Genomic DNA, 144,179 nt, shown 5'->3' with positions numbered 1-144,179 from the left:
CTGTGAAAGGCCTTCCAGTGAGTGGTAAGTATATGGGCTCAATATGAAACACAATGGGAAACCATTGAGGTGTTTTAGCTGTAAAAGTAACGTGAGAATCAGATTTGTGTTTTAAAAATATGGTCTGTTGTAGGGTTCTGAAGAGGAGGGTGGAAACAGTGGCTGCAGCAATAACCATTTCAGGTCTGGGTGAGAGATGATAGCTTGGATTAGGGTCAGAGCAGGGGGAGAAGTGAAGTAGTTGGATATTAGAGAGCTACTAAGAGACTCAGTCGGCCCCGTACTCTTCTTTCACACCTTGCTGACTGCTTCAGGTCAGGTGCAGTGAATCACATCGTGTGGGGAAGTGAGCAAAATAGCAAAAGTTGTTCATTCTGTCAGCAGACATGGAAACTGCCCACTCTGGGACAGAACCATGCCAGACTTTGTATCTCTGGAAGTGGGTGACATAATCACTGGCCTCAACGTCTGCTGAGTGAGAACTGTAGTTAAATGACGAGTAAGAAAACATGCTTACCAAAATAGGTGGCTGTGCTGATGGTGTGTTACCATCTGAAGGAAGGCTCGTGTGCCATTCAGGTTGGTCCCTGGGAATCATTGGTTTATGCCTGGCCTCAGTGAGTGCCTCAAGTATCCAGTGTCTGGTCCTAAAGCCTGTGGACACTCAGAAACCTTATTTCACCTAAGGACTCATCCTGTGTTAGTAGATCCACATTAATGAAGCTGGGGAAACCTATGTAAACCCTACTGACATATTAGTTTATGTTGAAAACCGGTGTTTTGTACTAAAGTACAATGTTCCTGTTTTCTCCATTCTGGCTTGTTAGCTTATAGTGGGAGATAACTATAGCAGGGACCCAAATACTCAAAAGTGTGTATGATCAACAGATTCTCTCCCTGTAGACAGACTTACATGGGAAATGAAACCATAATGAAAAGATTGCTTGGTGAGTATGGAATCAAAATGAGAGAAGGTGAAGGTTCACAAGCACTGGCCTTTAGGTAGCCTAGCGCCAGCATCTGGTTGCAGTGAAGCTCTTGCTAGGGTAACTAGGACACCAGAGGTCTCCTATCTCCAGTCCTCTTTGTTCCCAATTTCCACTCAAATTAGGTCTGACCAGAGTAGCCCTTTCCTGTACATCGTTTGTGGCCTATCTTTTCATGTTTTTTTCTCATTTGGGAGAAAAAAAATGATTAGCTAATAATTGACGTGAAAATATGGCCAGGTTAGTCATACTGGCTCAGAAGACATTCTCTTTAAAGTAGCTTTATTCGTCTTGAACTATTTGAGGTCTGATCATTAAACTAAAATTCTTAGATACTATTTCCTCTCTTCTGAAATTTCTGGGGAAAGCCCACAAGAATGGACACCAACAAGGAAATTTTGCTGCAGTGTGGTAAGTGCTAAGCCTTTGTGATAGAGGTAAGCCCAGGGTGATGTGGAGATGATCTGAGAAGAGCCATCTAAAAGACCAGAGGGTGGAGGTTGCGGCCAGGATGGTAGGGAGAGTGGTCATTTACTCTTTGCTGACATTGCCATATGAAACTGGCCCCCCAGCAGCCCCTGTTGTCCGTATGCTTCTGTTTGTGATTATTCGAACAAGACCAGACACCTAAGCCTACAGCAGTGGTTCTCAAAGTATAACTACTGGGGTGCTTATTGGAATGCCTCTTTATCCTAGAGAACCACAGGCCTCCTAGATCGTCACATCTAGAAAGGCAGGTATGTATTTCACAAGTACCTCAGATGGCTTTTGGCACCCCAAGTTTGAGAACCACCACCCTAGAAGGACTTGAGCTGCGGTGTGTACTTGCAGACTCGGAGAACTTGGGTTGCTGAGGCTGTCAGCACTGGGCGTGTCACTGGGAGGTGAGGTAGGACTGGGGCTGGGGCAGCGCTTACCACGTGCATGCTGAAGTAGAGAATGTCGGTCTGCAGAGAGAGGCAGGAGAATGGAGCAAACGAGAAGAGAGAGGAGACCGCACACCATGCTGTCCCCAAGAAACGAAGAAAGTAACTTCCTCGCTTCCTGACTTTAAAGTTCTCAATTCCAGCCCCCTCGGATGAGGTAGGTAGAATGAGTGAGGGGGCTGAATCTAGGTGCACCATGATGAGGGGCCAAAGTAAGTAAGTAGAAATGGGGTTGAAGAAGCTCTCATGGAGCTTCTTTCTCAACTGATGGGATGTGGGGAGCCTGAGGTGAAACAGTGGGGTCACAGGATTTCGTTAGCTCTCCTCACGTGTCCCACTCAATGTTTTCAAGCCTCTGATCTGTGTTCTTTAATTGATTTCTTCCCAGTTCAGTTGTTTGAGGCCAAAGACACCTCCCCCCCGCCCCACCTTGTAGCAGAGGTGTCTGATGAATTCCATCCTTGTTTCAGTTACATTAAATGTGAGGCCCATACTTTTGTTTTCTATTCATTTTTTATGAAATAGAGAAGTAAAGTGCTATAAAACATTCAAAGAATGGCGCAAATACTGTGGTAGAAACCACAGTGGCAGCACTGTTGTACAGGCGGCACCACTGTCCTGTAGTTTTAAGTGGTCAGGCTCACAAGTGAAATTTATCCTGCATGAAATGTTTATGATGCATATAACATTTCATGGTTAGATGTCTAGTGTATGCAAGAACCAATATTTGGAGGTTAAAGAACGCTAGAAATCCATAAGGCCCTCTGCCCAGGGTAGAGAGAGACTGCTTTCTGTCATTCATCTCCTCTCTTTCCTTCCTCTTGGAATTGGTGGTCTTGGCCCCTAGGACCAGGGCTTGGTCCCTTTGTGTCTCCACCTTTGCCTTTGTCTGCCAAATGTGGTCAGACCTTTTAAGATCCTGCCCTTGGCTGCTACTCAACCCACACTGGGATCTGTACTCCAGAGAGCAGAAGGAAATGCGGAAATTTGAGTAGGGGTATGCTAGGGTCCACCTCCAAGTCAGGAAATGAAGGTGATGGGTTTGCCATGTGGCCAGAATTCAGTTTGAACTATGAGGCCAGAGGGGAGGGCGTGGGTGTGGAGCACCATCAAGTGATACAGGCAGCGAGTGGAGGGTGCCATGGGAGCAGTGGGAGGCGGCCAGAGGGGAAGATGAAGTGTCCTCGTAAGCAGGGGCCACATCCCGGGGACCACCACAGCAGAGGGCATGCTGCTTAGCAGTAGTAAGCAGAAAGGAAAAGGAAAGACCAACAGCAATTGAATTTATTTTGAATTTTATATTCAAAAATTTGTTTCCAATTATAAACTTAGAATAACATTTGAAATTAAAATGCAAAAAGAAGTAGTATCTTTTATTATTTATTTTTTTATTTTCCCCCTTTTATGAATAATCTATACTAGTTTATATGGAAATTTTCTTCTGGCTTAGTTTATATGTATTTCCGTATGTTTAAATATCCTTGTAGTTGTTTGCTCTTGTGTGTTTGTTTTTTTAGCACAATGAGATCATACCCAGTTCATTAACATTTCAAACTCAAGCTATAAGAGTGAAGTTCCTGGGATGTGAGACAGTAGTTGGTGGGCGGGGAGAAGGTGTCATATGCCACCTGGAGAGCTCAGATAATGTGTACACTATGTTTTTAGTCTCCATTTTTGTGGGTGTGTTTCTTTGTGTATGCACACATACTACTTAGTAGCTATTTAGCACTATCTACAAGAATTTCCATATAAATACACTTCCATCTATAGGTTTGCTTTCTAAAAACTGCCTTATTCCATTGTGTGGATATTTCCATCATTTTCTATGTGCATATAAATAGGTATACATGTAAATGCCACATATGCTGTACAATTTTATGCCCCGTTATTTTCATTTAATGCTTTAAAAGTTTTTTTACATTAGTGGTTTCACCGAGTTTAAATAAACCAGTGTACCTGTAGAATGGAATATTATGTGGCCTTCAGAATGATGTAGATCTATATGTACTAGTATAGAAAGGTAACCATCATAAATTACTAGGTTTTGAAATACATACACAAGGGACTCCTGGCTGGCAGGGTCGGCAGAGCACACGAGTCTTGATTTTGGGGTTGTGAGTTCCAGCCCCACATTGGGCATAAAGTTTACTGGAAAAAATAAAAGTTAAAAGCACACACATGCAGAACACCTAATGTGATCTCATTTGGGTAAAAATTTGATGCTACTCTATATATGGATGTCAAAAGGTTTAGTATAGCAACAGATTTGATCAGTGGATGTGGCTTGTGGTTTCTACATTAAATATTTTGTAATGTTTGAATGTCGTATTATCTTTTATGTTTGCAATCAGAAAATAATGTTAAAAAACTTCTTGAAAACATGACTTAATGGCTACATAGCATTCTATTAAAGATATTTATGTTTTCATTCCTTCCTGTTTGATGAAAATTTTGGAGGAATGCTGTTTTTTGAGGGCACTGATTTATTTTAATGAGAGCAAAGTAGATTATTGGCCTTTGTGGCCTTAGGCTTCCAGTGATGCGTTGTTGACATACAGAATTGCTTGGCAGGAGGCCAGACCCCAGCACTGGTTTGTGGTGCTTTCCTAATGCCAGAGGCTGTCCCAACCTTCTTGGAAATGCATGCTTGAATAACTGGTCAGAAATTAAAGTGTTGGCCATCCCCTCTCATCACTTTTGTTAAAATTATTCTTTACCACTTAGTCCTCAGAGAGTTCATAGTTTGTATTTAAACAGTTAATGCTCTTTTTGATTTAAAGACCTTTCTTTATTGTAAACTAAATCCCATGTGTGTGTACACTTTCACGCAAGTCAGGTTTTGGACTGTGTTAGCTCGGTTAAGTGTATTTGTCTTGACACTTGCGTCATTGTGTTGGAAAGAATACTGTACGTTTCCATATGTTTGGGTCATTTTACAGACAACACATTGCCCCCACCAGATACATACCTTATTCAGGATTGTCCTGATAGTTTTGTACCTTTATTCTTTAGAGGAACTGGATTCTCAGTTTATCAAAGCTTCCCATCCTTTCATTGGATTTTAATGTATGTTCAAGGAAGGATTGACAACAATTTCCACATTCCCATCCAAAAACATATGTCTTCATGTATTTAGGATTTGTGTTATGTCCTAGACATTTAAAAAATTTTTGTTTGGAGTTGCAGATAGTTTGAATTTATTTATGAGAATTTATTTATTTTGCTATTAATGGGATTCTTTTCTTGTATTTAGTGACAAGGTCTTTTAGCTCAAAATAATGCTTTTTCCACATTATGCTTTTCGTTTCTTCTTCTTCAGTTGTGTTAGCCAGGTTTTTCCAGAATAGTGTTGCATGGTGGTTGTGGTGGAGGTCCTCCCTTCCTGGCCCCCACTTTTAGTTGGAATACCTTTAGTGTTTAATATGCTTGCTTGCTTTTATTTGAGATAAATCTCTATTGTTCATAGGTGGCCTCCTAGTTGTGCTCTTTGCTAAGAACACTATAAGGAGAGGCTGTTGAAGTTTGCAAATGCTTTTTAACACGAAACAATGCTCACAGGATCCCTTTCCCCTTATAATCCATCGTATAGAACAGTCCCCTGGAATTGGGATATCTTCCTTTGTATTACTGGAATGGGCTAGACTTTTCTAGATTGGATTTATTAAACATTTTTGCATCTAAGTGCAAAAAACTGTTTATTGAACACCTATGTGCCAGTCCTGTGAGATAAAAATACAATGGTGGAAAAAGGCAGCAGAGGCTTTGCCCTCAGAGACTTTGGGTTTAAGTGCAGGCACTCTCAGTTCTACCAGGTTCACGCATCTCCAGGCACATCTCTGATCATATGGGTAAATTGTTATTGTTGGCCTTTCTGGTCTGTCCTTGGACAGGCTACCCCCTCAGCCCCAACATTTCATGCGATCGTTTCAGACAAACCTTTACTCGGCTCCTTTGTGATGCTTTCGTCTCAGCTACCTCCAAACCTGTATCTTCTGTTTTGTTCAACGGTAGGCGTGGCTGTTGCCATGGAGGCAGAAGCTGGACTGGGGAAGTGGGGGCGAAGTGGGTAGAGCAGTTATGCTTTTGATTGGCCAGAGGCGCTGTCACAGGACGAGTTCACCTGAGATCTGGGTCTTCCTGAGGGTAAGGTGAGTATGGGACCCTGGCAAGTACTAGCACAGCACATCTGGCCCCACTCTGAGTTGCCCTTTGGTCTGTAAACAGAGTGAGTAAGGGGTAAAGGTTGGGTCACTTGGCCAGGATGGCACCTAACCTCATCTCACAAGACTCACCTGCTGTCAGGTACCGCTGTAGGAGTATGTCGATCAGTGTCTCCTTTTCCGGAGTTTGACTCTTGAGACAGGATCTGTGCCCCGTGTTAGGACCATAGTTATACAAGAACACGTTAGCAACATAACACTTTTCTGACATGTGCTTAACACTTTTCTGACATGTGCTTGTCCCTTCCCATGGCTCCATGTGTAAAATGGCGTCACCTGCCATCATTTACTGCAGCAGCTCTTTAGTGCTGCATGTGTTACCTTTTATAAACTGGAAATTAGGTGTATATATAAGGACTTTATTGTAGTGGGCACCTGACTTTTTAGCTTTTTTTTTTTTTTTTTTTTTAATTTTTTTTAACGTTTATTTATTTTTGAGACAGAGAGAGACAGAGCACGAATGGGGGAGGGGCAGAGAGAGAGGGAGACACAGAATCGGAAGCAGGCTCCAGGCTCTGAGCTGTCAGCCCAGAGCCCAACGCGGGGCTCGAACTCACGGACCGCGAGATCGTGACCTGAGCTGAAGTCGGACGCTTAACCGACTGAGCCACCCAGGCGCCCCATAGCTTTTTTTTTTCTTACTAATATTTTACCTACTTGACTATCCTTAAGTGGAGACTTGCTGGTTCAAAAGGAATGGGCATTTTTAATGTTTTTAAAACATAGGCTGAAATGGCATCCAGAATTATGGTTCATGCCTGCACCAGCCAGCTTCTCACCAACATCAGTTTTTCTTTTTGATTATTTTTGAAATATCTGCCCATTTGATAGGCCAAAAAGGTGTTGACTGTAATATTTCACATTTCTTTGATTCCGATGTGACTGTTGGAACTTATCACTAATTTTATGAACTGTATTTTTTATTTTTACGGGTGGACATTTCTCTTATTGGTTTCTAAGAGCTTCTCACATTTGAGATATTAACTGTTGTCTATGTTGCAAAATATTTCCCCCCTCTTCTTCTGGTTTGTTTTTATTTTGGTTGCATCTTATAGCACAGAAAATTTGTACCCATTTTTATTTTCCCATCTGCTGAGTAGTGAGTGAGTGGTCTTTTGGTGGGCTCTGGCATTGGAATTATGCTTGGGCCTTCTCCTCCTTGTCCCTGTTCTTTGCTGTTGCACACAGTGCCTCTCTGAACACATTTGAGATCTGTACCTCTGTGCACATGGGCAGACAGGTCTATCAGTTAGATTTCAGAATCCCTAGGATAGGGGATGACCTTACAATTATGTATTAATAACTGCTGGAGATCTGGGGAGTATATTCAACTTATAGCTGCAATTTCCTTATGTGATTCTTGGTTTCAGAAGTTCCAGACTTGATTCTTTGGGGGTTTCTAAATTCCCTGCCATCTGGTTTAGAATATGACCTTGGACTCCAGCAGGGTGGGATAGGCAGGGAAGGGAGGAGACCCCCTCAGTGTTAAGGTGTCAGGGTTGCGTGAACCCACTCAGTGGGCAGCACAGTCTCTAAGGCCTCTACTAGTGCTTTTGTTTATTGTTTTGTTTTAACTTTGAATTTATTTTTTTGACTAGGTAATACATGCTCATGGTAAAAAATAAATAAATAAAAACAAAAAACAAAAGGAGACTATACAGTGAAAAAGTAAGTTTCCCTTCTTTCCCTGGCCCCCAGTTCCCTTCCCCAGGGGTGATCACTATTAATCACTATTACTAGTCTCATATATATTCTTACAGAAATTGTCTAAGTAAATGTTTTTATAGTTTCTTAGAATGCTGTACACATTTTCGTGTCCCATTTTGCACTTAACTACGTTAGAGGTCATCTTATATCCATTTATTTACAATTGGCTCATTATTTTAAAAGGTTTCATAATCATTATATGAATATGTACTACATTTTGTGCATTGTCAGCACTATTCAGTGACTATATTCTTGGACATATGTGATTATGTATTTCTGGAATAAATTCATGGAAATAGAATTTATAGGACAGGGTGTGTACATTTAAAATTTCAAGAAGTTATTCAAATTGCCCTCCATAAAATCTCCATTGCCATAAGCATTATGTGAGTACGCCCATTTCTTTTTCATACAGATACTTACATTGTCCATTTTTACAATTACTCTGTTCTCAAAGTCCTTTTTTACTCTCAGATCTGAAATGAACTTCCTCTGCAGTTGTGGGAAGGAGTTGTTAGGGCCTGATTCTTTTTTTTAAGTTTTTCCTGTTAAATTAAAAAAATATATATATATATGTATATATATGTATAATGTTCTTGCTGACCACAGGCTGTTCTGTTGCCCTTGTTAGAAAATCTTGAGCACATTTAAAGAACATCAAATTTGTTTACTCTAGTCCTGAATTTCTTGAGAAAAGAAATGAGTGAATTTTTGGTGTAGCAGTTGGCGTGTACCTTGTGATTGAATTCTTAAGGGTGTTCAAACGGTAGTATTATTAATGAGTAAGATGTCCTCCATCTCTTTTCTGTGCTCTGGAAGGGTTTTTATAACATGGTGAACTCATTGCTCATGGAACTTTTATGGAAGTTGCTCCTTAAATTATTTCATCTTTTTAAATTTCTTCCCTAGATTTTCCTCTGCTTTCTGAGTCAGGTTTGCCTGCCTGTATTTTCTTGGAAAAATTATTGATTCTCTGTCAAACCTTTTCATCCTACAGTTACTGTATGTAGTTTTCACCTGCTGGTGGTTTGTGCTTCAAATAGATGTGTACTGGGAGGAAAAATTACCATAGTAAACAAGTACATATATGAAGTCAAAGTTGTCCTTAATAGCTCTCAATTTTATCATCTAGTTAGAAGAGCCCTTTCCTGCTCCATAATTCTAAAAAGTAATCTTTTATTTATTTTATTTTGATTTTAGTTTTAGCATTTTCATGTATGCTATGACCTTCTCCCCCCAAGTGAAAGATTGGCTAGTTTTCCACCACTGTTTACTGAAGTAATGTGTGCCTTCCTGACTAGTTTGTAAATGCCACGTTTCACGCCACTGCCGGATACTTGACTACGTGTGGTCAACTTAGACCACAATTCCTAAGAGAATCCACTTTCTTATCATAAGTTACAAGTGGGTCTTTTTGTTGTTTTATTTCTTAGGTTTTGATGGTGTAAACAACCATCATTGTTATTTTTATGTAGTCTTTCTCCTTCAGGCATATTATAAAAGAACTTTCTTACCATGAGATTACGTGAAAATATTTCTTAAATTTTTTGTATGGATTGTTGGTCTTTTGATATGTGAATTTTCAAAATATTGACCAAATGGAACTCTTCCAGGTCAACTTTGGAACCATCGCCAAGTTCCCCAACATTAATATTCTTTGAAGTTCCATTAAATTATATAGATTAACTTGGGGGAGGTTTTAGAGCTTTAATATGCCAGATCCATACATCTCCCATGATTATCCTATGTCTCTCCATTTACTGCCTTTTATTATTATAATTTGTAATCTTATCCATGTGGATGGTATTGTCTTTCATTAAATCTTTTCTGTCTTTATAATGGCAGTTCTCTTCCCACTATTTAAAATTTTTAATTGCTGATACATATTTAGGGAGCCTGTTGTAAGTGATTTTCTTATTAAATTATTGTCAGGTCTGCTTCCATTGATTCACAAAATCTGAGTGAATGCTCTTACATAAAAGAGAATGATAGTTTTAGATCTTTCTTTATGCCTCACATTTTTCTTGCCTCGTAATTGGCTGGAACTCTGAAGAATAGTGTTCAACAGTGATAGTGCCAGAGATTTTTGTCTGCTTTTATAACTGAATTTGATCTGTGGTTTGTTAATGCTAGTTTTGTAGTGGCTTTTTAAATTATTCTGATTTCATAAAGACAATGGGAAGGCTTTCTATTTCTCTTTGTTGGTTTATGACCTGGGAATTGGCCTTTTCTTGAAGGCGGTATATAAGTCCTCACCTCTAATGCTGTCTGAATTCACAGCCATTTGGAGAATTAATTCTCTAACACTCTTTTTACATTTCTTCCATGTTTATTTGTCCATATATTTTTGTCTTTGAAATGTCTGCAGGTCCCTGGCATTTTGACTCTGTTCCCGTGGAGAGCTGCTTGTTCTGAAGTTCTGGAAAGGATCCTCTTCCCAAACAGGTGATTTACATACCTGAAGGTATCCTGTCACCTCTGAGAAGTTGCACTAGCGTCTTCTAGGGGACTGGAGTTTCCTCTGGGATATGAATGCCAAAGAGTAATCTTGGGCTTCCTGCCCTTTCATCTTTGCCATTCGGGCCTGCTGGGTTTGAGAGCTCTGCCTTGTCAGGGGCAGTCTCTCTGTCCCTCTTAGCCAAGCATCACTCTAGTCCTCAGAGACTGGATACTTGTCCTTTTCCTTCCCTGGCTTTGGAAGTCTTCTGCCTGGCAGGGTGCCATCTCATGCCCTCTCCTCTGTTGTCACCCGTCCTCAAGGAGGGCAGGGCAGACAGGGAGGCAGTGCTTGATTGCTGAGGATCTTCCTGATGGACGTGTGTGTGCGTGCGCGCGCCGAGTGCGTGTGTGTGTGCTGATGCTTCAGAGGACAGCAGTGGGAGAGAGCATGTGTGGGGGTGGTGTTTGTGCGTGAGCAGAACCGAAGCCCATCACTGCAGGGGGGAAAAGGGCATGGCAGAGTTTGCTACATTTATTCCCCAATGATAAATGAAACACCTTGTTTTCTCTTTAAACATTAAAGAAAGAACTTTAATTTTAAACTTACTGGTTTTCCATTTAAAACAAAAGCATAGAATTTTTGCTGCATATTGTTTTGTTCTTCCTTGGAAGTAAAGCCAGAAGGACAAAACTGTCAGGTGAATTAATTCACCCACCCAAACCTAAATTTCTTTCCCATATTGCCTACCTTCTTGTACCATTTGTGGCTGTCCACAGAGGGAGATGGTTTAGGTAACGGGAAATGTATAGCCTTAATTGGTTATGTTAGAAAAAAGATGAAAATCAGCTTTTAAACTCAGTCTAAGAGGTTTTTCTAAAAAGAAGGGGCAGATAATAAAAAGACAACTAGCTAAATAAATGCAGCAATACAGAGGATTATCAAAGCTGGTTCTTTCCTAGAGGGGTTGGTAGAAAAGTGGGCAGGTGAGGGTGGGTGACACACCAGAATGTTCTTTGGAAGCAAGGGCATAGATGTTAATCCAGGATGTTCTCTCTCCCCAGAAACTTCGCTGTGCTTCTTCAGCCATGTAATAATGCGTGCCTACATCTAAAACTTATTTTATTTATTTATTTATTTGTTTACTTATTTATTTATTCATTTATTTTTAAAGTTTATTTATTTATTTTTGAGAAAGAGACAGCATGAGCAGGGGAGGGGCAGAGAGAGAGAGGGAGAGAGAGAAAAAATTCCAAGTAGGCTCCACGCTGTCAGCACAGAGCACCATGCGGGGCTCAAACTCACAAAACTGTGAGATCATGACCTGAGCCGACACTAAGAGCTGGATGCTTAACCAACTGAGCCATCCAGATGCCCCTAAAACCAGTTTTTAAATGGGTTTATGTCTGTTAATTTCAATCTGTTCTACCATTGTTGGTACCTGACTTTGTGCCAGGCAGACACTAGAGGATACAAGTCTGGAAAAGTGAGTCTCTAATCCCTCGAGTAGAGTTTATAGTTTAGGCTGCAGAGAGGGGCAAGTTAACTGCAGCATTTAAAAATACATGTGAGGAGTGCTTGCAACACCTGAGAGATGGATAGTGCAGCTCAGGAGACCTATCGGAGGAGGTGGTGTTAGCAGAGCCCGAGGCTGGGGTTCAGGACAGGCACTCGTCAGAAGGGTGTGCGGTGCCGAGGGAAGGGGTCCTGAGCAGACCTGCAGACTGCCACTCTGGCCAGTAGAACTTTCCACAGTGATAGAGATGTTCAGAGGTCACCAGAAATGGTAGGTTTGGCCCTCATTCTCTGTATCCCCTTTTCCATTTTTGCTGAGAACAAAAATCAACCTCCACTTTTAGTAATGCCTGGCACCTTGAGCATTGTGGGCATTGGGTTGGTAGGCCTTTTAGGTATATTAGCTTATTTAATCTCACAGTTTTAAAAAGGGTTGAGGGCTGTTGTTCCCTGGTGTAGATAAGGGGACAGACTCCAGGATGTTGAGTAGTTGCCCACAGTCATGACACCCATTAGTAGCAGAGGTGACTCTCAAACAGGTTTGATGGTGCCCAGAGGTCATGCTTGTTACCCCTGTGGGAGGCTATGTTCGTGTGCTGCGCATGCATCTGTGTATTGCGAGTGTGCACATCTCTGCCCCCGTGGTTTGTTCACAAAGTGTTGTTGATGCCCTTGTAGGGCAGCCCCACACTGCTGCCTGATCCTCAACTTCTGGGACATGTGTGTATCTCCTTGCGATCTACAGGTCCCTGAGTACTGACTGTCACAGCCTGCCGCGTCTTTCCTGTTGACTCATGTTTGGTTCCTCCAGTGAAAATCTCACTTAGAAAAATGCTGCCTCCAAAGTACTTGTCTGCCACCAAACCCAAGAAGTCTTGGGCCCCAGATGTGCATGAGATAGACAGTGACTTGACTAAGGAGCCGGATGCCACCATAAGAGAAGGTGCAACTGACCCTGAATTCTTTCATCAGAGGTTTCGGAATTTCCTCTACGTGGAATTTGTTGGGCCTCGGAAGACACTGTTCAAACTCCGAAACCTCTGCCTCGATTGGCTGCAGCCAGAGACTCGCACCAAGGAGGAGATTATCGAGCTCTTGGTCCTTGAGCAGTACCTGACCATCCTTCCAGAAAAGATCAAGCCTTGGGTGCGGGCAAAAAAGCCCGAGAACTGTGAGAAGCTAGTTACTCTGCTGGAAAATTACAAGGAGATGTATGAACCAGGAGGTGAGGCACGGTGGAGGCTGTTGGGGAGCCATGATCTCCCTGGGGTTCACAGCCGCAGCACCATTGGTAGTCGAGGCCAGGTCACTCTCTTCGTGGGGTGCCAGCCTGTCATAGGATGTGCAGTGACACACCCCTAGCCCCTCTCTACTACCCACAGGATGCCGGTTGCACCCCTCCCCAGCTGTGACAGCCAGACGTGATGTTACCACCTGTCCCCGGGGAGTAGAGCGCCCCAGTTAAGAACTGCCGCCTTAAGGTGGTGTGGGTAGGAAAGGCACACCTCAGTGAGGGCCTCTGTGAGGAACTGACAAGCCTCTGTGCACCTCACAACCCTGGCCTGGGCTCCTTTTCATGACACAAAGGGTGTGTTACCCCAGAGAGCTGTGTGTGGCTGCTGTGTGGAGAGGAGGTGAGGGCGGTCGCAGCCACGTAGCCTGCCCAGGCGTGGTAGGAAGCTGAGGAATGTGGGGATCAGATCCCTCCAGCTTCCCGGGGAGGCAGGGGGTTGCACGGTTGGGGCAAGGGCAGACTCCACTCGGGGGAGCTATTTTGAGAACACAGGCGAGAGGTGATAGAGCATTAAGTCAGTGTCTGGTCCTCTCAGATGACCACAACAGTGACCTCCGCAGCGAAGACAGCATGAGCCGGAAGGGAGCAGAGTCCCCACCGCCACGTTCTGCGTCATCATTCTGCAGTGAGTAACTGTGTCAGGTTACGCCATTGGGGCAGACTTGGGCCCAGCTTCCCCGGCTACCAGCTCCGCCCAGTGCCCAGAAGTGTATGGTGGGCCTGGCACCATCAGTGGAGACAGCGGTGCAGATCTGAGGGGAAGGACAGTTGATGATGGAATGAGACATTTTTATATCCAAGCAGACACCAGTGTCTGGTGTGAAATATAATTTTTTTTTTAAATAATGAGAAAGTATTTGAAGCTGTTTGAAATTGGCCCAGGAGGGGCAGAGTTCATCACTACTTTGCCTCTAAAACCTGTTTTAAGGTCCTTCAAGAACTTTTAAAAAGGAAGCTTGCTTTTGGGAGGGCACGTGTTTTGTCTCTTTGGAGCAGGGTCATGTGCACATTGAGACTGGCGGGCGGGTCTGAAGTCATGGTCCAGAGTGTGGGGCTGATGGTGTGGCAGCCAGCAAACAACAGAAGTGTCTGCAGGGGACCGGCCTCTAAACCACGCTGTGGCGCTTGCTTTGCCGTCCGTGGCACTTGGGCAAAGCCTCCAGAAGTGGTGTTCTGGGTCCAGGGTAATCAAAAGAGCCCAGGTCATGCATGGGAGTCTGGAGACCTCAGTGTGGGATCCATCTCCTCAAGGGAGGAGGGGGATTAGGGCCCCCATCCTGCGTGGCCCAGAACCGTGTTAACTCCTCCATGTCTGGCTTTCTCAGGTGACCGGGACCGGGACTGGGACCAGGAGTGGGACCGGGAGCGAGACCGGGACTGGGATCTGGACTGGGACCGGGACCGGGAGCGGAGAGGCAGGAGCAGAGACCTGGGGTCTCGGGACCGCTGGCCATACCCCAGGAACCCCAGAGGCAGTATGTCCCATGCTCGGACTTCCCTGGTGGGCGTGCAGGGCCACACCACACCCTGTCCCTCTGTGACGCCTTGTCTCTTCCCAGGACTTCCTCAACGGGACCTTTCCCTTCCTCTGATGGAGAAAACAACTTTTGCGACAGAAAGAGAACGCAAACGTAGGGATTCTGTGATGGATTATGAGTCAAGATCCCAGGTATGCTTAGGTCTCCTCTCTTTCTGGAAAGGCCATCTTCATTTCATGGCAGAGAGGCCTTTCTTTCCCAGGAGGGTATGCTCATCCACCCTTAGAATCCCACCTGGGTGAGCAGAGGGGCACTTCTGCCCTGCATGGAGCCCAGGCCTGTCCGCAGAGGTGGCAAGTGGCTGGGGTGACTCCTGCCTACTTTCTGATTGACCCACATTGTCAGAGGAGCACTTTGCCATCCCACAACTGTGGCATGTGGTACGTCGGTCATGTCAGTGGTTCCCTATGGAGCCAGGGAAGCAGAACCGTTGCAGGGGTCTTTCTGGCCCACTGCAGGGAACCAGGGAGGCTGTACATCCACACAGCACACAGGCAAGAGAGAGCGAAGGCTCTGGAGCCAGCGAGGGCTGGGTGTGAGGCCCAGCTCTGCCACCTGCTAGGTGTGCAGCCTTGGACCATTTGCTTGACTAAGCTGAGCCTCAGTTTCCTCATTTGAAGAATGGATGCAGTGATTGGGTCAGCGGGCTGCTGTGAGGAGTGAGTGTGATTCATGTGTATCCAAGAAGGGCTTAATGTGATGCCTGGCATGCGGTCGGCACCGCCTGCGTGTCGGCAGTTCTGGCAGTAGTTTTAGGAGGCGGTATGCTGGGGAGATTAGTGGAGGGGAAAAGGCCTTGGGATCTGGGCTGACCTGTATGGAGTAGGGTCACTCGTGACCCAGCATTCTGAAGGGGAGCCGCAGCGTGGAAAGGGCTTTGAGAGGAAGGGGAGCCGAGTGCGAGGAACCTGCATCTCCTTTTAGCACTAAGGACCTCGCCCAGGTCAGGGAGTGACATGGTGTCTGAGGTCGTCTGGGTCCCCACATGCCCTGGAAACTTCAAGCCTTAACGACAGAGTGGAATTCAGCAGTCCCACAAATAAGCCTTCGTGGGATACCGTGTGATGCTCGTCCCGCAGAGCTCTGGGAAGGAAAAATTGAGCGCTGGGAAGCAGTTGTCCCAGTGGTTTGGATTTGGATTTGGATTTGAAAGGAAGCATCTTGAAGGCAGTAACCCTTGACTTCTGAAGGCCAGGTGAAGGTAGGGTCAGGAGGTCTCTGGCGAAGGCCCGGGGACAGGAACCAGACAGAAAGGCCAGGCAGGGGGGAACCCCGAGGGCAAAATTGCTGAGTCAGCCACAAGGTGGGGTTGGGCCTGGCTGCAAGGGTCTTGTGTCCTGCAGCCGAGCAGAGAGCTCAGGTCAGTCCCCAGTGCACTCCTGCAGTGGCACTCAGAAGTTGGCATCAGCCGATGGAAGGCTTCGGATCCCACACTGAAATCTCTGTCACTGGTCCCCTGTCTGGGAGATAAGGAATGCAGGTGTGTATGAGAGGGAGGAATCGGCAGTGTCCAGATGTTGGAAGCAGAGCACCCCAAAGCAGCAGTTACAGGGGAAGGGATGCGGAGGAAGGTGGGTAGGGTCGGAGGTGACTGTCCCTCCAGCCCAGATGTCCTTGTCCCTTGTGCCAGGGAAACTAAGTTTGTGACACACTTAGTTTGCTACTAATTTTGTTATCTTATTTGAAGAAACCAAATTGGCCAAAATTTTAGGAATCTAGACAAAAATACTAAACAGACTCACTCTTAAGCTTGGTTTTTGAAAACAAAAAGGCTCTGTGATACGCCCTTACCTCCGAGAATGTGGTGCGGTGTGCATGCACGGCTTGCAAGCCCTGCTCCGTTCCCACTTGTCTGTAGAGGATGAGCGATACGAGCCGTTGTTTAGGGGGTGTTGAAACAGTCATGAAATAAAGATGAGAGGAGGTTGCTAATTGGCTTTTGTCTTACTTTGCTCTTTAAATGCCTTTCCTCGACCCCGGTGAGGGTTGGCTCCTGGTCAGTGTAGGCCGAGAGTCTAGCCGCGGCGGGTCACTCCTAACCCGGCATGCCAGGCTGGCGGCAGGCAGACGAATGGTATCGTGAGGCACCCAGAGCAGGAAGTCCTCATCCTTTTTTAGCGCCGCATGTAACTCTCTGAGCTGCCTGCTCTCCGGGTGTCACCCATTCGAGTGGAACTCGGTGGGCGCTCCTGCAGGTTGAGGTGCCGTTTTGGCTGCAGATACTAAGTGACGAGCCACTATAGGGACGCCCACTTATGGAGATTAACTTTACCTTAAATAAAGCATTGTTTTTCTTTCATAGAACAGCGTAGTTCAAAATTCAGTGTGCTCTTATTTTACTCAGGCAGACAGAAAGAAGAGTGTGAAAAATAACCCTTCCCTTTTGCCTTTGCCCATGGGGTCTCTCAGCACTGGGGACGGTGACCTTTCTGACTCCCTGAGCCTCCCAAGTTCTTGACCTCCTCTGCTCTCTCTGCTAACGCCCCAGGGCAGGAGCCCTGGTTTCCTTCCTCTCAGTACGGATGTCCTGTGTCCCTGCTGGCGTAGCAGAATACGCCAGTGCTGGGACTCAGGACATACTGTCGCAAACCTGAGCCTAGTGGAGCTTTGGCTCTTGAGCTTGCCACCGGACAGGGGCTGGGCAACCAGCAAAAATGATGCCAGTTTGCTCTACAGGGTGCCTGTCCCGAGTTTTAGAGCCTCCTGAGCTTCTGTAGCTTGTGCGTCATTCTAGGCCTTCTCAGCCCAGACCCAGAAAGAATTCTAGTTTTGAAACTCTGCTCAGTTTTGGCTGTGGCTTTTGCTTTTCATCATTAGATGTTGGGAGTTGCATCAATGAGGCCTTCCTCTAAATCCCAGTGTATGTGCTGGTTTATCTTGTCGTGCGTGCCCTCTTGTTTCCGCATTTCACACGGCTGTGTCCGTGCCACTTCCCAGCAAGGAGCTGTAATAAATTCAATATCAAAATGTCTTTACATAGTAGTTTAGTAATTTACATTTTTTTTTTTTTATGTAATTCTTCTTGATGTTTGAACAACACGTCCCATTGCAGAAAACCCTCACCTGTAATATCGCAAGGCGGGTTGATGCTGACTCTCCCATTTTACAGATGAAGAACCTGAGGCTTAGAAAGATTTCTGTTCCCAAGGTTGCATGGCTCAGAAATGGTACAGTCCTCCTTTGGTCCTTGAGTTTTCTCTGGTTCCAAAACCTGTGGGCTTCCCACGGTGCTATGTCCATCCTTACATCCATCTCCAGGCCTCAGTGCCATCCGTGGTCCCTGGGACAACACTTCCCTGAGACTGCTGATGTCCTAGGGCATCAGTAAGAAAAGGTACTGTGAGGTCCTGCATAGGAGACTCTTCCAAGTAATTCAGGGACTTGTAAAATGACTTTTAGAGACGTGTTCAGCAGGTGGGAAAGTCAGCTATAAAATGAAGGCATTCAGTGCTTCAGGTTCCATCGGGGTTATTTGGGACATCTCCACACCTGGAACAGCACAGCATGTACCCATGTTGTGCAGTGAAGGTGAACACAGGACACAGTGGGACCGCGGAGGGAGGCTTAAGTCCCACCTCCTGACCAGACGCCTGCTGAAACACGTTTTCCGTCCCTGCACATGCCACGCGTAGTCCATGTTTGGCCTGTTGAAGCTCTCACACCACCGCCCCCTTTCTCTGTGTCAGAGTCTTCCCACTTAAGGCCCCACTGAAGTTCCTCTACCAAACCCATTTAGCACTGATTATCTGTACCCCACTTTATTGTTTATTGTTCTCTAATTGTTTCATGAGTCTTTTCTCTCCAACCAAATTATAAGCTGCATGAGGGCAAGGAATGTGTGTCATACGTCTTTTGGATCTTCCTCACAGTCTAGCACCAAGGTAGGTACGCAGTAGGTCCGTAGTAAAACTCGCCCTGGATCACTCAGAACCCCAGACACTGTGCGCACTTTCTACATATCTGTGTGTGTAGCGCCCGTATTGCCAGCATTCTTCTCTCTTGGGCACCCATGGAAGGACTCCATCGAGAGGTCTGTGTTTGGTATTTTAGGATGCCGTGTCATACCAGGACGTTGTGAACCTGACCGAGGACAGGAAGCCTCAGAACCCGATTCAGGACAACATGGAAAACTACAGGAAGCTGCTCTCTCTGGGTAAGCAGAGAGACCCAGTTACTGGAGCTTTTTGTCACCTGACTCTTAAAGCTGTAGGACATTAGACTCCATGTTAATATGTTTGGATTTTAAGGGTGATAAGAAGCCTTTGGAATATTTTAAGCAGAGAAATAAATGATGAGATGTGTTTTTGAGAAATCATTCTGGCTTTGGGTATATTGAGTGTATTGTACAAGGTCGTGGAGAATGGGGAGATGGCTCTTGCCACGAGTTGGTACTTTTTCTAGAGAGGTGGCAGTGAGGATTTTTAAATACCTACTTAGAATGGGATCCTGAGTTCCAGTTTGGACTTCCCTTGAAGTTGGCTAGCATAGTGGGCAGTTGGCTGGCACTGAGGAGAGAGAGCTTTACAAGGCAATGGAGCCTCAAGGAGCTCTGGTGTTAGGGGAACAGCTGAGGAAGAGTCAAGAAAGAGGAAGAGAATCATGGAAGCCAGTGAAAAAGAGGGTGTCAGGATTTAAGTGTTCATTACAGGAAGGTGAAGACTGAAAAAGGTGCACTGAATTTCAGGACATGTAGTGGTCTCTGTTCAGATTTCTAGGTGGAATCAGGAGAATTAGTTAAAATTCAGGTAATAAGTCATACAGAGAAAGACAGATACCATATGTTTTGACTCTTACGTGGATCCTGAGAAACTTAATAGAAGACCATGGTGGAGGGGAAGGAAGAAAAAAAGTTAGAGAGGGAGGGAGCCAAACCATAAGAGACTCTTAAAAACTGAGAATAAACTGAGGGTTGATGGGGGGTGGGAGGGAGGGGAAAATGGGTGATGGGCATTGAGGAGGGCACCTGTTGGGATGAGCACTGGGTATTGTATGGAAACCAATTTGACAACAAACTTCATATTAAAAAATAAAATTCAGGCTAGGATGGGCTGAGGAGTGGACAGTAAGGACATGGGACTGCACATAGAAGACACTCCAGGAGTTGGGCGTGGGCCACCTCCTGTTTAGTGGTTCCTAGGAAGGTAGGCACCATCTTACGGTGATGAGTCTTGTGCCCAGCTGGAGCGTAAGCTGTCATATCATTCTTGTGAACAGGGGTTCAGCTTGCGGAAGATGACGGCCACTCCCACATGACACAGGGCCATTCATCGAGGTCAAAGAGAAGTGCCTACCCAAGCACCAGTCGAGGTAAGCACGAGGCAGGTTGTACCTAGTGGCCATTTGAGTTAATGAGATGGGAGCCGTACATACGTATTGGTAGACCTGTTACATTTTATATTCACACCATCATCCCAGAAGTCTCAATGTTACAGGTATAGGAATTAGGGAGTATTTACACTTGGGGTTTCTTTTCAGGTCTAAAATCTATGCCTGAAACCAAAAAGTCAACCCATCGGCGGGGAATTTGTGAAGATGAATCTTCCCACGGGGTGATCATGGAAAAATTCATCAAGGACGTTTCACGCAACTCTAAATCAGGACGGGCAAGGGAATCTAACGATCGGTCCCAGAGGTTCCCCAGAAGGCCAGACAATGATTGGAAGGAAGTTTCGTTCAACAAGAGGGAGTCGGTGATTCAGGAGAGGGGCTATGAAGGGAATGGCTTTGGGGGAGGCTTTAATTTTAACTCGAGTCTTGTTTCCAAAAAGAGAGTTCTTGAAAGAAAAAGGCGCTATCAGTTTGACACAGATGGGAAGGGTTCAGCTCACGAGCAGAAGGGCTATGCAAGGAAGAGACCTTTTGAATGTAGTGAAATGAGAAAAGCCATGAGCATGAGCAGCCTTAGCGCCCCCTCCTTCACTGAGTCGCAGCCACTTGATTTTGGGGCAATGCCCTATGTGTGTGATGAATGTGGGAGGTCTTTCAGTGTGATTTCCGAATTTGTCGAACATCAGATCATGCATACTAGAGAGAATCTCTATGAGTACGGTGAATCGTTTATTCATAGTGTGGCTGTCAGTGAGGTTCAGAAAAGTCAGGCTGGAGGGAAACGCTTTGAATGTAAGGAGTGTGGGGAAACCTTTAATAAGAGTGCCGCGCTTGCCGAACATCGGAAAATTCATGCTAGAGAGCATCTTGCAGAATGTAATGATGAGGAGTATGAGGAGCCATTCATGCCTAGCCCAACCTTCAGTGAGCTCCAGAAAATATATGGGAAAGATAAATTCTATGAATGTAAGGTGTGTAAGGAAACCTTCCTTCATAGCTCTGCCCTAATTGACCACCAAAAAATCCATGGTAGAGATGACAAAGATAATGAGCGTGGGGAAGGCTTTAAACCCAGCCCACCCCCCAGTGATCTTCCGAAAACGTATGGTAAAGAGAAAATGTATGAATGTAAGGTGTGTGGGGAGACCTTCCATCACAGCTCATCCCTGAAAGAACATCAGAAGATCCATACTAGAGGAAACCTCTTTGAAAGTAAGGGTAAAGTGTGTGAGGAAACATTTATTCCTGGTCAGTCCCTTAAAAGGCGTCAGAAGACGTACCCAAAAGAGAAGCTGTATGACTTTACAGATGGTGGGGATGCCTTTAGGCAAAGCTCAGACCTCAGTGAGCACCAGAAAATTCATTCTCGAAAGAACCTCTTTGAAGGCAGGGGGTACGAGAAGTCTGTCATTCATAGCGTGCCCTTCACCGAATCCCAGAAGAGTCATACTATAACAAGACCACCTGAAGATGATGAGGACCAGAAGGCGTTCACCGTCAGCTCTAACCCTGATGACAACCAGAAGGTTCCTCCTCAAGAAAACGTCTATGAGAGGAAACCATATGAGAGGTCTGTTATTCATAGCTTAGCCTTTGCTAAGGCTGAGAAGAGTCACAGTGCAGTGGGGCCCAGCAAACCAAAAGTGATTGCAGAGTCTACCATTCAAAGCTCAGGTGTTACCGAACACCAGAAAGCCCATGCTGGAGAGAATACCTCTGAAGGAAAGAAATACGAGAGGTCTGTTATCCATAGTGTAGCCGCTTTCAAACCTCCCAAAAGTTGCGATGGAAATGAAGTCGTTGAATGTGAAGAGAAGGGAGAATCCTCCACTTCTGTTTCAGACCGTCATGATAAGCAACAGAAAACTCCTGCCAGAGAGAACCCTAATGAAGGGGGTAAGAATAACAACTACAAGGACTCTGTCATACAAAGTGTATCCCATATGGAATCTCAGAAAAGTCCAACTAGTCAGGGATCCAGTGAACTTAAGAAGGATGGCGAATCATCTACTCCCACCTCAAATGTCCGTGAACATCAGAAGGCTCGTTCGAAGAAGAAAAACATTGAGCGTAGGAACTATGAGACCTCTGTAATTCACTCCCTACGTTTTGGTGACCATCAAACATTTCGCCCTAGAGAGAAATTCTACGAATGTCCAGAGTGTGGAGAATCTTTTGTTCGTAGCTACGACCTCACTGAGCATCTGAAGATTCACGATAGAAAGAAGCCCTCTGGAAGTAAAAACTACGAACGTTCTGTAATTCGCAGCTTAGTCTCTACTGATCCTCAGACGAGTTACGCTGAGCAGCAACCACAGACAAGTTATGCTGGACACTCATCACAGATGAGGTACTCTGACCAAGCAGCGCAAACGAGTTATGCCAAACACCCAGTGCAGACGAGTTACTCTGGAATGCACATGAGTTACGCTGTACAGCCAGGGCACATGAGTTACACACAGCAAGCAGCACAAACGAGCTACATGGTGCAACCGACACAAATCAGTTATGACGAGGAGCAAGCGCAGACAAGTTACGCTGAACAGCAAGTACGCAACAGATGCAGGGAGTGTGGGGAATGCTTTGCCACCATCGGAGACCTTGGTGCACATCAGAAAATCTATGCCCGAGAAGAATTCCATGGTCGGAAGCTCTTTGGAGACACTGTTATTCAGGGCATAGGCCTCGAAGGGCCTCGGCCGGAAGAGCCTCGGCAGAATGAGCCAGATGAGCAGGACGAGCAGGACGAGCCTGAAGATGCAATCTATGGCTGTAAGGACTGTGGGCTAGGCTTTGCGGATCGCGCAGACCTTAAGGATCATCAGAAAGTTCATGGCAGAGAGTATCTCATCGATAGTCGTGAGTACACCCATTCTGTAATCCACACCCATTCTGTCAGCGAGTATCAGAAAGATTACATTGGAGAGCAGCTCTATGAATGCCCGGCATGTGGGGAATCCTTCGTTCATAGCTCATTCCTTTTTGAGCATCAGAAAATCCACGAGCAAGATCAATTTTATGGCCAAAGAAGGTATGATGAGCCTTTTGTGCAGCCCCTGGTCATCAACCCACGGAGGCCTCGTGCCCCACAGAAGAATCCCACTGCAGGAACATCCCTTCAGTGCCACGTGTGCGGACAAGACTTCATTCATGGCTCTGTCCTCGGTGAGCATATGAGAATTCACACCAGAGAGGATTTACCGGAACAGGGCCAGAGAAGTGAAGATGCAGTGAGTCCAGGCTTAGCCCTTACTGAGTTTCAGAGAAGTCAAACCGAAGAGAAACACTATGAATGTAAAACATGTGGAGAAACCTTCCTCAATCAGTCAGACCTTAGGGAGCACATGAGAATTCACGAGAAAGACGAGCCCTATGATTATGGGGCCTCTTTTGTTCATACTTCATTTCTTACTGAGCCCCCCAAAAGAGATTCACCATTCTATGAATGCAAGGACTGTGGGAAGTCCTTTATTCATAACACCGTTCTCACCAAGCATCAGAAGCTTCATCTTGAAGAAGAGGAAGAAGAAGGAGCCCAGGAGGTGGAAGCCAATGTCCTTGTTCCACGAGAAGTGCTGCGGATCCAGGGGTCAAACGTAGAGGCTGCCGAGCCCGAGGTGGAGGCTGCCGAGCCTGAGGTGGAGGCTGCCGAGCCCAATGTGGAGGCCGCCGAGCCCAATGGAGAGGCCGAGGGACCAGATGGGGAGGCTGCAGAGCCAGATGGGGAAGCCGAACAGCCCAACGGAGAGGCCGAACAGCCCAATGGAGATGCTGATGAACCAGACGGGGCAGGGATCGAAGACCCAGAGGAAAGAGCTGAAGAGCCAGAGGGAGATGCTGATGAGCCAGATGGGGCAGGGATCGAAGACCCAGAAGAAGAAGGCGAAGATCAAGAGATTCAGGTTGAGGAGCCATACTACGACTGCAGGGAATGCGGAGAAACCTTTGCTTCCAACTCTGCCTATGGCGAGCACCTGAAAACCCATGCCAGGGTGATAATATTTGAGCCTGGAAATGTCTATGGGGAAAGCTCCCGCTACACTGAACATGCCAGCACCAGCACCAGCGACAACGACAGGGCCGATGACAAGTATTTCAAGTGTGATGTCTGTGGGCAGCTTTTCAGTGATCGCCTGTCCCTCGCTAGACACCAGAATACTCATACCGGCTGAGAACATAAGTATAAAGGTTAGGAAACCTTCACTTAGAACTTGACCCTTACTAAACCAGAGACTTCAGACCAATCCATAACAATGTCAGAAGAAACTTACCTTGGCACGTACACACCTGACTTTTAACATCAGACAACTCAGACTAAAAAGAAACCAAAGGTGGAAACTGCTTTGGTCTCAGCTCTCCCCCATCTAGCTCTCCCCCATCCAGCTGTCTCCCATCCAGCACCAGTGTGTGCATATGGGAAAGCTCTAGCACATACCTTGCATCTGAGTGACCTTATTGAGGGAAAACCCCAGGGGTTTTTGAGACTACAGAAATCGCCCCAGTCAACTGTAAATGACATTTCTGTAACCTATATATAATGCTCCCTGCAGTGTATATAAAATAGCATATCGTAGCAAAACAGTAATCACATATCTTTGGATTTGATATGATATACAGTTACAGTTTACTGTGCAGAGGTACCTTACCTGGTACTCGGATTTTTTTTTTTTTTGGAGGAGGAAGAGAGCAACAAATTAGAATATATTTCTAAGCATCTTAGATTCTGAGAAAGACTTCTTGTGCATTATTTGGACCCCATTGGTATCGTTTCGAGTAATTGTGTGTCATTCCTTACTCTTAAGTATTCCTGTACAAGTGTAAGCATGAAAGGTAAAATGTCTTTTATTCTTTGCTGTTTGAAAAGAGAAGTGTTTTGAACTTCCTTTTCAGCCATTTCGTCAACACCAACACTTTGGAACCTAATGCTGTGTAAGCCTTTACAATATGTGGATTGGCCTTTTGTGACCCAAAGTGGTTGGTTGCCACATTGTACCTTGCAGTGGTTCTCATGCTAAAATATTACAAGTTTTGTTTTTTTTTTTAACCAACCTGATGTGTGTTTGATAACGAATTTACAAAAACTGAAGCTTTTCCCTATAAATCCTACGTTTTTGCCTTTAAAGAGTGGGTTGCAACCATCACTAGATCACAGTAGTGCCTACTGACGGTTGAGAACCAGAGGGAGAGACTTTTGTGTTGTAAATAAGGATGCAGGCTAACAACTTCCATCACTTCCTTTGTGCGCTTCCTGCCTTAAGTGACAAGTAGCATCGTGGCTTCAGTAGTGTGAACTGCCACAAGTCAGTCTGCACCCTGGGTGCCCAGGAGCTAGTATCCTTAGAGCTTTCTATCGCTTACCTGATTTCTTGTCTTCACCTGTCTGACCCTCCTCCCCCATGTCTAACTTAAATTTTAAAAATTAAAAAAAACAAAAAAAAAAAAACAAAAAACAACAAAAAAAAGCTTTCTTTACAGTCAACTTAAGCTTAACATGGACTCAGGTTCCCCAGCAGCCTTAATTTGTTTCCTTACCATCTGTTCCTCCCTCTTGCAGCCCTTCTAAGTATTTCCGAGCTATCTATCCACTAGTGTCCACGTTTGTCGGATCACCTCAGTTTTCCATTTAATCACAAATTGACCTCATAGCTTGAGGTTTCCTGTGTCCTGTTCTGTGGACCACCTGTACTCCTTTTGCTTCCCCTCCCCTTGCATAATGACTATTAAATTTTTTGGCTTTGAGTTGGCTGGAAAAAAAAATTAAAAAAAAAAAAACCTTAGAAGTGGATCTGTAGATTAAGTGAGCAAAAGACAACAGCAGATAATTTGAGCAAGCAAAATTAACCTATGTGCTGGGGGAACGTGTCTAAATCTTCCTCTCCTAGATCCGCGTGGTTAGGGCTTGGGGAACGTGTGTCAGAGCTGCAGGGAATGCCAAAGTTGAGGAAGGCTGTAGGGTTGAGAGCACGAAGCAGGAATGAGGAAGCCAAAGAAGGAAGTCCTAATACATCGCCAGATCTAGGAGGGTGGGGAAGCAGACAGAAGGAAAAATGGGAAGCAGGGCTGGGAAGCCCAGGTTGGTGGGAATGAATTGAGCCGGATGTCCTGGGCAGTGAAGAAGGGGCCTTTTTGGTATAGGTGAGGGCCAGCTGCATCGAAGGACCTGAGGTTGGAATGGACAGCCAAGAAAACAGGAGAATCGAGGCCCCACAGCACAGGAGGGGGACCCTTTAGATGGGAACCAGCGTTATGTTATCAGGGTGAACTTGGGTTGATCGCTGTTGGCAGTATTAATTGGTAGAACCTTTTCAGAAAACAACTTGCCAAATGACAGGGTGTCCATTCCAATCTCATGTTAGTGAAAAATTAGGAATGACATAAATGCCAAAACAATAGGACGATTACGTGAAGGTATTCATGGACTGTATGCAGCTGCTTGAAAATGATAATCGAGAGTTATGTAGCAACGTGGAAATATATTTACGGAATATTAAGTGGAAAAAGCAGGACACAGAATTATATTTATACTACAATTATAACTGATTAAAAATGTATGCTTATAGTCAAAAGCTGTTGTGTTGTTGTTGTTGTAGGCTAATAGTTGAGCATTATTTTCTTAAATTCTTTGAATGTTCTTTATAGTAGTGTTACTAAAAAGTTTATAATCACGTTTCCATTGTGAACATAATTTGAACACATCATCAGACACTTGGAAAATACAAAAAAGTGGAGGAAAAAAAATCCATATTCCAACCTTCCAAAGACAGATACACACTCTTCAACATCTTGTTTATTCTTGTTTCTGTGCACAGGTTTATGATTATAACTGTGTCAAAACGTGTATTCAGAATAGCCGTTATGTTACCTTTGTGGAATTATGGTTAAACACTTTCATCTTAATGTTTTCAAATGTTCCTTATGATAGTGTTCTTATAACAAAGTTTATTATGTTTGTTTCCATTACAAGCATAATACATACCCAGAGGAAAATTTGGAAAATATAGTAAATTAGAAAAGAGGAAAAAGTCACCCATATTCCCGACACCCAACAACTACTGTTAACATCTTGATCTATTTCCTCCATCTTGTTTTAGTGCACAAGCTTGTGATTATAACAGTGTTAAATATGTATGCATAAAGTCTAAAATGAAAAAAATACTGAAAATAATTAAAATAGTGTTGTCATTGTGGGATTATGGTTAAATATTTTGTCTCAAATTCCTTGAATGACCTTTGGTGTTTTGGTATTAAATCTTGTGTATGTATTTCTCCATTACAAATATAATACATACTCATAGCAAACTTTGGAAAATTCAGTAAAACTAGAAGAAAAGTAATTCACCCATATTCCCAACACCCAGCAACAGTTGCTGTTAACATCTCGGTCTGTGCACCAGTCTATGATAATTAGGGTGTTAATGATAGGTATACATAGAGTCAAAGATGGGAAGAAATATGGAAAACAATTAAATAGTTGTGTGGTCGTTGTGGGATTATGGTGAAATATTTTGTCTTGGTTTCCTCGAATGGTCTCTATCATAGTGTTTTGGTAATCCACCTTTATTACATATATACCATTATAAACACTGTATGTGTTCATTATAGAAACTTTGAAGTTACAGAAATGTAGAAGAGAAACTCACCCATATTTTCACCATCCAAAGACTGTGGTTAACATCTTGATATATTTTCTTCATCTTGTTTCTGTGCACAGGTTTTTGGTTTGTTAATATGGTTGTGGTTGTTCTATCTATCTGTAATAGTGTCAACAATAAAAATAAAGTTAAAAATAAGATATTGGTCAGTCTCCTCTTTTGTCCATTTTACAAGTTTGGGGTTGGTAAATATAGTCTTTTGTTATGACCAGAAATCCAAAAGCTCAGTGCCTCCTTAGGCCCTTAAGTTTGGCTTACAAATCTTACTCCATTTTTAAGTATTGTATATCTCAACAATTCCTTTTAAGAGTGCATGATTATGCATTAAATTTTTTTTTTCTATGTTTTTATTTTATTTTTGAGAGCGAGAGAGAGAGAGCAGGGGAGGAGCAGAGAGAGATGGAGACAGAATCTCAAGCAGGCTCCAGGCTCAGTTGTCAGCGCAGAGCCTGATGTGGGGCTTGAACTCACAGACCACAAGATCATGACCTGAGCTGAAGTCGGACGCCCAACTGACTGAGCCACCCAGGCATCCCTTTGAGTCCACGTTTTTAACTGCACTTATATATATTCCAGTAGCGTTTTTTTAACTTGATAACCACAACTATATTTCAGTTACTTGAGTTAGCATTTTTAATTTTTAATCTCAAATAGGAGATTCTCTCAAACAAAAAAACCCCACAAACAAGAGTGAGCCCTTAACATAAAAAGGTTAATATCATGGTTTAGAATCTCTTTAAAGTGTCTATTTCCAACTCTTCCTTGAGGTTAAAAGTTTTCAGGGGAGTCACTTCCCTTATTTTAACCTGACTTTACCACCCAAAACATCTCACGCATTTGGTAGGGTGTCATTCCCCGGTGAACTGGGAGTTTTTTGTTTTTTTGTTTTTGGGTTTTTTTAATATAATTTATTGTCAGATTGGTTTCCGTACAACACCCAGTGCTCATCCCAACAAGTGCCCTCCTCCCTGCTCATCACCCACTTTCCCCTCTCCCCCAACTCCCATCAGCCCTCAGTTCTCAGTCCTTAGAAGTCTCTTATGGTTTGCCTCTCTCCTTCTCTGTAACTTTTTTTTTCCCCTTTCCCTCCCCCATGGTCTTCTGTTAAGTTTCTCAAGATCCACCTATGAGTGAAAACATATGGTATCGGTCTTTCTCTGCCTGACTTATTTCACTTAGCATAATACCCTCCGGTTCCATCCACGTTGCTGCAAATGGCCAGATTTCATTTTTTCTCATTGCCAGGTAGTATTCCATTATATATACAAACCACATCTTTATCCATTCATCAGTTGGTAGACATTTAGGCTCTTTCCATAGTTTGGCTGTTGTTGAAAGTGCTGCTGTAAACATTGGGGTACAAGTTCCCCTGTGCATCAGCACTCCTGTATCCCTTGGGTAAATTCCTAGCAGTGCTATTGCTGGGTCATAGGGTAGATCTATTTTTAACTTTTTGAGGAACCTTGTAATTCCACCATAACCAGAGATTTTTGGCCAGGTTGCTGAGTATATCACTGCTGGCTACAATGGTGGTGTGCATTATGCCCAATTTGGAATTGCTGTCCCTGACTCCATGACACAAAAATGGTTAAATACTTGACTCCTTCTAATCTGCAGGTCACATCATTGAATTCTACTGTTAGATATAAAAATACAGTTTTCATTTAATTCTAACTGTAGAATTTGACAGTGGCAGAATCCCTGGTGATTTCATATTATTAGAAACTTTTATTTATATTAAAATGAAATCCCACTGAACTATGGTTATCTCTTGTGATGTCTAACCCCTTGGTCACAGCATTGATGGCCTTTCTATGTGAGGGGTCAGTGTAGTTCAGGGTGAGAGGGTCAGTTCTCTTTTTTTTTTTTTTTTTATATGAAATTTATTGTCAAATTGGTTTCCATACAACACCCAGTGCTCATCCCAAAAGGTGCCCTCCTCAATACCCATCACCCACCCTCCCCTCCCTCCCACCCCCCATCAACCCTCAGTTTGTTCTCAGTTTTTAAGAGTCTCTTATGCTTTGGCTCTCTCCCACTCTAACCTCTTTTTTTTTTTTTTCCTTCCCCTCCCCCATGGGTTTCTGTTAAGTTTCTCGGGATCCACATAAGAGTGAAACCATATGGTATCTGTCTTTCTCTGTATGGCTTATTTCACTTAGCATCACACTCTCCAGTTCCATCCACGTTGCTACAAAAGGCCATATTTCATTTTTTCTCATTGCCACGTAGTATTCCATTGTGTATATAAACCACAATTTCTTTATCCATTCATCAGTTGATGGACATTTAGGCTCTTTCCATAATTTGGCTATTGTTGAGAGTGCTGCTATGAACATTGGGGTACAAGTGCCCCTATGCATCAGTACTCCTGTGTCCCTTGGATAAATTCCTAGCAGTGCTATTGCTGGGTCATAGGGTAGGTCTATTTTTAATTTTCTGAGGAACCTCCACACTGCTTTCCAGAGTGGCTGCACCAATTTGCATTCCCACCAACAGTGCAAGAGGGTTCCCGTTTCTCCACATCCTCTCCAGCATCTATAGTCTCCTGATTTGTTCATTTTGGCCACTCTGACTGGCGTGAGGTGATATCTGAGTGTGGTTTTGATTTGTATTTCCCTGATAAGGAGCGACGTTGAACATCTTTTCATGTGCCTGTTGGCCATCCGGATGTCTTCTTTAGAGAAGTGTCTTTTCATGTTTTCTGCCCATTTCTTCACTGGGTTATTTGTTTTTCGGGTGTGGAGTTTGGTGAGCTCTTTATAGATTTTGGATACTAGCCCTTTGTCCGATATGTCATTTGCAAATATCTTTTCCCATTCTGTTGGTTGCCTTTTAGTTTTGTTGGTTGTTTCCTTTGCTGTGCAGAAGCTTTTTATCTTCATAAGGTCCCAGTAATTCAGTTTTGCTTTTAATTCCCTTGCCTTTGGGGATGTGTCGAGTAAGAGATTGCTACGGCTGAGGTCAGAGAGGTCTTTTCCTGCTTTCTCCTCTAAGGTTTTGATGGTTTCCTGTCTCACATTCAGGTCCTTTATCCATTTTGAGTTTATTTTTGTGAATGGTGTGAGAAAGTGGTCTAGTTTCAACCTTCTGCATGTTGCTGTCCAGTTCTCCCAGCACCATTTGTTAAAGAGACTGTCTTTTTTCCATTGGATGTTCTTTCCTGCTTTGTCAAAGATGAGTTGGCCATACGTTTGTGGGTCTAGTTCTGGGGTTTCTATTCTATTCCATTGGTCTATGTGTCTGTTTTTGTGCCAGGGTCAGTTCTCTTTAAGATTGATTTCCTGAGGAGTATATTACAAAAGGAAGTAGAGGAAGGTAATTAAGTGAAGGTCATTTGGGCTTGCCTGACCAGCATTTACACTGTTTAGGAATTCCTCCACTGCATGTCAGGTGTAGAAGTAACCACACCCAGCCGCCATGTTTATTCCATGAAATCTGACTCCCCCCACCCCCCACCCACACACACACACCTGGTCTCAGCTGATGAGTGCTCTTGGGCTCCCAGTGTGCAGTCAGACTCAGACTAAGGTCTACCTGAATGGTCATAGGTTGGGGCTGGGTGTGCTGATGGACAAACAGGCGTGGAATACGGCCATATAGCTGGAGGGAAACTTGGCTCATGGTGCTTCACCCACCCCAGTACCTTGTGGATCCTGGCTGAACTGTCTACTTTTGAGTTCCCTAAGAATCCCTGTATCTTTAACCTTCTTTAAAAAACAAAAAATCCCTTCCCTTTTCTGGAGACTACTCTGTCTTATGTGAATGCCATAGTGTCCTCCCCTTTCCCCAACCAAAGGCTGACCCTGGTGTCTGTTGGGCTCCCAGAGCAGGATAATGCAGAAGTCATTCCAATGGTAGCGCTGTTATTAGTTCCTGTACAGAGATAGCTGTTCTGGTAACTGTCCTTCTTGAGGAGTCATTGATTGTCTGGGCTACCCCGTATCCTTCCAATCTATTCCTTATTTGCTTTACTTGGCCAGCGTTAGTTATTTGCAACCCAAAAGAGCCCTAACTGAAATAGAAGTTGATACCAGAGCATAGATTGGAGATAATAAACCTGAGGGAAATGTAGGATACTTTGAATTTGATGTTAGGCCTTGGGATGGGAAACTCGAGGATCAAGGCATATGGCAGTAAAATACCTAATTATTGCCTGTGGTTGGCCTTCTGGGGTCATCTCCTTCCTGGGGTGAAGGGCTTGATAGTTGTTGTCATAGACAAATTCAGAAACCATGAAAAATGTCAAGGGACACCTGGGTGGCTCAGTCGGTTAAGCACCCGACTCTTGATTTTGGCTCAGGTTATGATCTCATGGTTCGTGAGTTCGAGCCCCACCTTGAGCTCTGTGCTGACAGTGTGGACCCTACTTGGGATTCTCTCTCTCTCTGTCCCTCTCCCGCTCACATTCTCTCTCTGTCTCTCAAAACAAATTTTTTTTTTTTTTAATGTCAAGAACAGAAGTATAGGAGGGTTTCTACAAACACCTTGATCCTGCAGGCCACTGACTTATTCAGCTACATTGATAGCCTTGCTGTATTTGTAACATGGAAAGTTAGGGTGGCCCTAGGGAAACAGGATCCTGGCAATCGGAAGGACGATGTGTGGGAGACTTGGAAAGACTGAGACAGCTGAAGCTCCAACCACTTGGAAACACTCCTCATTTCACCACTTCCCTCCCACACAAGACAGAGTTGAGGGGGCGCCTGTGGGAGGGGCAGCACTTGAGATGCTCTGTGATCTCCATGGTGATGGGAGGAACCCAAGTGTTGATAAAGGAAGGAGCCACTTCTCATAGGAGGCCTGGCTGCTGTAATGAGATCCCAGGGGGAGTTCCAACACAGAAACTTGGGTGTGATGCCCCAAAAGTGATTTATATAAGAAAATAAGCCAAAGTACAGGCTCATAAGAAGAAGAGGTGGACTAGGGCCACCGTACTGGAGTCACAACCTCCTTGAGTCAATTTATAGACACTTAAGGGAGAGTCCCAGGACCTTTGAGGAAGGACTCTGCTATGTATGACACTTATGCCTTACCCCTAGCCTCCTGTAAAGGGACCTGCAGCCATTTACACAGACAATCCATTTGTTGACAAAGAAATAAATCTTCCAAGGACTAGTGGACATTGTACCTGAACAAACTAATTCTTGGGGATCAGAACATTGCCACACGAAGAGCAATTGAGATATAACAAGTTGGGGTACCTTGGTGGCTTGGTTGAGCATCAGACTCTTGATTTTGGGTCAGGTCATGATCCTGGGGTCACGGGATGGAGCCCTGCATCAGGCTCTGCGCTACATGAGACCTGCTTGAGATTCTCTCTCACACCCTCTGCCCCCCCTCCTCCCCCACGCTCTCTCTTAAGAAAAAAAAAAAGACATAACTATAACACGCTGTCTGTGGGCAAACAGGTTACTGAGAACTGGGCTCTGCACTTCTTAGATGGACCTTCCAGATCCTTCCTTTGATTTAAGTCCCTCCCCGCCCTGGGAAGGCATGAGTGAGAGAGAAGCCAGGACTGGTTCTGTATCTACCCCACACCAGCCAGACATCTGGAGGCAGGAGGATCACGTGTGGAGCCCCTTTCATCATGGAGAGGGCAATGTTTTATCCTCAATGGAAGAGAAACTCGTTCTGGATTTAGATTTTTCTTTCGCTGCCTACCGGCCTCTTCTCAGTGTCGGTGGGCTTGCTGCCCCACTTCTGTACCATATATAGCAGTTATGAATCCCAATAATGCTGCATAACAACCAACCGTGAAACCTCAATAAATCACACAATAAGTGTCTGTAGGATCGGTTTGGGATGGGCTAGGAGTCTCTGCCATCTCACCTTGGCCTGCTGTCTTCCCTGGCTGTCAGCTTGTGCATGCTAGTTATAGCGGGGGGTGTGAGGCTCTTAGTACGTGCCTCATCCTCCCGAGACTCGTGGGACACCTCCTGATGGTGACAGAAGAATTCAAAATAATCATCTTTAAGAAGCTCAGTGAGTTAGAGACACCTGGCTGGCTCAGTCAGAGGAGCTTGTGACTCTTGACCTCAGGGCCCTGAGTTCAAGCCCCACACTGCGGGGGGAGAGTTACATTAAAAATAAATAACTTTGGGGGCGCCTGGGTGGCTCAGTCGGTTAGGCGTCCGACTGTGGTTCAGGTCATGATCTGACAGTTTGTGAGTTCAAGCCCCGCGTTGGGCTCTGTGCTGACAGCTCAGAGCCTGGAGCCTGCTTCAGATTCTGTGTCTCCCTCTCTCTCTTTGTCCCCTCCCCCACTCGTGCTCTGTCTTCTTCTCAAAAATAAACATTAAAAATTAAAAAAAAAAAATTAAAAAAACAAGAAATTTCAAAGAGAGTTCTTCAGGCTGAAATGAAAAAAAAAAAAAAAAAAAAAAAAAAACACTAATCAGCAGCCTGAAAACCTATGAATATAAAATTCACTAGTACAGATAAGTATATGGTTAAACACAAAATACTCAAATACTGTTATGGTTGTGCATAAATCACTTTCAATTCTTGTATAAAAATTAAAAGACAAAATCATTAAAAATAATTATAATGACAATAACTTATGACTACACCATATAAAAAGATGTAAATGGTTTCATCAATCACAAAATGCCTAGGGGAGGGAGTGAAAGCAGAGTTTTTCTGTGCAATCAAAATTAAGTTGTTATCAGCTTAAAATAGATGGTTAAAAATATAAGATGCTTGGGGCGCCTGGGTGGCGCAGTCGGTTAAGCGTCCGACTTCATCCAGGTCACGATCTCGCGGTCCGTGAGTTCGAGCCCCGCGTCGGGCTCTGGGCTGATGGCTCAGAGCCTGGAGCCTGTTTCCGATTCTGTGTCTCCCTCTCTCTCTGCCCCTCCCCCATTCATGCTCTGTCTCTCTCTGTCCCAAAAATGAATAAACGTTGGAAAAAAAAAATTAAAAAAAAATATATAAGATGCTTTCTAAGTCTTATGATAAACATAAAATGTAAAGAAAATAGCAGATACACAAAATAGAAAGAAACATACCACTACATGAAATTATCAAATGACAAAGGAAAACAGCAAAAGACAAAGAAAAGAACAAAGGAACTATTTTTTTTTTAATTTTTTTTTAACGTTTATTTATTTTTGAGACAGAGAGAGACAGAGCATGAACGGGGGAGGGTCAGAGAGAGGGAGACACAGAATCGGAAGCAGGTTCCAGGCTCTGAGCCATCAGCCCAGAGCCCGACGCAGGGCTCGAACTCACGGACCGCAAGATCATGACCTGAGCCGAAGTCGGCCGCTTAACCGGCTGAGCCACCCAGGCGCCCCAGGAACTATTTTTTAAAAGTCTGGAAACAGTTAACAAAAGGGCAATAATACATTCTAACCTATCAATAAGTGCTTTATGTATAAATGGATTAAATCCCCAATCAAAAGATATAGAATATCTGAATGGGTAAAAAAACAAAAACAAAAGCAAAACAAACTAAAAAAAACAAAAAACAAAAACATGATCCACATATATGCTGCCTACAAGAGACATACTTTAGGTTTAAGGACACACATAGGCTGAAATTGAAGGGTTAGAAAAAGATACTTCATGTAAATGGAACGTTGGCCAAAAGAGAATAGCAGTGGCTATTCCTATATCAGACAAAGTAGACCTCAGGCCACAAACTGTTACAAGAGGGGCACCTGGGTGGCTCAGTCTACATGACCAACTCTTGGTTTCAGCTCAGGTCATGATCTCATGGTTCTTGAGTTCAAGCCCCGCATCGGGCTCTGCACTGACATCATGGAGCCTACTTGGTTGGGATTCTTTCTCTCCCTCCCTCTCTGCCTCACCCCCACTCATTCTCTCTCTCTCTCTCAAAATAAATAAACAAACAAGCAAACAAACTGTTACAAGAGACCAAAATAGTCATTATACAATGGTAATGGGATTAATTCACCAAGCAAATATAATAATTATATATGTACCTAACATCAGAGTCTCTAAATACACAGAACAAGTATTAACAGAAATGAAAGAAGAAAGAGACAGCAATATACAGTAAAAGTAGGGTGCTTTAGTTCCTCATTTTCAACAGTGGATAGATCCAACAGAAAATAAAGAAACAGCAGATTGGATCAACGCTATCCAAATGGACCTACAGACATGCAGAACACTTCATCCAGTGGTGGTAGAATATACCTTTTTCTCGAGTGCACACAAAACATCTTCTCAGATACTTCATATGTTAGACCACAAAAGAAGGCTTAACTAATTTAGGAAGATGGGAGCCACCATGTCTTTTCCAAACACAAAACAATAGAAAAGATGAATGAAACAAAGAGCTGGTTTTTAAAAAATATAAACAAAATTGGCAAAACTTTAGCTAGACTAAGGGGAAAAAAAGAAAAGTCTCAAGTAAATAAAACCGTAAATGAAAGAGGACACATTATAACTGAACACAGAATTACAAAACAAAATTATGACCCCACTGTGAACAATTACACACTACTAAGTTGGACAGCCTAGATGAAAGTGATACGTTTTCAGAAGCGCACAACCTACCAAGACTGTATCATGAAGAAATAGAAAATCTGAACAGGCCAATAATGAATAAGGAGATTAAATCAGTAATCAAAAACCTCCCAACAAAGAAAAGTCCAGAACCAGATAGCTTTACTGGTGATTCTACTAAACATTTAAAGAACAATTAACACTGGGGTGCCTGGGTGGCCAGTCAGTTAAGCGTCCGATCATGATCTCACAGATCTCGCATGATCAGCTCAGATCGTGATCTCACAGTTTGTGGGTTCGATCCCCACATCAGGCTCTGTGCTGACAGCTCAGAGCCTGGAGCCTGCTCTAGGTTCTGTGTCTCCCTTTCTCTCTACCCCTCCTCCACTCACACTTTGCCTCCCTCCCTCTCCCTCTCTCTCTCTCAAAAATAAATTTTAAAACGTTTAAAAATTTTTTTCAAGTATCTCAGTGGACAGACTTAGGGAATGACCTTGAGCTAATCTAAATCCCCCACTGGTACCCACACTCCTGGAACAAGGCAGATCCCAGATTTATCTTAAGGTCACAACATGAAAGCCCATGGGAGAGACTTAATTCAGAAAACTTCTCCCCTACAAAGACTAAAAGCAGGTGCTGAGTCAGACCCTGGGGGGAAAATCAGTCCCTGGCTGGTGAGGCTCAAAAGGACCGCCCTCCCTGTCCTCAAGGCTAGGGTGCTAATCTGGGGCCACCCAGTGGCAGCAGAATCAGGATCCTGATCAGTTTGGGGTGGGGACGAGGATCTCCTGGCTGGACCTCTGCGTGAAGGGCAGTGGAGGCGCCCAGCCAGCAGAGCACAGAAGCACCTCGGGGTCCTGGGGCTCAAGTGTGCTGTCTGGGAGCCCCTGAGATGGGTGTGGGAGGTGTGGAGCCGGGCAGAGGACCAGAGAGTCATCCCGACCACCGCTGGCACTTTCCAGGCCATTTCCTAGCTGACAGCCACTCTGAATTGTGTGGCTGCCTCCTGCCACCTGCAGGAGAGAAAACTGGAGGGGACACAGAACACGGGACCTCACAGAGGAGATGGCTGGGGACACCCTCCATACTAGTGACACGTGGGTTGGGGGAGAGCAAGGACACATCTGGTGGGGTTCAACACACTGGGAAGTCAGTTAGGAGTCAGGGGGCAAGTTATGGACTCGGCCGGCAGGGCATAGGAAAAGGGTTTTAGGGGAGAGTCCTGAGGGATGTTTGCGGGAGTGGGGGTAGGGGTGGGGGTGCGGGCTGAAGTCGGGTGAAGTGGGGGTGGGGGTTGTTGACTGGAGCCGCTGTGGAGGGCGCTTGTGAAGTTCCAGGAGGAGAAGGGCACCTGCAAACCAGCCCTGGAGCCTCCAGTGAGTGTGCATGCCAAGCCCTGCCGCGAGTGGGGCCTGGGAGAGAGCCCAGTGTGTGCAGCCGGGGGGAGAGGGGGTGCGGGGTAAGAGTCAGTGTGGGCCCTGGTGTCGGTGAGACCAGTGTGCATCCACGCTGCGGAGCCCAGGCCAAGACCTAGGGGTCGCCTCCACGTTCGGGCAGCCCTGCTCTGAACACATGGGAACTGGTCAGTGCCTCCAGCTCCCGTTAATTTCTGTGGCCACCCGCAGGAGAAAAGTCTGGAAGGGACAGAGAAGGATGGGCCAGTGGGCAAGAGGGGACCACCCAGGCTCCCTCCAGGACAGGCCTGCAGACCTGGGCGGGGGTGGGGAGGGCTTCCAGAGGCAGGATGGTAGGGCCTTGTTCTAAGGCAGTCTGATAGAGGAGACAGAGTGAATTCGGGAGGCCTCCAGGATGCTGAACAGGTCAATTGGGCATCGGGAGACAGTGGCCAACTTGACAGGCAGAGACAGAGAAGAATGAATTTGGAGGCACCCCAAAGTCAGTCTGGAGCCAGGACCAGGCGGGGGAGGGGGCCGTGGAGTGTCGGGGAGACCTCAAGAGACCTTTGACAGAGAGGGCTGACTTGTGAGGAGGACAGGACTGAAAACTCACGGATGAGAAGGGCGCTTCCGCACTGGCTCCAGCGCCTCCAGCGAGTCTGTGTGCGCATGCCCGGCTGGGGTGGGGGCTGGGCGCGTGTGGGGTGTGTGCATCCAGGAGGGGACACGGGGGGGGGGGGGGTAGGTCCACCCGCAAGGCTCAGCCTGGGTCCTGGGTGTCAGCCAGAGGCGTCTGCGTGTCTGGAGGGTGACTTGGGGGTTGCAAGCTGTGTGTCTACAGATGCGTGTCCGTGTTCCCGGAGAGACCTGCAGGCCTGGGTGTGTGCGTGTCTCAGAGTTTCCTTGCAGCGTGTGTCTGCAGACGTGTGTGTGACGTTATGTCCAGGCGTCCTGGGGTTCGTTTGAAAATGCGTGTGTGTGTGTGTGTGTGTGTGTGTGTGTGTGTGTGTGTGTAAAGGTTTGTGTGTCTGTGCTTCATTGTGCTTTCTTTGGACTTTGTGTCTGCCTGTTTCCGTGTGCGGGTCTGCAAGTCAGTCTTAGGTTGCTAATCGGAGTGCGAAGCCCGCAGGTTGTCTGTGAGGCTCCAGGAATGTGTGTGTTTGCCATTGTGTAGGGACCTGACACCGCACCCCTCCCCCCCCCCCCCCCCCCCCCCCCGTGTTGGGAGCATGAGGATGCATCTGTAGATTTTGTGTGTCTGTGGGATCCACGTGAGTCTCAATGATTCCACATAAGACTGTGAGCGCCAAGGGGGTGATTGTGGGTTTTCATTGTGTATGCATTGTGTGCAATCTCCGCGTGGTGTGGGGAGAGCCCAGTGCGTCCCTGGGGGTCCCGGTGTGTCTGATCTGATGCTCCTGCAGGGCCCCTCCTGTTCCCCTTCCATTTGGGTGCACGAAGAAGACCCCGAGACTGGGCCAGTGCTTCAGGGCCAGAGAGGAGGAGGTGGGAGAGGCCTCCTGCCCCTCAACCTGTAAACACAATAAAATTGTCGCCAGCACCACAGCGGCCTGTGTCCTGCTCAGGCACTGCTGCATCGCTTGTCTTGTCTTGGGAGCACAGATGGGGCAGTGGGGGCGGGGAGTGTCCCTGAGCCCTGGGAGAGCACGTTCTTTCCCACACTCTTTGTCCTGCACGGGTCTCTGGGCCAGTCCTGAGGGGCCCTGAGCAGGCAAGTGGAGAGGAGCTGAGCAGGGCCGCCCCGCCCCTGCCCAGCGGGAAAGCAGCCGCCAAGTCTGACAGGGCCAGAGGGACAGTCTCAGGCTGGTGAGGCTCAGAAGGGACCGCCCTTGCTCAGCTCAAGTCTGGGGTGCTAATGGGAGCCTGCCCTGTGGCGGTGGGATCAGGTTCCGGATCTGGATGGGGATGAGGATCTCCTGGCTGGGCCTCTGCATGAAGGGCAGCGGAGGCACCCAGCCAGCAGAGCACAGAAACGCCTTGGGGTCCGGGGCTCAAGTGTACTGTCTGGGGGTCCCTGAGATGGGTGTGGGAGGTATGGAGTTGGGCAGAGGACCAGAGAGTCATCCCGACCACCGCTGGCACTTTCCAGGCCATTTCCTAGCTGACAGCCACTCTGAATTGTGTGGCTGCCTCCTGCCACCTTCAGGAGAGAAAACTGGAGGGGACACAGAACAGGGGACCTCACAGAGGAGATGGCTGGGGGACACCCTCCATGCTAGTGAGATGGGGGCAGGGAGGGGGAGGCACAGAGCATCCGTGGGGTTCAACACACTGGAGAGGTCAGTTAGGAGTCAGTGGGGAAGGTTATGTACTTGATGACCGGTGGGGACGGTGGGGGGGGGGGCATAGGAGAAGGATATTAGGGGAGAGTCCTGAGGCGTATTTGTGGGGGTGGGGGTGTCATAGAGGGGTGAGGATGCAGGTGGGAGTGGGGGTGCGGGCCAAAGTGCGGGTGGTGGGGTTGCTGAATGGAGCTGCTGGGAAGGCTTTGGAGGGCATCTGTGGAGGACGCTTGTGAAGATCAAGGAGGAGAGGGGCACCTGCAAACCAGCCTTGGAGCCTCAAGTGAGTGTGCGTGCCGAGCCCCGTGGGGGCTGGGAGAGAGCCCAGTGTGCACATCCAGGAGGGGTCCCCAGGGTGGAGGGCTGTGGATGGGAGCCATCGTGGGCCCTGGTGTCAGTGAGAGGGCATCTGTGTTTCCTGGAGGGTGACTTGGGAGTATCAGGCCGGTGTCCACTCTGGCGTGTGTCTCCGTGTGTGTGTGTGCCAGAATGCCGCTGAGTGTGTGCACGTGTTACTGCACACGTGTGTGTGTGTGTGTGTGTGTGTGTGTGTGTGTGTGTGCCTCCACCAGAGGGTCTCTGTTTGCAGGTGGGCCGCCCAGGCTGAGTGTCAGAGTTGTTGGCAGTAGGCCCGGCAAGGAAGAGGGTGTGTCCAGTATGTTAGGGGATCATCCAGCACCTGGGGGGGGTCATCTTGCCTACCACGATCCTTCCTGCGTCCGGCCCCATAGCCCAGCCCACCCCCCCCATCCCCCGCCCCCCCGACCACGGCGCCAGGCACTGTGCCCCCGCTGCTCCAAAAGCATGAGGTTCCGTGCCAGCCCATCTCTCCTGTCAACTCAGATTGCCTTTCCCTGGACGGCCTGGCCCAGACTCCTGGGCTGGGTTGCTGGGGGAGGTTGCTTTTGTGTTTGGGGGTATGTGTGGTAGGTGTGGGGGTACAGGGGAGGAAGAAGACTTCCCTCCAGGACAGGCCTGTGGACCTGGGCAAGGGTGGGGAGGGCTTTAAGGGGCAGGACGATCAGGTCTTGCTCCAAGGCAGTCTGATGGAGGAGACAGAGGTAATTCGGGAGGCCTGCAGGACTCTTGGACAGGTCTACTGGGGATCAGGGGAGACAGTGGTCGACTTGGAGGGCTGGGGCACAGAATTAATCTGAAGGTGCCTTGAAGTCAGTCTAGAGCCAGGGCCAGGGAGGAGGAGGGGGACGTGGAGCAGCGAGGAGACCTTCAGGAGGCCTTTGTGTGAGAGGGGGTCACTTGTGAGTATGACGCTTCTGAAAACTCACAGATGAGAAGGGCGCTTGCGCACTGGCTCCAGCGCCTCCAGCGAGTCTGTGTGCGCATGCCCGGCTAGGGTGGGGGTTGGGCGCGTGTAGGGTGTGTGCATCCAGGAGAGGACACCTGGGGGGGTAGGTCCACCCGCAAGGCTCAGCCTGGGTCCTGGGTGTCAGCCAGAGGCGTCTGCGTGTCTGGAGGGTGACTTGGCGTTTGCAAGCTGTGCGTCTGCAGACGCCATGTGTCCCCAGGCATGTGCGCATGCGTGTCCGTGTTCCCAGAGAGACCTGCAGGCTTGGGTGTGTGCGTGTCTGAGTTTCCCTGCAGTGTGTGTCTGCGGACGTGTGTGTGACGTTATGTCCAGGCGTCCTGGGGTTCGTTTGAAAATGCGTGTGTGTGTGTGTGTGTGTGTGTGTGTATAAAGGTTTGTGTGTCTATGCTTCATTGTGCTTTCTTTGGACTTTGTGTCTGCCTGTTTCCGTGTGAGGGTCTGCAAGTCAGTCTTAGGTTGCTAATCGGAGTGTGAAGCCCGCAGGTTGTCTGTGAGGCTCCAGGAATGTGTGTGTTTGCCATTGTGTAGGGACCTGACACCCCCCCCCCCCCTTGTTGTGAGCATGAGGATGCGTCTGTAGATTTTGTGTGTCTGTGGGATCCACGTGAGTCTCAATGATTCCACATAAGACTGTGAGCGCCAAGGGGGTGATTGTGGGTTTTCATTGTGTATGCATTGTGTGCAATCTCCGCGTGGTGTGGGGGGAGCCCAGTGCGTCCCTGGGGGTCCCGGTGTGTCTGATCTGATGCTCCTGCAGGGCCCCTCCTGTTCCCCTTCCATTTGGGTGCACGAAGAAGACCCCGAGACTGGGCCAGTGCTTCAGGGCCAGAGAGGAGGAGGTGGGAGAGGCCTCCTGCCCCTCAACCTGTAAACACAATAAAATTGTCGCCAGCACCACAGCGGCCTGTGTCCTGCTCAGGCACTGTTGGAATCACTTGTCTTGGGAGCTAGTGGGGGTGGGGAGTGTCCAAAAGCATGAGGTTCCGTGCCTGCCCGTCTCTCCTGTCAATTCAGATTGCCTTTCCCTGGATGGCCTGGCCTAGACTCCCGGGCTGGGCTGGTGGGGGAGGTTGCTTGCGTGTTTGCGGGTATGTGTGGTGGGTGTCGGGGTGGAGGGGAGGAAGGAGACTTACCTCCAGGACAGGCCCTGTTATTGGACACTGTGGGGAGGGCTTCCACAGGCAGGATGGTAGGGCCTTGTTCTAAGGCAGTCTGATGGAGGAGACAGAGTGAATTCGGGAGGCCTCCAGGATGCTGAACAGGTCAATTGGGCATCAGGGGAGACAGTGGCCAACTTGGCAGGCAGAGACAGAGAAGAATGAATTTGGCGGCACCCCAAAGTCGGTCTGGAGCCAGGACCAGGCAGGGGAGGGGGCCGTGGAGTGTCGGGGAGACCTCAAGAGACCTTTGACAGAGAAGGCTGACTTGTGAGGAGGACAGGACTGAAAACTCACGGATGAGAAGGGCGCTTGCGCACTGTCTCCAGCGCCTCCAGCGAGTCTGTGTGCGCATGCCCGGCTGGGGTGGGGGCTGGGCGCGTGTGGGGGTGTGTGCATCCAGGAGGGGACCCCTGGGGGGGGTAGGTCCACCCACAAGGCTCAGCCTGGGTCCTGGGTGTCAGCCAGAGGCGTCTGCGTGTCTGGAGGGTGACTTGGTGTTTGCAAGCTGTGCGTCTACAGATGCGTGTGTCCCCCGGCGTGTGCGCATGCGTGTCCGTGTTCCTGGAGAGACCTGCAGGCCTGGGTGTGTGCGTGTCTCAGAGTTTCCTTGCAGCGTGTGTCTGCAGATGTGTGTGTGACGTTATGTCCAGGCGTCCTGGGGTTCGTTTGAAAATGCGTGTGTGTGTGTGTGTGTGTGTGTGTGTGTGTGTGTAAAGGTTTGTGTGTCTGTGCTTCATTGTGCTTTCTTTGGACTTTGTGTCTGCCTGTTTCCGTGTGCGGGTCTGCAAGTCAGTCTTAGGTTGCTAATCGGAGTGCGAAGCCCGCAGGTTGTCTGTGAGGCTCCAGGAATGTGTGTGTTTGCCATTGTGTAGGGACCTGACACCGCACCCCTCCCCCCCCCCCCCCCCCCCCCGGATTGTGAGCATGAGGATGCGTCTGTAGATTTTGTGTGTCTGTGGGATCCACGTGAGTCTCAATGATTCCACATAAGACTGTGAGCGCCAAGGGGGTGATTGTGGGTTTCCATTGTATGCATTGTGTGCAATCTCCGCGTGGTGTGGGGGGAGCCCAGTGCGTCCCTGGGGGTCCCGGTGTGTCTGATCTGATGCTCCTGCAGGGCCCCTCCTGTTCCCCTTCCATTTGGGTGCACGAAGAAGACCCCGAGACTGGGCCAGTGCTTCAGGGCCAGAGAGGAGGAGGTGGGAGAGGCCTCCTGCCCCTCAACCTGTAAACACAATAAAATTGTCGCCAGCACCACAGCGGCCTGTGTCCTGCTCAGGCACTGCTGCATCGCTTGTCTTGTCTTGGGAGCACAGATGGGGCAGTGGGGGCGGGGAGTGTCCCTGAGCCCTGGGAGAGCACGTTCTTTCCCACACTCTTTGTCCTGCACGGGTCTCTGGGCCAGTCCTGAGGGGCCCTGAGCAGGCAAGTGGAGAGGAGCTGAGCAGGGCCGCCCCGCCCCTGCCCAGCGGGAAAGCAGCCGCCAAGTCTGACAGGGCCAGAGGGACAGTCCCATGCTGGTGAGGCTCAGAAGGGACCTCCTGCTCTCAGCTTAGATGTGGGGTGGTAATCTGGGGCCGGCCAGGTGGCATCAGATCAGAATGGATCCGGATCAGGATGGAGATGGGGATGAGGATCTCACTGCTGAGCCTCTAGGCGCCCAGCCAGCACAGCACAGAAGCGCCTCGGGTCTTGGGGCTCACGTGAGCTGTCTAGGAGCCCCTGAGATGGGTGTGGGAGGCACAGATCCACGCAGAGGACCAGAGAATCATCCCGACCACTGCTGGCACTTTCCAGGCCATTTCCTAGCTGACAGTCACTCTGAATTGTGTGACTGCCTCCTGCCACCTGCAGGTGAGAAGACCAGAGGGGACACAACAGGGGACCTCAAAGAGGAGATGGCTGGAGACACCCTCCATGCCAGTTAGAGGTGGGGGGGGGGGGGTGGTCAGGGACTGGGAGGGGAATCAAGCGTGCATCTGGTGGGTTCAAGACTCTGGAGAGGTCAGTTAGAAGTCATGGGAAAAAGTTATGGACCTGACGGCCAGGGTGTGAGCATAGGAGAAGGATTTTAGGGGACAGTCCTGAGGGATGTTTTCAGGGGGTGGAGGTGAAGTTGTGGTTGGGGAGGGTGAGGGTCGGGGTGGGGGGTTGTTGATTAGAGCGGGTGTGGAGGATGCCTGTGAAGATCCCAGAGGGGAAAGGCTCCTGCAAACCAGCCTTAGAGCCTCCAGTGAGTGTGCGTGCGGAGCCCTGCAGTGGGTGGGGCTGGGAGAGAGCCCAGTGTGTGCATGGGAGGGGGGGCTCTCCAGGGGGTGAGGCTTGGGTGAGAGCCTGCATGGGCCCTGGTGTCAGCGAGAAGGCGTCCTCGTGCCCTGGAGGGTGACTTGGAGTGGCACCGGGGAGTCATCGTACATCTGATGATCCTGCCTGCGTCCGGCCCCCATAGCCCAGCCCCCTCCCACCCCCGGGACTAGGGTGCCAGGCACTGTGCCCCTGCTGCTCCAAAAGCATGAGGTTCTGTGCCTGCCCGTCTCTCTCCTGTCAACTCAGATTGCCTTTCCCCGGATGGCCTGGCGCAGGCTCCTGGACTGGGCTGCTGGTGGTGGAAGTTGCTTGTGTGTTTGGTGGTGGGTGGGGGTGGGGGTGGGGGTGCAGGGGAGGAAGGAGCCGTCCCCTCAGGTCAGGCCTGCAGACCTGGGCATGGTGGGGAGGTCTTCAAGAGGCAGGAGGGTAGGGCCTTGGGCCAAGGCAGTCTGATGGAGGAGGCACATGTTATTTGGAAGGCCTGAGGGCTCTGTACAGGTCAACTGGGGATCAGGGGAGACAGTGGACGACTTGAAGGGCTGGGACACAGGACAATGAATTTGGAGGCACCCCGAAGTCAGCCTGGGGCCAGGGCTGGGGCGGGATGGGGCCAGATCCGGTGCGGGGAGCCCCTCAAGAGGCCTTTGACAGAGGTGGGGGGACTTGTGAGGAGGACTCAGTCTGAAAATTCACGGAGGAGAAGGGCGCTTGCGCACTGGCTCCAGCGCCTCCAGCGAGTCTGTGTGCGCATGCCCGGCTAGGGTGGGGGCTGGGCGCGTGTGGGGTGAGTGCATCCAGGAGGGGACACCTACGGGTGGGGTAGGTCCACCCGCGAGGCTCAGCCTGGGTCCAGGGTGTCAGCCAGAGGCGTCTGCGTGTCTGGAGGGTGACTTGGGGTTTGCAAGCTGTGCGTCTGCAGATGCATGTGTCCCCGGTCGTGTGCGCATGCGTGTCCATGTTCCCGGAGAGACCTGCAGGCCTGGGCATGTGCGTATCTGAGTTTCCCTGCAGTGTGTGTCTGCGGACGTGTGTGTGACGTTATTTCCTGGTGTCCTCGGGGTTCATTTCAGAATATGTGTTTTTTTTTTTTTTTAATGTGTGTGTTTGTGTATCCCTGTCTGTTCTGAGTGTGTGGATGTATTTCTGAACGTGTGTGTTTGTCGATGTGCCCAGAATCTCTATTTTAAAAAGATCGTAGTTTGGGTAATGGTGGGTTCTCTGTGTGGTCTGAGTGTGTGTGTGGAGTGCCTGAAGGGGTCTCTGTGTATAGGTTGGGAGGTGTGGAGGAATGGCTGGTGGGTTGTAACTGTGTCTTTTTTCCCCCAGCAAAAAGAAATTTTGTTCCCCCCCTCCCCATATTTTGAGGTGTAATTGATGAATAAAAATTGTACATTTTAAAAGGTACAATGTTTTATATCGGTATATTTCTTTAAATGATAATCAATATCAAGTTAATTAGCACTTCCTTTATCTTAGCAGTTATGTTATTTTTTTGTGCTTTGAATGCTTTACAGTGTGAGCTGCCTCTCTTTCAGCCTGAGGATCATTTTATGACTGATGACTCTGCAGGGCTTAGCCCCTACCACCAGCCCACCCCATGATCAGGAATCCAGGCCCCTGTGTCTCTGCTGCTCTGAAGTATGAAGTTCTGTGATCCTCTGATCTTCCTTTCAACTGTCATATACCTTTTCCTGTAAGTCCTGGCTGAGACTCAGGGGCTGTAGTACATGGGGCAGAGGCACCAGGCAGAGAGCTGACATCTGAGGCCAGGTGAAGCCCCTACCCAGAGGAACAATGATGCAGGGTAGCTGTGATCCAGGAGAGGAGGTGGAGTGAGATGCTTCCTGACTCTCATCCACTAATAATGGTAAAATTGTAGCCAGTACACAAACTGTCTATAGTGGGGCCAGACATTATTTAATCACTTGTTATGTGTTGGGGTTCAGGATAACATACCCTGAATATGACACCTTGGCGTATTGAACCTCAAGGAGTTTGAGAAAAACACCAGAAATAAGGTCACTCTGACATCCTCCACCTTCTTTCTTGAAACAGGTTATAAAACTCTCATGTGAAAGTTTCCCTCCTTAAACCAGGAGGAAAGGGACATCTTTATGTCTGAAGAAAAAGAGAATGAGAAGAATTCTAACAAATAGGACTTGCTACAGTTTCCTACAATCCCTCATACTCTTTAACTGGTCAGATTCCTCCAGGAGTGTCCACTCTTCATCAAACCTAGCATAAAATGCGTCTTTCTCATTTTCTCAGGAAGGCTCTCATGTCACAGAAAACTTACATTGAACTGGTGAACTTTTCTCCTGTTAATTGTCAGACCCAGCTGGGATCCTAAGAGGGTTGAGGAAAACTTTTTAATCATATGTAATCCTTACATTTAATAACTTAGTATCCTTCCTCCCACCCCCCACCCCACCCTTGCCCTCACAGAGGGGTAAACTGAAGCTCAGACAGTTTGCATAATTCTGGAATCATTGGTTTCCAGATAAGACACACAGGGGAACACTTCTGGGGGATCCCCCACATGGGGAATTTGTGTGTTCTGACTTTGTGGGTTTTACTCTGCCAGGATGTGGTTATGTGTATCTTATGTTTCCTTCTAGGAGTTTTATAGTTTTGATTTTACACTTAGGTCTGTGATCCATTTTGAGTTATTTTTTGTGAAGGGAATAAGGTCAGTGTCTAGGTTCATTTTTGTGTGTGTGTATGGATATCTGTTCCAGCACCATTTGTGGAAAAGGCTGTCTTTTCTCTGTTGCTCTGCCTTTGCTCCTTTGTTAAAGATCAGATTTATGTGAGTCTGTGTCTGGGCTCTCTGTTCTGTTCCATTGATGGCTTGGTCTATTGTTTCATCAGTACACACTATCTTGATTACTTTAGCTTTAGAGTGTTGACCTTAAAAAATAAAACAGTTCATTTACCATCTGAAACGGTCTTTCATAATTGGGAAGAGCAGAGAATAGCAGTTCGGGCCAAGCAAGCTGCTGCAAAAAGCATAGCCTAGTCCGACAGACAAAGGAGAGGAACTTCTTTTTATGGAGAAGGAGGAAGTTGGGAGGGGTTGTTCTGAATGAAAATCCGTTGGATAAAAAGCAGGGGTTCAGGGTGGTGATGGTTTGTCACTGGCTGAGTTGCAGGGGTGGTCAGTATCTTGTGGGAGATGCAGTGTCCATCTTTCCCTGTGGGGGCCTGGAATTGATGATTCTTCCCTGTGCCGCATTCTTCTCATGGAGTGTGTAATCCACAATTCTTGATTTAGAGTGAGAGCTCCCCCTTCTGGTCTGCTAATTTCATTTTAGTGAGGTTTCCCTTTATTAAATTTTCTCACAAGTAAGTCTTGAAAGTCCAGTAGTGTCAAGTGCTCAAGTCCTTAGACACTGTTTTTCTCTTTCAATATCGTATTGGCCATTCTGGGTCTTTTTGCCTCTCCTGTAAACTTGAGAGTCAGTTTCTTGATATCCACAGAATCAATGAGGGTTCCAAAATAATCCCAGACTCCTCAGTTCAGGGTTCCTTGGTTCCTCTGGGCCTGTGCTCCCATATCTGTGAGATGCAGCCTGGCCATTCTGGGCCTTTCTGGGCAAGGTGGGGCTCTGTCTCAGCCTTGGTTCATCCAGGGCTTCCTTCTGTCACCTGAGCTGAGCCCCTGGACAGACACGCTCACAAAGGGTAGTGGGGGTCTAAGATGCAAAAGTGTTGATGGAAGGCAACTTAGAAACCTTTCTCAAAATGACACATACATGGGGTGCCTGGCTGGCTGACTCAGTCGGTGCAGCGTGCAACTCTTGATCTTGGGGTTGTGAGTCGAGCCCTATGTTGGGTATAGAAATTACTTAAAAATAAAATCTTAGAAAAATAAGAGACATGTACATGTTTTGCTTCAGCAACCCCACGTTAGGGAATTTATCTTACCTGTAGATTTACACACCAGCACAATTGTTGAAGGTCAAGAGTATGCCCTCAACACTAGTCGCAGGAGAAAGTACTGAAAACTCAACTGTGAGGAACTAGTTAAATAACTGAAGTCAAAACCATACAAGATCACCCAAACAGCTATTCAAAAACAGTGAGGGGCACCTGGGTGGCCCAGTCGGTTAAGTGTCCATCCGACTTCAGCTCAGATCATGATCTCGCAGTTCGTGAGTTTGAGCCCTGCGTCAGGCTCTGCGCTGACAGCTCGGAGCCTGGAGCCTGCTTCGGATTCTGTGTCTGCCTCTCTGTGTCCCTCACCAGCTTGTGTTCTGTCTCTCTCTGCCTTGAAAATAAATAAACATTAAAAAATTAAAAACCAAAACCGGTGAGCAATCTCTCTTTGTACTGATATGAAAAGCTCTGCAAGACATACTGGTAAGTGAAAAGAAAGAAGGGCACAGAACAATGGGTAAAGTGTGCCATCTTTTGTCTAAAAAAGGGAGGAAATGACAGTACGAGTACTTACACAAACCTAAAAATATGTCTTATATTTATGAAAATGTATAATTATGTGTAATAGTGAACCTATGTATTATAACAATATAGATTATATAGTTACATATTTCCATTACATATCATTTTACATATGTAAATAATTTATATTATACAAGAAATATTTGCGCTATATAATATTTAATTTTTATATATTTATAAAAATATTTCATATTTTAAAATACATTCGTTAATATTATTGGTACATGCATATGTACAGGAATATATACTCTAGTACAGATATATGTATGATCACACATATATATATGATCATATGTGCTTATATGCATGTGTGGAAGATATGTATATACACACACACACCATGCATAAAGAAATGTGGAAGGACACAAACTAATCGCAGTGGTTACCACATGTTTCATGGGCATAAAAAATTGGTGGGTGGTGTGATGAAGTTTTGGGGTGATGGTGGGGGGTTGGGAGCTGACAGCCAAGAAAGAATTCTTGAAGACGTCTTTGGTGCAAAAAGGTGATTTTATTAACGCACTGGGACAGGACCCATGGGCAGGAAGAGCTGCACTGGGGTTGTGAGGGGTAACTCATTATATATCCTCAGGTTGGGAGGGGGTTAGGGATAGTGTTGTCTCTAAGGAATTTTGGAAGCAAGGTTTCCAGGACCTTGAGGGGCTAGCTACTGTTAGGAAAACATTTATTACCCTTTAGTAAAACCGCAGTCATGGGACCCTTTGGATATATATCAGCGGCCATAGTATGATTGCCCACATATATCTCAGGGGAGTTGAGACAAAGGAAGTTTCCAAAGGAATTTTTTTTTTTATGTGAAAGTAGACTTACAGGATCCTGGGGCACCTGTGTGGCTTAGTTGGTTAGGAGGTCAACTCTTGATTTCAGCTCAGGTCATGATCTCAGTTCATGAGTTGGAACCCCGCATGGGGCTCTGTGCTGACAGTGCAGAGCCTGCTTGGGATTCTCTCCCTCTCTCCCTTCCCTCCTCTCTCTGCATCTCAAAATAAATGAGTAAACTTTAAAAATAAAAAATAAAATAAAATAAGTAGACTTACAGGATCCTGTGGGGTCGGGGTGGGGGTGTCAGAATAACTTTAAGCCAAGATTCTCTTTTGTCCCTAGCAAAGTGTCATCATCGAGGCAGCTGAGCTCCTAGAGGGAGGCCACTGTGCCAGTTTCAAGGACTTGTCTATGGGCTGTAGGCAGTAAGGGAATTTAATTTTTCATTTGCCTTAGTTTTCCATAGCACCACGGCAAGCACTTAAATCCCTTTCCCCTGTTCTTGGGCAGCCAGGAATGTCCAAGGAATATCACACATATCCCACTTTGGGGGGTGGGGGTGCTGCTGGCCTGTACTCTGCCCTCACCTTGCCCCACAATCCCTCATCATGGGGCACACACTGGGAGGGGAGGAAGACATTTCACCTCATACTGTTGGTTTACCTAAAAATCTGCAAACCATATATTAACGAACCAAAAAGCCAAGGAAAGCACCTTAAGTACTCAGGCGACCCTGGTGCCACTTCCTTCTTCCCCTTCCCCCATCTCTGTCATGTGTGTCCTCGCGCGCCCCCCAGCGGAACGAGCGAGGAGCGGCCTGGATTTTGAGGTGCATTGCTCCGCAGGCCCCACAGAGCGCACGCGCAGACGCTGCAGGGCGCATGCGCTGCAGCGTAGGCGCCAAATGTGAGCGCGAACTGTTCAGTCAGTCAGGCGAGGCTCCAGGCAGGCAAGGTGAGCGTGAGCGGGTGTCGGGGTCAGCGTGTGAGTGGCGCGCGGGCAGCCCGGGACGGGACAGGGAGGGGGACATGATTGGCAGAGACGCGAGGGCGAGGAGCGGGCACCCGAGGGCGCGAGAAGCCCCGGGGCTGGTGGCGCAGGCCTCCCTGAGGTGCGACGCCACAGTGGGACTGAACCCGCGCCCAGCGCAGCTGTGCCTGGGGAGGAGGAAGTGGGGTGAGTGGAGCCTCTGTGTAGGGTGACGGGAAGTAGCCCTCATGGGGAAGGGGCCTGGGTGGGACATGGGGTCTGAGGAGACCAGGGAGCTGAGGGACACCGCTGCACTGGCGTGGCCTCTCCTCTCTGCGCATTTGTGACCTCAGTTGTCTGGCCTCTGGTTACTGCCCTTCTAGCCCTCAGGCTAAAGTCCTCCCTCAGCCTGCCGGCCCCACCCCCATTCACAGACCCCGCCCCTCCAGACCTCGACACGCCCCTCCCGGCCCAGACCCCAGCGCCCTCCCCCACCAGACCCCAGGACATGCCCCTCCAGCCCAGGGCCCGCCCCAGCCACAGGTCCTTCCATGCCCGACCTCAGGCCCCACCCCCTGGCTGAAACCCCGCCCCCACGCAAGGCTCCGCCCCAAACAACAGGACACGCCCCCTCTCGGGCCAGGCCCCGCCCATAGGCCTCAAGACACGCCCCTCCCGGCCCCCGGTCCCCTTCACCCCCCCATCACCCCACTCCTTCCCGGCCTCGATCCATGCCAGGCCCTAGCCCCCAACTCTGACTTTCCTCTCCGGGATCAGGGCCATGTCTCTCTGCTCTCAGACCCAGGGCGGGTCTGAAGACAGGGCATCTTCTCCCCCTCCCTCAGCTCTACGCTCCTCCCTCTCAGTGCTCCCCTCTACCTCAGTTCCACCAGTCCTGTCTGTCTCTCCTCCCTGCCCTGGTCATGCCCCTCTTTTCCCAGCCCGTGACTCCCCCGCCTCACATCTGCTCCTTCTCTTTATCTTGTCCCACTCCGTCCTCGGCTCTGCCCTGCTCCCTGCCTGCCTTGATTTACTCCCTTTCTCCTGCCTCGGTGCCTCTCTTCCATTCGTTCCCTTCAGTCCTTGCTTTCTCCTCCCACCAAGACCTCTGCCCACCCGGGATCTCTCCGGACACTCAGCCCTGCTTCTCGGAAAGCTCTTCCCCACTCTGAAATCAAGAGACTCTTTTTTTTTTAAGTATTTTTAATATGTTAAATACTGACTTTTTTTTAGCCCCCCCCTTTTTAAAAAATATTTAACACCTTAGCTGCTTTTGTCACTACTTTTTAACATGATTTCCCTCATGTTTCCCGGAGTGCAATTATGAATTATTTAGAAAATAATGAAAATAAGAGGGGTGACATCCCTAAATGTTGATGTATAACCCAAATTAACAGCTTTCAGTAGTCAAGAAGAAGGAAAATAAATTATACATTTTTTTCAAGAGGTTCCCAAACTCCCCCAAACAAATGAACAAACAAAAAATGATAAAACTCTAAAAAAGGAGTAAGAAAATAATGAAAATAAATAAAAATACATGAGAAAACAAAAATAATAGCCTTGGAACTAGCAGGTGGTACTTGGGGTGAAAAAGAGAAAGTGGCAATAAAGAACAAACAATAGAAATTTAAAAACCTAGGAATAAAGCAGCATCACTGATTAGTAAAGGATAAAGTTGCATACTTAAGGGATTTAATATTCTGACAATACTATGTGCAATCATGTATTAGTATACTTCGATTTCAAGCAAATGGATGGTTTTTCTGAAAAAGGATGTTTTTAAACTTGGGTTCAAAAAGTGGAAAGCCCAAATAGACCAATGGCCATGGAAAAGAACTGAAATAAGTTGTGAAACAATTGATTGACATTAGAGAGCTTTCTGTGCAGATGATTATAGTGGTATTAAGAGTTAAAAAATAAAGGTTGAGTAAAAGAGTGTTGGGAAGAAATAGAAGGTGCCAAAACTATGAAGTAATTGGTTAGAACTTGGATGGTATGGATGTAGGAATAAGATAAGGCTGAAATCCAAAATATAAAAATTTAAGGGAAGGAGAGTTAAGAATTTATGAAGAATGGAGGGATGCTGAAGGTGCCCTCTGAGGAGGCAGGCCCATGAGCTTTCTTTCAGTACTTGAGACCTGGAGGCCTTGACCCTTCAAGGTCATAGTTTCCCTTTGTGGGCCAGGAGGAAGAATTGTTACACCCTACTCGCCTTGAACCTGGCTAGTATAGGGAGGCAGGCTAGGCTGGTGTGATCCCACACTCATTTCTAGTAATCCTTTCTTAGGGTCCTTCCCTGGGCTGCACACCTGGAAGTTCAATTCAGGGTGGAACGTCACACATCCCAAGAAGGAAGGGGGACAGGGGCGCCTGGGTGGCTCAGTTCATTAAGCATCTGATTCTTGGTTCCAGCTCAGGTTGTGATCTCCTGGTTCTTGGGTTCAAGCCCCCTGTTGGGCTCTTTGGGGACAGCAGGGAGCCTGCTTGGGATTCTCTCTCCCTGTCCTCCCCCCTGCTTATGCATGCGCACGTGCCCTCTCTGCCCCTCTCAAAATAAATAAATAAATAAACATTTTTTTTAAAAAGCAAGAAGGAGGATAGCGAATTTTTATTTGTAGTGGCAGGAACATTTTTAGGAAAAAAAATACTTTTCATACTTTACTCCAGACTGGATTTTGACCAAAGAATTAACATGAAATGTTTAATTGTCTCCTGTAAAACACTTACTATTGTCTGATTCTTTTCAACGAGAACATCCTGGAAGGTGTGTTGTGATAGCTCCTTGTGGTTTTGATTCCTGTTTCTCTGATGACTAATGCAGTTGAGCCCCATTTCGTGTCTGTTCGGCCATTTAGCTATCTTGCACAATACCTGCTTATATCTTTTAACTTTTTTTGCTCTTATTTGCCTTTTTCTAACTGATTTAATATTTTGCAAATGAATCCAGTTGTTTGTAGGGTATACGTATCATAAGCCTGATTCATGGGGCGCCTGGGTGGATCAGTCGGTTAAGCGTCTGGCTTCGGCTCAGGTCACGATCTCATGGTTTGTAAGTTCGAGCTCCATGTTGGGCTCTGTGCTGACAGCTCAGAGCCTGGAGCCTGCTTTGGATTTTGTGTCCCCCCCCTCTCTGCCCCTCCCATGCTCATGCTCTGTCTCTCTCATTCTCTCAATAATAAATAAATGTTTAAAACAATTTAGAAAGGCTGTTTCCTTATTTTGTATAATACACAGTCATTTATTTTTGAAGTGAAGTTCTTCTGTGGATCAAATTAATACAGTTCATTGTGTTTTGAGGTTCAAGTCTCTTTTCCCTTCAGTGCCATTTCTGAGATATTTCTAGCCTGTGCCCATGAATTTTGTAGACCTGGGGAAGGGACTGAAGTAACATCATATCTGGAGATGTGCAAATTTCTGTAAATGTGTAGTTAGGCATTTGTGTGAAATGTGGTAACTCCTTTTGCTTCAAATCACCTCTACCCCACTGTCCAGTCCCAACTGTGCAGGCCATTTGTGAGTCTGTCTACATGATTTCTGCAGGTCCTGGGTTTCCGTATCCTGTTTTCATCCACTACAATTCCACCCACCATCTTCCACACCAGTGTGTTCTGTAGCAGCCTGCCTTTTAGAGTATCTCCATCCTATGAAGGGCCAAGCTGTAAAGATGGTGCACGTGACAGACGTTTTGGCTATCTTGAAGAATCCCCAGCTCTTCCACCTACATGATCAAGAAGAGAATCCAGAAACCATCCCCATGAGAAGTCCAGGGGCTCTGAAAGCTTCTCATCAAACGTTTAGGCATTTTCAGTATCTTCCAGTGACTGGGCCTCACCCAGCTGTGAGCCAAATCCAGGAGCTCTGCCGGCAATGGCTGCAGCCCGAGACCCACACCAAGCAGCAGATGATGGAACGACTGGTGCTGGAACAGTTTCTGAGCACCCTACCGGAGGAGGTGCAGACCTGGGTGAGGTCAAAACAGCCTAAGAACAGCAAGGAGGCAGGAGCCCTGGTGTCCGGCTTGATCCAAGCATGTGGGGAGAAAGGTGAGAGAGGAAGGAAGCAACTGCCATTTCCACTTATTGAACATCCCCTGTGTGCATGGCATGTAAAAGGAGATGAATAACAACTTGTCAGGGGCGCCCGGGCAGCTCAGTCAGTTAAGTGTCTGACTCCTGGCTTCAGCTCAGGTCATGATCTCACAGTTCATGGGTTCAAGCCCCACATTGCGCTCTGCACTAATGTTGTGGAGACTGCTTGGGTTTCTCTCTCTCCCTCGCTCTCTCTCTGCCCCTCCCCTACTTATGTGCGTACTCTCTAGCAAAATACATTTAAAAATTTGTCAAAAGAATAAGTGAATGAATTTTATAATCCAGTCTAATCTGCCTCATAGGAGATGGAAGAAATTTGGGGCTTGGCTTTTGCTTTTAATATTTACTATTTCTTGGGGTGCCTGGGTGGCTCAGGCAGTTAAGTGTTGGACTTCACCTCAGGTCATGATCTCGTGGTTTATGAGTTCGAGCCCCACGTCAGGCTCTGTGCTGACAGCTGGGAGCCTGGAGCCTGCTTCAGATTCTGTGTCTCCTTCTCTCTCTGTCCCTCTCCCACTTGTGCTCTGTCTCTCTCTATCAAAAATAAATAAATGTAAAAAAAGTTTTTAATATTTACTATTTCTCTGAGAGTATACCTTCTCTCCAGCTTTGTTGTCCCCTGCTCTATTTATTATCCAGCCTAAACTTTAGTACCAACACAAAACAAAACAATACACACAACCAGAAAAATGAGGGTATAAAATGTGAGATAAACAAGGCCTGGAAGTTTAACCTCTACCAAAATGTGGGCTCTTGGAAACTCAAGTTACCAGATTGGGATTTTAATAATGAAAGAAGGGTATTTTAATAGTGAAAGAAAAAAGTCATTTATTCCTCATAGTCCTTTGAACAAAAATGATACTAACTAAAAACAAAGTATTGTTTAGGAGCATTATATAGAGAGAGGGGGAGAGAGAGATGGATAGGGGGAGAGATAGAGGCACGCAAAGGAACAAAAAATATGAATATAAGACTACAGTTACCTCTGGAGAAAAGGCTGGGTTGTGGACAGGAAAAAGCACACGAGTAGGTGTAAGTTATTGGGAATGTTCTAGATTGGGGGTTGGGTAGTGAATTCACAGGCATTAATTATACTTGTAAATGAATACATTTAAAATAAGTAGGGTCACGCGTGGTTTAGTACGGATATCGTGAATTAAGGATCGTTACTAACCCAATTCTGTGCACCTTCATCCCTTGAAAGAATTTGGAAGATGGTAGTAGTGAACACGTTGGATACTTCCAATGTACTACATCCTAGGTGTTTTGTACATAACTAATTTATTTACTTCTCTTAATAGCTCTTGAAATAGTTATTACCTTATTTTGTACAGGAGACAGAGGCACAAAGAGGTTGCATAACTTGCCCACAATTGTACCCGGCAGTCAGGATTCCTATCCCGCAGCTGGCTGCGGCATCTATACTCCAACCATGGTGTTATACTGCCTCCGGTGGACATAGGGGATATTGCCCCAGAAGTTAAAAAGTTGGCCAAAGGGCCAGAGCTATTAACAAATGGAGCTCGAATTCAGGGAAAAGGAAAGAAAGCTCCCTAGGATATGAGGAAGAAACAACAGATTGATGAAAGGTGCACTTGGGAAGAGACTACAGGCAGGGCAGGCCTTCAAGGTGCAGGTTTCTGTGGGGAATGTGGTGGCCGTCTTCTAGATCAGTGAATGAAAAAGATGTAGGAAAAGCTTGAAGAGCTGCCACTTTAACATGCTTTGTGTGTGTGTTGTACATGTAATGCTTAATCCTTATAAGATCCCTTCCGAGCATAGGTATTATTATTTCCATCTTACAGTTGAGAAACTGAACAGTGAGGCTGGGAACCACTGGTAAACAGGGAACTTGCACTTTATGTGGAAGGCAGTGGGGAGTCATTGAAGGATTTAGAGCTGGGAAACGCCCAGAGCTCTTTTTTGGAACTTGCTATATTGAGAGGAGGAAAGATTTCTCTGGTTTTTCTCTTACAGGAAGTCCAGGACTGCTGCTGTCTTCCATGGCAGGGGCGGGGTTGATGTGGGGTGGCAAGCCACTCTCTGTGTCTGTGGGTGCTGCCAGACTGAACTCAGTTCCGTGGTCATTCCTTTCTCCCTTCAAGGTTTCCCGGCTCAGGACTTTGTCCTTGCCGAAAAGAGGAACACCAAAAAACAAAAGAAGGACACAGAGATGTCTGAAAACCCCTTATCTGCTGGACCCCAGGTGAGTCAGTCTTTCTTCTGACTTCGTTCTCCAAATGGGGATCTCACCTTCCTGATTTCCAGACCTTCCCTTTCCAGTTAAACCACATTCTCACTTTCTGTAAGTCTTTATATAAGTATCACCTAAGTGAGCCTTTCCCTGGCTACCCTGTTTAAAATTTGTTCCTGACTATATTCTTCTCTGCTTTATTTTTCTCTGTTGTTCTTAATCACCATCCCAGATACATTTGACATTTTCCCTCTTTTTCTATTTCTTGCATTAATTGTTCTGTTTGTTTGTTTTCTTAGTATTCCAGTTTATGCCCAGTGTTGGCTTATTCAAAACAACCCTCATGTGGTTTGCACTGTTATGCTCCTTTATATTTGAAACGAATGGCAGCTAATATAGGGACATAGTACTGTTGAGAGGTTTTATTTTTTTCAAAAATACTCTCCTTAATGTTCATGTTAAATCATATTTTGAAACCTAAATGATAATTAATGGAATTAATGAATTTATGAATTCATAAATAATGAAATTAATGAAATCAATACACTGTGTTTCCTTTAGAACCAGAAAAAAGCCTCATGGGGGTTGGCGATTAGGAAGAAATAGTCTAAAAAGATTCCTTGAGGGGAGAGACAAGGAAAAAAAGTTTGAGAAACACTGCTCTAGAAGATCTGCTCCTGTGAGTGGCCCTCTGTCCCTACAGTGTCCATCTAAGGAGCAGCTGTGCTCAGCTTCAGTGGGTGGTGCCATGTGAGAATGTGGGCTCAGGTCTCTGGTCTTCCGACTTCTGGTTTTAAAACTCCAGTTAATAATATTAAATCTACAATTATTTTGGTGTTGGCAGTTAATATGAATTTTAAATATTTAAAATAATAAAAAATCATAATAAAAGCCAGATAAACCCCTCTGTAGTTGCTGGGCAGCCAGTACATGACTTCTAGTTTAAATCAGTTGTTCATTGATCTGCATAATGTTTTCCTGAAAACACAAGAGATGTGTATTAATAAAGTGTGTATCATATTCTCATGTAGTCTTCTAGTATGCACTTTTTAACCTTAGGTTATCAAGATGGTTGTGTGTAACTGTGGTTAATTGGTTTGCATTGCTGGAATATTATTCCATTCTGTGACTCTACCATTTCTTCTACTCTAAACGGACATTTGGGTTGTTTCCAGGTTTTGGATGTTACAAACAGCACTATTAAGAATATCTGTCTCCAAATACACATGAACAAATATACCTAGGAATAGAATTTCTGGGTCCAGAGTAGTTTTCCAATTTACATTTCCTTTAGCATCTAGCAAGAGGTCCCATGGGTCCACATACTAGATAACATTTGGTATTGTCAGACTTACTACATTTTGTCAGTTGCATGGATATAAATGGTACTTTGTTGTTTTTATTTGTATTTCTCTGTTAATATGATTGAATATCTATGAGCTCTTTGGGTTTTACAGATGAGTCACGGAGGCTTCAGTACCCACACTCACAAAGACGATAAGAACCAGAGCCAGGACTTAAACTTAAGTCTCTGATTCCTGAGGCTGAGGTATACTGCTCAGCTTCCAGTTACTCATATTCATTATTTGTTTATTAGGTGGCTTAAAAGGATCTTCTTCCTCCAATCCAAACTTGTAGTAGTTAGCAGCAGGAACTGTCTTAGAAATTTTCCCTCTTTCCTTGTACTTCAGGACAGAAGGGTACTTTACTAAGTCCCTACACCCTCTGGATTACAACACTTGGGTTAGAAGCTTTCTGCCGGTCTGAATGCTTTATGTTCAGTCCTCTCTCATCAGACTCCTCTCCCCCCTTAGGATAATCTCTGGATGTTGATCATTTAGAATTGTTTCTGGTATTTTAGGAGTTGGTGACTTTCCAGGATGTGGCTGTGGACTTCAGCCTGGAGGAACTGACCTACCTTAGTGCTGCTCAGAGGAATCTCTACCGGGAGGTGATGCTGGAGAATTACAGGAACCTGGTCTCCTTAGGTAAGGCCGTCTTCTCCATGGAACTTGGTTTCTGTCTGATAAGGCAGTGGTTCTCACCTCTTTCCTCTCCTCACGTCAGGAACGTCTGTAACGGTGATTCACCACGTCTGAATCTCAACCCAGACCAGAGACAGTATTTTAATATCAAATTCAGTTACTCATCATAGAGGTAACATTGAGTACTTAATATGTGTTATCAGGCACTAGTCTAAGCACTGCACTTGTCCTAACTCCTTTATTCCTCATATTAGTTCCGTGAGGGGGAGATATATTTCTTGTTATTTTTATTATTACTGCCACTTTACATATGAGGAAACTTTACATATGGGAAAGTTAAATTACTTGTCTAAAACCACACAGCTACTAAGTGGCTGACTGGGGTGTGACCCTAAGCGGTTCGGCCCCAGGATCTGTTCCCCGAAATTAAATGGCTGTACTGCCAGACAGGGGTTTGCCTCATCAGGTCTTGGTGCAGTAGAAGGCTCATGGTGATTTAAAAAAAATTTTTTTTTAATGTTTATTTATTTTCGAGAGACAGAGAGATAGAGCATGAGCCAGGGAGGGGCACAGAGAGAGAGGGAGGCACAGAATCTGAAGCAGACTCCAGGCTCTGAGCTGTCAGCACAGAGCCTCACGCGGGGCTCGAACCCATGAACTGTGAGATCATGACCTGAGCTGAAGTCAGACACTTTGACTGAGCCACCCAGGCGACCCACGTTGTGATGTTTTCTGAATGTGCGAAGGAATCGATGAAACTTTCAGGAGCTCCAAAGGCTTCTGCTGGACTTAAACTTTTAGAGTCAGAGATTCCCAGTCTCTCTTCACATCCAGAGGCAAGGTGGTTTGCCTCTCCTGACAGGCTACATGTTTTTGTTGCCAATGCCAGGATTCTCATTTTAGTGGCTTTTTGGGGGGCCCTGAGGTCTCCTGAAACACACAATCAAAACCAAACAGCATTCCACTGGCAGCAAGTTGGTGCTCTGGTCCTTGTGAAGTCAGAGACCTGGGGGGTGGGGCAGGGGTTGGGGGTGCCTTACCTCAAACCTGGCACAAAAGTGTGTAATGTGAACCGTGACTTTTATTGGTCACAAAGAAGGCAAAAAAGAGTGCCTTTTCCAATGTGACTCTTCTCTCAGTTACCATATTTGTGACTTAAAATAGAGGGAATAAATCAGTTTTACCTCTTTAGCCCTCATGCGGTGACCCAGAGGCATTTCTGTCTTGTGATGCTTTGACCTCTTGCATCACTGAAGGTTTGGGGTTAGTTAAGATCTTACATATCACCCAGGATGTTGTCTTCCTAAGTGTGGGGTGGGTATGGTGGGTTAGACCCAAGGGTATTTTGGGTAGTAAATATTGTTGGTCTCCCATCTGAGTAAAGAGAAAGCAGACCTGAGGCCCTAAGCCTTAGACTGGCCGCACTCAGTAACGTTCATTTCTGTTGGAGCTATTGCTCTACTACCTTAAGGGTTTTTTCTTTTTTTGCAAATAACAGTGGTTTCTGTTTTAACATTGATATTAAGCTTCCATTTAAATTAAGTGTATTTAATGGGGCGCCTGGGTGGCGCAGTCGGTTAAGCGTCCGACTTCAGCCAGGTCACGATCTCACGGTCCGTGAGTTCAAACCCCGCGTCGGCTCTGGGCTGATGGCTCAGAGCCTGGAGCCTGTTTCCGATTCTGTCTCCCTCTCTCTCTGCCCCTCTCCCGTTCATGCTCTGTCTCTCTCTGTCCCAAAAATAAATAAACGTTGAAAAAAAAATTAAAAAAAAATAATAATAAATAAATTAAGTGTATTTAAGTTAAAAAAAAGAGGTAATCTAAAGAGGAGTATTAAGGGGCATCTGGGTGGCTCCATCAGTTAAGTGTCCGACTCGATTTCGGCTCAGGTCATGATCTCACAGATCATGAGATCGAGCGCCACATCAGGCTGTGTGCTGCTTGGGATTCTCTCTCCTTTCTCTACCCCTCCCCCTGTGCACTTGTGCACACATGCTCTCTTTCTCTCAAAATAAGTAAATAAATAAACATTTTTTAAAAAGAAAGAAAAGTATTAAACACTAAACACTACTATAAATGGCACACAGATAGGGCCGAAATGGGAGGGTCAGTAATAAATTTGTCAGCGTGCCAGGTTGCGGTATAGATAATGGATGAGGATTCCTGTTCTTGTGGATGTTATTAATGCCAGTGCCGTGAGACAGACAGTAAGCAAGGAAATAACGAGGTGGTGTCTTCGTTCGTTTGGTCTGCTATAATAGAACACCACAGAATGGCTGGCTTCTGAACAACAGATCTTTGTTTCTCACAGTCCTGGAGTCTGGAAGTTCAAGATCGGGGGGCCAGCACAGTCAGGTGAGGGCTCTCTTCTAGGTCACAGGCTTCTTGATGGCTCCTCACTTGGTGGAAAGGGCTAGGGAATCTCTCTGAAGCCTCTCTTTATAGGGTTACTAATCCCATCCGTGGGGACTCCACCCTCATGACTGAAGGACCCCGCAAAGGCCCACCTCCTATCACCACCACACTGGGCATTAGGATTTCCACATATGAATTTTACAGGGACAGGAACATCCAGACCATGGCAGGTGGTATGCAAATGACTTAAGTTTGGGAAATACAGAAGTAGGGGAAAAGGAACATTTCACGACCAAGGGAATGAAGGTATCACAGGAGGAAGAGAACCACATGTCGTTTACTTTTTGAGCAGCTATGACATCAGATCCCCCAGGCTGAAGTAGAGGGCCCAGCACACTGTCCTCAGGTTTTATTCTAAAGCAGAGTTTTTTAGCCGTGGCACAGGTGACATGTGGGCCAGATCGTTGCTTGCTGTGGAGGAATGTCCTGGGCATTTAAGATGTTTAGTGGCCTCCCTAGCCCCTGTACTAGATATCAATAGCCTTTCTTCCTCTCTGAACTTGTGACAGCCAAAAATGCTCCAGACAATGCCACCTGTCCCTTGGGCCCTGATCAATCTTTAGAAATGGGCTTCATTTTTCTTTCTTGTGCATTTGCATCTTCCTTATTATCGCAGAGTCTTTAGAGCCTAGGCTGGGAATTGCTGTGGGTCAGGGAAGAATCCCCCAGTTATGAGTCTCCTTCTTCAACAGGGTACCAGTTCTCTAAACCCGACATTATCTCACAGCTGGAAGAGGAGGAGTCACATGTGATGGAGGAAGACAGCGATACAGAGATGCATCACGGTGAGTAGAGAGCAGAGAGCCCATGGAAACCGGAATCGTGGGAAGACAGGCTGGGGGCTGGGAGCTGCGGTCAGAGGGCATTCCTCAGGGTCCGCTCAGGCCAGGGAGGGGGCTGGTAGGCGCGCTTGACTCAGGGCTCTTGAGGCTTCACCCCCTGTGGGCACTTAGTACCTCCTTTCGTCTTCTCTTCTTGCTGACTGAGCTCTTCTCCTGCCTGGTTCCAGGGACGCCGGTTCCCTTTTCTCTAGTGTTCCAACCCCTGCACTTTTTCACGCCCTTGCCTCTGCAGCTAGAAGTCCCAGGTCTTTCCTTTTTAACTCAGACAAGAGAAAACCTTGGCATGACACCACTCTTCCTTCCACTTGCTTCCTATGTTCCCTCATGCGAGGTCTTCAGATTTGACACGCAGAGGCTCCCCTCCCCTTCCCTCCTTTACCCCCATAATCTCGTTCCCATCCCCCCACCTTTGCCAACACACACACACACTCTCTCTGTCTTTCCCTCTCCCTCTCTCACACTGTGTTCTACCAACATCGTTATGACTTCAGGACAAGAACCTTCTAGACTTTACCTTTTCCAACTCTGTGGCTACAATATGATAACATTTGCCATCTTTATGAAATCCTTTCCTACTCTGAGTTGGGTCACTGTGTATCAGCCAGGATCGTTGTTGTCCTTCAGTGCCTCTCAATAGAAAACCACACCAACACTGTATAAGCTGGAAGGGGGATTATTAGCTTACAGTACCGCTCATGTGGACCTCAGGGATCATTGAAAATGGGGGCTCAGTGATGTTATCAAAGGCCTACTTTCATTTCCTCTTGTCACTCTGCCAACAAATCCTAGATCTTCTTTCTTCTTTCCATGCAAGGAGAGAGAGAGAAAGAGAGAGACAGACAGAGAGAGACAGAGAAAGAAAGAGAAAGAGAAAGCAGGTGAGTCCGAGAAGCATTGTCATGAGTGAGGAAGCTTCAGTGTTCCATTTGGGTCCTGTCCCACCCCTGAACCAGTAGCTGTGCCCAGTCTAGTGCTGATCAGTGCAGCCCTCCCTGTCTTGTCCTGTATGGGCAGAGAAGTGAATGTCCCAATAAAATTCAAGGATCTACCGTGGGGACTCTTCTACCTGCCTCCGTGTTGCCTTCAGTGTCTTCTTTAGTCTGTTCATTCACTCTTTGACTCACTCGGTCATTCCACACATATTTACTGAGCCTCTGTGGTGGGCCAGCCCTGTCCTAGGTTCTGTGGATACAGTAACAAATCCCTTCCCCCATGGAGCTTGCCTTCTAATGAGGGTGATGGTTGATACCCAGGCAAATAATAGAGTCTGAGTGTAAAGCAGACAGTGACAAATGGGAGGCTGCTGAAGCCAGGACCGTCAGGAAAGAACTCACTGAGGAATATTTGAACGAGACGGAGGGGGAGCCACATAGAAATATTGAGGGAGAATGTTACAGGTAGGGGGAATAGCAAATTCAGAGGCCCCAACGTTGGAATGAGCTTGGGTGTTCCAGAAACAGGAAGAAAAGCAATATGGTCTGAGTAAGGTGGAGGGGACAGGAGATGAGGTTGAGGAGACAGACAGAGGTTTTGAGCCATGGAATGAGGTGTTATTATTGACACCATAGAATTGTGTTGTCTGATGTAGTGGCCACTAGACACATGTAGTTGAATTTACACCAATTAAAAGTACATAAATTTAAATTCACTCACACCAGCCGCATTTCAAGTGTTCATTACCAATGTGTGGCTAGTGGCTACATATCACACGGCAAAAATATAGATGATTTACCTCATTTCAGGGCATTCCACTGGGCAGCACTATTCTAGAAAGATCGCTCTGGTGATTCTGTGGAAAATGGGCTTTAGGAAGAGCAGCAGAGAAACCAGTTGGGAGTCTGCTCTTGCAGGCTAAAGCTCGTGGAGGCCGGTGCTGGGATTGTAGAGGACAGGTTTGGGGGACTCTGTGAGGAGAGCTGGCAGAACAGCTATCTCAGTCCTCCATGTTTGAGTCAGCTCCTCAAAGACCATTTCCCGAAACATCTGATCCACTGTGATGGGTCTGGTTATCCCCATCCTGATGCGTGCCTGATCGTAGTCTGGCTCTGCTATCTCATCTGCCCTCTGCTCACACAACGTGATGTCTGCCAGGATGCCACCTTTGATTTCCTTGGCTTCAGTTTCTTTCCCACCCAGGGGGTTGCCTTTGTATAAAGCATAAAGTTTTGACTACTACTACTCTCAGAAGAAAATCCAAACTTTTAGCAAAACATTTAAATCCCTGTCAATCTGCGGGAGACCAGTTCTTTTTTTCCCTTTCTTTGGTTTCTACAATGTGTCTCTGTGAGGAAAGAATAGAGGAAATTTTACATTTCTTTTAGATGGGGAAAAAAGACCTAAAACCAAAGATCTAACTCCAGAGCAAAGCCTGCCTGTGGAAAAGCCATCCTTGGGGGTGGGAATGGAGGATTTACAGGTAGGTAACTTCTTCAGTGTCCACGAAGGAGAGTCTTCTCCTGATGGTCCAACAGACTTGTACCAGGTCGACCAGGAGAAACTTTCAAGTTCTATAAAGATGAGTGAGCCGGAGACCCCCGCTCAGGAAAGAGGCCGTGACAGTGATGGTTTTGAAAGAAGCTCAGATCTCACTAAACAGTCAGAAGGTCCTCCAGGAAAGGACCCCCAGCAATGTGCTACTCCTGGAATTGTCACCAGCCCCCAGCCAGTGGTTGATGAGCCTTTGCTCCAAGAGAACAGAGACAACAGATGTAGATTTTGCGAAAGAACTTTTATCACCCAAAGAGCTCGTGAGAGACATGAGCAGTTGCATGCTGGGAAGAAACCCTTTGAATGTAAACGATGTGGAGAAGCCTTCAACCTCATGCCACACCTCACCAGACGTCAGAGGACTCATTCCAGTGAGAAGTCTCGTGGATGCGGTAAAGGTGGAAAGTCTTTCACCCGGCACACAAACACCTGTGGCCGTGTAAGAATTCAGGGTCAGGAAGACTACTTCGAATGTTTCCAGTGTGGCAGAGCCTTTATCCAGGATGTGCATCTTTTCCAACATCTCAAAGCCCACGAGGCAGCCAAAGCTCTTCCCCCTAGGTTGCCCTGCACTAAGACGTATTTCATTCGCTATCAGCGGAAACATGACTATGTTGGAGAGAGAGCCTGTCAGTGTTGTGACTGTGGCAAAGCCTTCAGCAGGACTTCACACCTCATTCAGCACTATCGAATTCACGCCCAAGAGAGGCCTTACCAGTGTAAGCTGTGCGGGAAATGTTTCAGCCGACCCTCCTATCTCACTCAACATTATCAGCTCCATTCTCAAGAGAAAGCTGATGAGTGCAATTCCCACTGAAAACCTCTAGTCAGAGAACATTCTCAACATCGTTGGCTTCATTCTGGAGAGAGACCCTCTGAATGTGAGAAGGCCTTCTGCCATCCCTCACAATTTCATCATGATGTGATTTTTAAAATGGCGAATAGTTGCAAGGGCATACAACAGTCTTTCTGCAAAAGAAGATTCAGCACGTGTGTCAGTAGTCACACAGATGAAAATCCTTACGAAGAATATCTTTGTTGCATAGGAAAGAAGCTAATAGATTTTGCCTTTCTTTGGTGGTATTCGTGGAATGGAAAAACTTCGTTTTAAAAAAATTTAAATCCAAGTTAGTTAACATATAGTGTAGTCTGGTTTTCAGGAATAGAATTTAGTGATTCGTCACTTACATATAACACCCAGTGCTCATCTCAACAAGTGCCCTCCTTAATGCTCATCACCCATTTAGCCCATCCCCTCACCCAACACCCCGCCAGCAACCCTCAGGTTGTTCTGTGTATTTAAGAGTCTCTATGGTTTGCCTCCCTCTCTGTTTTCATCTTATTGGAAAAACCTTCATTTTGACACCGTGACAAAAAATTTGTGACTGGCAGTTGGGCTCCAGGCAGGCAATCTATTCCCAAGTTTTTCTAGAAGTGTTTACATACAGTAACTTCACCACGTGGGATGCGTCAACCCAGAGCATGGTTAAAAAAGATTTTCAAGCTGTGCTTATAGTGATTCAGCCACAAAGCTGATGTAATTGGTATTTACACAGTACATCATAATTTACAAAACATTGCCATGTATATTATTTTATTTGATATTTTAAGGAATGCTGCAGTGTACCTAGTGAGCACATCTGTTGTGTTTTTATAGGTAAAGCAAACTTGAAAGTCCCAAGTTGTCAGTTGTGACCTAGGTTGTAAGGGATGAAGTAGGAACTAAACCCAGGTTCTGTGGGTTTTTTTTGAGATTTCATGAGACATTTATTTCATATTTTGATGTTCAACCCAAGCTTTCTTTATTCCTGCCATATCCTCTCAGAAGAACAGGTACAGTAGGATACCGAGTTCAGCCACCTTCCTCTTGAGCAGTCCCGGCACTGTTTCATGTGAAATCAGAGAAAGACACTCACAGTATTAGAGGTTCAGAAAGCTTTCTTAGGGTGAAGTTTTGATAGCCATTTCTCTCAGGATTTAGGATTAGATGATGACTTTTTGAGACGCTAACTTGTGAAAGTATATTTTTGCTAAACACTTCCTTGTAATTGTTCTTATAGATCATAAAACCATTACTGATCAAGTAGAGTTTTTTGGTAGTTTCCTATAGTTGTCTAAGGGGTTGTGCTTTCTTATTTCCCTTCTTCTCCCTTTAAACAAATTTTGTTTGAGAGCTTTCTTGGGCTCTGGCACTGGTAGCATGCCGACTTCACCTAAAATCCTAATGCAATGCAGAACACACTTCCTTTTAAAGGTATGAGCCCTGAATTGCACTAAAAATCTCTTTAATACCATATTGCTATAATGATAAAGGCTCTCCATAACTGCCTTGCCTGCTGGTCAAATACAAATACACATGGTAACCAGCTGGACCTGGAGTCCCAGAACCTGACTCCTTGCCTGGAGGGGGGGTTGTTGCTGTTGTTACTCGCTGCCCAGCTTTTTCTCTTCCAGCCATTTTGAGGCTGGTTTACAATAGGCGGCTCCAAGGTCATGAAATTAAAAACAAACAGGACTCATCAGAACTTGATGAGCCAAATGAGCGTTAGCTGCACACCCCCCCTTCTTCATTTCCAAAGTTCTTGATGAAACAGACCTCATGGGCTGGCCCTATTTTCTAATCACAGTCCCCTCTTCAACACACCATAAACTGATTAATGATCTTGTCACCACTACCATAAGGGGAAACGATGTCGATGCATCTCATTCGTCATGGTGATGATAATTAGCCTTGATGCCTTGATTTAAAATGGCGTGCGCTGGGTTTTTCTATTGTAAAGTTGCTATTGATTTCCCTTTGTAGTTAATAAATTTCTCGCCGGAGAAACTTTGAGACCATGCAAGCACAGATCTTCCTCGACTTACAATGAGATTTTCTCCTGATAAAACCTGGCATACATTGAAAATATCGTAAGCCAAAAATTAATTTAATGTGCCTAATCTACTGAACATCATAGCTTAGCATAGCCCACCTTAAATGTGCTCAGAAAACTTATGTTAGCCTACAGCTGGGCAAAATTATCTAATCCGAAGCCTATTTTATGATTAAGTGTTGAATATCTCATGTTGTTTACTGAATACCGTACTGAAAGTGAAAACCAGAATGACTGCATGGGTACATAATGTTTGTGTGCTGGTGGTTTACTCTGGTTGCGAGGCTGACAGGGAGCTGGGGCTTGCTGTCACTGCACAGTATCATAAGTGAGTATTGTACCACATACGATTGCCTGGGAAAAGATCCAAATTCAAAATCTGAAGTATGGTTTCAAGCGAATGCATGTTGCTTTTGCACCATTGTAAAGTCAGACAGTCATAAGTTGAGCCATCATAAGTCGGGGGCCATCTGTATCCAGCTTCTCCTCAAACTTTAAGTCACTAAAGTTTAGCATCTAGCAAGCGGATCTTGCCTACAGCCATTGTTACTCTGTGCATTATTACTCTACTGTCACTGCAATAGCAATGGTGAATTTTTATTTCTCTCCTTCCTTCTACATGTAGTAATTAGAATTCTCCTGTGAGGAAGAGTTGCCTTCCCTATTTATTTACTCAGTAATTTTTTTTATAGCAGTATGGATTCATGGATATTTACTTTGTCTTATGGGTTGTAATTTAGTACTATTGGTATTCATTTGTTCAGATTCTTTCAGCTTTGGCTGTATGGCATTGGCCAGCTTCCAACCCTGTCATGTTGGCTCCTCGACCTTTTCAACAAGCTCCCATTCTTTTCTGAACACTTCTAACTTGTTATACCCTCCTTAATCTCTCTCCCTTCACTTCCAAGTAAACCCTGCTGTAACTTCTTGATGGCTTCTCTCTCCTGTCCTGTGAAATCTGCTTCTTTCCCCAAGGCTATCAGTTTATTCAGGCTCTTATCAATCTCAGTCATTTCACTTCTCCCTTCACCATTTTTGCAAAATCTGCATTATATCAGGATTGTGATTCACTTAATACATTTCTTTCAATTGTCTCATCCCTGTTTTTTGAAACTTTAATATACTACTTTAAAAGGAAAACATTAAGTCACCTCAAACAAAGGGTTTTACCCAGGCCAGAATCAGATTTCCCTGGTTGTTGCTAAGATGTCTTTTTACAGTTGGCCTATTTGAATCAGATCCAAACATGGTCCACAAATTGCATTTGGTTGTCTGATCTCAAGTCTTAATCTACAGCAGTCTCCTCTTTTTAATTTTGCTTAAGTTTATTTTTTTTTTTAAGTTAAAAAAAATTTATATTATTATTATTTTTTAAAATTTATTTATTCTGAGAGAGGGAGAGAGCACATGGGCAGGGGAGGGAGACAGAATCCCAAGCAGGCTCCGCACTGACATTGCGTAGCCCAATGCAGAGCTTGAACTCATGAACCCGTGAGATCTTGACCTGAGCCAAGATCAAGAGCTGGATGCCCAACTGGCTGAGCCACCCAGGCACCCCTCCTCTTATGTTTTAGTGCTTTATGTGATCCTTGGGATAGAGATATACCTTCCTCCCCTCCCCACCCAATTCCTAATATATCTGATAGCTTTGGTACTACTGTTATATTCTGGTTTAATTTTAATTTTAATTTAAGTTTACTTATTTATTTTTGAGACAGAGAGAGAGAGCAAGCATGGAAGGGGCAGAGAGAGAAGGAAAGAAAGAGAATCCCAAGCAGGCTTTGCACCGTCAGCGTGGAGCCTGATGTGGGGTTCAAACTCACAAATTGTGATGCTTAACTGACTTGAGCCACCCAGGCACACATGGTTTAATTTTTAATTTGGAAGCACTTTTATTTTAAAACATTTTTATTTTAAATTGTAGTAAATTTTTTTAAAAGTAATCTCTATAGGAGCACCTGGGTGGTTCACTCGGTTGAGTGTCTGATTTCAGCTCAGGTCATGATCTCACAGTCTGCGAGTTCAAGCCCTGCGTCGGGCTCTGTGCTGACAGCTCAGGGCCTGGAGCCTGCTTCCGATTCTGTGTCTCCCTCTTTTTCTGCCCTTCCCCTGCTTGCATTCTGTCTCTCTCTGAAAAATAGTTAAACATTAAAAAATAATTTTTTAAGTAATCTCTACAGCTCCAGTGTGGGGCTTGAACTAACAGCCCTGAGATCAAGAGTTGGATACTGCCATCTCAAACATTTTTTAAGTGTGCAGTTCAGTAGTGTTAATTACGGTCACATTATGTTCAACAGATCCCCAGGACTTTATCATCTTGCAAAACTAAAACTCTATGCCCATTAAGCAGTAACTCCCCATTTCTCCCTTTCCCCAGCCCCAGGGGCCATCATTCTAGCACTGTTTTTCTGTTAAAGCTTTGTGTGATTATGCAAATAATACTGGAAGAAACTGCCTGTTATCCTGTGGGATATCCCCCCTTCTGAATGTGTCTGCTTCCCGTGGTTTCCTTAAGCTCCTTCCTCTCTAAGTTAGCTCTAAGTATCCGAGACTTAGATTCATCTTCAACTTCTTTGGCTAGAATACATCATGGTGGGGGGTGGTTTGTACGCTGTATTATATTCTGTCAGGAGGCACACAGTGTTGGCTTTTCCCAAAGGCCTAGCCTTTTCAAGTCATTCTCCAGGCCACTGCACCAGTCACAGTGAGGTTTCAAAGTGTTCACCACCCCTGGGTTATACAGAGGCCAGCTGTTTAGTTCCTTCTTCATTACCTCTTCTAGATTTTCTCTGCATTCCTCCTTCATCACTGCAGCCTAGTCTTTAGACCCTTGAATTAAGAGGTAGTGGAGACTCTTGAGGGGTCTCAGAGTGGGCCATTTGTTGAGAATCCTGGGCCAGGGCTTCATGCTTCTTGAGGAGCCTTCACTAGAGAAAGTCAGGGAGCACAACTTGACTAAGTCTGTTCTGATGCTTTTCTCGTACCCACACTGGCAGCGGTGACAGCATGGCATCGCTCACCCTGCCTGTCACCCCTGAACTATTTGGAACACACAGAATATGTACAAGCCACAGCTTCCATATTTTACAAACTCGAGCTCACTGAGATGGTGCGTATCTCAGCCTGTTATTTTGGCTTTCAGCTTGCTGCTGTCCTTGTGGGCTTCCGAGGATAATGCTTTCCTGCTTCCCTGCTTTTCCCATGCAGTTCCTGACATCTGACAAGGCACTGCTCTTTTATTTGGGCTAATTTTTTAAATTTTGAAACACTCATGTTTTAAGCATTTTTTGTGATTATGCACGTAATGCATATTCCTTGAAGATTATAAAAATTTTTTAATATTTTTATTTATTTTTGAGACAGAGATAGAGAGCATAAGCAGGGGAGAGGCAGAGAGAGAGGGAGACACAGAATCGGAAGCAGGCTCCAGGCTCTGAGCTGTCAGCACAGAGCCCGATGCAGGGCTTGAACTCACAGACTGTGAGATCATGACCTGAGCTGAAATCAGACGCTTAACTGACTGAGCCACCCAGGCGCCCTTATTCCTTGAAGATTATAAAATAACATGTTTTTCTTTGAATACCTGTATCTCTCTCTCCCAGATATACTTGCTGCTAAAAGGGATAGAAAATTGTCCAGATATTTTTTCCTATGCATAGATCTATATAGATTTTTACATTAAAATATTTTTATGAAGTAGAATCATATCAGCACTGTTTTGAAGGTTGTAATCTTTATTCTAATATACCATGAACATCTTCCCATATCCATAAGTATGCTCCTAACTTTTGTTTTTTTTAGGACTGCCTCGTACTTGGTTACGTAGATGTATCCTGATTTACTTCACTAGCCTTCTAAGGTTGTAAACTGGGGTTGCTTGTAATCTGTCTCTGTGTGCACATTACTGCTATAGTTACACTTCCCTGCTATCTCTTGGACCTTAGCATATCCCTTATCAGTCTGCTCTATTGTCTTTGCATATAGTCATATTTCCTAAGAGGGAGTTCCCAGCAGAGGAATTTTTGGGCCAAAAGGTATGTGTATCTTGAAGGTTTTAGAAACATTCCTGGCCTCATCCCAGCAAGGTCTGAAAGTTGTGATTTTTTTCTCTAGGGAACTACTCTCTTCCACACCCCTTTTCTCCTTGAAGAATTATCACTACGAACCCATCTAATAATAGGAGTGAGGTCAGAGCTGGAAAGAGTCACAGGCAAAGTAGCTTGACCAGGGGAGGGGCAGAGAGAATCCCAGGCAGGCTCCATGCTGTCTATGCAGAGCCTGAGTGGGCTTGATCCCACGAACCATGAGATCATGACCTGAGCTGAAATCAAGAGCCGGACACAACCGACTGAGCCACCCAGGCACCTCTTGACATAGTTTTTTTTTTTTTTAAGTTATGTATTTAAGTTATCTCTACACCCAATATTTGGCTCTAACTCACAACCCGAGATCAAGAATCATATGCTCCTCCAACTATGCCAGCCAGGTGCCCCTTAACATAGTTTTATTAGGTTTACTTTCCTCATTAAACAAATAATATGAAGCATATTAAAGAAAATGTTGGAAAACAAGGCTAATCAATTTCCTGAGTCCCAGAATCTCAACAAGTACAAGCCCAGGAATGTAGTCCTGTTCACAGGTAGAAGAAGAGCTCTTGGCAGAGGAGAGACTGTGGGCTTTGGAGCCAGGCTGACCCACACCAAATCTTGCCCCTTCTAGGAAGCTGACTGATTAAAACTTGTTTCCTTAGGAAATGGGGTAACAGGGCTTCCCCCTGGAACTGTCCAAAAGGCCTGGGGCTCATCTGTGTAAAAGAGCCCAGTGGTGTCTGGTGAATAGTAGATACTCAGCTACCAGTAGCTGCTGTTACATAATGCTTTGTTTTCATGTAGTTTTCACTTACTTTTTAAGGTTTTCTTAGTGACAGCAAACTACAGAATCGTAAACCAGATTTAAACATTGAAACACATTTTATCGTTTAGTAAAACGATTCTCTATACAAAGAAGTTTATCTTTGGGTGAAGGTTTCTCAGAACATGTTGCAAATCTGAAGTTCTCATTTCATAATCACATTTTCAAAAAGTGGCTAATTATATCAAGGTTTGATTCAGAGAACATAAAGCATTGTATTTATAGTTTTCTTAGATTTCAAAGAAGTGATATTACTAGATGAGATGTGACGAACATTTCTGTGGCTCTGGGGAAAGAGCCTGATGAATTTGTGTCTGGAGGGGCAATGCCATTTGTAGCAGAGGGAGGCCAGGAGGTCCATGGGTGGGAAATAAGTGACAACCGTCCTCCCTCCTGAGTCACTGACAGGTGCTACTTATCACTTATGCTCTGTGTCCACTGCACTGGGAGAGTCTTTCACTCCAGGCAGACAAGGCCAACTGAGCAAAGTTTGTATGTGCAAAGGAATGTCTTTGCCGCACCTGGTGTAAATAAGCATTTGAACAGCTTTCCCAGTAGCTGGTGGATAACTCATTTAAAACACACCAACAAAAAAGTCTGCCTATTTGATAAGCCAAAGTAGTGAGTCTTTGCTTACTAATGAATTTTTCCCCGTATGTTTTTTTAAATTTCTTTGTGAACAGTTGAGGCTCTGTACCTACTTAGCTGTTGGGTCTTCATGCATTTTCTTATTGATTTGCCTGAACTCACTTTTCTTTTTTTGAAGTGTGCACTTCTGAAGGGTTAATGTTTTCCATTTTAAAGTAATACTTGGCTCATTAAAGACAATTTGTATTTTGCGGTACCTGGGTGGGCCCTGTTGGTAGAGCGTCTGATTCTGGCTCAGGTCATATCTCATGGTTCCTGAGTTCAAGCCCCGCACTGGGCTCACTGCTGTCAGCGCAGAGCCTGCTTTGGATCCTCTGTCCCTCTCTCGCTGCCTCTCCCCTGCTTGCTCTCTCTCTCAAAAATAAATAAACATTAAAAAAAAAGACAATTTGTATTTCTTAGAAAGGTAGAGTTCTCCTCCCTCTGTGCACCCCCCGCCAAGCACCATGAACACCTTTTTCTTATAATTTAAAAATGATAACTAGATTCATGAAAATGGTTGCCCCTGGAGAGCAGTGGGGAAAGGTCTGGTTTTCACAGCACCTCTGCCGTTTCTACCCGTGTGACTGTATTACCTATTGTAAGGTGTTTAAAGTTTTCATAGAGCTGTGCTCACTCCATGCATGCAATAGCGGATCTTATTTCCATCCAGTCCTACACCCACACCCTGCTTTTTCACCCCCTTGTCTGTTATCACCTCATTAATAGCCACACCAGAGCTTTCTATGTGGGGCCTTCCCTGTGTTGTCTGCTTGTTTGACTTAGTTCTGATTTTTCATAATTGCAAATGATACCATAATGAGCATTTTGGTGCTTGAAATGTTTTCCCAAACTTAGGATTCTTTCCTTCAGATAGGTTTTGCCAAAGGGGAATCACTGGGTCAGGAGGGCTATGATCGTTTAAAGGTTCTTGATGCATCCAAGCTCCTTTGAAAACATTACACCAGTTTGCGCTGCTGCCTGTAATGTGTTTGTCCCACACATCCTTGTTGGCATTATGTATTAACAGCATTTTTCACTTTGTTAATTTAATAGGGGAAAGGGCATCCAATTTTTATTGCATTTATTTAGTTTTTTTTTAATGTTTATTTATTTTTGAGAGGCAGAGACCACATGAGCAGGGGAGGAGCAGAGAGAGAGGGACAGACAAAATCCAAAGCAGGCCCCAGGCTCTGAGCTGTCAGCACAGAGCCCAACGTGAGACTTGAACCCACAGACCAGATCATGACCTGAGCTTAAGTCAGACACTCAAGCAACTGAGCCACCCGGGCACCCCTCATAATTTTATTTTATTTTAATGTTTATTTACTTATTTTGAGAGAGAAAGTTTATTCGAGCAGGGGAGAAGCAGAGGGGGAAAGAGAGAGAATCCCAAGCAGGCTCCATGCTGTCAGCGCAGAGCCCAGTGTGGCGCTCGAACTCATGAACTGAGCTCATGACCTGAGCCAAAATTAAGAGTTGCCCACTTAACCGACTGAGCCACCCAGGCACCCCTCACTTTAAGTCTCCTTTAACTACTCTTGAATTCCCTTTGGTATATTGCATGAAGAGAAGATCAAAATTACCCATTGTAAATTGCCTCAACATCAGTTATCAGTAAATGATTCATAGTCATATTGTTGTATAGTACGGAATCTAGTATCTGGACCATCTACTTTGTTTCATTTGCTTGTTGCCCTATTGTATCTTAGATCTGTACTCTTCTTTATAGCCTTATAGTTGAGTTTTCTATTACTGTGCCTTAAAGTGTATTTATATGTATTTTATATGAAAAATATATAATTGTTATTCTTCCAGATGAACACTTATGTTTATCAATTAAAAACCTTTTGGTGACTAGTAAACTATAAATAAATCAGAAAGAATTAACATTGTTTCATGTCCTTTCATGTATTCAAACTCATGTATTGATGAGGGTTTTATACTTTTCTTCTCATCAGGTCACAGGTTTTCCTCAGCCATTCCTATAATACTGTTGCAGTTGTGGGTTTCCTTGTGTAGGGTTTTTCTTTTTTCTGTTATAGTTCTCATATAAAAAAGGAAAGCCAGCATCCCAGGAATGGGGTCACTTTGGTGTTGCCCCCATTGCATGCCTTCAAGCCAACCAAACCCCAGACTTCCAGAAGCAGTTGGGGGCCAGAGATGCTCTTGATAAGAGCCTGGGACTCTCTCCCCAGGAAATTCAGAGATGCCTAGCAGTAAGGGTAGGTGTGTGTGCGTGTGTGCGCCCACACAGAGACTTACGAATGCCACCTCAGTGGGGTCAAGCGTGCCCCCACCTCGGCTTCGAATCTCTCCTTCCCCTGACGCTTGCAGTTGGGAAGCTCTGAGTTCAGTGCTGGCGCCCAGGCCATAATTAGGTCTCCTACAGGTGGGATCTTGGAGGAGGAAGGAAGTACAGGACCCACTGCCTGGCACCTCACCCACTTCAGCCTCTCAGGTAAAAAGATAGGCTTGGAAAAGGAATAAAGAGAAGAAGCAACCTGAGCGGCAAAGAACCTCCATGAGGCGCACGTAAGGGAGCCAGGGGGCAGGATGGGCAATGTCATGAGGAGGAAGGGGGATAACCCTAAACAAAGAACCTCCTGTTACAGAATCTTTTGATTTCTCAAGAAATCAAAATTGAGCTGGAATGCTCAATTTGTATGTGACATCTCCCAATATTTTAATGGGGACAGCTAATTTTAAAAAACCCACTCAGGAACAGAGAACATTTGCAGGCCATGTCTGCTCCGTAGGCCCCATTTTGGGGCATCTGACTCACTAGGGGCCAGATCCTCTGCTGGTTTCTAACCCTCATGCCTTGACCAGGTAGGGACACAGAGTTGAATAGGTTGGAAGAGGCAGTCACTTGCTCAAGAGGGCCAGCTAGAAACTGGTGGTGTCATAACTAAGTCAAAGTCAGGCTGTGTGACTCCCAAGCCGTGCTGTTACCGAGCCCATGGGTTTAAGGCAGTGTTTCTCGATGTGTGGTCCCTGGACCAGCAGTACCCCATTACCTGGTATAGCAGACAAGTGATGGCCCCCAAAGAGACCAGTTCCTAATCCCTGGAACCTGTAAATGTTACCTTATTTGGAGAAGGTGGCTTTTCAGATCTGATTAAGGATTTTGAGATGGAGGGATTACCTGGGTGGGCCTTAAATGCCATTAATATATCCTTATAAGGAGGCAGAATGAGATTTCACACACACACATGCACACACATGCACATGCGTGCACACAAGATTTGAAGACTGGAATGATTCAGCCACAAGCCAAGGAACACCAGAAGCTGAGGAGGCAACAGAGGATCATCACTGAAAGCCTCCAGATTATATCCTTGCTGACATCTTGATTTGGACACAGTGATACTGATTTTGGGTTTCTGACCTCCAGAACTCTGTGAGAAGAAATTTGTTGTTTTAAGCCACCAAGTTTGTGGCCATTTTTGAAAGCAGTCACAGGAAACCAGTACGCTTAGGAACATGTTAGGAGTGAATATTCTGAGGCCCCATCCCAGATCTACAGAATCAGAAATTCTGGGAGCGGAGCCCAGCACACTGTCTTTTAACAAGCCCTCCAGGAGATTCTGTCAGAACTTAAAGTTTCGAAACAAAGGCTGAAGCCAAGGGTTGAAAAAACAGGGACCAGGAATTTTGTGCGAACATGTTAATGGGGCCTGTGGCAGATCAGGAGGTGATCTTGACCTAAAGGCATTTGTGCATTTGTGTGACGTGCTTGGCCCCCACAGGCATATGGGCTTTCAAGTTGATCCTGAAAACCAGTATTTCTCAAACTTTAGTGCACAATATGGAGAAAGGTAATAAGCAAAACAAGGTGGTGTGTGCTACAAGGAAAAAGAAAACAAGGTAAGAAGGCAGAGGGAGTGCCAGTTGGGAGGGCTAGTTTTAGACCAGGTGGTCTGAAGAAAGCTTTCTGAAGAGGTGGACTTATGAGAAATCAGCCATGGAACACTGGGGAAGAGAGGGTTCTGGGCAGAGGGAACAGCATGAGCAAAGGGCTTGAGGTCAGGAAATAGCTTAAATGCTGGAGAAGGAGATGGGGGAGCAGTGTTGTTACAACTTGCTAGAGGAAATACATGTGTTCTGTGAGAGGGCTTCTGGAAGCCTGTGCCTGGTTCCCTGTGGACTTCACCCCATGCACCTTCTCCCTTTGCTGGTTTTACTTTGTATCCCTTTGCTATGGTAACTCTTAGCCACGAGTATGATTATGTGCTGAGTTGAGTCCTCTTACTGAGTCACCAAACCGGGGGGGGGGGTGGTCTTGGGAACCCCGAGGCATTTCCCCAAGACTAATATGTGATACGATGAACGAGCTCAGAAGTTTCGTGTGGGTGGTCTTAGTAAGAACTGCTGGGAGTTAGTTGCCACAGAGGTGTTTCCTCACCCTCACTGTACGTGCAGGGTTTCTCTCTGGTATGGGTCCTCTGATGTACTTTAAGGGGTGAAACATGGCTAAAGGCTCTCAGACACTCCTTACACTCTTGGGTGTCTTGATGCTGTGGGTGTGCTGGTGCTTGGTCAGGGAGGAGCAGTACTGAAGGTGTCCCCGCACTGCTCATGTGTAGGGGCTCTCCCTCCAGTGTCCCCGCACTGCTCACACATGTAGGGGTTCTCCCCAGTGTGAGTTCTCTGGCGGAGGCTGAGGGAGTTGCTGTAGCTGAAAGTCTTTTCACAGTTACTGCATTTGTAGGTTTTCCTACAAATGGGTTTTCTGGTGCTTAGTGAGGAAGGACCTTTACCAGAAGGGTTTCCCACAGTCAGGGTACTTGTAGGGGTTCTCGCCTGTATGAGTTCTCTGATGGAGATTAAGGGATGAGGCCCAGCTAAAGGCCTTTCCACATTCACTGTATCTGTAAGGTCTCTCCCAGTGTGGATCCTCCGTGTTGGCTGGAGAGTGCCTAGTCACTAAAGGCCTCCCCACACTCATTACAGTGATAGGGTTTCTCGCCAGCATGAACTCTCTGATGGAGAGTAAGGCCTGCCCTTTGGCTGCATGCATGGGGTCTCTCCCCAATGTGGATCCTCCGTGTTGGCTGGAGAGCGATGACTGGTCACTAAAGGCCTCCCCACACTCATTACAGTGATAGGGTTTCTCGCCAGCGTGAACTCTCTGATGGAGAGTAAGGCCTGCCCTTTGGCTGCATGCATGGGGTCTCTCCCCAATGTGGGTCCTCCGTGTTGGCTGGAGAGTGAGGACTGGTCACTAAAGGCCTCCCCACACTCATAACAGTGACGGGGTTTCTCACCAGCATGAACTCTCTGATGATGAATAAGGCCTGCCCTCTGGCTGCATGCATGGGGTCTCTCCTCAGTGTGGATCTTCCGTGTTACGTGAGGAAGGGCTTGGAGCTGAAGGCTCTCCCACATTCAGGACATCCACGGCCTTTCTTCTCTGTGAAGATGCTGAGAGATGTCACCAGGACCAGCCTCTTGGGGAGGCTGTCCTCTCTGCAGGTCTTTATGAAGTTCAGGTCCCCAGGTCCTTTGTTTTGGGGACTTTCCAGAGACATTCTTCTTTGAAGGTGTCCCTGTTGTCAGGCCCGGTGTCCCAGTCTGAAAGAGTTTTCAAAACTGCAAATGCCTGTAAGATGTGAGACAAGACACTGAAACCAAGGTGGCTGCTCCATTACCAGTTGTGATGGTTAGTCTTATTTGTCAGTCCCGAGTGATTTCAGTCAAATATGAATCCGAGTGTTGCTAGGAAGCTAGTTTATAGATGTAGCTAGCACTTACAATCACTTTAGGTAGAGGAAATCATCCATGATAATGTCAGTGGGCTTCATCCAATCAGTTGAAGACCTTAAGAGTAAAAGCTGAGGCTTCTTCGAGAGGAAATTCTGCTTGGAGACTGCAGCATCAGCCCCTGCCTGAGTTTCCAGCCTGCTGGAAGTGCCCCAGAAGTGCATGAGACATTTCGTAAAATAAATCACTCCACACACACAGCTTATTGGTTCTGTGTCTTTGGAGAACTCTGAGGCAGCGGCTCTCCGGTGAGGCTGGACGTCAGGATCCAGGCTGGGAACAGGGGAAGCGTGCACAGATTATAATATGGTAAAGCAGGACTGACACACAGAGGAATGGAACGTGTCGTCCGGGAAAAGGAGAACTTGGAAAGGGCGGGACAGGATCTGGGGGTCTCAGGAGTCCGCGTGGGCTGCAGTGAGCCCACACTACCTCGCAGCCGGGTCTCAGCGGTGCTGGATCACATGAACACGCGGTTTCAGGCAGCTGCTGTTCTTTGCTGAGTCACATTTCCAACTCTGGCACTGCTGGCATCTTGGGTCACGTAGTTCTCTGTGTGGGGACCGTCCTGGGCATCGTAGGATGTGAAGCCTCATCCCCGGCCACTTCCACGAGGCGCCGACGGCACCCTCTCAGCTGTGACAACCAAAACTATCTTCAGACACCGCTACACTCCACCTCAGGGCAGAACTTCTCCTGGTTCGAGCACTGCTGTAGTGGGCTGTGACGTGAGGTTTTAAAAAATGAAACAGAATGGAACAACAGCCTGTCGTGTATAATAAGGGTAAGTATCATTTTGTGAAATTTTCGTTTCAGTCGTATCAGATGCGGACATAGTATGTGCAGTGAGCTGGGGAGTAAAATGCACCTTTCATCAGGGTGTGGTAGAAACAAGTTTGAGGAACTGACATAGGGGCCGTCAGCCCTACCACAGGGACAAAGAGAGCCAGAGACAGAAACAGGGCTTTAGACCGAGTTGAGATGTCCACAGTGTGTTCTCTGCGGGCACCCCTCAAGGGGACTCTGACTATTGGGCCCTTGTTGACCCTGCCAGCCCCATCTAGCCTGTCCTCTTCCCTTCCCCCACACACTGGCACATAAGTGCTCAGCAGGTGTCGGCCACCAGTACTGGGTAACCCAAGTGCGGCCAATTACAAAGCCCGATCTCTTGGCCTCAGCCATTGGCTTCAGAAAGAAAACAGGGGTGCCTGGGTGGCTCAGTCAGTTAAGCCTCCGACTGTTGGTTGCAGCTCAGGTCACGATCTCACGGTTCATGAGATTGAGCCCCGTGTCAGGCTCTGTGCTGACAGTGTGGAGCCTGCTTGGGATTCTCTCTTCCCCTGGCTCTCTCTGCCCCTCCCAGCTCATACTCTTTCAAAATAAATAAATAAACATTTAAAAAAAAGAGAGGAAACACACATGGTCTGATGGCACTCAGGTCTGCAGCTTCTGCTAGAACTTCTGGGAAAGAGAGGCGCCCACCCTGCTGGGACCACTGAGCGTCATTAAAGCCTACTGCTGCCAGAAGTGGAAGGGGCCAGAAGTGGTAGTGGAGCTAAGAGAGGAGAAAACATAACTGAGAAACAGACAGTGGGAGCCTATGGAGGACCAAGAAAACTAAGACCAGAAAGTGACACTTGAGCTCCTAGATCCAGCCATGCCAGAAGCCTGTCACCCTTAGCTTTTCCATTATGTTCATCCAGAGAGGTGGGCACTTCAGGAGAAACAGGGTGGAAAGACCACGAACAGAGGCACTGAGTGGCTGAACCCCATCCCAACATAGTGCTGACATTCCCGATGCCCCTTGGCTTCTATGCAGTGAGGTGGGGTCTGAGGTCACTGAAAAATCACTGCCCTTACCCAGTGAGACCAGGTTCCTGTAGTTCTCCAGCATGATGTCCCAGTACAGGGCCTCTGGCCAGGACTCAGCTGCCCCCGCCCCTCCTGGGAGAAGTCTACCGCCGCATCCTGGAGAGCAATCAGCTCCTGGAATGACTAGCCCTTCACATGGTCACAGGGAAAGGGAGTCTGGGGTTGGGAGGGGAGTCAAAAGAGAAAAGTTCAGGACTCCTCACAGCATGGCTGAGGCTGCACGTGGCGGTCCAAGAGCCAGAAGAGCTCACAGACTCGTGGAACCTGGCCTTCCTATGGGGCTCTACAGGAAACTGCAATGCACTCAGTGTGACAAAGATTTACTGGGGTTGACTTACACCAGGCACCGTTCTAGGCACCAGGGATACAGACCGAAACCCTGCCCTTGCGAATCCCACATTCTAGGCAGGCTAGACAACAGACAGACCAGCAAAACACAGAGCACGTCACACGGTGCCAAGTACTAGAGGAAAACAGGCAGGCAGGGATGAGACTGATGGGAGATTAGGTGCCAGCCAGCGTGGTCAGGAGAGATACAGGAAGGTGACTGGACAGAGACCTGAGGGAGGTGAGGTGTGTGCCACATGGCTACCGGCAGATGGGTCCACCGCCGATACTTTAAACTGCGGACGTTCATACAAAAACCCAAATGATGAGGGTCTTGAAAAACGAGGGGCCCTCAAGCTGCAAATCCTGGATTCCTGCAGTGATGACAGGCTGGAGCCAGGTCACACTGGCCCCCGTAGATGGGTTGTTTTCCAGTTTGACACTGTAGGACCCCAACCTCCCCACCTCTGAGGATCTCAGACTCAGTGTCCAGGGGGGCTGGCAAGGGAATAAGTGAAGCGGGCAGCCTGAATGCTGGCTTCTGTTTTTCTTGAAACACATTGCCCTTCTTCGTCTTGTTTCCATTTCCCCCTTTTCTGATGGAAGTAATTCTCTGCCCACAACAGAAATGGGATTCAGTTGCTGGGGACCAACAAACAGGGAGGGTGGGCACTGTGGCACATGGGAAGACCCTGCAGCCAAAGAGGGTGCCCCTACTCAGCCCAGCCAAGGCTGTCCCCCAACACTGGCCTTGTGTTGCTAGTATGAATGCTGCCCTTGGACTCTGCTTGATCCACCGCGGCCTTACTTTCTGTACAGCGCTTGTGACCAGCTGAATGACCACGCCTGCAGGTTTCTTTAATGTCTCCGTCATTCCTGGTCTCCACGCAAGCAGGGGCCTCGTTAGTCTGCATCAGAATTGCATCCCAGTGGCCGAGAACGCCCGGCACACAGGAGGCCCGTGGATATCCGCTGACTAACGGATCGCACCCACCGGCACACTGCTGCCTGGGCCGGGTGTGCTCTGTGTCCAACTCACAGCCACGTCCTGTCTTTCAGATCCCAGGGACCCTTCCAGGGAAGACCAGAGACAGCCGGCTTACCAGGGGCCTTGCAGTCATAAGCCCAGAACATCGACCGGCTTACCAGGGGCATCGCAGTCACAAGCCCAGAACCATGCCCTGCTCTTCAGAGACCCTCTACTGGTGGAGAAGGAAAGAGCGGTGAGTGACGGGGCCCTGGTGGGCCATGCTGCCAGCCCCTCCTCTGGGACCCAGAAGGGCCACCTCCCTTTCTGGGGTTGGAGGAATGGGTAAATGGCCACTGTTCCCTGCAGCCTGATCCAAGCTGAGCACTCGAAGTGTGGAACCAGGGTTCTGGGTTTGAATCCCATCTGTGACCCACTAGTTATATGACCTCTCTCTGAGATTCAGTGTCCTTGTCTGGGAAATGGGGATAGGAATGGGATGTACCTGTAGGACGTGGCAGGCATACCATGAGCTAGTGAATGCAGATGGTGTTACTGGCCCTGGGTTCTTCACCTTCCCTGTAGCCACACCCTTGGCCACCTATCCGCTGTGGCCTCTCACTAAGCGCGGTGCGTCCTCCGCCTCTTGGCTTTGGTCTGGCCTCCTAACCTGTGTTGGCCAGCGGTGGTCCTCCCGTTCCTCCAGCATCCCGACCTCGTTCCTGCCACAGGGCCTCTGTCCTTGCCCTTCCCCCTGCCTAGAACCTTCTTCCTCCAGCTTCTCCTCCAGCATATGATCATCCCTCAGGGCTGAGCCCAGATGGCCCTCCTGGAGGGGGTCTCTAACTGCCCCAGTGGCCCAGCCCTAAGTCGCTGTGCCCTGTGCCCTCTGGTGGTTTCTTCAGAGCACTCATGAGTGACAGCGTTGTTTTACGGCTGTCCCTGGCCTGTGTTCCCCACGGGAATGGAAGGTCCGTCCCATGCACCACCCACGAGTAGAACTCCACAAGCGCCCCCAAAACTTCAGACACAAGGGCGATGAGCATGGACTCACATGGGTGTGACCACAGGTTTAGAGACCCCCGTGCACTTGTGCACGATCACAAACACACACACACACACACACACACACACACACACACACACACACCACTTCCGCAGGCAGGTATGTGTCAGCCCTGTCCACGCGAACATCCGACAGGCGGGGTGCGTCCCTCCCACACAGAATCGCTCAGGACTACGTCCCCACCGCACGAACCCCCAACTCAGCCATGGCAAACCTGTACGTGACAAACCACACTCTACCCTCGCTGTGCACGCGCTCACATGCCCGCTTGTGATCCGCCTTCATGCGTGCACACACACACCTGCACTCGCCCGCCCGTGATCTGCCCTCACGCGTGCTCACTCTCTCACACACACACCCACCTGCACTCGCACGCCCGTAATCCACCCTGACGCGCGTGCACACACACACGCACTCACCCGCCTGCCTGTATCCGCACTCAGCGCGCACGCACATGCACGCGCGCACACACACACCTGCATTCGCACACCCGCCTGTGTTCCGGCCTCACGCGCACATGCACACACACACACACCTGCACTCATACGCACACCTGTGATCTGCCCTCGCGCGCGCGCGCACACACACAAAGGGACTCGCCCGCCCACCTGTGATCCGCACACCTGTGATCCGCAGCTCACAAAGACCTGCACTCGCTCACCCGCCACGCGCACCACACGCGGACACGCACAGCCACAGGCTCAGCACCTGCGCTGCTCCGACCCCGCCGCACCGCCTGACCCCTTCGGAAGCGGAAGTGCGCCAGGCCCCCGCGCGCAGAACACTCTGGGAAATGTAGTCCCGAGTCTTGCGCACAGGCGCACTTCCTTGTGGCGTGGCGGCTGCGTCCTCCCCGGAGTAAACTCCCCTTGTCTCAGAACCAAGTATGATAAGGGATGGGAAGGGCCGTGCTACTCAGAGGTGATTTAGAAAGGTCTTTTGAAAGAGATGACAAATATGAAGCAGCAGCAATGCCCCAATGTAGGGAAAGGTTTTCTGAACTGAGGAAAGAGCAAGTGGAAAGGCCCTGAGGCAGGGAAAGGATTGACGTGTTTGAAGAACTGAGATAACACCAGCATAGCTTGGGATAAAAGATGCAGGGGAGGGCGCAGGGAAGGAAACTGGAGAGGTGGATAGGGTTCCGCACATGGAGAGCCTAGGGCAGTGAAGGGCTGCAACAGGGATAGCACGATGTGATTCATATTCTAAACAGGAATCCATGTTTTCTGGGTGGAGGGGAGTTTGGGAAGGTAATAGTGAAGGCAGGGAGATCAGGGAGGAGGCCTGTGGGATAGTCTAGGCAGAGATGGTGTGTGCTGGGTTAGGATGCTGGTCAAGGCCCGGTGTTAAATGCATGGGAGGGACACAGCGGATGGGGAGTGTGATGGGGAGAGGTGGGGGTAAGAGGGAAATCAGTAACCTGCTAGATTTCTGCCCTGGGGATGGATGGATGGCAGTGCACTAAATGGGGTGAACACTGGGGAAGGAGCAGGAAAACTGGGGAAGGAGGAAAAATAGAGACTGCATGTAGGTGTGTTAAGTTTCAAGGACTTGCTACGTATTCGTGCAATGTGATTTAACATGAACGTATTCATTCACGAACCAATTGTTTATTGAGTTTCTATTCAGGGACATCGTGTTTGGTGCTGGAGCATGCTAGCACATCTCACAAGGGTTAATTACTAACATTCGAAAATGTTACAAACCAGTTGTTACCCTATAGATTCATAGTTTGACATCAGCTGTGGTGAGGTTATTTACACCATGGAAATTAGCAAATGCTACAATTTTTTTCAGAGAGCGGGTTTTCCATCATGCCATTGGATAACACAAAGCAAACAAATGTAATCTCTACCTTCATTCAGCTTTAATTCTCATGGGGAAATAGGTTTGTAAACAAATAGCTAAACAATTCACTGACACTGAAATGCATGTTTTGGAGAAAGGAGAGTTCTGAGAGTATAGAAGGAAAATGACCCAGCTTCGCCAGCAGGGGTGCTGAGGAAGTGATATTTGGGGTGTGATCTGAAGGCTGAGCAGCACATTTTAATATTGGAAACCAAGATATGTTTTATTGACAAAGTGTCAAAGTTCGATTGGCGATGCCTTTTTCTTTCTTGGTGGAGTGTGAAATGATGGACTATCCTCTAATTGGTGGTGGTCTGGATTCAACTGCACTAGTTAATCTGACTAGGGAAAGGGTTGTCCCTACTGGGTTTGTGGAGCCCCATGATGCCATGCAGGTGTGGCATAAATAACCGTGGAGAGGGGACTAGAAACCATTAAGGGCTCAGGGGTCCCAGCCCCCTGACTCCAGATAACACCAGTGCAGCTCTGGCTTTTTGGTTTTTTGTTGTTCTGCTTCACGTTTGTTTGTTTGGAGAAACACATATTGAACACCTAGTGTGTGCCAGACAGTACACACAGCATTGAAGAGAACAGAGCTCTGCCCTCCTGGAGGTTATATTTGGAGGGAGGGATTTGTGGCCAAAAAAACTAAGTAGTTCAGAAGGGTGATAAATGCAACATAGATAATAAAACAAAAGGAGGGGATTGAGAGTGACCTGGAGGTGACCTATTTTAGATGGGAGAGTTAAGGAAGACCCTTCTGAGGAGGTGGCATTGGAGCTGAGACCTACAGGATTATAGAGAGCCTGCTACCCCAAACCTGGGATACCCAAGTGACTGGATGTTTTCTGTCTCACTGAGTAGATCTCAAGTGATTATGGGAATGACACCCCATCACCGTTGCCATATTCTTTTGGCTAAAAATACATCACAAGTTTCTTCCACATTCAGGTAAGGGGATTATATAAGGAGGATGTGATTCATTGGTGATCACCTAAGGGTGTGTCTGCCACACCCACGTGATCACCAAAAATTTATGTAATCTAACTGGCTCATCACATCCCCTTTTCTCTTTTTGGACAACTTATGTATCTCCCAGGGCTTATGCATTTGATCAAGAGGCTGGTATTCCCAAGTAGAAGAGGACTCTTAATCCTCAAGGATATGTTAGTAGCACAGCAAACTTCTCCTAAAACCTCCCCCCCCCCAATGTCTCAACAAAGTAATGTTTTTGAAGTGATAGAGAGGGTTCAGTCAGTTAAACACCCCACTTCGGCTCAGGTCATGATCTCACGGCTTATGGGTTTGAGCCCTGCATCAGGCGCTGTGCTGACAGCTCAGAGCCTGGAGCCTACCTCAGAATCTGTGTCTCCCTTTCTCTCTGCCCTTCCCCCTCTCATGATCTGTCTCTGTCTCTCAAAAATAAATAAACGTTAAAATTTTTTTTTAAAAAAGCTGCATGGATCGGAGGACTTGAGGGATACAGAGCAATGAGATAGGAGAAATCTGGTCTCAGGATGACTTTGTGGCACACAGACACCAGGATCACAGGTGTTTACATGAATGAGACAAGCACAGGTGTTTACATGAATGAGAATGAGGGCTTCTGTGGTTTTGAAGCCACCGTTAACTCGTTTTCTGCGAAAGCAACTGAGCAAAAAATCCAACTCATGCAATGCTACTAGGTAAACATGGTAGGAAGACAAAAATGCCTTCGACGTTCCCTTAGAAGGAGTCACATGAAGACTACACAGTGTATCCCTGCAAGTCCAATATGGTCTGTTTTACTTCTGGAATCGTAGCTTCTTCTGATGAAGTTATTGGCTTGCATTTAGGACAGATACTAGATGAAGAATGTCTGCCATTAGACATTAGACTCACATTGAGTCGGCCATGCTGTGTCCTCTTGTGGAAGGGCCATGGGAACTGAGAGGATGGTTTCCTACTGGACTCACACTCCAGGGCAAAGGGTCATTGAAGGGGCTCTTGGATGGAATGATCCCCACTATTTATTCGCCCCCTCTAGCTCTGTCTTTCCCTGTGTACATATGGTAGCATTTTCCTAAATTAGATGCATGTTGGACATGTCTCCACCTTATCTGGACATCCACTAGGGCCCCGGCACGGCTCAATGTCATCTTACCTGGACATCCACTAGGACCGTGGAAGGGCTCAATGTCATCCAACTTTGCTGCCAAATTTTTGGCTACAGGTGTGTTCCAGGTGGTCTTTGGAGGCACTAATACCTGGACCATGACCGGGAGGAAAATTCTGGGAGGGTTTCTGGGTCCCTCCCATGTCCACCTACCAAGTTCTAAAAGGGTACCTGAAGATAAAGCTTCTTCAGGGCTCCATTCATGTCCTTGTTCCTCAGGCTGTAGATTAGTGGGTTCAGGGTGGGTGTGAGGACAGAGTAGAAGACAGCAGCTACGCGCCCTTGCATCGGGGAGTAGCTGGCGGCGGGCTGCATGTAGGCAGAGCTACCGGTGCCGTAAAACAGGAGAACGGTGGCCAGGTGGGAAGAGCACGTGGAGAAAGCCTTCCAGCGGCCAGCCGTGGAATGGATCTGAAACACGGTGGCCACAATGCGGACATAGGACAGAACAGTGAGGGCAAAGCAGCTCATGATGATGCAGCCACTGGCTGTGGACCCTGCCGCCTCGTGGGCATCCGCATTGGCACAGGCCAGGCGCATAAGTGGGGGGATGTCACAGAAGAAGTGCTCAATCACGTTGGGGCCACAAAAAGGCAGGGAGAAGGTGTTGGCTGTGTGGAAGGCAGAGAAAAGGAGCCCGCTGCCCCAGGCCACTGCCACCAGGGAGACACAGGTCTGGGGGCTCATGATTGCTGTGTAAACTAGGGGCTTGTAGATGGCCAGACATCGATCGAAAGCCATGGAGGTGATGAGAAAACACTCCGTGGACCCAAGGCAGACAAAGGCAAAGAGCTGGGATGCACATGCACACAAGGAAATCTCCCTGGAGCCCAGCATGGTGGCCACCAGGGCCCGGGGCAAGGTGGTGGACACAGAGCAGATATCCACCAAGGAGAGGTGTTTGAGGAAGAAGTACATGGGCGTGTGCAGGCGGGCATCGTGTGTCACGGCCGCCACAATGGTGATGTTTCCCAGAACAGTGGCCAGGTAAATGAGGAGGAAGGTGGCCGTGCTGAGCAGCTGTAACTCAGGGACAGCCGAGAAGCCCCGGAGGAGGAAGGCAGTTACTGCTGTCAGGTTGGCCATGGTCTCTCTCTGGAAAAGCTCCTGGACCACAGAGGACACCCAAGGAGCAGAGCAAGAGGGGAGAGATGAGACCAGAGCAGAGACCTAGGAGAAAAGAAGGGGGCTGAGCTCATCTGGAAAGGATGCTCAAACGTTCCTTCACGAAGCACACGTGCATTATTTGTCTTCCTGGGCGGTCTCACGTTCAAATACCTATGGAGGCCTGGCACATGCATAAGTTAGTGAACCTGGCTGAGTGCCACAGGTGGGGGCGGGGGGGGGGAAGGGCTCTCACATGAGACAGCTGCTCTGAGCTCTCACCAGCTTTAGTGGTGGGCCAAGCACTGCCAGATCTTCTGACATTTTTCAAGAAAATTTGTAAATGTGAAATTTCCCAAGTATTACATGTTGGCAGTGAGCCTGAACTTAAAACACTCTGTCATCAAATGGGGCTTCTAGTTTAAGAGTTTTGGTCTTGTCGTGTGTCTCTGCTTCATAACTCCATACCATCTTTAAAAAATTTTTTTTTTTAATGTTGGGGTGCCTGGGTGGCTCAGTTGGTTAAGCGGCTGACTTCAGCTCAGGTCATGATCTCACAGCTTGTGGGTTCAAGCCCCACATCTGGCTCTGTTCTGACAGCTAAGAGTCTGGAGCTTGTTTCAGATTCTGTCTCTCCCTCTCTCTCTTCCCCTCCCCAACTTGTGCTTGTTTATTTTTGAGGGAGAGAGAGAGAGCGAGAGAGTGAGTGGGGGAGGGGCAGAGAGAGAGGGAAACACAGAATCTGAAGCAGGCTCCAGGCTCTGAGCTGTCAGCACAGAGTGCAACACAGGGCTTGAACTCATGAACTTCAAGATCATTACCTGAGCCGAAGTCAGATGCTTAACCGACTGAGCCACCCAGACGACCCCATAGCATCTTAATTACAGTTCCCTACCCAAGGCCTTCTAATGATCGATTTCCCCCACTAGACTGTGAGCACCCGCCCACCTGTGTGCAGGGACCACTTCTTTCTCATGTCTTTGTTCCCCAGCATCCAGCATAGGAGGTAGTGTATGGTAGGGAAATAGAATTTAAGAATGCTTTGTGGAGAATCTGGGTGACTCAGTCGGTTGAGCCTCCGACTTCAGCTCACGTCATGATATCACCATTTGTGGGTTTTAGCCCTGTCTTGTCACTTCAGATCTTCTGTCTCCCCCCACCACTCTCTCTGCCCCTTTGCTGCTTGTGTGCTCCATCAAAAATAAGTAAATCTTAAAAAAAAAAAAAAAAGGAATACTTTTGCAACCAGACATCCAGGGTTTGTATTCTGTGTGACCTTGAACAAATACCTTAATCTCTCTGAGCCTCAGTTTCCTCCTCTGTAGAATGGGATAATGTAGTGCTGTGAGGGTCGCACGAGGTCCTGGAAGAAGAATACTTAAAACAAGATCAGGCAGGTGGCAAGCTGTCACTAAGGGTCAGCCGTTACTATTATCAGTTTCTTTGCAAGTGTGTGTTCCTTGTCTTTCTTTCCATTATTAGTGCCTGAGCTGCTGGGATTGTGTAATAAAATAGACATGAAAACGTAGTCTTAAACTTCTTCATGGAAAGTATTAGTTTTCTCACACTCTGTCAGCCCCCTGCCATTGTCACCTCCAGTGCTACAGAAGGGCAGCCCCGGGAGGCTGGGACATAAGCACCTCACTTGTTAGGTGGAATAATGCCTGGCCCCCACAGAAAGGTCCATACCCCAATCCATGAAACCTGGAGATATGTGACCTTACATGGCAAAAGGAACTTTGCAAATGTGATGAAGTTAAGGGTTTTGAGATGTGGAGATTATCCTGGACTATCCAGTTGTTGCGGATGAATTGTGTCCCACCCCCCTGAAGTCTTAACCCCCAGTTCCTCAGAATGTAACCTCATTTGGAAATAGGTCACTGTGGATGTAATTCGTTAAGATGAGGTCCTTACAAGAAGGTGATCATATGAAGACAGAGACACGTAGGGGAATAGCACGTGATGACCAAAACAGCTTGACGTGATGAAGTTACCAGCCAAGGGATGCCAGAAATGGCTGGCAACCCACCAGAAGCGAGGCAGGGGCATGGAAAGAGCCCCTGGGTTCAGATCGCAGCCCTGCCACTTGCTAGCTGTGTGGCCTTAGGTAAACTACTTAACCTCTCTGTGCTTTGGCTTCTTTATCCGTAACGTGTAGGAGTAATGGTGACCATGTGTCACCCATGCCATGGGATTATTAGCATGTGCAGAATTTTTAGAGCACCGTGTGGGGTCTTTATTACTTTGTCCAAATGGATGAGTCTGTGTTTCTCAGAACTGTGCGGTATTACCTCTTCACGGATGTGGATTAGAACAGTGTAATCTGAAGCAGTGGAGGGGAGCAGAGACCCTGGATCTGAGCCATCAGCCAGCTGATGGGAGAAATGAGGCTGCCTGATGAGCGACACAGAAGTGTCGATCCTGGGGGTGTAATGAGATGTTAGGAACTGCCTCTTCACAAGAGCCTGAATCAGACCCAGAGTCTCCCCACCCCGTTGTCTCACAGCCTTGGCTCGCATGCCTCCACTCACAGGGAGCTCACTTTAGAGCAGCGGTTCTCAGCTGGGGATGATTGTGTCCCCCCACCCCCAGTGGACATGGGGCAATGTCTGGAGATAATTTGGGTTGTCATGCCTGGGAAAGTTGCTAGTGGCACCTAGTGGGACACTGCTGACCATCCTTCAGTGCATAGGACAGCCCCTCCCTCCATAGCAAAGAATGATCCAGCCCCAAAATGTCAATAGCATTGAGGTTGCCTCTCTGACTTAGTTTTGAGTCCCTTGTACTACGTCAGCAGAAGGATAACTGGCATTTAAATATCACTTCCTGGGGCACCTGGGTGGCTCAGTCGGTTAGGCATCTGACTCTTGATCTCGGCTCAGGTCATGATCTCATAGTTTGTGGGTTCGAGCCCTGCACTGGGCTCTTTGCTGATGGTGCAGAGCCTGCTTGGGATTCTGTCTCTCTCTTTCTCTCTCTGCCCTTCCCCCCCTTGTGCACTCTCTCTCTCTCTCAAAATAAACTTCAAAACATTTTTTAATAAAAAAAATAAAATAAAAATCCTGAGAGCCAGACACTGAACTGAGTGCTTCTCATACAATACACTTAATATTCCCAACCACCCTACTTTATCATCCCCATTTTTTTCACAGATGGAAAAACCGAGGCACAGAAAAGTTAAGCAATTTGTTCAGTCTCAGAGTTAGTGAGTGGTAGTGCTAGGGTTCAAACCCAGCTGATAAACCCTGTAATCATAGGTGTTCATCCCTGCTCTGCGGGCTCCAGTCATACTCGGTACGAGATGGAAGCCTTTCGGAAATTTGTATCAGCCTGACCTACCTGGTGGGGTGTCCCGACCATCTCCCCGCCCTCCCCCCCCCCCCACCCCCAGCCGCAGTGAAACCAGACCTCTCCAAGGTGCTGAGCTGGGCTTGTGGGAGGACAGCTCCTCCAAGGGTGTGAGGTGACAAAGATCCAAGCTGGGATTCCCGTCGCTGGGCTGACTCCCCACTTATAAGCTGTGGGCAGTGAAGGCATTAGGGATGGGCAAGCATTGCTGACTCCTGCAGTACTCAGCCCTGAGCCACACAGTGTCTCTCAGCTTGGGGATTCGTCCAAAGTCACCTCTGGGGACCTTCTGTCCCTCGGTGACTCCAGGCTCTGAGCACAAGACTCGTTGACAAGCGGGGCATCAGCCATGCCAACTGCTCACAACTTTTCTAGAGTGGTAATATCAAAACCATGTTAGTCAACGTTTTTGGACATTAGCGATGCTATTCACTGTTGAGAAACGCTCTTCTGCAATGTATAGTTTTTGCTTTCTGTGTCTTGGAGATATATGTGTTAAATAAATAGAGATTACACGTAGAAATATATCAGTCTTTTTGACTATCACACTATGGATAAAAGATTCATGTAGCCAGCCACATGTTGGTGGACTCTTAGGTTGTTTTCAACTTTTTTTTTTTTTTTTTTTTTGCCAAGACAAACAATTCTGCCAACACTTATTACACCTTTCTCGGACATCTTACTTTATATTTTTCAGAAATTTTTATTTTTAAGTAATTTTCTTCATGTGAGTTTTGCATACTTCTTTTTTCTCCATCTCATTAACTTAGAGCTTCAGTGCCTCTTGTGAATGAGATCTAATTTTCCATGACACTTGTGATTGATTATTGCTGATAGTCACATAAGTTATTGAACTTTGTGTTTTGATCTTGTATCTAGCCATAGATAGATATGTGTACTCTATTCACATATATGAACAGACTAGCTTCCACTAACATGGGATCTCTAAATTGAAAGGAGTGCACATTCAAATTCTGGTTAGTTATGCAAAGTCAGCATAAACACCTTTTATCAGTGAATACCAACCATGTATATAAAACTCAACTTTTTGTCTTTCTGGCCAATAGTGGATGTATCAGTCCCTTAAACTCATGCTCATCCAGTGGTGAGAAATGATCTCATTTTTGTTTTGATTTATGTTTCCATGGTTTTTAGAGAGGTTAACGATCTTTTTTATCTGTTTGGCTAATTGCATTTACTCTTCTGTGAAATGTCTATACATAAAATGTTTTCTATTGGACTGTTTGACTTTTCTTAAGAATTCGTAGGAATTTTTTTTAATGTATCATGGGAAAGTGTCTATTCATGTCTTCTGCCCATATCTTCACTGGATTATTTGTTTTTTGGGGTGTTGAGTTCTTTACAGATTTTGGATACTAACCCTTTATCCAGTATGTCATTTGCAAATATCTTCTCCCATTCTGTCAGCTGCCTTTTAGTTTTGTTGATTATTCCTTTGTTGTGCAGAAGCTTCTTATCTTGATGAGGTCCTAGTAGTTAATTTTTTTTTTAATTTCCTTTGCCTCCGGAAATGTGTCTGGGAAGACCTTGCTGCAGCCAAGGTCAAAGAGGTTTTGGCCTGCTTTCTCCTCGAGGATTTTGATGGCTTCCTGTCTTGCATTTAGGTCTTTCATCCATTTTGAGTTTATTTTTGTGTATGGTGTAAGAAAGTGGTCCAGGTTCATTCTTCTGCATGTCATTGCCCAGTTTTCCCAGCACCACTTGCTGAAGAGACTTTTTTTTTCCATTGGATATTCTTTTCTGCTTTGTTGAAGATGAGTTGACCATACATTTATGGGTCCATTTCTGGGTTTTCTATTCTGTCCCATTGGTCTATGTGTCTGTTCTTGTGCCAGTACCATACTGCCTTGATGATTACAGCTTTGTAGTATAGCTTGAAGTCCAGGATTGTGACGCCTCTAGCTTTGGTTTTCTTTTTCAGGATTTCCTTGTCTATGCAGGGTCTTCTGTGGTTCCATAAAAATTTTAGGATTATTTGTTCTAGCTCTGTGAAGAATGCTGGCAGTATTTTGATATGGATTGCACTAAATGTGTAGATTACTTTGGGTAGTATTGACATTTTAACAATATTTGTTCTTCCAATCCATGAGCATGGAACGTTTTTCCATTTCTTTGTGTCTTCAATTTCTTTCATAAGCTTTCTATAGTTTTCAGAGTATAGATATTTTACCTCTTTGGTTAGGTTTATTCCTAAATATCCAGATGGCCAACAGACACATAAAAAGATGCCCAACATCACTTATCACCAGGGAAATGCAAATCAAAACCACAATGAGATGCCACCTCACACCTGTCAGAATGGCTAAAATTAACAACACAGGAAACAACAAATGTTGACGAAGATGTGGAGAAAAGGGAACCCTCTTACACTGTTGGTGGGAATGTAAACTGGTGCAGCTGCTCTGGAAAACAGTATGGAGGCTCCTCAAAAAGTTAAAAATAGAATTACCAGGACGCCTGGGTGGCGCAGTCGGTTAAGCGTCCGACTTCAGCCAGGTCACGATCTCGCGGTCCGTGAGTTCGAGCCCCGCGTCGGGCTCTGGGCTGATGGCTCAGAGCCTGGAGCCTGTTTCCGATTCTGTGTCTCCCTCTCTCTCTGCCCCTCCCCCGTTCATGCTCTGTCTCTCTCTGTCCCAAAAATAAATAAACGTTGAAAAAAAAAATTAAAAAAAAAAAATAGAATTACCCTATGACCCAGCAATTGTACTAGTAGGTATTTACCCAAAGAACACAAAATACAGATTCAAAAGGGCACAGGCACCTTACAGCATCATTATCAACAATAGCCAAACTACAGAAAGAGCCCAAGTGTCCATCAATTGATAAATGGATAAAGAAGATTTGTCATATACATTATATATATATATATATATATATATATATATATATATATATATATGTAACATAATTACAGTAATGATATTTCACCATATTCACTGGTCTTATCTACACTACTCAAGGGGAAGGGATTATACAAAGGTGTGGGTCATTTGGAGTCATCTTAGAATTTTGCCCACCATAGCATCTGTGAGAGCAAAGCAAAACTTATCTGGAGGAGGATACATTTATCTTGCGCCTTGAAGAAAACCCAAAGTTATTTTTTTAATGGCAATGACGATGAAAATTCAAAGACAACCAGGCACCCAAGGAAACAAGAGAAAATGAGTAAGAAGCAGAGGAAAAAACAACACACAGCAGAAGCTGACCCAGGGACATTTGAGACACTGGAGTCACCGGTTACACATTATACAACCATGTTTGCAATGTTTGAAGAAATGTAACTTTGGAAATATCTGTAGGAAACAGAAACCTATAAAAAGGGACAGGTGGTTTAGGGGCGCCTGGGTGGCGCAGTCGGTTAAGCGTCCGACTTCAGCCAGGTCACGATCTCGCGGTCCGTGAGTTCGAGCCCCGCGTCGGGCTCTGGGCTGATGGCTCAGAGCCTGGAGCCTGTTTCCGATTCTGTGTCTCCCTCTCTCTCTGCCCCTCCCCCGTTCGTGCTCTGTCTCTCTCTGTCCCAAAAATAAATAAACGTTGAGAAAAAAAAAAAAAAAAAAAAAAAGGGACAGGTGGTTTGAAAAAGAATCAGAGAGAATGTCTAGAAACACAAAAATCACAAAACTGGAAATACAGACAACAGAGATTTATTTAACAGCAGATGGAACACAGCCAGAAGAAGAATTATGAACTAGAAGAAATACTAACAAAATTATCCATAATTCAGCACAGAGAGACAAAAAATAAGAAAAAATGCAAAAGAGAGACTAAGAGGAGTGAGAAGATCCAGTATGCAATCAATTAAAGTCCCAAGAGAAAAGATACAGAATGGAGTCATGATGGTCAAGTGAACTTGACTGAGCTTAAAGAGAAACCCCCAGCAGAGCAGAGGTTAGAGCAATATTTGAAGAAAAAATGGCTGGGAATTTCCCAGAACTAATGAAAGATACCAATATACACATTGAATAAGTTCAGCAGATCCCAAGCATGATAAATAAAAAGAAATCAACACCCAGAAACATCACAAAATTCAGAAAAAAAAAAAAACAAAGTTAGAGAGATTATCTTAAAGTCAGCCAGAGAAAAAAGGTCACCTTCCAAGGAATGGCAGTAAGACTGACCGATACCAGCAAAAATGGAAGTCAAAGTCAGTGAAGGATTTCTTTAATGTGTGGAAAGGCTATTTGCTTGTTGTATATAAGAAAAAGCATTGCTCAAGAATGAATGAAAAATAAAAATATTTTCAGATGAAAAGATTGAGAGTTTGCCACCAGTAGAAGACTGACGGAAACACTAGACGGTATACTTTAGACAGAAAGGAAGGAGATGTAAGGTGGAAAGTCTGAGTTGGAACAAAAAATGAAAAGGAAAGAAAGAGGTAAATATGGGTCCAGGTGTGGACAAACATTATATAAAACAGAAACAAAAATGTCCAAAGGGGTCTGGAAAGCAAACAAGATACATTCAAAACACAAGGTAGTGGTGACATTTAGGCTGAGAGGAAATAACAGGAGTTAAAACATTCTGGGCGCCTGGGTGGCTCAGTCAGTTAAGTGTCCAACTTTGGCTCAGGTCATGATCTGATGGCTCCTGAGTTTGAGCCCCGAGTCAGGCTCTGTGCTCACAGCTCAAAGCCTGGAGCCTGCTTTGGATTCTGTGTCTCCCTCTCTCTCTGCCCCTCCTCTGCTCATGCTCTGTCACTGTATGTCTCTCAAAAATGAATAAAAGTTAAAAAAATTAGAAATAGCTAAAGCATTCTAAGGTGTGGTGATCTGAAGACGCACGTACTCTATGATGCAGAAATTGCGCTCACAGAAATATACACTGGGGAATGCATGTGTCTGTGCTCTTGAACACAATTTAGATAATGTTCATAGCTACATTGGTCATGGTGGCTGGAAACATAATGGAAACAATTCAAATGTCTATCAACCTTAGAATGTGCACATGTACACATATACATGAGTATGTGGTGATGGTTGCACATTTTTGTGACAATATTAAAACCCACTGAATTTCACACTTAAAAAATTACATTACATTGGTGGTTTGCACAACTGTATAAAAATACCCCCCCCAAAAAAACCCATTTAACTGCACAATTTAAAAAGTTTAATGTTTGTTTATTTTTGAGAGAGAGAGACAGAGTGTGAGCAGGGGATGGGGCAGAGGGAGAGAGAGAGACACAGAATACAAAGCAGGCTCTAGGCCCTGAGATGTCAGTACAGAGCCTGACGTGGGGCTCGAACCCACAAACCATGAGACCACGACCTGAGCTGAAGTCGGACGCTCAACCAACTGAGCCACCCAGGCGCTCTTTAAATGTACAATTTTAATGGGTGAGGTTTGGGGCACCTGGGTGGCTCAGTTGCTTGAGACTCTTGATTTCTGCTGGGGTCATGATCTCAGGGTTTGCTGGATTGAGCCCTGTGTCAGGTTCTGTGCTGATGGTGCAGAGCCTGCTTGGGATTCTCTGTCTCTGTTTTTGTGCTCCTCCCCTGCTAATGCATTCTTTCTCTCTCTATATCTCAAAATAAATAAACTTTATTTTTTTTTTAATTTTTTTTTTCAAAGTTTATTTTATTTTTGGGACAGAGAGAGACAGAGCATGAACGGGGGAGGGGCAGAGAGAGAGGGAGACACAGAATCGGAAACAGGCTCCAGGCTCCGAGCCATCAGCCCAGAGCCTGACGCGGGGCTCGAACTCACGGACCGCGAGATCGTGACCTGGCTGAAGTCGGACGCTTAACCGACTGCGCCACCCAGGCGCCCCCCAAAATAAATAAACTTTAAAAAGAATAAATGAATGAAGTTCGTGGTATGTAAATTATATATCAATAAGGCTGTGAAAATATTGATTAAAATGATCACTCTTCCCAGGGTGCCTGGGTGGCTCGGTAGGTTGGGCATCCAACTTCAGCTCAGGTCATGATCTCACGGTTCATGGGTTCAAGCCTGGCATCAGGGTCTGTGCTGACAGCTCAGAGCCTGGAATCTGCTTCGGATTCTGTGTCTCCCTGTCTCTCTGCCCCTCCCCTGCTCGCGCTCTCTCTCCCAAAAATGAATAAACATTAAAATTTTTTTTTTTTTTAATGATCACTCTTCCCTTCAAAAAAGAATGCCCATTTCTTTCCCACAAACATTGGATATGAGTTCCTGTTTACCGTCACTCAATGTTTTAATATTTGCCAATATCATCAGCAAATATAAAATTAATACTAGCAAGCATTTATCTACTGCTTACTAATCTTCAGAGGGTATTCTGAGTTCATCTGCATTAAACACTCAGTCCTCACAACAACCCTATAAGGCAAGTACTATTATTAGTCCTTAATTCACAGATGAGAATTGGAGGCTCACAGAGACTAGGGAGCTTGTCCAAGGCCACACAGCTAGTAAGTGACAAGGACAAGGACATTGATCCAGGTAGTCTGGGGCCAGAGTCCTAGACTTTTCACCATGATACTCATTATTGAATCTTTTTCAAATATATTTTACATTTCCTGTACTTTAATAATTTTATATTTACGGGACTGTTACAAAGATAGCCCAGTTTCCATATAACCTCCTGACAGCTTCACTTAATATGACAGCTGAGACAACCATGTGTGTCTGTCAAAGAGATGGACATCGACCCATTATTAGTAACTAAATGTGCTTTTTAGATTTCTCCATGTTTCTCACTCATTTCCCTCTTCTCTCCCAAGAGCCAATTCAGGGTCCCAGTTGCATTTAGCTGCCTCCTTTTTACTGCACCCTTATTCTGGAATGTTCTATTGGGTAAGCTGCCTCCTTTTACCGCTCACTGATTCTGGAATGTTCTATTAGGGAAACCACCTCCTTTTTACTGCACCCTTATTCTGGAAAGTTCTATTGGGTAATCTGCCTTCTTTTTACCGCTCACTTATCCTGGAATGTTCTATTGGGTATGCTGCCTCCTTTTTACCGCTCACTTATTCTGGAATGTTCTACTGGGTAAGCTGCCTCCTTTTTACCACTCACTTATCCTGGAATGTTCTACTGGGTAAGCTGCCTCCTTTTTACTGCACCCTTATTCTGGAAAGTTCTATTGGGTAACATGTTTAATATTCTGCTTGGCCATTTCCACTTCTCTTGTGAATTTTATGTTCATCTTCCTTGTCCATGCTTTATTGGCATTTTGATCTCTTGTAGTTTGTAAGAACTCCTTGTATATTGTATATTAGTTTATTTGATACAAAGGTCCTACTTAGTGCCTCCGTTTCCAGGACTGCCATAACAAGTACCACAGACTGAGTGGCTTAAACAACAGACATTTATTGTCTCAAAGTTCTGGAGGCTGGAAGTTCGAGGTCAAGGTGTCTGCAGGTTGGTTTGTTCTGATGGCTCTGAAGGATCTGTTACAGGCCCCTCTCCTTGGCTTGTAGATGTCTGTCTTGTCCCTGTGTCTGTGCACATCACCTTCCCTCATACATGTCTGCTTCCAAATTGCCCATTTTTATGAGTACACCATTAATATTGGATTAGAGGAATCCTAATCCAGGATGACCTCATCTTAACTAATTACCTGTGCAGGGACCCCATTTCCAAATAACATCTCACTCTGAGTTCATAGGGGGTTAGCGTTTCAAAATCTGAATTTTGGGGTGTGGGACACAATTCCAATGCATAACGGTTTATAATTTCTTTATTTTTATGTCATTGACTCATTCTACAACTCTTTTTTTTAATACCCCTAAGACACTTCTTTACAGACCACTGTAAACCACAGATCCCAGATCTTGTAAAATCATTAATGTTAGGGTGCCTGGGTGGCTCAGTTGGTTAAGCACCTGACTTCGGCTCAGGTCATGATCTCTCAGTTCGTGAGTTCGAGCCCCATGTCGGGCTCTGTGCTGACAGCTCAGAGACTAGAGCCTGTTTTGTATTCTGTGTCTCCCTCTCTCTCTGCCCCTCCCCTGTGCTCTCTCTCTCTCTCTCAAAAATAAATAACCATTAAAAAATTTTTAAAAATCATGGATGTTATATTCTAGCTGGGAGTCAAGCAGTAAATAAGTAAACAAATACATTTTCAACTTTCAGGTGGTAGTCGACATATGAAGAAAAATACAGCATGACAAGGGGCATAGAAGGACAGCAGGGCATGTATTTAGCCAGTATGGTCAAGGACAGCTTAGTGAGGAAAAGACAAATGATCAAATGGTAGAATGAGCCATGCACTGAACTGAGGAGGGAACATTCCAGCAGAGGAAACAGTACATGCAAGGTGTTGAGATCAGGAGGCACTCAGGGCATTAGAAAGATGTGAGTGGAGCAGATTGGAGGGTGAGGGATGGCAGGAGATGAGGAGAGGCCGGGAGTGGGGAGACCATGTGACCCGATTGGCTATGGTGAGGAGTATGGGTTGGATTAGCAAGCATGATAAAAAAAAAAAAAAAAAAAAAAAAAAAAGCCCTGCAGGGCTTGGATGAGGCTGTGACCCAGGCTGGTCCCAGTTACAGGGTGTAGAGAATAAACTTTTAAGGACACAAGGGCAGAACTAGGGTGTGTAGGTGCTCTGGCAGGGGTCCGCGCTGGCAGGGGTTTGGCCCAGGGCAGTTGGTGGCTTTTGGACTAACATGGTAACAGCAGAGGTGGTGACGGGTGGGCGTGGATGCTACAGTGAAACTTTGGTTTGCGAGCACAAATCATCCGGAAACACGCTTGCAATCCAAAGCACTCGCATATCAAAGCAAATTTCAAGAACCATTGGCTCTGTTGTGATCATGTGACATTGGGCGTCATGCACTACTCATATTGCAAGACATCGCTCATTTATCTGGAACCCTTGCAGAACAATTTACTTGCAATCCGAGCTTTTATTGTATGTTGAAAATTGAAAGTCTAAACTTTGGGGAGTTGAAAATTGTTTCCAGTGGTTGCATATGGGTTGTGGGAGAAACAATACTAATATAATGCAAAATGATACATAATGTAATATGTGGTAATATAAAATAACGATGTAATTTTAATAATATAAAGTAATATAATAATATAAAGTAATATAAAGCATAACAATGGCAGCAAACACATGCTTACTCTGAGCCATGCACTGTCCTATATACGACACATACAATTATATATGTATGTGACTACACGCTGTCCTGTATACGACACATATGATTACATATGTGTGTGTACACACACACACACACACACACACACACACACACACCTTTGGTCCTCACAATAACCCGGCCATGTGACCCTATAGCTACAACCATCCTGTTTTAGTGCTGGGGGTGAGTTTTAGGATTCCAGACTGAGTATCTGGGTGGATAGTGGATGCCATTTACTGGGCTGGGGAAAACTGTAGGAAGATCAGATTTGGGGACACAAAGCCACGGATCTACTTAATATGTTAACTGTGAGATGTCTGTTAGACATTCAAGAGGAGAAACAGCAGGACAGGAAAACATGGGGCTGAGGGTCAGGACTTGTCAGCATATGGACACCAATTAGAGCCGAGGGGCTGGGTGTTATCACTCAGGAAATCATTGCAATTAGAGAGCACACACCTTCAGCATTGCTAATTGGGCTGAATATTTAGTGTCTGCACCAAAGAGGGAAGTAACTCGGTGAAGAATAAACAGACGCCGCGGTCTGACTCCAACTGACCTTAGCTAACCTGTCTGCAGACCCTGGAGTCCAGTGGGACTGCTCTTACCTGGTAACACAGGCTAGAAATTCCACCAGCCCCGAATCAGTTTAGCTCGGCATAACAACCCATTCTTTTACGGCTAAGAAAAACCTCATTACGTTGAAACTCCTGGTGGTTCCCCAAGGACGAGAACTTTGCTGACATGCTTGGTGCCCGAGAGAGATCCCCCCCGCCCCCTCTGTCACCCTGGTATTGCAGGGCTGGGGCCTGGAGCATGAGGAGCCAGACGGGACTGCAGTAATTGGCCTCCAACTCCCCTCCAGTAGCCACTGGAGACCAGGGCCTATGAGCTCGTTAGGAACTGGCAATCAGAGATTGGCCTGGGAATTGTGAAGAAACTTTTTGACCTGTTTAACTCATTAGTAAAGCATCCGCGGTTCTGGCAGGCACTTCTTCCCCAAGGGCTAGTGTCTCTGTGCTGAGAAAGCACATCCCAGAATTGCAAGAGAGGAAAAGATTTTTTTTGGCGTGGCCGGGTGCAACCACTGCCTAGCCGTGTGCATTTCTTCTTGTAAAGTGGGCACATGGGTGAGGATGGGGCTTTGACCGTCTGGTTCACTCTTTGCCTCTCCGGTGCCGAGAACACTCAGTGCACATTCAGTGAAAACCTGTTAAATCACTGAGATGATCTTACATGTTTCTTTACTGCAGTGGTTCTCAATGAAGGGTGACTTGGCTCCCCAGGGAACCCTTGGCAGTGTCTAGAGACATTTTTGGTTGTCACAGCTGGAAAGGGGGGTGCTCCTGGCATTAGTGGTGGGGGGCAGGGATGCTGCTTAACATCCCGCAGTTAAGCCCAGGATAGTCCCCACAGCTTAGAATGATTCATCCCCAAATATCAAGTGTGCATGAATTGAGAAACCCTGATTTTCCGGCTTATAATTCACCTCTGTCCACCAGAACTTAAGAGCCAGGGTCCAGCTTGCTCACTGCTGTATCTCCAGCAAATAGAATCGTGTCTGATGAGTAGATACTCCATAACTTTGCATTGACTGGAGTGATGGCTCTAGGCACCTGCTTCAGAGTCTCTGTCTGTTCTTCCTTTTTCAAACACTGGGCACTTGCTTGAACACGTGCTGGTGATCTGCCAATGAGCCAGAAACAGCCCCTGCTCTTCAGAAAGGCTCCTTCTGGTGAGGAAGACCCAGCCACCCATGCATGGGCCCTCCATGTGTGACAAAGGCATAGCTCCTTTCAGGGAAATAGAACTGCAGACAGAAATACTTTGTGATGTGGCAAAAATGGCATTTTACTTCTGCGGTATTCTGCCCCCCCCCCCAAACATAGAACCCCAGTGTAATCACAAGAAAAACTTCAGACAAATCCCAATTGAGGGGCACTCTATAAAATCCCTGAGAAGAGTGATTTTGCAGTGAGAAAACCTGAAAACGTGGCCTGATCAACAGTCATGGCGTGTCCTAAATTGTGCAGATAGAATGTGCCATTAATGTGACAGGATGAAATGGCACCAGACTTTTGTGGTCCCATAACCCCCTCCTAACTGTGAAAAAAACATCAAATTCCTATACCGGCGCGCCTTATGGTAGACCTGAACAGTTCTTCTCAAAACTGTGTGGGTCACCAAAGACAAAGTCTGAGACAGTGTCACAGAGCCTCAGGGGACACGGTGACTCCGTGTAAAGCCATGTTCTGGATGGGATCCTGGAACAGAAAAAGGACCTCAGGTAAAAAGTCATCAAATACGAATAACTTACGAACTTCAGTTAATTTTGTGTGTCAGCTTGACAGCCTTAGGACACCCAGATACCTGGCTAAACATTATTTCTGAGTGTGTCTGTGGGGCTGTTTCAAGATGAGATTGGCATTTGAAGTGGTGGACCAGGTAAGCCACTGGCCCTCCCCCATATAGGTGGGCATCGGCCAATGTGCAGACAGTGTTCAAATCCCCCAATTGTTGGTTTAGTTTTTTGAATAAATGTTCTAATGATACCCAGCCATTGCATTTGATATATTTGTCTCTTAAATGTATTTTAACGTTTATTTATTTTTGGGACAGAGAGAGACAGAGCATGAACGGGGGAGGGGCAGAGAGAGAGGGAGACACAGAATCGGAAACAGGCTCCAGGCTCTGAGCCATCAGCCCAGAGCCTGACGCGGGGCTTGAACTCACGGACCGTGAGATCGTGACCTGGCTGAAGTCGGACGCTTAACCGACTGCACCACCCAGGCGCCCCTACTTCTAAGTATTTTATATAAACATTATACTGAATAGAATACTTGCCCATTTTTATTTTAATCAACTCCTGGAGTCCATATGCAATGTCACTGGTTTTATTTATTTTTTTTAATTTTTTTTTTATTGACGTTTATTTATTTTTGAGACAGAGAGAGACAGAGCATGAACGGGGGAGGGTCAGAGAGAGAGGGAGACACAGAATCTGAAATGGGCTCCAGGCTCTGAGCTGTCAGCCCAGAGCCTGACGCGGCGGCTCGAACCCACGGACCGCGAGATCGTGAGCTGGCTGAAGTCGGACGCTCAACCGACTGCGCCACCCAGGCGCCCCTCTTAAATGTATTTTAATCTATGAGGATTTCCCTCTAAAGTTTCCCCCACATTTTGTTTGTTGAAGAACTGGTGGGGCACTTGCTATCTTGACAGCATAGTGGTTAAGGGCATGAGATCTCAAGTCAGGTAACCTAGTTATTTTCAAAAGGTTAAAAAAAATTTTTTTTTAATGTTTATTTTTGAGGGAGAGAGAGAGAGAGAGTAAGCAAGGGAGGGGCAGAGGGTGGGGGGAGACACAGAATCCGAAGCAGGCTACAGGCTCTGAGCTGTCAGCACAGAGCCTGATGTGGGTCTTGAACTCATGAACCTTGAGATCATGACCTGAGCCAAAGTCCAACGCTTAACCAACTGAGCCACCCAGCTTCCCCTCAAAAGATTTTTTTAATTGAAGTATAATTAACATACAGTGTTATACTCATGTTGGAGTATTACTCAGCCATAAGAAAGACTAAGATGTTGCCATTTGCAACAACATGCATGGACCTAGTTTTTTTTAAATATCCTTTTTATTTAAGTGTTACCTACGTACAGAAAAGTACATGAATCATAATTGTGAAGCTTGGTGAGTTTTCCCAAATAAACGTGCCTTTGCAACCAGCAACTTATTGGGAGACAAATATTATCGGCGCCCTGGAAATCCCCATCCCCCCCTACCAGACTCTACTATCCCACAAAGGCATTCACATCATTCATCAGTTTTTACGTGTTTTAAAACTTGACGAAGTTTTAAAGCATACAAAATCTTTTCTGGCTTCTTTTTCTCAAATTAGGTTTCTAGATAGATCCATATTGTTGCTTGTGGCTGGTTTCCATTGTCTCTCACTATTGTATGAATATACCACCATTTATTTAAGCATTTCTGTCATTGAGGGTGGCAGTTTCTTATAAAGTTAATCATACATCTATCCTAGGACACAGAAACCCCACTTCTTGTTGGGGGTGGGGCGATGGTACCAGTCTGTGTCTTGAAAGGGATTTGGGTTACCCAGGCATGTGCATTTGTTAAAACTTATCAAAAATTATCTGGGCATTTTTCTCTAGGTAAACTTTGCCCCCAAAATAAAACAAAAAAAGAACTGTCAGTGAACTCCAGTTAGCAATGTACATGCTGAAATACTGGAAGACCACATACTAGTGATTGTAACTTACTTTGAGATGCATAAAAAATTAAGATGCACTCACAGGTGGATAGAGGGATGGAGATATGGGTAGACATGTTATAAAGCAAGTTAGTAAGTTGTCTATTGTATTCTCTGTGCTCAGAGAATGATGAGGGGAAATATAACTGAATACCAGAGAGTGAATGAGGAGATGGCTGCATTAGACAGGTGATCAGGCTTTCTGAGGGTCTGGTGACATTTGACGTGAGATTCAAATAGAAAAAAGAAACCAGACATGTGGAGGGTTGGGGAGTTTCATAACAGAGCCACACTTGTTTGGGTGTAAAATGATATTTCTGGGTTTTTCCAAATGCTCCAGTGGAGTTGGCATCCTGAGAGACCTGTGCTTCCCAGGAGCTTGCACATGGCTGCATATTCTGAGAAGAGCTCCATAGGCCGGTAGGAAGGAGGCTTCTCACTTGTCCTGGTGGCTCAGGACTACCTGTCATAGCATGGGGTATGTCTGCCAACATGTCTCTGTCCCCTTGGGGATATACCCCATTCCTGCAAGTCCCACTAGGCTCTGGGTCACAGTACTCTGCCCCAACTGGCTGCAGGTGAGAGCACGTGGTCCAGGCTTAGCCAGTCATAGCTTCCCACCCCTGGTGACATTTGTCGGTTCTCAGTGAAGGCAGCAACACAAACACAGCTAATTAGTTTTTTGTTGGGATGGACTGAAGGGTTTTGGGATCATGAAGATTTTGCTGGGGTTGGGGAGATGTTAGCCATATTTCTTCATGCCCAGGATGTGAGAAATTCCGTGTAAGGAACACATGGATATGAGTGATAATGAGATGGAGAGGTGGAGAAGGAACTAGAAAGGTGGAGGTATGGAGAGAGAGAGAGAGAGAGAGAGAGAGAGAGAGAGAGAGAGAGAAATGATAGATAGATAGATAGATAGATAGATAGATAGATAGATAGATACATGATATATAGATAGTAGAGAGATGATAGATAGATACATAGATAGATAGATAGATAGATAGATAGATAGATAGATAGATAGATGATAGGTAGAAGATAGATAGATAGATAGATAGATAGATAGATAGATAGATAGATGATATATAGATAGTAGATAGTTTACTTATAGATAGACAGACAGGGGCACCTGGGTGGCTCAGTCAGTTAACCAGCCAACTTCAGCTCAGGTCATGATCTCGCAGTCCCTGAGTTCGAGCCCTGCGTCGGGCTCTGTGCTGACAGCTCGGAGCCTGGAGCCTGTTTCAGAGTCTGTGTCTCCCTCTCTCTGACCCTCCCCCGTTCATGCTCTGTCTCTCTCTGTCTCAAAAATAAATAAACATTAAAAAAAATTAGACAGATAGATGGATGATAGATAAATGATAGGTAGGTATAAGATAGATGATAGATATATATTTGATAGATAAATGATAGGTATATAGAAGATAGATAAATAGATAATAGATGATAGATAGATAGATAGATGATATATACAGAAAGATCTGGAAGACGGGATCCCTAGTTCTTCCAAGGATTACATTCCTTCGCTTTCTTTCTTTGACTCTGTGACCTCCTCCATTCTTCCCAGTTCCATGATCCAGAAAATTCTATTTCAGCTTAACCTTATTTGGGTTGGGTTTTGGTCACATTTGCTGCTGAAATAAACCTGAAGTCTTACCACCAAAATATACCCCAAATCTCTCCACCTTTCCCCATCACCAGCACTATCTCCTGCCTGGACACCTGCTGTCACCTCCTGATTGGCCTCCAGGCACCAAAACTTGCCTCTTTGAAATCCATCCTCCTCAAGGCCATCAGGGTGAGCTGGCAGGTAGAATCTTCAGATGGTCTGTCCTCAAGGCCATCAGGGTGAGCTGGGAGGTGGAATCTTTAGATGTCGTGCATGATAAGATTTCCATGCAGACCTGGAGGAGAGGACTGTCTGGGCTGTTACAGCCTGTCACAGCTTAGATGGTGTCTCTGGACTATTTGGCACTTGTAAGGAAGATGCCCAGAGTAGGTGGGTACAGAGAGCAATAACTGAGGCTTTTGGTACAGAGATGTACAACCTTTCTCTTCCTCCCACCCCTTCTTTCCTGATTTATTAGCACCATATCACTTGTGGTTGCATGGGGCCCACCTGGATAATCCAGGCTCATCCCCTATCTCAGGATCCTTAGTCACACCTGCAAAGTCCCTTTGGCCATGTAATGTAACATGCTTACAGGCTCTGGGGATTGGGATGTGGACCTCTCTGGAGGGGGTCAAAGGGCATTATTCTATCTACCACAGAAGGCCAGCAAGAAACTGGAGTCCTCAGCCTAACTGCCCACCAGGGACTGGATTCTAACAACTGTGTCATCTTGGAAGTATATCCAACCCTGGATATACTTGAGAGGAAGCCTTGGCTTGGGATGAAAACCCACTGGATGTCATGATATTTGTTCTGAAGCAAAGGACCCACCGAAGCTGTTCCTGATCCACACAATTGTGAGATGATATGTATGCGTTGTTTTAAGCCACAATTTGTGGCAATGTGTTGTGTAACAACAGAGCACATGCATTCGTGTGACTCACTTTGGCAAAGAGATGCTGGTACTTGTGATGCACACTACAGCTTGGGATAAGTCTTGCTCATCTGCCCTTGCAATGAAAGCATGCCTGGGTGAACCTTCTGGAGGACAAGAGCAGGTGGAGCAGAGGAGGACCTTCTGGTGGAAGAGAGCAGGTGGAGCAGAGGAGGACCTTCTGGAGGACCAGAGCCGGTGGAGCAGAGGAGGACCTTCTGGGGAAAGAGAGCAGGTGGAGCAGAAGAGGACCTTCTGGGGAAGGAGAGCAGGTGGAGCAGAGGAGGACATTCTGGAGGACGAGAGCAGGAGGAGCAGAGGAGGACCTCCTCAGAACCTGAGTGTCCTGCTTCCAGAAGCCCAAACCATTTCACAAGGACACCCCTTGGAGGGGCCACATGTAGGGGTTCCAGCTGACCACAAGCTGACCTCCCAAATATGAGCACAGACACTTCCATATCTCTCCAGCTTCCAGCCGTGGTGTTACCTCCAGCCTCAAGGCTTCCCAGCGGAGGCCCCAGACATAGTGCAGCAAAGACAAACTATCCTGCTGAGCTCTGTCCTACATCTCAACCCAAAGAATCAGGAGGATGTTAATAGGGTTGCCTCATGCCTCTAGGTTTGAGGCAGCTTGTCAGGCAGCAGTAATAACCCAAGCAGGGGCAGGCACCACTCTCCCAGGAGAACCCTGACCCTGTGCAGAACCAGAAGGCGATTTGCTCTGGGAACTGGGGCCTCAGCTCTGGGAGATGATCTGTAGGCACTAGCCAATCACAACGGCCCTTTTCTCCTTTGCTGGTGGTTGGTTTAGGAGTGAGCCTGTGACCCAATCTGGCCAGTGAGATTTAATGAGAAGTTCCCTCCTGCTCCAAAGAAATATTTTCCTCCACATAAAAAAGAATGAGGCAAAGGGTGGGACTGCATTCCTCACTCTCCATCTTCCTCCCGTCCTTTCTTCTGGATGTTTTCTGGTGAGGATGGGGCACTGGCAGCTGTTTTGTGATCATGAGGGCAAATCCTAGATTCTCACAGAGAAGCAAGTCTGATATCATTGATACCTTGAATTGACCAATTTAGAACTACTCATCTATGGTCATTTTGTTGTATGAGGTGGTGGGGTTGCTAGATCTAGCAAACAGAAGTGTAGGACTCCCAGTTAAATTGGAGTTTCAGATAGACAAGCTTTTTTAAATTCAAGTTAGTTAGCATACAGTGTTGTCTTGGTTTCAGGAGTAGAACTCCATGTTTCATCTGTTTAACTTTTATTTATTTTTGAGAGGCAGAGAGACACAGTATGAGCAGTGGAGGGGCAGAGAGAGAGGGAGACACAAAGTCTGAAGCAGGCTCCAGGCTCTCAGCTATTAGCACAGGGCCCAATCTGGGGCTCGAACTCATGAACCGGGAGATCATGACCTGAGCCCAAGTTGGACATTCAACTGACTGAACCACCCTGGGCGCTCCGTGTATTTCATCTGGTACATACAATGCCCAGTGCTCATCCCAACAAATGCCCTCCTTAATAGCCATCACCCATTTAGCCCATCCCCTCACCCACCTCCCCTCCAACAATCCTCAGTTTGTTCTCTGTATTTAAGAGTCTCTTATGGTTTGCCTCCCTCTCCCATGCTATGTTTTGGACATACTTATTCTAAAAATCATTGGTATAATTATACTTTAAGGAAACTTTATTTATATGAAATTTAAATTTAATTGAGTGTCCTGTATTTTACTTGGCAATTTTAAGAGACAATAAACTTATTATTCTAGAGGCAGTAGAATGTAATGGATATATGTTCTCTGGAGCAAGACTGCATGAATCCAAATCCCACTTCTTTATTTTAGGAGCTACGTGGCGTCAGGACAGTAACCTACTGTAATTCCATTCTCCTCATCTATAAAGTGGGGGTGATGATAATGATGGTGAGGATAGTCAGCCCACGGCATTGTTATGAGAATTAAATTGACATACATAAGTCACATAAGGTGTGCCTGGCCCATATACGTACAATTTAAATGCTGGATGTTATAATGATGTGGGTAAGCATGTGGGATCTGGCATCAGACATCCAGGTTTGAAACATGGCTCAGCTGTTTCCTATCTAGCGTGAACCCAACCCCTTGTGTGTTTCTGTTTTTCTCATCTGTAAAGTGGAGATACTAATAATTCCTACCTCATGGGGTTATTGTAAGGAAATCATTCATAATATATGAAAGGCTATCAGTGCCTGGCACACGGTAAGCCCTTAACTAAGTTATTATTGCTTAGGCCACTTTTAAAAATCTTTTTTGTAATGTTTATTTATTTTGAGGGAGAGAGAGGGAGACACAGAATCTGAAGCAGGCTCCAGGCTCCAAGCTGTCAGCACAGAGCCCGACATGGGACTTGAACCCACAAACCGTGAGATCATGACCTGAGCTGAGCTCAACCAACTGAGCCACCCACGTGCCCCCCAGGGTTTTAGTTTTTAATGTTTATTTATTTATTTTGAGAGAGAGAAAGAGAGAGAGTAAGCGAGCAGGGGAGGGGCAGAGAGAGAGAGAGAGAGGGAGAGAGAGAGAATCCCCAGTAGTCTCTGCACTGTCAGTGAGCCGAAATCAAGGTCAGGTGCTTAACCGACTGAGCCATTCAGATGCCCCAATTCCAGGGGTTTTGACAAATGAATAATGACATGTGCCCTTCACTACAGCATCCTACAGAATAGTTCTACAGCCCTAAAGTTCCTCTGGGTTCTTCCTATGTATCCCTACTTCTCCTTATCCCCTGACAACCACTGATCTTTCCTCTGTATGTTTGTATTTCCCAGAATGTCATAAAGCTGGTATCACACAGTATGTAGTCTTTTCACATTGGCTTATTTCACTTAATTATATGCATCTAAAGGTCCTCCAGTCTTTTCATGACTTAATAGCTCATTTCTTTTCAGCACTGACTAATATCCCATAGTCTGGATGGACCACAGTTTATTTATCCCTTCACCTACTGAAGGACATCATCGTTGCCTCCAAGTTTGGGCCATTATAAGTAAAGCTGCTAGAAACATCCCCCCATTCAAGTTTTTGTGTGGGCATAAGTTTTCAATTCCTTTCGGTAAATATCAAGGAGTGCAGTTGCCAAATCATATGATAAGACTATGTTTAGTTTTGTAAGAAACTGCAAGTTGTCCTCCAAAGTGACTGCACCATTTTGTGTTCCCACCAGCCATGAACGAGAGTTCCTGTTCTCCACATCCTCGCACACATTTAGTGACATTGGTGTTCTGGATCTGGGGCATTCTAATAGGTGTTCAGTAGTGTCTCATTGTTTAATTTGCATTTCCTTGTGTGTATAAGGTGGAGCCCATTTTCATATGCAAATTTGCCATCTGTGTATTTTCTTTGGTGAGGTGTCCATTAAGGCCTTTTGCCCATTTTTAAAATGAGTATCTCTTTTTCTTATTGTTGAATTTCAGGAGTTCTTTGTATATTGTGGATAGTAGTCCTTTATCAGATGTGCCTTTTGCAGTATTTCTTCTTAGTTTGTAGTTTATCTCATTCTCTAACAGAAGCCACTCTTGAAAGACATTTGATATCTTGCAGCTGAATGCACTCTTCCAGAGACAGGTAAGTACAGTACTTACGCTTGGTGAGATACCCAATTATGGTGCCGTGTCCTCCTTTGACTAAAAGGTGGCTTGTCCACCATTCCTTCTCATGCCTCAAGGATTGGAAATGTTCAGAGTCAACTCATTGCAGAGATTCCAGAAGACAATACTTTAGTCTCAGTTCTGTATTTTCTGAGATAAAGTGATTTGGCTTTTCCATAGATTTTAGCAGCTGCCTCATACAATTCCAATAGTTTCAATGTTTTTGCTTAAGTTATCCATTCATTGATTCCACCAGCAAATCTTTGTTGAGTGCCTACTATGTGCTAGGCACTGATCTGAGCACTGCTGATAGTGTAGTGAACAAAACAGACCAAAGCCCTTTCCTCATGAAACTTACATTCTGGTGGGAAAGTCATACAATGTACAAAGTTCATGAAGTACATAGCATGTCTAGTGGTGATAAATGCAATGGAGAATTATATAGCATGTCTAGTGGTGATAAGTGCAATGGAGGGGAGTGTTGGCTTCAGGCATGGCTGAATCTAGCAGATTCAGTGATATCAGACTATAAAAGCTTGGAAAGGAATAGAGAATGCCTGGGTATTTTTGCCTCTCTGCCCCCAGATCCGTAAGGGAATTTGAGTCCAAAGAATAAGCAATGGCCCAGGAGGCTTGACTTTCATAAGCTGAGTGAGAAGGACCCAAGGAGTTAAATCTTTATATTTTCCAGGCAGAAAGAAAATAATAGCAAAATCATGATAATAATAATCACCATCATCACCATCATCACCACCATCACCATCACCATCATCATCACCACCACTACTATCATCATCACCGCCATCACCATCATCACCGCCATCACCATCATCATCGCCATCACCATCATCATCGCCACCACCATCATCATCACCACCACCACCATCATCATCACCATCACCACCACCACCACCATCATCATCGCCAACACCATCATCACCATTACCACCACCATCATCACCACCACCACCATCAGGATCACCACCATCCTCATCGCCACCACCATCATCGTCATCACCACCATCATCATCACCACCATCACCATCAGGATCACCTCCATCATCATCACCACCACCACCATCATCACCACCAGCACCATCACCTATACCACCACCATCATCATCATCGCCAACACCATCATCATCACCATTACCACCATCATCATCACCACCACCACCATCAGGATCACCACCATCCTCATCGCCACCACCATCATCATCATCACCACCATCATCATCACCACCATCACCATCAGGATCACCTCCATCATCATCACCACCAGCACCATCACCTGTACCACCACCATCATCATCATCGCCATCACCATCATCATCATCACCACCATCATCACCGCCATCACCATCAGAATCACTACCATCGCCATCAGAATCACCACCATCATCATCACCACCACCATCATCATCACCACCACCATCATCATCACCATCACCATCATCATCATCATCACCACTATCATCATCACCACCATCACCATCAGGATCACCACCATCATCATCACCACCACCATCATCACCATCATCATCATCGCAACCATCACCACCATCATCATCACCATCACCACCATCACGATCATCACCACCATCACCACCACCACCATCACCATCACTACCACCATCATGATCACCACCATCATCAACATTACCAGAATCATCACCACCATCATCATCACCATCATCATCATCACCATCACCACCAATATCACCGCCACCAGCATCATCATCATTACCATCACCACCATCATGACCACCACCACCATCACCGTCACCATCACCACCACCATCATCATTGCCACCAACATCATCATCACCACCGCCAGCATCATCATCACCATCACTATCATCATCACCATCATCATCATCACCACCATCACCATCAGGATCACCACCATCATCATCACCACCATCACCATCGCAACCATCACCGCCAGCATCATCATCACCATCACAGTCATCACCACCATCATCACCACCATCACCATCAGGATCACCACCACCATCACCATCACCACCACCATCATCACCAACATCACCAGCATCATCACCACCATCATGATCACCACCATCATCACCATCATCATCATCATCACCACCATCACCATCGCCACCATCATCACCACCACCACCATTATCACCATCACCACCACCATCATCGCCACCACCATCAGCATCATCATCAGCATCATCACCACCATCATGATCACCACCATCATCACCATCATCATCATCATCACCACCATCACCATCGCCACCACCATTATCACCATCACCACCACCATCATCGCCACCATCATCATCATCATTACCACCATCACCATCAGGATCACCACCATCAGGATCACCACCATCATCACCACCATCACCATCACCACCACCATCATCATTGCCACCAACATCATCATCACCACCGCCAGCATCATCATCACCATCACCATCATCATCATCACCACCATCACCATCAGGATCACCTCCATCATCATCACCATCACCACCATAATCATCGCCATCACCATCATCATCATCACCACCACCATCATCATCACCATCGCCACCATCATCATCATCACCACCATCATCATCGCCACCACCATCATCATCACCACGGCCATCATCATCATCACCACCATCATTATCACCACCATCACCATCAGGATCACCAATATCATCATCGCCATCACCACCGTTATCACCATCACCACCACCATCCTCATCACCATCACCACCATCATTACCATCATGATCACCTCCATCATCACCACCATCGTCATCACCACCATCATCACCACCACCATCATCATCATCACCACCACCATCATCATCATCACCACCACCATCATCATCACCACCACCATCATCATCATCGCCACCATCAGGATCACCACCATCATTATCATCATCACCACCATCATCATCACCACCACCATCATCATCGCCACCATCAGGATCACCACCATCATCATCACCATCACCACCATTATCACCATCACCACCACCATCCTCATCACCATCACCATCGTCATTGCCACCAACATCATCACCATCACCATCATCATCACCACCACCATCATCATCATCATCACCACCATCAGGATCACCACCATCATCATCACCATCACCACCATTATCACCATCACGACCACCATCCTCATCACCATCATCACCATCATCATCATGATTACCTCCATCATCATCACCATCGCTACCATCATCATCGCCACCACCATCATCATTGCTACCGCCATCATCATCATCACCATCACCATCATCATCATCATCATCATCACCACCATCATAATCACCACCATCACCATCAGGATCACCACCATCATCATCGCCATCACCACCATTATCACCATCACCACCACCATCCCCATCACCATCACCACCAACATCATCATCACCATCGCCACCACCATCATCACCATCGCCACCACCATCATCACCGTCGCCACCATCATCATCATCACCATCACCACCATCATCATCACCACCACCATCATCATCACTACCATCATCATCACCACCACCACCACCACCATCACCATCGTCATTGCCACCAACATCATCACCGTCACCATCATCATCACCACCACCATCATCATCACCACCATCACCATCAGGATCACCTCCATCATCATCACCATCACCACCATCATCATCGCCATCACCATCATCATCATCGCCACCACCATCATCATCACCATCGCCACCATCATCATCATCAACATTGCCAGCATCATCATCGCCACCACCATTATCACCACCGCCATCATCATCATCACCATCACCATCATCACCATCGCCACCATCATCATCATCGTCGTCACCACCATCATCATCGCCACCACCATCATCATCAGCACCGCCATCATCATCATCACCATCACCATCATCATCATCACCACCATCAGGATCACCAATATCATCATCACCATCACCACCATTATCACCATCACCACCACCATCCTCATCACCATCACCACCATCATTACCATCATGATCACCTCCATCATCACCACCATCATCACCACCACCACCATCATCATCATCGCCACCATCAGGATCACCACCATCATCATCACCATCACCACCATTATCACCATCACCACCACCATCCTCATCACCATCTCCATCACCATCGTCATTGCCACCAACATCATCACCATCACCATCATCATCACCACCACCATCATCATCATCATCATCACCACCATCAGGATCACCACCATCATCATCACCATCACCACCATTATCACCATCACGACCACCATCCTCATCACCATCATCACCATCATCATGATGATTACCTCCATCATCACCACCATCATCACCAAAGCCATCATCATCACCATCGCCACCATCATCATCATCAACTTCACCACCATTATCACCATCACGACCACCATCCTCATCACCATCACCACCATCATCACCATCGCTACCATCATCGCCACCACCATCATCATCACCACCGCCATCATCATCATCACCATCACCATCATCATCGTCATCATCGCCACCATCATAATCACCACCATCACCATCAGGATTACCACCATCATCATCGCCATCACCACCGTTATCACCATCACCACCACCATCCTCATCACCATCACCACCAACATCATCACCATCGCCACCACCATCGTCATCATCACCACCATCATCATCACCGTCGCCACCATCATCATCACCATCACCACCATCATCACCACCACCATCATCACCACCACCACCATCATCATCATCGCCACCATCAGGATCACCACCATCCTCATCACCATCACCACCATCATCGCCACCACCATCATCATCACCACCGCCATCATCATCATCACCGTCACCATCACCATCATCATCATCATCATCACCACCATCATAATCACCACCATCACCATCAGGATCACCACCATCATCATCGCCATCACCACCGTTATCACCATCACCACCACCATCCTCATCACCATCACCACCAACATCATCATCACCATCGCCACCACCATCGTCATCATCACCACCATCATCATCACCGTCGCCACCATCATCATCACCATCACCACCATCATCACCACCACCATCATCATCACCACCACCATCATCATCATCGCCACCATCAGGATCACCACCATCCTCATCACCATCACCACCATCATCGCCACCACCATCATCATCACCACCGCCATCATCATCATCACCGTCACCATCACCATCATCATCATCATCATCACCACCATCATAATCACCACCATCACCATCAGGATCACCACCATCATCATCGCCATCACCACCGTTATCACCATCACCACCACCATCCTCATCACCATCACCACCAACATCATCATCACCATCGCCACCACCATCGTCATCATCACCACCATCATCATCACTGTCGCCACCATCATCATCACCATCACCACCATCATCATCACCACCAATATCATCATCACCACCACCATCATCATCATCGCCACCATCAGGATCACCACCATCATCATCACCATCACCACCATCACCATCGTCATTGCCACCAACATCATCACCGTCACCATCATCATCACCACCACCATCATCATCATCACCATCACTATCATCATCACCACCATCAGGATCACCACCATCACCATCAGGGTCACCACCATCATCATCATGATCACCACCATCATCATCAGCATCACCATCAGCATCATCACGATCACCTCCATCATCATCACCATCATCATCATCACCACCACCATCATCATCACCACCACCATCATCATCACCACCACCACCATCATCATCACCACCATCACCATTAGGATCACCACCATCATCATCACCACCACCACCATCATGATCATCACCACCATCATCATCACCACCACCATCGTCATCATCACCACCATCATCATCACCCTCAGCACCACCATCATCATTGCCACCACCACCATCATCACCACCATCACCATCAGGATCACCACCATCGTCATCACCACCACCACCATCATCATCATTACCACCACCATCATCATCACCATCACCATCATCATCACCACCACCACCATCCTCATCACCATCACCACCATCGTCATCATCATGATCACCTCCATCACCACCACCATCACCAAAACCATCATCATCACCACCATCATCAGCATCACCATCATCATCATCACCACCATCATCATCACCATCGCCACCATCATCATCATCATGATCACCTCCATCATCACCACCATCATCATCACTACCACCATCATCATCACCACCATCATGATCACCATCACCATCAGGATCACCTCCATCATCATCACCACCACCACCGTCATTACCATCACCAGCACCATCATCATCTTCACCCTCACCATCATCATCACCAAAACCATCATCATCATCATCACCACCATCATCAGCATCACCATCATCATCACCACCATCATCATCACCATCGCCACCATCATCATCCTCATCACCATCACCACCATCATCATCATCACCACCATCATCATCACCATCGCCACCATCATCATCATCATGATCACCTCCATCATCACCACCATCATCATCACCACCACCATCATCATCACCACCATCATCATCACCATCACCATCAGGATCACCTCCATCATCATCACCACCATCATGATCACCATCACCATCAGGATCACCTCCGTCTTCATCACCACCACCACCATCATCATCGCCACCACCATCGTCATTACCACCACCATCACCATCACCACCACCATCATCTTCACCCTCACCATCATCATCATCACCACCACCACCATCAGGATCACCACCATCATCATCACCACCACCATCATCATCACCACCATGACCATCATCACCACCACCATCACCATCATCATCACCACCACCACCACCACCACCGTCGTCACTGCCACCAACATCATCACCATCACCATCATCATCACCACCGCCATTATCTTCATCACCATCACCATCATCATCATCACCACCATCATAATCACCACCATCACCATCAGGATTACCACCATCATCATCACCATCACCACCATCATCATCACGATCACTTCCATCATCACCACCATCATCATCACCACCACCATCATCACCACCACCACCATCATCATCACCACTGCCAGCATCATCATCACCATCACCATCATCATCATCATCACCATCACCATCAGGATCACTTCCATCATCATCACCTCCACCACCATCATCATCACCACCAAGACCATCAGGATCACCACCATCATCATCACCACCACCACCTTCATCATCACCACCACCATCATCATCAACATCACCATCATCATCACCACCATCATGATCAACACCACCATCCTCACCATCACCGCCATCATCATCACCACCACCATCATCATCACCACCACCGTCATTATCATCACCACCATCATTATCATCACCATCACCACCATCATCACCATCACCACCATTACCACCATCACCACCATCATCACCACCACCATCATCATCACCATCACCACCATCATCATCACGATCACTTCCATCATCACCACCATCATCATCACCACCACCACCATCATCATCACCACTGCCAGCATCATCATCACCATCACCATCATCATCATCATCATCACCATCACCATCAGGATCACTTCCATCATCATCACCTCCACCACCATCATCACCACCATCATCATCACCACCACCACCATCAGGATCACCACCATCATCATCACCCCCACCACCTTCATCATCACCACCACCATCATCATCAACATCACCATCATCATCACCAACATCATGATCAACACCACCATCATCACCATCACCACCATCATCATCACCACCACCATCACCATCACCACCACCATCATCATCATCACCACCATCGTCATCGCCACCACCATCACCATCACCACCACCATCATTATCATCACCACCATCATTATCATCACCATCACCATCATCATCACCATCACCACCATCATCATCACCACCACCATCACCATCACCACCACCATCATCATCACCCTCACCATCATCATCATTATCACCACCATCATCATCGCCACCACCACCATCATCACCACAACCATCATCATCATCACCATCATCATCACCACCGTCATGATCACCACCACCATCGTCATCATCACCACCATCGTCATCGCCACCACCACCATCCTCATCACCATCACCACCATCATCATCATGATCACGTCTGTCATCACCACCATCACCACCACCATTATCATCCCATCGAGCCATCATCACCATTACCACCACCACCATCACGATCACCACCATTATTATCACCATCACCACCATTATCATCAGCATCACCATCATCATCATCACCACCACCATCATCATCATCACCGCCACCACCACCACCACCACCACCATCACCATCGTCATTGCCACCAACATCATCACTATCACCATCATCACCACCACCATCATCTTCACCACCATCACCACCATCATCATCACCACCACCATCATCATCACCATCGCCATCACCACCACCATCATACCACTACCACCATCATAACCTTCACCACCTTCATCATCACCACCATCACCATCGATCACCACCATCATAATCACCATCCACCACCATCATCACCATCACCACCATCATCATCGTCATCACCATCACCATAATCATCATCACCACCATCATCATCACCATCGCCACCATCATCATCATCGTCATCACGTTCACTTCCATCATCACCACCATCATCACCAGCACCATCATCATCACCATCACCACTATCATCACCATCACCACCATCATCATCATTGCCATCACCATCACCACCACCATCATCGCCATCACCATCACCACCACCATCATCATCATCTCACCATCACCATCATCTCCAACATCACCATCATCACCACCATCACCATCACCACCACCACCATCATCACCACCACCATCATTATCACCACCACCACCATCATCATCATCACCACCATCATGATCACCACCATCACCATCATCATCACCATCACCACCAGCATCATCATACCATCACCACCATCATCAACACCATCATCATCACCACCACCATCATCATCACTGCCATCACCACCATCATCGCCATCATCATCACCATCACCATCATCATCATCACCACCATCATCATCATCATCACCACCACCACCACCATCATCACCACCACTACCACCATCATCACCACCGTCATCACCACCATCATCACCACCATCCCCATCATGATCACCACCAGCATCATCATGAGCATTACCATTATTATCACCATCACCAGCATCATCATCTCTACCACCACCATCTTCATCTCCACCAACATCATCATCGCGACCACCATCATCTTCATCTCCACCAACATCATCATCGCGACCACCATCATCATCACCATCACCACCGCCACCACCATCATCATCACCACCACCACCATCATCATCATCATCACTATCCCCACCATCATCCCCACCATCATGATCACCACCACCACCGTCATCACCACCACCATCACCATCACCACCACTATCGTCACTTTCATCATCACCACCACTGTCACCATCACCATCATCATCACAATCACCATCATCACCACCACTATTATGATCATCATCATCATCAATCACCATGACCACCACCATCATCATCACCACCACCATCATCACCACCATCATCATCATCATCATCATCACCATCATCATCATCACCATCATCGTCATCTCCATATCTTCTCTAGCATTTGTTATCTCTTCTTTTTCCCCCTTTTTGGATGATAACCAACATAGCATGTGTGAGATGGTATCTCACTGTGGGTTTGATTTGCATCAGGGAAGGCAAGTTTTTGTTTTAACCTGTCTAATTGCTTGCCCACCAACATGGCTGCATCAGTTTGTGCTCTCACCAGAGGAGTAGAAGAGGACCCGTTTGTTCACACCCTGGCCCACATCAAGCACCCTTGCCATGGAACTGGAATTTTGCACTGTGGAGAGGTATACTCCTCTTCAGCTGGAGAGATGGGGTGGATAGAATGGAAGGGCTGTGTCTGCACTGCCCCCAGATTGGCACAGAGAGTAGATAATGAGCCCTGATTCTGAGGTCTTCGGGGAGAATGACAGCTTCAAGTTCCCTGGCCAGAAGCTTTATCTTGTTGAGGCTTCCTTCAGCCAAGCTTCTCAGCTGTGGATGCACTGGTTTCTGAGAGTCTTCTTTGGGAGCAAAGCATCTTTTGGTTATTCAGGAAAAAAAGTGTGATTCTTCGAGGATCTGACTGGAGGCAGGAGGTGTGGAAGCCCCCGCTTTGACTTCTGAGTTGGTGAATGTCTTTGGGCTTCTGTTTCCTGCTTCATCCATCATCTGAAGATAACCCTACAAACCAGGATGATAGAATGAGCATGGGGTGGGGCAAGGGGACCACTGGGTCACCTAGGCAGACTGATCCTCTCTGAGCATCACCTTTTCTGGTCCAAAAATGAAGAGCATTGGCTGACCTTCCAGGAAACTTTACATCCCATAGCTGTAAAATAACTCCTCCCTCCCTCCCTTCCTCTTTCCCTCCCTTCCTTTCCTCCATCCCTCCTTCCCTGCTTCCTCCTTCACTCCTCTGTTTCTCCTCATGCCCTCAATCCTTCTTCACCATAACTCGTTTAAAAAGAGAAAACAAGCACAGCACTCCCATACAAAGATGTCCATTGTGGCACTCTCTCAAGTTCTAAAAAATCAAATACCACTTGATCACATAGTAATGACAATAATCAAGTGCTTACTAGGTGCCAGGGCCTGTGATAAGATATTTAATGCATCAGCTTCATTCATTCACACCACAAGCCTGTGAGGCAAGTACTTTTACTTACTTCATTTGGCTGACAAAGAATACTTCCTCATGTCGCTTAGGTAACTCAGAATTGTATAACATTATTTGCCAACACTATATGACAAGACATTGCACACTTATTAAAATCGTGATTATGAACATTTTAATGAATATGGAAAAATACTCTGTGGATGAAACACGCTAAAATGCAAAATGTAATTAAAAACCAATTTTTTTTTCAAAATGAAACTATGTCTGTGTATGTGATGCATCAAACATCCATGGGGATGATCTACGTAGAATCACATATTCATAAACCTACTTTTTTTCTGATTCCAAAGTGTTAAATGAAGTTATAGTAGGAGTCAAATCATAGAAAGCATTTCATGTACATGACAAAAAATCTGAAGGATATAAGGCCAAACTATAAATCCTGGTTATCATGTTGAGGTGGGCATTGGTTTCTGGAGGATGTTCTTTGTTTTGAACATACTTGTGTTATTTCAAATATATTTAGTTTTTTTATATTATTGGGATAAAATACGCATAACATAAATTTTATCATTTTAACCATTTTAAGTGTGCAGTTCAGTAGTGTAAAGTATATTCACATTGTTGTGCAACCAGCTTCCAGAACTTTTTTGTCTTGAAAATTAAAACTCTGTACCCAATAAACACCTCCCCCTCCCCCTCCCCCAGCCCCTGGTCCCTACCATCTACTTTCTGCCTCCATTAATCTGACTCCTCTAGATACCTCATATAAGTGGATCAAATGTTTTTATAGCAAGTTTGTTTGTGGAGGGCTTTCATTCCTTCTTCAATGTCTAAGAAGCAAATTTTTAGAAGCAAAATACATGTCCATGGACAAAAATTTTAAAAATGTTATGAGGATATATGATGAAAAATGTCTCTTGCCTCTCTGCCCCCTCTGAAACTCTCGAGAGGCAGCCACTGTTAGCAGAATCTTGTCTGTCTTTCCAGAAACATTCATTGCATATGCATATGCATACATGTATACAAAAATATATAACCTCTCCTGCCATTCATAGAAACAATAGCATATTCTCCACAGTTCATACACCTTGCTTCTCATGTATTAATACCATTCTTGCCCATGTGGCTGCAGGAAGAGCTGTAGAGTTTTTAACTGTAAGAATACAACATAATGCCTGAATAGCCAAAGCAATCTTGAAAAAGAAAACCAAAGCAGGAGGCATCACAATCCCGGACTTCAAGCTATACCACAAAGCTGTAATCATCAAGACAGTATGGTACTGGCACAAAAACAGACACTCAGATCAATGCAACAGAATAGAGAACCCAGAAATGGACCCACAAACAGATGGCCAACTCATCTTTGACAAAGCAGGAAAGAATATCCAATGGAATAAAGACAGTCTCTTCAGCAAACTGGACAGCGACATGCAGAAAAATGAACCTGGACCACTTTCTTACACCATACACAAAAATAACCTCAAAATGGATGAAAGACCTAAATGGAACACAGGAAGCCATCAAAATCCTCGAGGAGAAAGCAGGCAAAAACCTCTTTGATCTTAGCCACAGCAACTCCTTACTCAATACATCTCCGGAGGCAAGGGAAACAAAAGCAAAAATGACCTACGAGGACCTCATCAAAATAAAAAGCTTCTGCACAGCGAAGGAAACAATCAGCAAAACTAAAAGGCAACTGATGGAATGGGAGAAGATTATTTGCAAACGACATATCAGATAAACGACATATAGATTTAGTATCCAAGATCTATAGAGAACTTATCAAACTCAACACCCAAAAACAAATAATACAGTGAAGAAATGGGCAAAAGACATGAATAGACACTTCTCCAAAGAAGACATCCTGATGGCCAACTGACGAATGAAAAAATGCTTGACTTCACTCATCATCAGGGAAATACAAATCAAAACCACAAAGAGATACCACCTCACACCTGTCAGAATGGGTAACATTAACAACTCAGGCAGCAACGGATGTTGGCGAGGATGCGGAGAAAGAGGTTATCTTGTGCACTGCTGGTGGGAATGCAAACTGGCGCAGCCACTCTGGAAAACAGTATGGACATTCCTGAAAAAACTAAAAATATAACTACCCTACAACCCAGTAATTGCTCTACTAGGTATTTATCCAAGGGATACAGGTGTGCTGTTTCGAAGGGACACATACACCCCAATGTTTATAGCAGCACTATCAACAATAGCCAAATAATGGAAAGAGCCCAAATGTCCATCGATGGATGAATGGATAAAGAAGATGTGGTATATATATATATATACAATGGAGTATAACTTGACAATAAAAAAGAATGAAATCTTGCCATTTGCAACTGCATGGATGAATTGGAGGATATTATGCTAAGTGAAATTAGTCAGAGAAAGACAAATATCATATGACTTCACTCATATGAGGACTTTAAGAGACAAAACAGATGAACATAAGGGAAGGGAAACAAAAATAATTTAAAAACAGGGAGGGGACAAAACACAAGAGACTCATAAATATGGAGAACAAACTGAGGGTTACTGGAGGGGTTGTGGGGGGGGGACGGGCTAAATGGGTAAGGGGCACTAAGGAATCTACTACTGAAATCATTGTTGCACTATATGCTAACTAATTTGGATGTAAATTATAAAAAAGATTTTTTTTAATGTTGCTCTCTCAAAAAAATAATAAAATAAAATAAAATGTACCAGCGCCTGGGTGGCTTGGTTGGTTAAGCGTCTGACTTTGGCTCAGGTCATGATCTCGCGGTCCGTGAGTTCGAGCCCCGTGTCGGACTCTGTGCTGACTGCTCAGAGCCTGGAGCCTGTTTCAGATTCTGTGTTCCCTCTCTCTCTCTGCCCCTCCCCTGTTCATGCTCTGTCTCTCTCTGTCTCAAAAATAAATAAACGTTAAAAAAAATAAAAAATAAAATGTAAAAAAAAAAAAAAAAAGAATACAACATAATGCAGGACGCCTGGGTGGCATAGTAGGTTAAGCCTCTGACTCTTGACCTAAGCTCAGGTCATGATCTCACAGTGTGTGGGTTCAAGCCTCACATCGGGCTCTGTGCTGATGGTACAGGGCCTGCTTGGGATTCTGTCTCTCCTTCTCTTTGGCCCTCCCCAGCGTGCTTTCTCTCTCACAAAATAAATAAACAAAAAACTTTTTAATAGGAAAAAAAAGCATACAACATAATGCATTTCCCCAGTCCTGTCAGTGGACCAAGGTTCTCTCCAATCTTCTATCCTTGGAGATAGTGCTCAGCTCTTACTAACCCCATACACAGACCTTTGAGTGCACATGCACATCTATCAGTAGGATAAACTACTAAGTGTTAATGTGGGCAGATATAGCCACTGTGTCCTCCGAAAAATTGGTTCCAGTTTATAGTCCTGCCAACCACGTATACGAATACTGCTGGGGAGATCTTTGTAATAATTATTTTTTTTTATTTTCAAATATTTATTTTTTGAGAGGGGGAGGGACAGAGAGAGATAGAGACACAGAATCCGAAGCAGCTGATAGCACAGAGCCTGCCACTAGGCTCGAACTCACAAACCATGAGATCACAACCTGAGCTGAAGTTGGACGCTCAACTGACTGAGCCACCCAGGCGCCCCAAGGAATCATTGTTAAATTCTGAGGATGGAGAGGCTGTCATGAAAGGTGATAAGCTCCCCCTCATGTGAGATATACAAGCAAGTGCTTAATAACTACTTGGTGGGGATGTGTTTTGGTCATGGCTCCAGAATCACAGAAAGGAAGTGGGTGAGGTCACTTGAAGAAACTAAAGATTCCATAATTAGTGACCCTATCCATACTCTGAGAAGTGTAGTTCACAACCCATCAAATGCTTACTGAGTTATCAGCCTCAACACCTTTGTGCATGAAAGGCTCCATGCCTCTCACTGACTTCCCAGTGTTGAGAGAAATGGCAGGATACAGGTCTGACATGTGCCCAGATATCCCCAGAAACTAACACTTGCTCTGACAACATGGTGGGTTAGGTCTTCTTAGCTCCAATTTGCTGGTGTGGAAACAGGCTCAGTGAGGAGACAAAATCGTCCCAAAGCCACACAGCTAGGAAAGGGCATCTGGGATTATTTTTTTTTAATTTTTTTTTCAACGTTTATTTATTTTTGGGACAGAGAGAGACAGAGCATGAACGGGGGAGGGGCAGAGAGAGAGGGAGACACAGAATCGGAAACAGGCTCCAGGCTCCGAGCCATCAGCCCAGAGCCTGACGCGGGGCTCGAACTCGCGGACCGCGAGATCGTGACCTGGCTGAAGTCGGACGCTTAACCGACTGCGCCACCCAGGCGCCCCATGGGATTATTTTTTTTTAATGTTTATTCATTTTTGAGCGAGAGAGAGAGAGAGAGGAGGAGGAGGGGCAGAGAGAGAGACAGACACAGAATACGAAGCAGGCTCCAGGCTCTGAGCTGTGAGCACATTTTCTCATAATTGCCTCCCTCCATGTCCACTGGTACTACTCCCACTTTTCAGCTACTGTGAATAATACTGTTATGAATACGGACATGCAGATATCCATTCCTGCCCCTACTTTCAATGGCCAGCATTTTCTTAGCCTCCAATTTCTACTGGAAAGTCCGCTTCCGTGGTCCTCAGATGCATTATCTCCTCTCAGAACAAGTACAAGTTATGAACATGTGTTTCCATAACCAAACTTATCAACCAAAGGCAGGAACAGTTTACCACTCATCTTTTTTTTTTTAAGTTTATTTATTTATTTTGAGAGGGAGGGAGGGAGGGAGGGAGAGAAAGAGAGAGAGAGTGAGAGAGAGAGAGAGAGAGAGAGAGAGAGAGAATGAATGAATGAATATGAGCAGGGGAGGGACAGGGAGAGAGGAAGAGAATCCCAAGCAGTTTCCATGCTCAGTGTGGAGCCTGACGTGGGGCTCAATCTCACGACTGTGGGATCATGACCTGAGCTGATATCAAGAGTCAGACACAGCCACCTGAGCCACCCAGGTGCCCCTACCACTCATCTTCATGCCCCAGGATCCAAACACAAGACCAGGTATTTGGGAATAAATCAGCCAATGTACGATGGCCTGAACTGAGGGTGGATCTGAGGTTTCTCCTCCCCTTAAGCGAGTATCAGTAAAAGTGTTTTTCACACCAACTCTTCTCCAAATCTTCAGAGACTGGGGGAGGTCTCTGAGGTCCAGAGCTCCAGTTTAAGCTGGCCTTCCTGCCTCCTTCTCACTGTGAGGATAGTCATCTCAGCAATGAAAGGCATCCAGAACCACGAAGAGAAACAAGGGTGGGAGGAGTGGATGCTATTCAGGTCCAGGAGCAACTTCTTCCAACATGGACTAAATGGTGACTCTATTCCTTGGCATTTCCTCCTCCAGGTAAGAGGAGCTGAACTCACCTGAGCATCTCAACCTCTTCTAAGAGCAGCATCAGCAAGAATGGATCTGTAGTTGAGGAGACCATCACATGAGGAGACCAAATATTATTCTTAGGGGAATGAGGACAAGGAATGACAGAAAGGTTTTCTTTCTTTTTTTATGATTTTTTTTTTTATTTTTGAGAGACAGAGAGACAGAGCGAAAGCGGGGGAGAAGCAGAAAAAGAGGGAGACACAGAATCTGAAGCAGCCTCCAGGCTCTGAGCTGTCAGCATAGAGCCCAAAGCAGGGCTCGAACCCACAAACGGTGAGATCATGACCTGAGCTGAAGTTGGATGCTCAACCAACTGAGCCACCCAGGCACCCTGAAAGAAGGTTTTCTTTTATAAGAATTTATTTATAGAGTATCCATGGCATACCAGCTAACGACTCTGAATGCTTTAGAAATATTAAGTGGTGTAATTCTCAGTTAATAACCTTAGTAGTTATCCACATACTGTATATTAATTTACAAGGCAGCACTAAAGGATTGAGTGACTTTCCCAGAGTTCCACTGCTTGAAAGTTCTCTAACACTTTGAGGCTAAAACTCAGGTTTATTCATGCCCAAATAGCCATCACTATTGGTGCACTGCTTCTTACACAAAGTCCTTACTTAATAGATAATTACTGTTCAAGATTTTACCAGCCAAGGGTCTGTCTTCTCATGAGGGAAATTCTGATTCATTTAGAACAACTGGATTCAAACCCACTTCTGTATAACTCTGAGCCCAAGTTTTAACACAACACTACGTTGCCCCTCTTCCCACAGCGGAGAATTTATATAGTTCATGGGAGAGATGATTATCTATATTTTTTATTAACATACAGCTGAGGTCAAGTAGAATGCTCAAGGCAACAGATAGAGAAAGTTCCCTGACACAGATTCCTCTGAGGACCAGGAACGAGTTCTTACTGACCGTCCTATCTGCTTCCAACCTAGCACAGCTCTTAGCAAATAATTCATGGATTACAAATATTTTTGAGATAAAATAATCTCTGAATGTCTAGTTTTGGGATTCAGGATACGAATATGACCCTCTGAGGGTGCACTCACTAGTTTTGCTGCCGATTATCCAGGGGTCTCTTGGCTCATCTGAAGCCCTATGTTAGGAAAATCAACGCCGCGGGAGAGGATTTGTGGACGAGATGCCTGTTGAGGGGATACGGATGAGGGGATAATGAAGATCAGAAGCAGAACCAAAAAGAGGGGGAGTGAAGAATCTCATTGAAGGGGAAGGACTGGGGAGGAGGGGAAATGAAAGGTGATTGTGTTAATTGGGGTGAAACTTCTGCTTGATGGCCATGAAACAGGTCGGTGGAGTCACATCCCTGACCCTTGGTGCCCAATCTGTGTATGTGCAGTAATGTACACATCTGTGTGTCCTGAGGGTTAGATTAGCTCATATCTTCCTTTGTACAGAGCCTTAAGATCTACAAATCTGACCTCTTGGAAAATTTTGGTGCTCTGCAACCAGAAGAAAATGATAGCAACAAATTCTTTCATGCCGGATGCTCTTCCAGGTTCCTGGTAATATAACTCGAGAGATTGTGTCTCAGGACACCTTCATCCCTAACATTCATGTGCAGAGTAGGTATCTTTCTTAGGAAAATTTGGCAGATATTGCCTTCTATCACTAGTTTATCCTCAATTATTTTAGCTTAAGTAGCCTTGAACTCCTATCTTGGGCCCCCCTCTTACCTGAAATTGCTTTTTTTTTTAATTGGTTTGTTTGTTCATTGACTCTCTCATAAGAAGTCAGTTCATAGGGTGCTGACTGGGTGGTTCAGTTGGTTAAGCATTTGACTCTTGATTTCGGCTCAGGTCATGATCTCATAGTTTGTAGGATCAAGCCCTTCATGGGGCTCTGTGCTAAGCATGGAGCCTGCTTGGGATTCTCTCTCTCCCTCTCTCTCTGCCCCTCCCCTGCTCTATCAAAATAAATAAATAAAAATTTAAAAAAAAAAGAAGTCAGCTCACCACAGACATGGACTGTGTCTTCCTCATCCATGTATTCCCAACACCTACTATGGAATGGAAAGCCTAATGAATGTTATTGAATGAATCCCATGAATGATAGCCTGTAGTCAGAAAGATTCTCTGGTTGGGTCACTTGTCAGCTCTTTACTCCCCATGTCCTGAGTGTAGACTTTTCAGGCTTGATTGCGACAATGGACTGAAAAGGGGTTGGCACAGCATAGACGTCTGGCCCAGCTATGTTTTCTTCTTTGTGCTGTTGTGTCCTGGCTCTGTGGCCTTGGGCAAGTGAATTTATCTGTTTGGGCTCCATACTGTTTCATGGCACAAAACCAACAAATATAAGTAGGCTTTATGGCAAGTTACTGAGGCATACTAGGGGCTCAATGAGTTATGGAAGTTTTAATTATGAGATTGTGTGTTCCAGTTTACATTATTTTTTTTTTTCTGTGAGCCTCAGCTTCCAGAAACTTATCAGTGGGGAAATAATGCCTATGTGTGTTTGTGATCACACACACTGATACAATAAATGGTATTTCCAACCTTCTCATGAATGGCATGTCCATTGAACATCATCACTGGTGACCTACAACCTAATGCAATTCCCAAAATTAATTTGCATTAAGAAGAGGAAACGTTTTCTTAAAAAAATTTTTTAATGTTTATTCATTTTTGAGATACATAGAGAAACAGAGTGTGAGCAGGGGAGGGCAGAGACAGAGGGAGACACAGAATCTAAAGCAGGCTCCAGCTCTGAGCTGTCAGCACAGAGCCTGATGTGGAGCTCGAATCCATGAACTGCTACATCATGACCTGAGCTGAAGTCAGACACTTAACCCACTGAGCCACCCAGGCGCCACAAGAAGAGAAACATTTTCAAACAAAAGAGATGACAGTCTTGCTCTACTCCAGACTTATAGAATACTCCAAAATTTTTACACAGATTGGGGCCCCTGGGTGGCTCAGTTCATTAAGCACCCGACTCTTGATTTCGACTCAGGTCATGGTCATGTGGTTCATTAGATCAAGCCCCGAGTCAGGCTCTGTGCTGACAGAGTGGAGCATGCTCAGGATTCTCTGTTTCTCTCTCAAAATAAATAAATAAACATTTAAAACTAAATAAATAAATTTTTAGGCAGACTATACAAAGAAAGAAAAAACATGACCCAGAATAAGCACTTTTTTGGGAACTGAAATAAGAACAATTCTAATTTCCTATTTGGTATAGCATTTCCCATCAATTGATTTATATATTATAACAACCTCATGGAAGGCCAATGTTTTTCTCCCAATTTTCAAGCGATCCAATTGTATAAGGACACAGACTTAGTAAGACAGATTAAAGACAGTGATCTCATGCTCAGAGTTTTGTTCACAAACATCTATTTGGCATTTCTGTATAACAATTTCCAACAGAATTTGGGCTAGCCAAGTGCCTAGCATCTCCATGTACTGTGACCATATTCCCAATGTTTTTTTGCTACTGTGTCTCTGAAGAAACCAGAATGTCAACAAACTTTATTTGTCCCTCCACAGATGGAGAGGTCCCTGGAGTTGGTCAACATGACAAGAGTCCAGGAGTTTGTCTTGTTGGGTTTGTCCACAAGGCCAGACATAAGGGATGTCCTGTTTGCCATCTTCCTGACCCTCTACCTGCTGACCCTCCTGGAGAACACGCTCATCATCTACCTCATCTGCAGTCACATCGAGCTCCACAAGCCCATGTATTTCTTCCTGGGCAACCTGAGCTGCCTGGAGATGTGCTATGTGTCCGTGACCATGCCCAGTCTGCTCGTGGGTTTGTGGACTGGACCTTACCATATCTCCTTCACAATCTGCATGACACAGCTTTTCTTCTTCATAGTCCTCATCTGCACGGAGTGCACCCTCCTGGCCTCCATGGCCTATGACCGCTACGTGGCTATCTGCCGCCCACTCCACTACCCACTGCTCATGAGGCCCCAGGTCTGCCTGGGATTAGCCTTGTCCTCATGGCTTGGGGGGATGCTGGTCTCGGTGGCCAAGACGACATGCATTGCCAGCCTTTCCTACTGTGGCCCCAATGTCCTCAACCAATTTTTCTGTGACGTCTCCCCTCTGCTCAACCTGTCCTGCACCCACGTGGCCCTGACGGAGCTGGTGGACTTCATCTCTGCCATTGTCATCTTCTGTGGAACACTGTTGGTAGCATTGGCTTCCTACTCGGCCATCGTGGTGGCTGTGCTCCGCATGCCATCAGCTGCTGCCCAGCGCAAGGCCTTTTCCACCTGTGCCTCCCACCTGATTGTGGTGGGCATCTTCTACTCAGCAGCTCTCTTCATTTATTGTCGTCCCAGCCGTATCAAATCCATGGACCTCAACAAGGTGCTATCTGTCATCTACACGGTGGTCACGCCCATGTGCAACCCCATCATCTACTGCCTGCGGAACAAGGAGGTCCATGTAGTGCTTCGGAAAACTCTCCACTGGCCTTGATCATGGTTTTGGATTGGACCTCTCCTCTCCTGATCGAAAATCTTTCATGGCCAGGAAATACCAAACATAGTACTGAAAGGCAAAACAAACAAACAAACAAACAAAAAAACCTAGAGAAATGTGGTTCCCAATTAATAAACAATGAGTTCATTTCAATTAGTAACAAAATCTGAATCACCCATGAGAAGAGTGAACAATGTCCATGAGAAAGCAAAGTCATCAAGGATAAGTGACTGATAACTCACATGGCAAGATGGTCAACTTTATTAGTAAGCCAAGAAATGCAGATTTAGCAATCCCATCATTTTATTCCTAGGATGACAAATATTTACCAAATGTTTTATATGTTCCCACAAGTAAAGATAGACCATATGTATGTGTGTGTGTGTGTGTGTGTGTGTGTGTGTGTGTAGAGAGAGATTATATATATACACACAAACACACACACACACACACACACACATATATATATGGTCTATCTTATATATATGGTCTATCTCTCTCTCTCTCTCTCTCTCTCTCTCTCTCTCTATATATATATATATATATATATATATATGGAGATATTCATAGCATCTTTATAATGAAAAAATCAGAAGCAATCTAATATCCATCTAAAATTGATGGATTAAATACATTATATTCATTCTGAGATAAACGTTGGGGTACTACATAAAAAGAAACAGATTTATATGTTTGACATGATGATACGACCAAGATATATGTGCTGAATAAAAAATTAGGGCAGAACTTTTATCTCAATCCCTTCCCCATCCCTTTGTTACTAGCTATTACCTATATATATTATTTTTTTCTTAAAAATGTTTATTTATATTTTAGCCAACATACAGTGCAATATTGGTGTCAAGAGTAGGATTCAGTGATTCATCACTTATATACAACACCCAGTGCTCATCACAAGTGTCCTCCTTAATGCCCATCACCCATCTAGCCCATCCCCCACGCACCTTCCTCCATCAACCCTCAGTTTGTTCTCTTTTGTTAAGAGTCTATTATGGTTTGTTTCCCTCTCCCCCCCCCCCCATTATGTTCCATTTGTTTTGTTTTCTAAATTCCACATATGAGTGAAATCATATGGTATTTGCCTTTGTCTGCCTGTCTATATTCTTAATAGTGTCTTATAATAAACAGAAGATTTTGATTTTGGTGAAATCTAAATTATCAATATTTAAATTTACAGTTATTGCTTTTTGCATCCTAACAAAATTTGCCTATTTCCTGGCCACAAATATAACCTCTGTTTTCTCCTAGATGGTTTATAGTTTTAGCTACCTCATTTGCGTGTATGAGTGTATTGTTTTCACATATTATCCAGTTTTACCAAAGTGATTGTTGGAAAGACTCTCCCATTAAATTGCATTGGCATTTTTGTGAAAAATCAGATTGAGCATAAATATGTGGCTCTCTTTCTAGACTATTTAATTCTTTATGGATCTATTTGTCGATTGTTTCACAAGTATGAGATTGTCTTGATCATTGTAGTGTTATTGTAAGAATTATCACCAGGAATTTTAAATCTTCCCTCTTTGTTCTTTTTCAAGATAGTTTTGGCTCTTCTAGGTTCTTCACATTACCACATAAATTTTAAATTCACCTATTCATTTCTACAAAAAGTGGTTTCTTAGATTATAATTGTGACAACATTCAATCTAGAGATCATTTTGGGCAGAATTGACATTTTTGACAATATCGATTGTCAAATTATAAATATGGTATACCTTTCCCTTTAGCACTTAAAATTTTTTTGAGTGTAGTTGACACACAATGTTACATTAGTTTCAGCCATACAACATGGTGGTTCAACAAGTTCAAACATTATGCAGTGCTCACCACATGCATAGCTATCATCTGTCACCATACAACCTATTCTTTCTTTTTTAATGTTTATTTGTTTTTGAGAGAGACACAGCATGTGCAGAGGAGGGGAAGAGAGAGAGGGAGACACAGAATCGGAAGCAGGCTCCAGGCTCCCAGCTGTCAGCACAGAGCCCAACGTGGAGTTCGAACTCACAAACGGTGAGATCATGACCTGAGCTGAAGTCGGACGCTTAACCGACTGAGCCACCTAGGCGCCCCACCATACAACCTTATCTAATATCGTTGACCACATTTCGTTATACCTATCATCCCCATGACTTACTTGTTCCATAACTGGAAGTCTGTGCCTCCCTCTCCCCTTCAACCATTTAGCCCATTCCCCACCCTTCTAGCAACGATCAGTTTGTTCTTTGTGTTTGCAGGTCTGATTCTGATTTTTGTTTATTTATTCATTTTTATTTTTTAGATTCCACATAAGGGTGAAATCTTATGGTATTTTTCTTTCTCGGGCTACTTTCACTTCATATAACCCCTTCCAAGTCCATCTATGTTGTCTTGAAAGACACAATCTCATCTTTTTTTTATAGATACATTTTCTTTTTCTTTTTTTTAACTTAGATATAGTTGACATATAACATTGTGTTAGTTTCAGCTGTACAACATAATGGTTTGATATTTGTATATGTTGTGAAATAATCACCACAATAAGTCTAGTTAATATACATCACCATACATAGTTATAAAAAGGATTTTTCTTGTGGTAAAAAATTTTAAGATCTTCAACGTTTGTTTATTTTTGGGACAGAGAGAGACAGAGCATGAACGGGGGAGGGGCAGAGAGAGAGGGAGACACAGAATCGGAAACGGGCTCCAGGCTCCGAGCCATCAGCTCAGAGCCTGACGCGGGGCTCGAACTCACAAACCGCGAGATCGTGACCTGGCTGAAATCGGACGCTTAACCGACTGCGCCACCCAGGCGCCCCAAAAATTTTAAGATCTTAATGAAAAATTTTAAGCGTTCTTTTGGGTGAAGGTATGTCTTTCTCTTTCTTTTTTCTTACCCCTCTTTACTGAAAAGGTGGGGAGGGGGAGACAAGGTGGCTGGAACTGGAGTAGCCATTTGGAACAAGAGGTGAATTTGACAATGGAAACTATGCCAAGTGGGCTACAAAATAGAAGGATCTTATTGTATTTTATTTGAGAGAGATATAAACTTCTCTCTTTTTTAAAAAATGTATATCCAAGTTAGTTAGCATAGGGTACAACAATGATTTCAGGAGTAGATTCCTTAATGCCCCTTACCCATTTAGCTCATCCCACCTCCCACAACCCCTCCATGTTTTGTTCTCCATCCCTTATGTTCATCTGTTTTGTATCTTAAAGTCCTTATATGAGTGAAGTCATATGATATTTGTCTTTCTCTGACTGACTAATTTTGCTTAGCATAATACCCTCTAGTTCCATCCATATAGTTGCAAATGGCAAGATTTCATTCTTTTTGATTGTCAAGTAATACTCCATTGTGTGTGTGTGTGTGTGTGTGTGTGTGTGTGTGTGTGTGTACCACATCTTCTTTATCTATTCATCTGTCAACGGACATTTTGGCTCTTTCCATTATTTGGCTATTGTTGATAGTGCTGCTATAAACATTGGGGTGCATGTGTCCCTTCGAAACAGCACACCTGTAACCCTTGGATAAATACCTAGTAGTGCAATTGCTGCGTTGTAGGGTAGTTCTATTTTTAATTTTTTGAGGAACCTCCATACTGTTTTCCAGAGTGGCTGCACCAGCTTTCATTCCGACCAGCAGTGCAAAAGAGATCCTCTTTCTCCGCATCCTCACCAACATCCGTTGTTGCCTGAGTTGTTAATGTTAGCCATTCTGACAGTGTGAGGTGGTATCTCCATGTGGTTTTGATTTGTATTTCCCTGATGATGAGCGATGTTGAGCATTTTTTCATGTGTCGGTTGGCCATCTGGATGTCTCCTTTGGAGAAGTGTCTATTCATGTCTTTTGCCCATTTCTTCACTGGATTATTTGTTTTTTGGGTGTTGAGTTTGATATAAGTTCTCTATAGATTTTGGATACTAACCCTTTATCTAATATGTGGTTTGCAAATATCTTCTCACATTCTATCAGTTTCCTTTTAGCTTTGCTGATTGATTCTTTCACTGTGCAGAATCTTTTTTATTGTTATGAGGTCCCAATAGTTCATTTTTGCTTTTATTTCCCTTGCCTCTGGAGACATGTTGAGAAAGAAGTTGCTGCAGCTGAGGTCAAAGAGGTTTTTGCCTGCTTTCTCCTCTAGGATGTTGATGACTTCCTGTCTTACAGTTAGGTCTTTCATCCATTTGAGTTTATTTTTCTGTATGGTGAAAGAAAGTGGTCCAGTTCATTTTTCTGCATATCGCTGACCAATATTCCCAACCCCATTTGCTGAAGAGACTGTCTTTATTCCATTGGATATTCTTTCCTGCTTTGTCAAAAGTGAGTTGGCCATCTGTTTGTGGGTCCATTTCTGGGTTCTCTATTCTGTTGCATTGATCTGAGTGTCTGTTTTTGTGCCAGTACCATACTGTCTTGATGATTACAGCTTTGTAGTATAGCTTGAAGTCTGATTGTGATGCCCCCGCTTTGGTTTTCTTTTTCAAGATTGCTTTGGCTATTTGGGGTCTTTTCTGGCTCCATACAAATTTTCGGATTGTTGATTCTATCTCTGTGAAAAATGCTGGTGTTATTTTGATAGGGGTTGCATTGAATATGTAGATTTCTTTGGGTAATATTGACATTTTAACAATATCTGTTCTTCCTATCCAGAAGCACGAAATATTTTTCCATTATTTTTGTGTCTTTTTTCAGCATATAGACTTTTCACCTCTTTGGTTAGATTTATTCCTAGGTATTTTATGGGTTTTGGTGCAATTGTAAATGGGATCAATTCCTTGATTTCTCTTTATGTTGCTTCATTATTGGTGTATAGGAATGCAGCCGATTTCTGTGCATTGATTTTATATCCTGCAACTTTGCTGAATTCATGAATCGGTTCTAGCAGTTTTTGTTGGAATATTTTGGGTTTTCCATGTAGAGTATCACATCATCTGTGAAAAATGAAAGTTTGGCCTCCACCTGGCCAATGTGGATGCCTTTTATTTCTTTGTATTGTCTGATTGCTGAGGCTAAGACTTCCAATACTATGTTGAATAACAGTGGTGAGAGTGGACATCCTTGTCCTGTTACTGACCTTATGGGGAAAGCTCTCAGTTTTTCCCCATTGAGGATGATATTAGCAGTGGGTCTTTCCTATATGGCTTTTATGATCTTGAGGTATGATCCTTCTATCCGTACTTTCTTGAGGGTTTTTAGCAAGAAAGGATGCTATATTTTGTCAAATGCTTTCTCTGAATCTATTGAGAGGATCATGCGGTTCTTGTCCTTTCTTTTATTGATGTGATATATCACATTGATTGTTTTGTGGATATTGAACCAGCCTTGCATCCCAGGTATAAATCCCACTTGGTCGTGGTGAATAATTTTTTTAATGTCTTGTTGGATCCAGTTGGCTAGTATCTTGTTGAGGACTTTTGTGTCCATGTTCATCAGGGAAATTGGTCTGTAGTTCTACTTTTTACTGGGGTCTTTGTCTCTTTTGGAATCATGGTAATACTGGCTTCATATAAAGAGTTTGGAAGTTTTGCTTCCATTTCTATTTTTTTGGAATAGCTTATAGAGAATAGGTGTTAACTCTTCTTTAAATGTTTGGTAGAATTACCCTGGAAAGACATCTGGCCCTGGACTCTTGTTTTTTTGGGAGATTTTTGCTTACTAATTCAATATCCTTACTGATTATGGGTCTGTTCAAATTTTCTATTTCTTCCTGTTTCAGTTTTGGTAGTTTATATGTTTCTAGGAATTTATCCGTTTCTTCCAGATTGCCCATTTTGTTAGCATATAATTGCTCATAATATTCTCTTATTACTGTTTTTATTTCTGCTGTGTTGGTTGTGATCTCTCCTCTTTCATTCTTAATTTTATTTATTTGGGCCCTTTCCTTTTTCTTTTTGATCAAACTGGCTAGGGGTTTATTGATTTTATTAATTCTTTCAAAGAACTGGCTTCTGGGGATGGCTGGGTGGCTCAGTCGGTTAAGCGTCCGACTTCGACTCAGGTCACGATCTCGCGGTCTGTGAGTTGAAGCCCCGCGTCGGGCTCTGGGCTGATGGCTTGGAGCCTGGAGCCTGCTTCTGATTCTGTGTCTCCCTCTCTCTCTGCCACTCCCCCATTCATGCTCTGTCTCTCTCTGTCTCAAAAATAAATAAACGTTAAAAAAAAAAAAGAACAGCTTCTGGTTTCATTGATCTGTTCTACTGTTTTTTAGGTTTTGATAGCATTGATTTTTGCTCTAATCTTTATTTCCTGTCTTCTGCTGGTTTTGGGTTTTATTTGCTGTTCTTTTTCCAGCTCTTTAAGGTATAAGATTAGGTTGTGTATCTGAGAACTTTCTTCCTCCTTTAGGAAGGCCTGGATTGCTATATACTTCACTCTTATGACTACCTTTGCTGCATCCCAGAGGTTTTGGGCTGTGGTGTTATCATTTTCATTGGCTTCCATGAACTTTTTAATTTCCTCTTGTTAGTCCATTCTTTCTTTTTTTAGGATGTTCTTTAGTCTCCAATATTTGTTATCTTTCTAATTTTTTTCATGTGGTTGATTTCGAATTTCATAGCGTTGAAGTCTGAAAATATGCATGGTATGATTTCAATCTTCTTGTACTTGTTGAAGGCTGATTTGTGTCCCACCATGTGATCTATTCTGGAGAATGTTCCATGTGTACTGGAGAAGAATGTATATTCCACTGCTTTAGGATGAAATGTTCTGAATATATTTGTTAAGTCCATCTGGTCCAGAATGTCATTCAAAGCCATTGTTTCCTTGTGGATTTTCTATTTAGATGATCTATACATTGCTGTAAGTGGGGTGTTGAAGTCCCCTACTATTATGGTATTATTATCAATGAATTTCTTTATGTTTGTGATTAATTGATTTACATATTTGGGTGCTTCCACATTTGGTACATAAATGTTTACAATTGTTAGGTCTTCTTGATGGATAGACCCCTTTATTATGATAATGCCCTTCTTCATCTCTTGTTACAATCTTTATTTTAAAGTCTAGATTGTCTGATATAAGTATGGCTACTCTGGCTTTCTTTTGTTGACCATTAGCATGATAGGTGTCTTTAGGTCTAAAGTGGGTCTCTTGTAAACAGCATAGAGATGGATCTTGTTTTCTTATCCATTCTGTTACCCTATGTCTTTTGATTGGAACATTTAGTCCATTGACGTTTAGAGTGAGTGCTGAAAGATAAGAGTTTATTGCCATTATGTTTCTTGGAGAGTTGGAATTTCTGGTGGTATTCTCTGATCCTTTCTAGCCTTTGTTGCTTTCAGTCTTTTTTTCCCCATCTTTTCTTCCCTGAGAAAGTGCCCCTCAAAATTTCTTGCAGAGCTGGTTTAGTGGTCATGAACTCTTTTAATTTTTGTTGGTCTGGGAAACTTTTAATCTCTCCTTCTATTTTGAATGACAGCCTTGCTGGGTAGAGAATTCTTGGCTGCATATTTTTCCAATTCAGCACATTGAATATATCCTGCCACTTCTTTCTGGCCTGTCTCGTTTCTGTGGAAAGGTCTGCTGCAAACCTGATCTGTCTTCCCTTTTAGGTTAAGGACTTTTTTCCCTTGCTGCTTTCATGATTCTTTCCTCAACTGAGTATTTTGTGAATTTGACTATGATATGCCTTGTTGATGGTCAGGTTTTGTTGAGTCTAAAGGGAGTCCTCTTTAGAGGGAGTCCAGGGAGTCCTGGATTTTGATGTCTGTGTCTTTCCCCAAGTTAGGAAAGTTTTCCACTATGATTTGTTTACATAACCCTTCTACCCCTTTTTCTCTCTCTTCATTTTCTGGAACCCTTATGATTCTGATGCTGTTCCTTTGTAATGAGTCACTGATTTCACTAATTCTTTTTTAATTTTTTTTCAACGTTTTTTTAAATTTATTTTTGGGACAGAGAGAGACAGAGCATGAACGGGGGAGGGGCAGAGAGAGAGAGAGAGACACACAGAATCGGAAACAGGCTCCAGGCTCTGAGCCATCAGCCCAGAGCCTGACGCGGGGCTCGAACTCCTGGACCAAGAGATCGTGACCTGGCTGAAGTCGGACGCTTAACCGACTGCGCCACCCAGGCGCCCCTGATTTCTCTAATTCTTAAACTGTGCTCTTTTGCCTTAGTCTCCCTCTTTTTTTCTGCTTCATTATTCTCCATAATTTTGTCCTCTATATCACTGATTCGCTGCTCTGCCTCATCCATCCTTGCCACTGAAGCACCCATTCAAGATTGCAGCTCAGTTATAGAGTTTTTTGTTTCATCCTGACTTGACTTTATCTCTGCAGAAAGGGATTCTAATCTATTTTCAATCCCAGCTAGTATTCTTATTATCATGATTCTAAATTCTGGCTCAGACATCTTTCTTGTATCTGTGTTGATCAAGTCCCTGGCTGCCGTTTCTTCCTGCTCTTTCTTTTGGGGTGAATTCCTTCGTTTCATCATTTTGAAGGAAGAAAAGAAATTAATAAGGTAAAAATAAACTTAAAATTAAAAACAACACACACACACAAGATCAAATAAATGATGCTAGATCTTAGGTGTGTTTTGGTCTGGTTGTTGAAAGGAGCTTGTTAGAATAGAGAAAAAAGGGAAGAAAAAAGGAAAACATTTGATAATTTGAAAAAATGAATACAAAGAAATAGAATAAAATGAAATGATGGAAGTAAAATGGAATTTGAAAAATTTACAAAATAGTAAAAATATAGTATTAAAAAATTAAAGAAAAATATTTTTAATAAAAATTGAAAATAGAAATAAATTTTTTCTCTTTCTTTATTCAAGAAAAAGAAAAGAAAAGAGAAAAAAAAAAGAAAATTGAATAAAGGAACCAGCAAACAGACTGAAATACGACTGAAATTACTTCATTTTCCCCTGGAAGTCAAACTATGAAGCACTTTATTGTCGGTAAAGTAAGCAGGTGGAGAGACTTGGGTTCCTGAAGAGAGAGGTTGGCCCAGTTGGGCGGGGCTTAGTGTAAAGCCTCTGTTCTCCATTAGATGGCACTGCTTAGCTTACTGGGGTGGATGTTGTGGCGCATGTAGGTGTGTGTGCGCATGCGCAGGAGGGGCGAAAATGGCATCACCCAGCTGTGTGGTCAGTAGTATCAGAGTTCTGTTCTCTGTGACCAGCAATCGTGCACTCATCCTCTGTGTCCAGCTTCCGTCCACCCCCCGCTTCCACAATGTCCGTGACCAAGCTGTCAGACTGCCAGGCAGCACTTCCCTCCTGAGTTTTATCTCAGAAGCAGCTGTGTTTCCCAACCCCTCACTTCTGAGGGACTGTGGCTTTGTTCCACTCAGACCTTCTGCGGGAGGGTCTCACCGAGCACTGGCTGGTGCCGGCCACCCCCAGGAACATTCGCAAGACTGTGCTGCTGCCAATGCCCAGAGACTGCGGCTGGGTGCCAGCCCGCCCCAGAAAAAAGTTCACGTGGGCATGTAGCAGCAGCGTTTCAGAGATTCTGGAAAATCACAACTCACATCTGGCGCCAGGCTTCACCCCCCAACGGCCTTGTCCCAGCACCAGCAAATGTGGTTGTTCTCCAGGATCCGCTGGGACCTTTGCCCGTGGGGATTCCTCCCAGAAGGGGAACCGCCTCCCGTGTGACCCGAGGACCTCGCTCTCTGCTCCTGGGGATTCGCCCCTCCCATCAGAGCTCCACCAGGTATGCAGCTGCGGAGTTTTGGACTCTGCACTCCCCCTGTTTACAGAGTTTAATGTAATTTAAACCCTCTCCTCCTTTCTCCCTTTTTTGTTCAGTCCCTTGCGTACACTTTCTTTTCTCTCCAGCTGCTTTGGGTAAGGGGGATGCTTTCCATACTCTCCACCTCTGCCCCCATCTCCGTCCTCTCTCCACAAGCACAAACAGCTCCCTGCACTCTCCAAATGTCTCTCCCCCACTTCACCTCTCAGCGCTGCATACCTGCTGAATTCTGTGGTTCAGGTTGTGCAGATCGGTGTATTAATCCTCAAATCAGTTTTCTAGGTGTGCAGGATGGTTTAGTGTTGATCTGGCTGTATTTAAGGGATGAGAGATGCAAAGAAAAGTTCCATGCTGTTCCACCACGTTGGCTCCTCTCCCCCACATTCTCATCTTTTTTATGTTTGCATAACATTCCATTGTGTGCATGTATCACATACATACCCTTACCCTTTCCTCTATCAGTGGACTCTTAGGTTGCTCCATATTTAGCACTTTTAACCTTTAAACTTTGTGTCAGCAATGTTTCAGGTTTTTTTACTGTGGAGGCCATGTGTATCAATGATAGCAAAAGCTACCACCTACTGAGCTCCTAATACATACTAGGAATTGTAATAGGCACCTTATGTGCATTGATTAATTTAATATTCATGAGAACTCTTTCTGGTGAGCATCACAGTCACCATTTTATAGATGGAGACACAGAAACTCAGGGAGGTCAAAATCACACAACATTTGAATGATAGATCAAGAATTTCAATTCAGATTCTCAAGCTCCAAATTTGGTTTAAAGCCCAGACATTCAATCCAGTTCCTAGATACCTGCTGGGGAGCATGCCATCTTCAACACACTTCTTCCTCAGGAGGAAAAAAGCATTAATTCCTGGTGTCTGGAAAAGGAAAAGTGGGTAACAGCTACTCTAAGGAGGTGAAAATGAGCTTGAGAGATGAGTTAGATTTCATTCAGGGGGGAAGGACAGAAAGACAGACATTGGCATAGATGTGCAAAGTTCACTGTTGTATTTGTGTGTATAGGATAAAGCTAGGAAAGTACTTAAAGTACTTAAGTACTTAAAGCAAGAGTACGTTTAAAGTATTTTAGCCTTCATTCCCTTAAAAGATGGGAGGAGCAGGGCACCTGGGGGACTCAGTCGGTTAAGCCTCCGACTTGGGCTCAGGTCATGATCTCGCAGTCCCTGAGTTTAAGCCCCTCATCACGCTCTGTGCTGACAGCTCAGAGCCTGGAGCCCACTTTGGATTGTGTCTCCCTCTCTCTCTCTGCCCCGCCCCTGCTCGTGCTCTGTCTCTCTCTCTCTAAAAAATAAACATTAAAAAATTTTTTTAAACATGGGAGGAACAGAGAACATCCTAGAGAGAATATGGGTCAGACATTAGCTCAAAAATATCTTGTATTGCTTGTTGACTGAAGCATTTTATAGACTAAAGTCTTTACTGTTCCTGAGAGAATGCTACGTTATAATTATAGGCACATTCCTTTTAAATTTTTTTAATGTTTTTATTTATTTTTGAGACAGAGAATGAGCAGGGGAGGGGCAGAGAGAGAAGCAGACACTGAATCCAAAGCAGGCTCCAGGTTCTGAGCTGTCAGCATAGAGCCTGATGTGGGGCTCGAACTCATGGACTGTGAGATCATGACCTGAGCTGAAGTCAGATGCTTAACCGACTGAGCCACCCAGGCGCCCCTGGGCACATTCCTTTTAAATGTATCTATGGAGGCACCTGGCTGGTTCAGTCAGAGGAGCATGTGACTCTTGATCTCAGGGTCATGAGCTCAAGCCCCACTTTGGGTGTAGATATTACTTAAAATAAATAATTTAAAAACAAATAAATCTAGGGGCACCTGGGTGGCTCAGCCAGTTGAGAGACTTCAGCTCAGGTCATGATCTCATAATTTGTGGGATCAAGCCCTGTATCGAACTCTCTGCTCTCTGCTTTGGATTCTCTCTCTCTCTCTCTCTCTCTCTCTCTCTCTCTCTCTCCCCTTCCCCTGCTCTCTCTCTCAAAAATAAATAAACCTTTAAAAGTAAATAAATAAATCTATCTATGTAAGCTGATCACACAAGAGGAGAAAAGAAAAAAATGCAATTTGATTGTCCTCCCTCCAAATTTGCATCGGGCATCCCAGGAACAGAGAGACCTATTTAGTGGGTAATCCACAGCACAGAGAGGAAAAGATGTGCTTCATGCATAGAATTCTCAACATTAAATGTTAACTCAGGTAGCTAAAATATCCAGCAGGAAGTGGGGAAAGGATATTTTAATTTTCCATATGAGCTGGAAGAATGTTCCATCTATTTCTTGTCTTGTTTCAAGGAGACATGATCTTGTAACACTTCAGAGAGACTGAGCTCAGACCTCTCTCCTGCATGTATTTCCAAACCCCAGGTTCCCCTGGTCCAAACACCCACAGTTTGCTCATCTCCTACTATAATGTGTATAAACGTCTGTTTCAACCTGAGAGCAGGAATTACGTCTCATTCCGCTTTTGCAATCCCAGTATCCAGCATAAATCCTTGCATCTATTACGAGCTCCAAACTCTGTGAGAACAGACTTGGAACTCTCCTTCCCACGCCTCACTACAACTGATGTAAAGC

General features: G+C 45.6%; 5 protein-coding genes across 9 annotated transcripts in view; 4 read left to right on the top strand and 1 right to left on the bottom strand.

The window, feature by feature from the left end:
* PEG3 (paternally expressed 3) overlaps positions 1 to 27,741 on the top strand; it is a 32,850-nt gene extending 5,109 nt beyond the window's left edge. The window contains exons 3-14 of one of the 5 annotated variants that reach the window (XM_086690780.1): positions 1,355 to 1,397; positions 1,940 to 2,069; positions 5,924 to 6,060; positions 7,731 to 7,800; positions 10,208 to 10,284; positions 12,537 to 13,016; positions 13,621 to 13,710; positions 14,411 to 14,560; positions 14,645 to 14,754; positions 18,674 to 18,776; positions 19,838 to 19,930; positions 20,099 to 27,741. In XM_086690780.1, the coding sequence (XP_086546906.1) occupies positions 12,623 to 13,016; positions 13,621 to 13,710; positions 14,411 to 14,560; positions 14,645 to 14,754; positions 18,674 to 18,776; positions 19,838 to 19,930; positions 20,099 to 24,123 (4,965 nt within the window). In that variant the 5' untranslated portion in view covers positions 1,355 to 1,397; positions 1,940 to 2,069; positions 5,924 to 6,060; ... (1 more) ...; positions 10,208 to 10,284; positions 12,537 to 12,622 and the 3' untranslated portion in view covers positions 24,124 to 27,741. Of the gene's footprint in view, positions 1 to 1,354; positions 1,398 to 1,939; positions 2,070 to 5,923; positions 7,801 to 10,207; positions 10,285 to 12,536; positions 13,017 to 13,620; positions 13,711 to 14,410; positions 14,561 to 14,644; positions 14,755 to 18,673; positions 18,777 to 19,837; positions 19,931 to 20,098 lie in introns of all 5 variants that reach the window. The other 4 variants (XM_086690779.1, XM_086690781.1, XM_086690782.1 and 1 more) reach the window with 4 other exon arrangements.
* Positions 27,742 to 43,168: 15,427 nt separating this feature from the next.
* Positions 43,169 to 66,314, top strand: ZIM2 (zinc finger imprinted 2). The gene is made up of 7 exons (XM_086690820.1): positions 43,169 to 44,119; positions 46,108 to 46,265; positions 54,326 to 54,828; positions 56,979 to 57,079; positions 58,929 to 59,055; positions 62,160 to 62,252; positions 64,631 to 66,314. Exons 2-7 carry the CDS (start codon positions 46,213 to 46,215, stop codon positions 65,611 to 65,613), a joined length of 1,860 nt encoding a protein of 619 aa, XP_086546946.1. The 5' UTR covers positions 43,169 to 44,119; positions 46,108 to 46,212; the 3' UTR covers positions 65,614 to 66,314.
* A 15,935-nt stretch (positions 66,315 to 82,249) lies between these two features.
* LOC147573883 (uncharacterized) lies at positions 82,250 to 120,002 on the top strand. Its single transcript, XM_086690778.1, has 2 exons — positions 82,250 to 82,395; positions 111,887 to 120,002. The coding sequence occupies exons 1-2, from the start codon at positions 82,349 to 82,351 to the stop codon at positions 119,838 to 119,840; spliced, it is 8,001 nt and encodes a 2,666-aa protein (XP_086546904.1). The 5' UTR covers positions 82,250 to 82,348; the 3' UTR covers positions 119,841 to 120,002.
* On the bottom strand, positions 87,368 to 88,294 carry LOC112850951 (olfactory receptor 10C1-like). The gene has a single exon (XM_025914458.2). The coding sequence runs from the start codon at positions 88,292 to 88,294 to the stop codon at positions 87,368 to 87,370; it is 927 nt and encodes a 308-aa protein (XP_025770243.2).
* Positions 120,003 to 130,923: 10,921 nt separating the features above from the next.
* LOC112851125 (olfactory receptor 6Z7-like) lies at positions 130,924 to 132,207 on the top strand. Its single transcript, XM_025914667.2, has one exon. It carries the CDS (start codon positions 130,924 to 130,926, stop codon positions 131,860 to 131,862), a length of 939 nt encoding a protein of 312 aa, XP_025770452.1. The 3' UTR covers positions 131,863 to 132,207.
* Positions 132,208 to 144,179: the final 11,972 nt, after the last annotated feature.

This window comes from Puma concolor, chromosome E2 (genome assembly GCF_028749965.1).
Source record: "Puma concolor isolate L17-30 chromosome E2, mPumCon1.1.hap2, whole genome shotgun sequence".
Classification (NCBI taxonomy): domain Eukaryota; kingdom Metazoa; phylum Chordata; class Mammalia; order Carnivora; family Felidae; genus Puma; species Puma concolor.
The sequence above is the reverse complement of the archived record's forward strand: the minus strand, read 5'-3'. Positions and strand labels throughout refer to the sequence as shown.

What these genes read in the sequence shown, in the direction of transcription:
- LOC147573883 (XM_086690778.1), top strand. Translation starts at nt 82,349, where the DNA reads ATGCCCTGCTCTTCAGAGACCCTCTACTGGTGGAGAAGGAAAGAGCG. An exon ending in TGGTGGAGAAGGAAAGAGCG is followed by an intron (nt 82,396 to 111,886) that starts GTGAGTGACGGG and finishes TATATTTTCCAG; the next exon opens with GCAGAAAGAAAATAATAGCA.
- ZIM2 (XM_086690820.1), top strand. Translation starts at nt 46,213, where the DNA reads ATGAAGTTCTGTGATCCTCTGATCTTCCTTTCAACTGTCATATACCTT. An exon ending in CCAAGCATGTGGGGAGAAAG is followed by an intron (nt 54,829 to 56,978) that starts GTGAGAGAGGAA and finishes TCTCCCTTCAAG; the next exon opens with GTTTCCCGGCTCAGGACTTT. An exon ending in CCTTATCTGCTGGACCCCAG is followed by an intron (nt 57,080 to 58,928) that starts GTGAGTCAGTCT and finishes CTGGTATTTTAG; the next exon opens with GAGTTGGTGACTTTCCAGGA.
- LOC112850951 (XM_025914458.2), bottom strand. Translation starts at nt 88,294, where the DNA reads ATGGCCAACCTGACAGCAGTAACTGCCTTCCTCCTCCGGGGCTTCTCG.
- LOC112851125 (XM_025914667.2), top strand. Translation starts at nt 130,924, where the DNA reads ATGGAGAGGTCCCTGGAGTTGGTCAACATGACAAGAGTCCAGGAGTTT.